Source organism: Pyrus communis, chromosome 17, assembly GCF_041283825.1.
Source record: "Pyrus communis isolate YQ-2024b chromosome 17, ASM4128382v1, whole genome shotgun sequence".
Taxonomy (NCBI): Eukaryota; Viridiplantae; Streptophyta; class Magnoliopsida; order Rosales; family Rosaceae; genus Pyrus; species Pyrus communis.
This window is the reverse complement of record NC_142581.1, coordinates 11,002,670-11,132,109: the sequence shown is the minus strand read 5'-3', so window position 1 is coordinate 11,132,109 and position 129,440 is coordinate 11,002,670. Positions and strand designations below refer to the sequence as shown.

Genomic DNA, 129,440 nt, shown 5'->3' with positions numbered 1-129,440 from the left:
AGCTAGACTCCTTGACCCTATATGAATACAATGAATGAATTCGATCTTCAATTTAAAATATTTACACTAGTGGATACCACAAAATCTTATGTCATGATGATCGATGAAAATTGAGGATTTTGTAAAAGGAATAACATGCAAGCTTTGAGTTCCATTGGCAAGGTTTAAACTCTTGAGAAAGGTTTCACAACCTTGAAAACAAAAACTCTTTCATTTTGCATATCCTTGCACATTTAATATTTTGTAATAGATTAGTAGTGTATGAATGTTTGTTTATTACTCTTATTTTCAAGTGTAGGTGTAGTACTTAAACAACAAATGTGTTTTAATATTTTGAAGTAATATTTATGTGGCAATGTGTAGTATGTGCAAATTTAAGAAGAAAAAAAATACATTTTTCTTAACAGGTCATAGCGGGTCATAACGGGTCGGGTCACTTTACCTGTTGGGTAAAGTGACCCGACCTGTTAAGGACCCGTTAAGATAACGGGTATGACACGACACAACCCGTTAAGATAACAAGTGTTACACAAAAACGACACGAACACGACAGACACGACCCGTTTGCCAGGCCTAGTACCAGTACATTATTTATAAGTTTTTACTATTTAATGCTTCATAAAATTTCTTAAGCCCTAGCCATCACTCACTCCCATTTTAGTTTTCACCTTTTCTCAAACACTCTCTCTCCCCCCTTTCCGCTGCTTCCTCTCTGCCTTTGCTTCCTCACTCACTCTCTCTCATCTTCAGTTTTACCCCGGCAAGAGAATAAGAGACGACATGGTGGCTCTGAACCGAAGCCGTCAATCTCCGATCTCCGTTTGTTGGTTTTATTTATTTTTCAGTTTATGGGTTTTTAATTTTATGGTTACCCATTTGAAATTTATGTAATTTAAGGTGAAAAAGTTTGTATTTTTCTCTGAATATGATTTGAAATTTTCTAGATCTATTGTGGACTTGACTTTGAATTTGAATGTGGGCATGCGATATTGGAGTCCGATTATGGCATTTAGACGAACCCATTTGCTTTGTTTTTGTTTCAATCTACATTGATCAGTTAATTTGTTGAATTATTTCATGATTTTGCAAATTTTAAAGTTTTAGAATTTTGAATCCTGGTGATGTACAATTCCTTGAAGAATATATGTTTCTGTATTTGCTTAAGTTTTGAAAATTTGAATTCAATATGCTTGATCATAAGTAGTTGAATTACTTGAATATATTCAAGATTTTGAGACTCTCAATTCTCTGATATATGAGAACTGGAGGTTGATGGGCATTAGGCAGGTTCCTTCCATTTACATCATTTTTTGAAAGAACAAAAAAATCGAAAAAAAATCGAAACCGAACCAAAGAAACCCAAAACAGAAAAAAAAATGAAAAAAATTGAACCAAACTGAACCGAAATTTCAGTTCGGTTTTGATTTTGGCAAAAAACCGAATCGTTTCGAACCCAACCCAACCCTAGTATGGTGCTGACATTGACTTTCAAGAGTTTAGAATGTTGCTTAATGCGCGGAAAAACTTTGATGACCATTACTATTTCGCACGAAGACCCAGATTTATCTGGGGGCTTTACATCTTGGATATCCCTAGTTAGACAAAAATTGGTTCAAGGACGTCCTGGTGGTCGATGGCGACTGGGAAAAAGATATCTCAAGTGTAGGACCATGATTTTCCAGGGTCGGAGTTAGGCTAATCCGAATACAGTTACCTCAGAAGTTTGGTCATGGACTCACCAGCTCCGGGCAGAGCTGTATTAAAAGGAATAGCGGTGCCACCATCATTTTGCTCCTGGCACTAGGCGGAATCCTAGGGACTCCGCTGGATGGTCATGCTTGTTCCACAAGACACGCGATCTGGTTTGGATATGGACATAATCAGATCCTATTAGTCTTGGAGTTCCTACAATCTAAGAATTAGCGTGTGCCACAAATAATCATAACTCTTAAGAGGATGCAATATGTTACGACCCGTACCTTAAATTATTGGATTTTAGTCCCGAGACATGTCTAATGACCATTTTACCCCTGATGGGTGTCTTAAATAATTTAGCAAGCTTCAACTCAAGAATTTAACCTTGATTCTTTCTTAAGTTTCATAACTTTATTTTTTTTACATTAGTTTTATGTCGAAAGCAATTACAAATCGAGACCTCGATGGCTTATTTGTAATTCAAAGTAAATGGAGGGGAAAATTTGTAGTTTCACTTAAAAGATTTTAAGTGGGGTTATAACCCACTTCGGTCTCTCTCTCCTTCCTCATTTATGAAAATCCCTCACTCTCTCTAAACTGTCTCTTTCTCGAACTCACTCTATCTATCACCGAGAGAAGAGAGTTCTTACTCTCCTACTTACCTCCACAAATCAAACTTGAACCTTACATATTTGGAACCATTGAGACTTGAGGAACCAAGCGATGCCCTTGCATGCGTCATCGGAGCACCATGGGGTGCTTTGCCATTAAAGTTGTAAGCTTGAAGCTCTCAAACTCGAACCCAGGTGAAACTCCTTTCTAAATGTGTAAATCTTTCTGCTATCTACATGTTCATGTAGTGGTTTTCATACTTAAATATGTGGGTTTAAACCTCATTAACTCTGTGCATGTTTGCTCTACTCTGGCGACGAACTTTGGAGAAAACTGTCGAGTTTGAAGGTGGCTAAAGAGCTTCCTCCTCTTATTTCCATTTTTGGGTTTATGGGACCAAGATTTATGATGTTTTGGGAATGAAATTGCATGCACACTGCCTTCATGTTTCCAGTTTTCAACAAGGGCAAACGGACGAACTCCAATGAGTTCGAGGTGTAATTCTCTATGAAATCTCCTACATTTCACTTGGGTAAGTTCTTGATCCTATATTAAGGGTTTTAAACATAAAAATCATGTTGGAAATCTTTGTTTTAATGTATGCATGTGTTCGATGCATTTTTCCAGAATCCTAGGTGGATTCAACCTCCATTGGTCCAATTTTTGGTTTAGGTAATTTCCTAGACCTTAATTCGTGTTTTGGGTTGGTTTTGGAGTGTGAAATCATTGAAATATAGCACAGGGAAACCCTAACAACGTTCTGGGTTATTCTCTGTAGTCTTCGACAGGGCTCTAGCATTGGGCGACGGTGACCAGTGATGATCACCATTAACTTTGACGACAAGAGATGAAATTCCGTTAACTTTGACGAAATCTATCAACGAAAAAGGTATGTTCTGTTAACTAACTTAAAACCTCACCATATCGGCGTATGGCTCCGGCGAAGGCGAGTGTGACGTCTACTTGTCAAACTACTACAACTAGTATAACGGCATATTCACCGACAACGATGGCTCATTACAACGCATATTTCTCGGTGCGTGACTGCGCTTAACACCACTGCGACGGTGCTTGGTGGAGCGTGGCTGGAACATAGAGGCGCTTGTCGGCGCTTATGGGACCCAAGACCTACCTTTAGGTTTTTCGGTGTTCTAAATCACATGGTGCCCTCCGTTTGTGCAAATTCAATACCTAAATGGTAGTTTTGTGCAATGTTCCATAAAGTATCAATTTAAGCTTAACTTAGCTTATTATGATTATCATAAGCTTATTAGAGGATCGAAAGGATATAGGTAAGGAGCCTATCGGTGAAAGACGCTCTACTTACCTATGAGTGGAGCCCTTTGAAAAACTAAACATTTTTAGCTTATATATATGTGGATGTGTTATATGCGAGTGCCTATTACTATGTTGGTCTTTGATGAGACTTATGATGGTAGTTGTTCTTATTTTGAGAAATATTGGTGATTTATTTTCACCACATGGTCATGAGGTGTTGAGGTGTTGATATGTCGAGGTGTTGAGGTGATATTTCATATAGTTATCTTCAGCCGTAGATCATTTGTAGGTGATATGTTATCCTAGTAGACGCTAGGATTATTGATGATTACCGGTAGTGAGTCTAGCTAATTAACGCTAACACACCCTGCATACTATACTTATGCTAGTAGACACTAGTATGATTGATTGATTGATTGATTGATTGATTGAGAAGAGGTATGATTTCTGAACTTTTGATCGAATGCATTCGATCATGGAAACTGTTGTGTTTTTCATTTACTATTATGGTAGTAAATACTATTATGTAGTTTCCACTATATATGTTTTCAAAACAGGGGTTATTATGTTGAATGATTTTAAATGTGATAAAAATTGTCCACTCACATTTTGTTTTATTGACCCCTTTAGGACTTAATGAAAGTAAGAAGAATACCGGTGGTGACGAGTGGGCTTGGTAGTGAGGCTTTCATCCTTTGGACTTAAGGTGATGGTTTATTTACTATAGTTTTATCCATTTTGTAATAATTGTATGATCGTACTTTTGATTAGGCATAATACTGCACGTTTATGTGTTTACTGTTATGTGAAACTTCCAGCTCTGGTGTGATGTGATAATAACAGAAGTTAAATCCCAAGATAATTTGTGTCCCCAAGTGGGGAGGTTGATAAGTAAACTATGTAGAAGCTTACTATGGCTTCATCATTAAGTTGTCTTGTGATGTCATCTCCAGATGGGGTCATATGGTCAATTTAATGTCGACCAACACATCACGACCTCGTAACTTGTGTTATTGGGGTCAGGGTGCGTCACAATATCTTTTTTTAGATATCCTCTAGGATTCTTCCAACGTAGAATGAGGATTCTATCCTAAAAAAGATTTATCCCCCATTGTATAAATACACCTACCTATCGAGGGTTCATCTATGGTAACGCAATCTAAACACTTGAATTTTTTTGCCCACTGCTTGAGTCTAAAATTATTCGTTAACTTGATTGTCGGAGAGCCCTTGGCCAGCACACCCCTCACCTCTAGGCTTGCCCACGATTATTTTACTATTTTGTAGGTTGCTCGGATTTGTGCTTGACCACCGCCCACGGAGGTGCGAAAATATGGTTCCAGCAAGTGGTGCTTTCATTGTGAGAGAACTCATATTCATCTCGACCATATCACTCTGCCGATTAATATGTCAAAAAGCTCAATTAATCACGTTCGTTTTGCCACCTCCTAGGGTAGTATCCATCATGGGTATGGTGGCATGGCCACCATAGACAAGATATGGGAAAACGTCATGGAAATCTGTTTGTCTCTAGAAGAGGTCTGACAAAGCCCACTATCTAGAGAACCTACTAGACTCGCCGACATAAAGGCATATGTCATAGTCTTCAAAGAAGCTGTTACTCGTTTCAAAGAATTGGCGGTCTGAAAGACGAATGTGATCGATCTAACATCCGAACCTAAACGCCATGGTAAGTTACATCTTGGTCGATAATGGCTCAAGGGTCAGTGTCATATTCAAGGACACCATCAAGAAGATGGGAATTTCAACAAAGGAAAAACAATATTTCACACCTTTAACGGGCACCTGTCTGATCTCTACAAACGGTGAAGCTAGTGGTCCAAGCAAAGCTCTATAACTATTTAGCTTGAACTGGTTACATTAGATGAAGGTTGTCCCATCCAGCTATCACCAATTGCTATGTTACCCCCTCTCGGTGGAGAAAAAGAAATAAAAGGTTATCAATCAGTGGCGCATTGCTGCTCATTCGAAGCATGAACATGATCAAAGGAGGAGAACAAAGTTTCAACACCTGCATGGATGAATCAATATAGCAATCATAGCCAGGGTCAACAGATGAGTTATAATGAATTTAACTTAGATCTTAACCCCCAAGATGATGGCACACTGGAGTTGAAGGCAGACAAAGACGTCCTGTACATTAGCCTTGATTCCGACAGACAAGAACGAAAAGCCAAGATCGACTCGAAGCTCACCGACCGAGAAAAAAGCTGTTCACCAGCTTCTTACGAGTTAACAAAGATGTTTTTGTATGATCAGCAAAAGACATGCCTTGAATCGATCCCTTTATGATTTACCACCGTCTCTACCTAGACCTAATTGCCAAACCAGTTATCCAGTGCAAAAGGAACCACGGAATAGAGTGTAGTAAGATCATAGAATCAGAAATAGACAAACTCAAGGATGCCCAGTTTATCATCGAAGTTCACCACCCGAACAGGCTCGTGAACATTGTGCTATTACAAAATAAGAATGGGAAGTAGAAAGTATGTGTAGACTTTACGGACCTTAACAAGGCTTGGCTAAATGATCCATATCCACCCTCACGAATCGACCTATTGGTAGATTCAACCATGAGACACGAATTCTTGAGTTTCATAGATGCTTAATCCAGATACAACCAAATAAAGATGTACATGCCAAACACGGAAGCAACATCCTTTGTTATCAACTGAGGTACATACTGTTATAAAGTCATGCCCTTTGGACTAAAAACATACTAACGACTTTTCAATCAAATATTTAAGTAGAAGATTAGAGACACAATGGAGGTCTACATGGAAGACATGGTTGTCAAGAGCAAAGAAAAGAAAGACCATATAACACATCTCCAAGAATCGTTTGATCTGCTCTGAAAGTACAATATGAAACTAAACCAGAAAACTGTATCTTCAAAGTAGCGTCAAGCAAATTCTTGGGTTATATGGTTACTAAGCATGGAATTGAGGTTAACCCATATCAGATCAAAGCCATTATAGAATTATGATCATCCAGAACCATAAAACAAAAACAAAGCCTGACAGGACGAGCTGGCAGCCATTAGCAGATTCCTTTCACGATCCACCGATAAGTGCAAACCATTCTTCACAACGATAAAGAAAAGCAAGGTCTACTCTGGATAGATGAATATGAGGAGGCCTTCACTAAAGTTAAGAAATACCTTTCCAAACCCTGCTGATATCTAAACTAGTAGACGGAGAAAACTTATACTTATACTTGGCCTTATCTGACTCTATAGTAAGCGCAGCCCTAAATCGAGAATACTCAGGAAAGCAGAAACTTGTATACTACATACCAAAAACTCTTAACCAGAGACGAGGTATCAGAAAATGGAAAAACTGCTCCTGGCACCAGTAACGGTAGCTAGAAAACTCTAATCGTGTTTTCAGTCATTCAGGGTAGTCTACATGACGAAGTATCCGTTGAGATCCATCTTGCATAGTCTCGACGCCTCGTCCAGAGTCAACAAATGGGCTATCAAACTAGGGCAACATGAAATAATCTACTAACCCAAGGTTCAAGCACTGGCAGACTGTGTAGCTGAATTCACACCATCAGTTCAAAGTACTACAGGCGCAACAAGTTCCCAAGGCCTTCTAGAAAATCCCCGTTTTTGGAAGCTTTACGTAGATGGGTCATCTAACATACTCAGGGTTGGCGTAGGGATCATGCTGCAAACACTCGACAGATACATACTTAAATAAGCTTTGAAACTCAGGTTTAAGACAAGTAACAATGAAGCAGAGTAAGAGGCCCTTCTTGCAAGACTCAGAGTCGCGAAAGAACTCAACGTAAAGGAACTGCTAATTTATTGTGACTCGATTCTCATAATAAATTAGGTCACAAGGGACTATGCTGCACATCATCCTACCATGGGGCTCTAACTAAACAGGGCCATATAAGATCGACAAAGTGGAAGGCAACAAAACCTATCACCTGCAGCACATGGATGAAACCCCAATCACCAAGAAGCAGAACATCGCTAAGCTCATAAAATATTATCTGTAAATGCACCATATGAACTACACGCGGTTTGATTCCCTTCTCGAGATATGTAGGCAATTCTCCCCGAACCCAATAGCAATGCCATCGTAAGCGCGAAGACAAGTCTACGGAGAACTCATCCCCTTAAGCCCCACCATAGACTTATTGTCATATCATCTTTTCCTTAGAGTTACACCAATGATTTGATACTCCATCCCAGAGATATGTAGGCAATCCTTTTGGGATTCAATCACACCCCCTTATCAATATAATTCTGCTTTGAATCATGAATAAAGAGAAGTTATATTAAATATATAAGTTGCTTCTGCTGTGCTGTGAGATATTCCAGTTCTTTTGAAATATAGTCAGTGGTATTTCCAGTTCTTTTGAGTAACTGGTATTTCCGTTCTACTCGTTATATTCATACAACACTGACTATATATGCTTAATTGTTTGGTGAAATATTCCAGTTCAACTTGAGTAACTGGTATTTCCGTTCTACTCGTTATATTCATACAACACTGACTATATATGCTTAATTGTTTTACATGTCCACAAACGAAAAAAAAGCCACGCAAACGGCAAGGCAATCATTGTTGGTATGTAGGGTTATAGGACTAGAATGTGTTCAACTACCTCTTCCTTTTTCTTTTAGTTGCTCAACTTTTGCAAATAGGATGGTAGCTTGTATGTAGCAATTGATATAAATGCAGGCGCTTTGTTTCTACAAACGATCTATAGCGGATAACGGATCATAAGTTTCTTTTGTTATTGAAATCTTATTTGTAGTGACACCTATTAGCCCTGCACTCCTTATGTCCAAAGGGGTTGGGTTCTAATGCTTGTTTCTACTCTTATTTCTGATTTTCGACGATTGCAGAAGTGGTTAGTTCTTGGGAAACTTCCATTTCGGGTTAAAACCACGCTAGTTGGTTTCTGGAATGGGTGCCTGTATTTTTCATCCGGACAACGAAACAAAGGACCAGATAATCCCCAACCAAAGGTCATCGGAGAGTTGTGGAGAACGAAATTAAAACTGAACTCGTGATAGGTTCCTTCATGTTGATTCTTTGGCACAATTGTTTTCTGTCAGTCTAACCATTCGCCATCTCGTAACCAATCATTCATTTATTAAGTTTTTGGATTAGAAATGTTCTTCCCTGTTGCAGTAAATAGAAAAGTCACCTACTTACAGGCAATCTTGTGTACAGAGACTATTACTGTATTTCTCATTGTTGTTCCACGTTATGTAACCTTGTATATTAACTTGAGTTCCACGTGAATGATCATTAGCAGAAACAAGAGTGTTTGTCGCAAGGAATTTTAGTATGGTGTTGAATCTCTTCACGAGTCATGTAATTATTGACGCGACGTTTGACACATGGTTGATACAACCGGTGACATCCAAGAATCTCTACGTATTTTACTATGGTTTTTTGTGTGCTGCTGGCTATTATTGCTGATGTTTTAGAAAAATGAAAGGAAAGTGACTTTCGCACCATTTTGAGCTTCATACACACTTCTACTTAGTCATAGCCATTGATTCAGTTTGTTTTATTTAATTCAATGACTATAAATAAATAGGGTTGTGAGAAATTGAAAGGAGTGAAAATCAAATTTTAAAATGAAAACGCACTTGTACACATAGGGTAAAATTTAGGCTTATTATATTGCAACCCCACATATTGTTGAATACACCCTACGTACTTAATACAACCCACATTTCCTTTTTTAATTTAAACTTATCTTAATACATCCCGTTTACTTTCCTATAATACCGTCACACCTCACTCTCACCATATAACTTACATTTTCTACGTACACCCCACACTCTTCAAATTTTAAGTGCAAATACATAAGGTCATCCAAAAGTACCTTCGGTGTAAAGCTGAAGCTGGTGTGATTTCGAAATATTTTTAATTTTTCTATTGGAGTGGTGCCAACAATTGTTTGATTATTTGCATGTGTTTATCCCTTCATGTTTCTCTATCCCGTCCATGGAAAGAGGTGGAAGGCTGTGGGTATTCCGTACCAGTAGTTGAGGAAGATGATTTTCGCAACAGTGGATGAGGAAGATGAGGAAGATAAAAATCCAAAAAAAATATGGCAGCTATAAAAGTGTAGAGCTTTATATAGAGTAGGAGCAGTGGCACTGGGTAATCGGGATTAAATAAATATTAGGGTTGATGATGATGATTCCTCTCCTTTTCCTTTGATCGAATTATGGGAATGGATTTAGTTATTGAATCATTGAATTAAACGAAGAGATTAGGTTGTTACGCTGCTTTTAAAATCAAGGGATCTTTGTGATCTAATGTGGCTAAGGTTTATTAGGTGTGTGATTCTCATCATCAATCATATTTGTTTTTAATGGATATCATTCATAACGCAGTTATATACATGCCGATGTCGTTGAAATCACTAAAACAATGAAAATATGAAGTCTTACCTCATGTAAAGTTTCCAAAACGTTGATTTCACGTATCATTTGTCAAGAATAATTTTTTCAATTAACATGTTTGTAGTTTCATTAATTCTACAATGGAGGATAAGAGTGGTTTCGAGAGTTGAAGAAGATAAATAAACTTGGGATGTACATGTGAAAAGTAATTTGGATTTTTAATTTTTTTAAACCTTATAAGGTCAAAATTGTCATTACATTATTAGGTATGCAAATCATTTAATATTAAATTTTAATAAGAGGTGAATTCATTGTGGAGTGCTAATGAAAAAAATCTAAAATTTAATTCAGGTTCTTTCATTAAAATTCTTTTATCATATCGAAAAGGTTTACCGTCGAGATGCGTTGCTAAACTATGATTTCGTAACCGAAGTAAAATCGTAAACTATACCAAACTACACTATTTTTAGTATATATCTCACACAGCCACACAAGGTTATCAATTCTCACATGTAACATATGTGGGGGACAATTATAACATTAGTGAATTGAAACATTTAGGTGGACGGTCTCACTGAAAAATCACTCCGCTACGTACAAGGTACACCCTCTTAAATGAGAAATTAATAAAAAAAAAATTCATAAGAGATGCTGGAAGAAAAGATGTTGGATAAAAGCCATTTAGTCAGATAATCTCAATTCTTTTTCCTTTTTTCCTTGAACAAAACATAATCTCAATTCTTAAGAGATGTACACAGCAAGTAATGAGCCACTATGTAAAAGACATGGAGCAATGCACTGGCATCCATGAAAACACTTTCACCTCAGCACAAGCTCCACAAGCAGGAGTTCGCCGTCAAACCTCAACCCGGCAGGGGCACCCGGCTGAAGCAACCCATCCACCATTCCGCCAAACACAAACAAGTACCGCCCCGAGTTATCTGTGCAGGCTCCATGGAATGACCGGCATTTGGGCTCATAACCATCTGCCTTGAACCTCTTCCACATTTTTGCCAATAACTGCATAGAGTTCAGTGGAGTTGGCTGCTGCATTGTAATGGATGGAACTGCATTTATGTCTAAAACCCAGAAGTCATTTTTACGGTGTCTGTACGAATCCTCTCCCCCACAGATCAGCAGATGGCCGCCTAACATGAGCGTGGCCGAGTGACCAACTCGGGGAAGAGAGACTCCTCCTGGAATATTTTGCAGCTCATAGTGTACCTGTACCCATTTCGGATTACCTTCACAAATGTCCAAGAACCAGACATCATTAAGCACATCGTAACCTAATCCTCTCCCACCAAATAAAACCGTTCGTGCTCCTCCGATGCAGGTCAGTGTGTGTCCCGAACGAGCTGGGGGACATGGATGAGTCCTGATTTCATACCAAGTTCCAAACCGAAAATTTTCTGAGAGTTCCAACACCCATGTGTCACACAATCTCACACCATAAAGCCCAATTCCTCCATGGATAACCATCTTTCTGCCGTCAATGCAACATGCAGCATGAGCCCCTCGCTGGGAAGGTGCATCAGATCCCACAACAAGCAGCTTCCATGAGAGTGTGACACCAAGATTCCCATGGCATTCTACTTGCCCCACCCATGTATCATTGTGACGGCCCCCATTGTCATTTATTCCTCCAAACATAACAAGAAAATCATCAATTACAACAGAAGAATGCCCAAATCTACCACTTGGAATGCCAGAATTTATCTTCTGCCACTTCAACATTCTCCGAAAATCATTACCAATGTATGCCACCCATGTGTCGTCTAGATGACGTCCTAAAATAACATACAACAGAAACAGAATAATCAGATATTTAAATTTGAAGTACATAACAAAGAAACACAGGCATGCCCCAACAAGGAACAAACTCAGAGGATAATTCATTTAAGATAGCGGGTTGTTGTCTAGAGAATACAATTTTCATATATTTAATTGCTAAATATCTGCAGTAATTCGAACCCCTAGCAAGGGCATCAACCGGTACACATCCAAGAATCTATCGTGACCTGAATTTTCCAGGGGAAGGTAAGGCTGACTCTCTTACTTAGCAACCATGAAAATATTTGAAGTAGAATACAGTTTAGACATGGTTCAGTAATAGAAAGGCAGCTTACAAGTTAGAAACAGGCAATCTACAAAAGAGAGGCACTTGAATGGGGTTTTAGATCCCTATTAGATTAAACCTTCAGAATATCAGAAACGAAAACATGAGTAATTTTTTTCAGAATGTTCTTTTAATACTCTGCAGTCCTGCAAACATATAGGTTTCCTGGCAGGCAGGCAGATTCAAGGACCAATCCAAGCAACAGCTTTGGGGTGGCCTACATGATACAAGTAGCAACGCTTTCATCATCTATAGATTAAGCGAAATGCTAGATTTACGCATATGTCGGAATCATTAGAACCTTGCCATTAACACTAGTGCTACTTTAACCTCAATGATTAAGAAAATATGCGCTTCCAAGTTACACCATGTACTCGGTTCAAACCAAGATCTGCTAACAACAAAAAAAATCCAAAAAAAAATTGTTTTTCTTAAGAAATCACCTTCAGTATCTGTTCAGTTTCGGGTTGGCCAGACTTCTAAAAAGTTTATTTCTTCATGCATTTCACAGCTAGAAAATGAGTTATAAGATGCAAAATCTTCAGCACTATTACCATGGTGATCCTAAACGAAAAAAAATTATGCATCTCGTCGATCAAAGGTCACAAAATCTCAACTCATTTTTGCAAGTTCAGCAAGCCTCCAAAACCTAAGAGAGCCAGTAGAATTGACATGGAACAAGTACCAGAAGGCATGAAAAACAGCAGACTCCAATCCCAACTGGGCACATAAACTAGCTATTAATATATGCACTTCATGACTAATTCTATATTAATTTCAACACTGCATGAGCAGTAGCTTCATCTAGCCAATAGATCAAAAAGTTCAGTAAAACATGCAGTATAATTAATTAAAACAACAAAATTGATAACAAATCATCAAAACCAAGAACAGGACGAGGTCTTGTGCAAGTGCTAGATTGCCCCGTGGATGGGATCTTCCTGTTCAACCAACTACGTATCACGTTCGAACCCTCCTCTCCCCTTAGTCTAGCTATTGTAGTAGTACCGCTTGTAATAAAAAGAATATATGACAAGCAAAACAAAATTATAGGTGGGATTATATTAAGCAAGAATAACTGACTGACCTCCCTCACATCCACCACCAAACAACACCAAGCAACCAGACACAAAATTGAGGGAATGAGAAGCCCTGGGACTGGGGAACCCCAATTCCCCATCCGGGTCAGAAAATTTATGGCAATACACAGAGTCAACCCTAGATACTTGCTTGTAGAGCGTCATCCATGGCAGTTGCTGATGGCCAAAGTTTGAAGCTTTGAGGGCCTCCACTGATTTGGGTCCCCAGTCCCTCCTGCATATGGACTCCCACAGACTGTCAGATGCTGCCAAAGCTCTGAACTTTTTGCAGGTCATGGCAAAGCAAAGAATTGAATCCACAGGAAGGAGCAGCAGGATCGTGAAGAGGTGGTCTTGAGCTATGTTGGAAATTGGTGAGCCATTGAAGGAGTAGCAGAAGCTGCTGCTGCTTCTGCTAGTGCTGCTGGTTTCTGCCATTGATGAAAACTTGAAGCTTTTGTGGGTTGGTGGGATTTTATGGCTGTGATTGTTGGGGAAGTGGGAATTTCAGAGGGATACAAAGTTGGGTTGGTTTGATTTGCTCTGATTGTTCATGGCAATTGGGAAAAGGGAAGGTAAATGTTTTCTGTTTTTTCTTTTTTCCTCCCTTTTCATTGTTGGTTTGGAAGAAGATGGTAAATTTTTGTTTGGGAAAAGAGAGAGAGAGTGGATTGGATTGTAGTGCCCCTCTTGTTTTTTGTCTTGTTTTATGAAAATTATGAGCATTTTTTTCTAGAGTTGTTTTGGTGGGTTAACTTTGAATTATCCAGAAACTATAAGTTATTGGTTATGAGACAAAAGATATCCCAATCCAAGTCTCTCTCCACTCTCCACTCTCCACTCTCCACTCTCCACTCTCCACTCTCCACTCTCCGTCCTTTCTCTGTACGGACGGTCGGCCAAGGGACTGAAACTCAAGGCATAAGCACTTAAGTCTTGTAAGCACAGACTAATTAAAATGATCATGATAAACACAAATATGATCGATATCAAACACACTACGCCTATCTATGTGATGCCAGTATGAGTAGTCGACTAGCTATCAGTTTAGTAATATTTTTCTTTTCAACGTTAAAAGAAGTGGCTTTCGAATCTGAGTGTCTTAATACATGAAGGGAGGTGATTTTTACACACCATCTTAATGGTCAAATAGTTTCATGTCTTCATCTACAATGGTAAGATTGGTAAATACATGTGGAGAAGATGCTCTCCTACATATGAGAAAAACTTTGTGATAGGTTTCACAAAAATAATGAAATCTTGTATTTTGATCTCAACCAACTTCACGATAGGCCATTTGGTACGACAGATACCCGAATTTGACAATCTTACCAAAATTTCTCTCACTACACGTGCAGCCTTATTTAGTTTTTTGACATCCAACTATGTGACATTGAATGTGGGATGATTTATTCCTTTTGTAGGCAAATCAACAATGCAAGAGGGACTTTAAACCCTCTAGGACCATTGAAAGTAGGTGAAGTTATAAATTGTGCATCTCCTAGTGCTAGGCACAAGCCAGGAGCTCATGAAATTTTGATGCTACATGAACGTTGTCTGGACATTAAGCTTGTGTCATGACGTGGAGCAATTTGATTCCCTGATCAAAGAGGTGGCAAAGTTTGAACCTTTGGATCTGAAATTTGGATTCTTTCAGAGGCATCGAATAGACTAATGAAAAGCTGCTACAAGATGAAGTTGGTAAACCCACGGCGTATATAGATTATCTATTTCATTAATAAAGTCTTCAAAGAGAGATTATCCACATTATTGGCAAGATGAGATGAGAAAAGTCTAATGTCTTAGGCCTCCTCCAACTATGGGCTAAAACCCAAATTTCCCCTCCCCGCCCCCCTCCCCCAACAAAAAATCCAACCTAACCTAAGTCCTAAACCAAACCTAAAACCTAAAACTCAAAAGGAGGCCAAATACCGGCCCGTTTTTAGGCCATAAATTGAAGTGGGGCCCACGGATGAGAGTGAAAAGTGGGCTCTGAAGCCCAGACTCCCCACCCCCACTCACCCAACGCGTTGCACGCGCCAGGCCGGATCCCAGCGGGAGCCCACCCACATGGCGTGTCCCCCCGCGTGTCAGACGCCACTGTAGCCCAACGACTACTTTTCTAATCCAACAGCCAGTTTAATTGGACCGTTGGAATTTTTTTTTGTTTTATATTCATATATTTATTGAATCCAATGGTTTAGATCAAATATAATTAAATCTAACGGTAAAAAAAAGATCTAATGGCCCAAATTTAAATCTAACGGCTAAAATAATTAAAAAAAATTATTCAACTCAAAATTCACCCAAACACTCTATAAATACCTATATATTTGTTCAAACATCCACACAAAACTCACTTTTCTTGTACAATTCTTTCAATTTTTCTTTCTACCATTTCTTCTCATTTCCAAAATTTTCAAGATGGCAAAAGAGCATGTTAGAGGTTGTAATTGGACCTTTGAGGAAGATATTGCTTTATGTTTCGCAAGAGTTTCTATTAGCGAAGATGGTGCCATCAGCACGAACCAAAATAAAAAATGCTTCAGGTTTCTATTAGCGAAGGTGGCTTCATATATGGCTTCAATTGCCTTACAGAAGCGCTTCAGATCCTCAATAGCAGTACTCTCTGCAAGTCGGCAATACTCGTCAGTTGAGTCTGCAGAGCACCCATTAGCTAGCATCTGAAATGCAGATGTTAGCTTCTGATGAGGTGATAGGCTTTGTCGGCCTACGACATCTATCTTCCTGCAAAATAGTAGTCATGATGGACAACTGCATTTAAGATGCTTTCAAAAAGTTCTCTCCTCATCTGAAACCGCCTTCGAAAATCATGAGAAGAATACCTCGGACATTCGATGAAATAATCTTTCATCATCCAGTCATGACACTCTTCTCTTTCACACTGCACAAATGAACATCCCGTGACAAAACCACGATGGCTAGATTCAGCATGGTGCTGATACTACATAAGCGAGTTTGCAAATTCGGCTTCTTCTGCGTTCATTTCTACATCGACATTTGCACAGCTTGCTTTGTAATGCCCTGAAATTTTAAATATATGAATTATATATTCATAATTGTGAATATGTGAAGAAAATCGAAATTAAATCGATGTACGATCCCAAAGATAGAATTGGGAAAACTGTAAAGTTTTGTTACAGGAATTATTATAATGTACGTATTTGTGGTATTGAGAGTTTATATTATTTTTCGGGAATTTATATTAACTTATTTGAGTTCAGTTTTAAATTAAACTGCTTACGAGGTTTAAAGTTTGGAAATTAACTATTTAAAATCCATAGACCTTTTTAGGTCACAATTTATATTTTTGAATAGGGCTTGAACTCACGAACGTGTAGGCGCAAACTGTTCGTGAAACAGAGTTATAACGAAAGAGTTATTAACGTTTAAAGTTAGGGACACTTTGGAAATTTTCTTATAATCTAGAATGCTCCAAAAAATCTGGAGCATGCCACGTATGTGGCTAGGATGAAAAAGGAAGGAGAGAAATGAGGGAAATGAGAGGGGGGACCGGCCAATGAGGAGAGAGAGAGAAAGGAGGGGAAAGGAGGGAGAAATAGAGGAGAGAATCGGATCCTTCATTGACCCCCGACCCAACCCGATCGGATCTCCCGATTCTGATCACCGTTGATGATGGGACCGGTGCCAAAATGATCCTTACTTCAAACTCAGTTGTCCTCCCCCCCCCCCAGTTACACCCAAGAAACTGAAGAAAAAGGGTTGATTTTAAGAGGAACCGCACGGTGGGTGCGATGGGTTTGGGGTCGATTCGCCAAAACCTGGAGCTAACTCCATCCATTACCATCACCAATATTCTCCCCTCAATTTATGGAACAAAGCCCAAGCAATGGTTGGGGCGTTGCAGCTCGTTTTGAGGTCGAATTGAGAACACCTATTTATAGGGTCCAACGGTCCCAGGATGATTTCAGGTTTTTCCCGATCGAATTGGACTTCGGCCCAGGTATGAAAGTTGTTCTTCTCATTGAAATATACTTTCCTATAAAATTTAGTAATTTTTAGAGTTAGTCAGAAAATTGGGTTTCATTTCGTCGGAAACCGTCACATGCGGCGGCGCGTGGCCAGTGGGCCGATGCTTCCTTTTGATGCAGATTTTGATATTTTTAAATCCGTATTTAGTACCTATGTGATGTGATTCAATTATGGAAGCATAATGGTGAATATTTCATTTCTAGAATATTTTCAGAAATAGATAAAAGGTTAAATGGTGAACTACGAAGGGCTTGATCCCGTTCAAGGGTACGTAGGCAATCTAACAAAGGTTAGATGCGGCCCTAAATAATCAAGAATTAAATTTTTTTGGAAAGTTGTTTTAAAAGAAGGAAATTTGGGGATTTAATTGATAATCTAATTGTATGTTTTGATAAGTGAAATATGGATATAGTTTTGTGAGGTATTAAGGAATTGAAGTAAGGAATAATGATTAATGGTAGTTAACTAAACAAGAATTTAGTTTGGGCCTATCACCGATATTATTTCCAAAATAAATATTTCGGGGCCGGAGCGTGACATGCTTGGTATTGTGCCATTTGCATTGCCAAGCTATGCCTTCTTCTATCACCCATTGATGAGATATTGATGATTTTTATGAAACAAAAACACTTTGAAAGTTGGAAGATTGGTGAATATAGAGGATGACTGAAGGTATGAATGTTGTGTGATAGTTAGATATTCAACACAGGCTTATATAGAGGATGATTGAAGGTTTGAGTTTCATGTGTGTAGGTTTGTGTTTCATGTGTTTCATGTGTTTTGTATGTATTTGGTATGTGTTTCGTGTGTGTCATGTGTTTATGTGTGCTTTATCTCTATCATGTGTTTTGTATGTCCTTCACATGTGTGTGTGCTTCACATGTGTTTTGTATGTCCTCAACATGTGTGTTTGTATGTCTTCCATATGTGTTCTACGTGCCTTGTTTGTTTCATGTATTTTGTGTTTATACATCTCTATCATGATTTTCATATTCTTCATAGTGTTTCATGAGTTTCATGTATCAATTTAGTGATTTTTTAATATTTATCGGAATTTAAATATTTTTAGATTAAAATGTTCATAAAATTAATTTACAATAGTCAACGTACTTTTTTTTTTTTTTTGAAAAAAAAAAGTTAATTCAAGAAAAAAAAATTAGCCCAAATTCATTCTTTAATAATCTGGGGCTAAAATTTTAGGCCAGAAAAGTTGGAGCAGAAAAGCTGTTTTTAGGCTAAAACCTAAATTTTCTGGGCTAAAAATTTTAGATTTTAGGCCAAGGGTTGGAGATGGTCTTATGTGAGTCCAACAAATTATTGTATTTAGGGTTTTTATCACAAATGATCTCTGAAATTGACCCTAACCATCAAGATGGTCTCTAAAATTGAAAATCAATCAGTGTAGTCCCTGAAAATAAGTGTCGCAAATCAATGTGGTCGTTCCGTCACAATTCTGTTAAAAATTCCGTTAAGTGCTGATGTGGCACATGAATGGGCCCCAAAATATTTACAAGTTTTTATCACAAACGATCCCTGAAATTGACTCACACCATCAAGATGGTCCCTAAAATTGACCCACACCATCAAGATGGTCCCTAAAATTGAAAATTGATGAATGTAGTCCTTGAAAATAGGTGTCGCAAATCAATATGATCTCTTCCGCCATAATTCTGTAAAAAAAAAATTATGTGCTGATGTGGGTTTAATTATTAGTTTAAAAGGTCTAAACAGATTTTTGCACAGTAGAATTTTTTCCTTATAGTAGGACCTACTCCAAAGAGAGATCCCTTCTATAAATTCTGAAAGGCACAAGGCTTAAACAAGGCCTAAGAGGGGGTTTGGAAATATTTTTCAACCAACAATAGACGCACCTTGATTATAACCTCATTATCTCAAGGCATACCTCGCCCTTTTTTGAGTCACCAAACTACCAAGGAAGTGCCTAACAAGCTCTCTAAGATTATGGTTGTGAGGATGTTGATTGCCTAAATGTTAACGGGTGATGTCCCAGAAGTCGTTGCCAATCAGTCAAGCCGTCACCAAAGGTGATCTCGATATAGGTTCAATTCGGTGAAGGGTGTTGAAGTGTGTAAAGATGGGTGTATTCAAATTTTTTTAGAGAATAAACAACGAAGGAGGTAGAAGAATGTGGAATGGGATTGAAGGTGATTGCAGGACTGGACTTTTGGGTTCACAACTTTTTATTAACTATTAAATTATTAAACCTATTTGCAATTTTTTTTAATTTAATTAGACTTGTGTGATCCATTTATGTGTCACATCAGCACATAACAGAATTTTTGACATAATTATGACGGAATGTCTACATTGATTTGGGACACTTTCTTGCGGGACTACATTGATTGATTTTTAATTTCATGGACCATTTTGATGTCGCAGATCAATTTCAATGACCATTTGTGAGGAAAAATGACTTATGGACCATTTATGTGCCACATCAGTACTTAACGGAATTTTTAGTAGAATTGTGATAGAAGGACCACATTGATTTGCGACACCTATTTTCAGGGACTACACTAATTGATTTTCAATTTCAATGACCATCTTGATGGTGAGGGTTTATTTGATGGATCATTTGTGATAAAAACCCTTGTATTTATACGAAATAACTGTTAAAATAAGGTGTGTTGTAAACTCTTTCATAACAATACGTCATTGACTTAAGATACTATTAACGTAACATCTCAGGTACAAAAAAATCTTTGCAATGGATTGAGAACCTTTGTGCTATGTCACATGTTTGCCAAGAACAAGAACCGAGACCTCTGCATTCGAGTTCAATAAAAAGGAAAATGATCCTCACTGGATCCTTTTCCTAGGGATCTCGTGATCGTGACCGTTCATCATACATCGTACGATCAAAAATCATTTCAAAATTTAAATTTTAAAATTAAATATAAATAGTACCTAACGAAAACTAACCGCATGATGTACGATAAATGGTTACGATCATGAGATCCCTAGGATCCCCAGAAAAAGCATCCGGCGAGGATCTTTTTCCCAACAAAAAGGGACCATGTTGAACCAGAATCCAAAAGGTCCCCCCTTCTATGAGTCTTGGACAAATAGGTGACGTGCCACGTGTAACCCTACCTAAGAATTTCACTAGAGTAACATACAAAAGAAAGCGCATTGTGAAACCAATTTGACTACAATTGAAACTCTATAAATTAATAGGCTTGGAACAAAGGAGACTTTATTAATTTAGTGAATATTATATAATTGATAAATAAATAAATAGAAAACTTCATTTTAATCCTTGGCAAATATGACTTTTAAATTAAAACCATGAGTAAGATCAAAATTTAATTTTAGTCCCTTGATACATTAACAACCTCATTTATTAATTATATTTTGATTTTCTAATTATTTCTCTTTTTCTTCCTAAGTTTTGATGTATTAATTTTATTTCATTTATCATAATATATTTTGTTGTAAACATTTAGATAAACAATTTTTTTTTGTTATACAATATATTTCAATTTACTTTGTCTTCTTCATTTAGGTACATTAGATTTATTATAATACATTTTGATGCATGCATTTACGTACACACATTTCGGTACATACATTTCGATACAAACATTTAGGTACATTAATTCAATATAAACATTTTGGTGTTAACATTTCGGTGCATACATTTCAGTACACACATTTAGGTACATTAATTTAATATAATACATTTCGAGTGCATATATTTCGGTACATACATTTCAGTACTAACATTTAAATACATTAGTTCAATATAATACATTACGGTACACACATTTCAGTATTAACATTTAGCTATATTAATTGAGTCCTTCAAGTTTGAAAAATGTTAAATTAAATTAATAAATTAAAAAACTCTTTTTTGGTCAAAAAATAAATAAAATTTTGTATGTCAATAAATTTAAATATTTAATGGAAGACATTAAATAAAATGCACAATAATTATTTTGAATTAAGGACACATCAAGGGATTATAATCAATATGTAATCTAACACCAAGTTTATTTTAAATTTCAATCTTCTTGAAGGATTAAAGTTAAAAAAACCCTATAAATAAATTATTAGTTTATCTATTAATTAGTAACTTATTAGTTTATTAAGGTATTCCATGTTTTTAAAATATGGAGAAATTAGGTTCTCATCCTTTCTTTTGCTATTCCATTGATTAAAATCCTATTCATTTTCAATTTTTGATCAAGGTCCTTGATTATTAATAACATCATTAATTATTTTAATAATAAAATATTTTTTTTATTTCTAAATATATTCATTTAATGTTAAAAATGTTACAATTAGTATATTTATATTTATGACTAAATTTTTTATCATATATTTTTAGTTTTAGTTAGTACCCATTTTTAATTTATAATTCTTTTTTAATTTGTACCAATTTTCTTTTCAATTTTAATTTGTACCTATATATTAAATTCTTTTTGTGCCCATATTTTTTTAAGTTTATTTGTATTTGAACCCATATATATATATATATATATATATATATATATATATATTTTATTTTTTTTATTTTTTTTATTTTTTTGCTAAATGTACCCATGCTAATTATACGTACCCATTCATGACACACCCCGACCTAAATTGAGGAATGCTAGCTATGTCACCAGGGAGTGGATCCTGTAAGCCTTATATGTATATTTTCATCTCTACCTAACATGAGGCTTTTTAGGGACTCACTGGCTTCAGGTTCCGTAGGAACTCCGAAGTTAAGCGAGTTCGCGCGAGAGCAATCCGAGGATAGGTGACCCACTGGGAAGTTCTCGTGTGAATTCCCAGAAACAAAACCGTGAGCAGACAATATCGTGCTACGACGGAGTCGTGCCTGGGATGTGGTGGGGGCCCGGGTCAGGATGTGACAATTCATGTAAAACTTTTTAATCTTAAAATGTACTCATTCTTAAATATACCAATTTGTTATATGTAAAATGTACCCTTTTTTTTATATAAAATCTATTTAATTTTTTTTAAATCCATTTTTAAACTTACATGGGTACATTCTTTTTTCTTTGATTTTAAAATGTATCCATGTCAAGTTTAATCGAAGAAATTTACTAATGTCATTAAGCCTAATATCTTTTTTTTTTTTTTTTTTTTTTTGTGATTTTGAAGAATGTACCCATGTTTTGATACAATAATTTTTTTGGTTAATTTTGATGAATGTACCATGTTTATACACACACACACACACACACACACACACACACACACACAAAATAGTATATTTATATTTGATATTTTTAATCCCACAAATTATGGTTTTTTTATTTAAAATCTCATTTATTTAAACAACTAAAATTTCTAATTTAAAAAATATAGTAACGTACACAGAAATAAATGATCACATTGATTTCAGGGACCTCGATCAAAAATTAAAAACCAACAAGGTTTCAATGAAAGAATATTCATAGCTAAGGACCGCATCCAAAGTCTCCCTTAAAATATTGTACATTCTATGTAGTTTTTCGTTTTACAAGCTAACAATTCTATGTATTTGTTTAACCAAATAAAACTCATGCTACGTTATTCCATTTAATGAACATTTAACCAAGTAAAAGCACCATATATCAAGAAACTATTAATTTATATATTATGTGACACACCCCGATCGGAGTCGAGGCATGTTGGCCGTCACCCGAAGGTGACATAACCAAAAGTGTAAGTGATGTAAAAATGTGAATAAATTAAAGCCGAAACTATGACTTATTTAAACTAATAAAGTGAGTGCGCAGTCAAAACTAGTTAGTACTTAATACACAACCGGAAGTAGTTCCTACATTTATTAGGAAGTGAGTGCGCAGTCAAAACTAGTTAGTACTTAATACACAACCGGAAGTAGTTCCTACATTTATTAGGGGTATGTCAGAATCGCTGGCTAATCCTCGTACGCCACAGAGTAATTTAGCTATCTAGGACCTGGAGGGGCGAAAAACAGAAGGGTGAGTGTTCAAAAACAAAGGTTTATAAAACACGGTTATTTTCCGAACATACTAACCCCTCGCTGTAAAACATGTATAGTTTCCAGAAAATCATACTACGTATAAGTATGAAATCAAATGCAAATCAACAATAATTCCATAAATATGCCAATCATAATATATCAACAGTAGCATAATAAAATTAGATGCTCATTGATCTATGCTAGCACACAAGTCGGAGTCGCCTAATGCAACCTGTACGACTGAACTGATGCTCATCAATCTATGCTAGCACACAAGTCAGAGTTGCCTAATACAACCTATACGACAGGACTGGGTGTAATCATAATATACGCTCTAGTGCTACAATCATGTGATCAGAGTTGCCTAATGCAACCCATACGACAGGACTGGGCGTAATCATAATATACACTCTAGTGCTACAATCACGTGAAGACTGGCGCTATTGCAACATGTAAGACAAGATGTCGGAGTTGCCTATTGCAACATGTACAACATGACTAACACCTACTTGGATCTAAGGCGAGCGTTAACACCGGGTGCAGCAATGATGGGCAAGCACTAACATTGGGTGCAGCAATGATGAGCAAACTACATAAATATAAGCATGCCATAACAATTCAATAATTCTAGTCAACATAATAAACTTACATGCACATCTCATAGTATTATTTAGCATTTCACAACAGTACAACATTTCTTGTAACATTATTTAATCATGGCATAATAGGCATAAATCAATTCCAAAGCATTTGTGGAAACTATAAAACTTTATATATCATATATATGAAAACAAATGCCCACCCACTGATACGTCGATGGATCGTAGCCTCCTAGCCTCGCTTGTCCTCGTACGTCCTCTTGATAAGTCTCACCTATGTGGGAAATAACTAAACTAATTAATTAATAAGGACATGTTAAAAGGCTAGGAAAAAAAAAACCCCCCCATAGTTTGCTCAAATGGAGGGTTTAAATATATGAAAATGTTCTACTAGATAACGCGGACCTGTACATGTTGACCACTCGCCGGCGGGTGGTCGAACGTGCCGTCACGCACCACCAGGTCACAGCCAAACACGCATGCCACGTGTCTGACACGTTTGAGAGACTAATAGGAGTATTTCATCAGATTTGACGGAATATTCCGTTAACCCTAACGGCTCAGTTACCTTTAATGGCGTCAGAATATTTCGTTAAGTCTAACAGAATATTCTGTCTTCTTCTCCAGTGGACCTCTACCGCCGGCACCCTCGGCACTATCTAGTTCATCAGAAACTGGAGAATTTGGCCAGAGTCTGGAGAAATTTCAAACCTTCATATCCTCTTCATTTCTCAACCATTTTCGACAAACTTTATATGGAAATGAAGCTCAGGAAGAGGAGAATAAGGTTGTACCTTCCAAAAGTCCAAAAATGGATAGGAAATGGATCAAAATGGACTCGAGACTCTCGGCCTTACTTTTGTTGTCTCAAACCCGTGGTTTTCCTTGTTGGCTCCACTTTAAAACTAGGCTAGTGGCCTCGGGGAGTCACCTAGATGCTTCTAAACCTTCTAAAAATGTGCAACTCGAATGGAAAGTTGTGGAGAAAATCACCCCTGAGTCAGAGCTTCTGAGTTACTCCGAGTTGAATACTCAAAACTCGTCCATTTCATGATCGGTTGGTACGAATATGTTCGTAGGAACGAAAAGAACATGATGGTGGTGGTTGCAAGCTCAATCTGTGAAGTTTGGTGGTGGTGTATGTGTGTTCCAGAGAATAGAGGGTTTGAGGATAGAAAAAGAAAGAGAAGATGAAAGAGAGAGAGAGAGAGAGAGAGAGAGAGAAAGAAAGATATATATATATATATATATATATATATATATAAAGTTTTCTAATTGGCTTAGGAGAAAAAAAAAATCTGATTGGGTGAGAGAATTGAGGAGAGTGACTGATTGGTGGTGAAAACAGGCAGGTCCAATTTTAAAGAGGGAATGGATCAGATTTCATGCAATATAAAACTACAAGAAATCTATAAAATCTGACTCACCCTATCTAAAATAGTGTTTCCAATACTGGCTAATTTGCACGCGCGTGTACAATTCTACCTGTTGTTAACGCACTTTAAATAAACGTAACATTTTCATTACAAGTCCGTTTCGGGTCTAACTCGCGCTCACGCATTCGTAACGAGTACTATTAAATTACGATAACGAGAAAAATTATTAAAAGCCAAATAAGTACGTCCAAGTCACTTTGCCAACAAGGGCATAAATGTCAACTTACACACTCAAGGATAGAATTACATAAAAAATGAGGGACGGGTTGTCACAACCTACCCACTTAAGAAAATTTTGTCCCCGAAATTTCAACAATACTGAAAATCATAATTAAAGAACGGACATGGATAAAGATCTTGCATACACTCATCTGTCTCCCAGTAACTTCCCCAACAGAGTTACTTGTCCATAAGTCTTTCACCAACGAATGGTCTTGTTCTTGAGAACTTTGTCTTTCCAGTTAAGAATCGTCACTAAAACCTCATCATAAGTCAAATCTGGATTAATCTCTAACGGCTAAGGAGGAATCACATGTGACGGATCAGAGACATATCTTCGTAGCATGGACACGTGGAACACTTTATACACTCTCGACAACTCTAGAGGTAGATCCAGTCGATAAGCAACTTCATCAATTCGCTCAATGATTTGGTATTGCCCAATGTAACGAGGGCTTAGCTTTCCTTTCTTCCCAAAATGTACAATGCCTTTCCAGGGTGACAACTTTAAGAATACCCAATCTTCAACCTTATATACTCTGTATGTCGAATGTCTGTTGGCTATACTTTTTTGTCGATTCTGGGCTGCCTTTAGATTACCCTTTATTACTTAGATGTTCTATTCGACTCATTTATGATTTCAGGGCCCACCAAAACTCTTTCACTAACTTCGGACCAACACAACGGTGTACGACATGGTTTCCTATAAAGCGCCTCAAATGGTGACATGCTAATGCTAGAGTAAAAGCTGTTGTTATAGGCGAATTCTATTAGAGGTAAGCGTGTATGCCATGATTCTCCGAATTGCAGGACTAAAGATCTCAGCATGTCTTCCAACGTCTGAAAAATTCTCTCTAACTGCCCATCGGTATGAGGGTGATAAACAGTGCTATAAAGTAAGTTCAAACCTAGCACTTCTTGAAAAGCTACCCAGAATTTCGAAGTAAATATGGGGTCCAGATAAAAAATAATACTAACTGGAACACCATGATACTTGACAATTTCAGAGACGAAAAGTTTGGCCAATCAACTCAATGGGTAGTTCTCACAAACAGGTAGGAAGTGCGCTGACTTGGTAAGCCGATCTACAATCACCAAGATACCATCATAGCGATTTCATGTACGAGGTAGCTTGTACATGAAATTATCTTCCCATTTCCACCGGGGTATAGGAAGTGGATATAGCAACCCGAATGGTTTCTTTATTTCTGCCTTGACCTGCTAACAGATTGGACAATGACTCACGTACTTCCCAATTTCTCTTTTCATTCCTGGCTAGTAGCAAAAAGGTCGAATAGTATGATACATTTTAGTACTCCCGGGATGCATCACATAAGTTGAGATATGCGCCTTATCGAGTATTTCTCTCTTCAGTCATTCCACATTCGGTACATACATTCAATCGCCTTGCATAAGCATACCATCAGGTCTTTGAATCCTTAGATCTCATCTGTTGTCATTTAACATCACTTGCTTTAACTCCTGGAATTTGGAGTCATTCGTCTAAGCCTCGAGAACACGATCTAATAAAACTGGTCTAACTTGAAAGTTGGCAAGTAGAGCTCCCTAATGATCCACTCCCAAAGTGGTTCCAATAGATCTTAGGTCGGTGAGAAGAGGAACATGACATGCATAAAGAGCATTGAGTCGACCATGAGATTTCCTACTGAGATTATTTGCTACAATATTTGCATGACCAGGGTGATACTCGATAGTGCAATCATAATCGCTGATCAATTCCATCCATCTACGTTGCCGGAAATCAAGTTCTTTTTTAGTAAAGATATACTTGAGGCTTTTTTGGTCAGTGAAGATTTGACATGTTTCCCCATAAATATAATGCTGCCAAATTTTCAAAGTGAAAACAATAGCTGCCAATTCAAGATCATAAGTAGGATAATTCATCTCATGGGGTTTTAATTGTCGTGAAGCATACGCAATCACCTTTCCATGCTACATCAGCACACAACCCAGACCATTCAAAGAAGCGTCACTATAGATCTCGAAATTCCCACTGTCATCGGGAAATGCCAAAACATATGCATGAGTAAAACAGTACTTCAACTATTGAAAACTCTGTTCACAGTCATCACTCCATTCGAAATTAACTTTTTTCCTAGTCAACCTTGTCAGAGGTAGGCTATGACTAAGAAGTCTTTCACAAAGCGTCAATAGTAGCCAGCAAAACCAAGAAAACTTCCTACTTTAGTGACAATCTGAGGTTGCTCCCAGTTTTCCACTGTTGTTACTTTATGGGGATCCCCAAGAACACCCTAAACTTATATCACGTGTCCTAAGAAAGACACATGATCCAGCCAGAATTGGCACTTACTGAATTTGGCATGTAGTTGATTCTCCCTTAGCTTCTTCAAAACCAGACGTAAATGTTTAGCATGGTCAGCCTCACTCTTAGAATACAGCAGAATGTCATCAATGAAAACAATAACGAACCTATCAAGGTACGGATGGAATGCCCGATTCATCAGGTCCATAAAAGCTGTTGAAGCATTAGTCAACCCAAATGGCATCACGAGAAACTCATAATGACCATATTGAGTTTGGAAGGCTGTTTTTGGAACATCATCACTTCTGATCTTCAATTGATAATAGCCAGACCTTAGATCGATTTCAAGAAAACACAAGCACCATGAAGCTGATAAAAAGATCATTGATACAAGGCAACGAATAACTATTTTTAATTGTCACCTGATTCAGTTGTCTATAATCGATACATAGCCTCAATATCCCGTCTTTCTTCCTTACAAACAAGACTGGAGCTCCCCAAGGGAAAATGCTTGGCTGAATAGAACCCTTACCAACAAGTTCTTACAACTGGGTTTTTAATTCCCTCAACTCCGCAGGAGCCATACAATAAGGAGTTAGAGAAATAGGGTCGGTACCTGGGATTAGGTCGATAGTGAACTCTACCTCACGATCCGGTGGTAGGTCAGGTAAATTGCCGAGAAAAACATCAGGAAAGTGTCTGACTACCCGAACGTCTTACCGGGGAAAACATCAGTCATCATTACATGAGCCAATTAGCCTTGACACCCCTTCCTCAACATCTATTTCACCCTCATGGTAGAGATAACTTTATGTTTCAAACCGCCATGTTCATCGACAAAAGTTACCATAAGCATGCCCGGCCGATGGAAGGTAACAATCTTCTGGTGACAATTCAACATGGCATGATTGTAATCTAACCAATCCATGCCCAAGATAACATCGAAATCAACGATGTTCAAGGGAACAAGATTCGCTAGCATTATGACATCCTCAATAAGAACGGGACATCCTTGATACTCTTAACTAATATAACAAACTTCACACCTAGGCATCGAGAACTCCAACTCATAACCGAGGGGAGAGGGGTGAGGTTGAGTTTTTTAAGCAAATGTATGGGAAATGACTGAATGTGTAACACTCGAGTCAATTAAGATTCTAGCAAAATGGCCAAAAACATTCAACGTACCTATGGTCAAGTCGGGGTTACCTTGAGCATCCTACAAGGTGATGTGATTGACACAACCCTGTGCCTGCTGTCGACCTCCATAACCCCTATTTCCCTGGTTGCCGCGACTCTAATTGCCTCGACCCTGGTTGGTTTGATTAGTTTGCCTGGTCAAACTGCCACTGCTAGAGGCTACATCAAGATTTTGGGATTGTCCTCCAGCGTACCACTGCGTTCCGCCACCCTGATACGGCGTATAACCCCCTAGTATTGTGGATGGCTTCCCTAGTAATAGGGAACCTCAGGCGAGTACTGATATACTATTCCTTGGTACTGGGGTATGTCACCCTGATAATGAAAAACACCTTCATAACCTGTATGTTGATAAGTACCAGGTCCTTGAATCTCCTAAAAAGGAATTGCAGGTGGTAAAGTAAGAGGTTGAAGTTTTTGATTCTGAGGGCATTAATGAGCTATATGTCCCATCTGACCACAAGTATAACACTTACTATTTCCTTCTTTACACTCACTGAAATGACGGTTATTGCATCTGTGATAGAGCGGAGCACCAGAATTTCAAGGGTTCCTGTGATTCTAAAAGCGGAACTGTCTGTGGACTTGCCACCCCTTCGCGTCGTGTTGGAACTTGAACTACGGCTCAATGATCTAGAACTATTACCACTTCTCTTGAAATTCTAAGTCTTTCGAGGGCCAAAAGATGACTGCTCTGTGTTATTATTCCTCTAAGTATTATTATTATTATCATCTTCATCATCGTCATCATCAGGAGCATTCTCGGAATCTTCAACACAAAGCAGAACCTCAAAAAATTCTTGGTAGGTAGAGCAGGGAGTAAAAGTTGCCAAAGAACGCAATCGCTTACTAGTCCCCTTCTTAAAATAATAGAGCATTTCTCTGGGATTCCCAGCGATCTCAGGACAATAACGGGATAAGTCAGTGAGCTTTCAGTGGTACTCTATGATTGACATTTTTCCTTGCTTCAACTTGACGAATTCTTCTCTCTTTCTATCCTTGTACTTCGGAGGTGTGAATCTAGCCTTAAATAGGCGCCTGAAAACATCCCAATCCGTGGCATCTTAAGCAAACAACGGGCGTGACTCCTGAGCCCACCATGATCCAGCTCCCAAGCGGAAGAACCAAGTTGTTGTCTTGACCCATCTATCCTCTCGAAGATTCCCTTGTTGCTGCATAACTCAAAAAGTCTTCTCAACATGGTCGATCCAAACCTCGAATTTCTCAGGTCCCTTATTGCCAAAGAAATTATTTATCTTAAGATGGGATACAGTCTCTAAGGTGGTCCTCTAGGGAGGATGAAGTGTGGACTGAATGGCGTTGGCGATAGCCTCACCGGGTTGCCCAAAATCGAGAAAATTAGTCTTATAAGGGACATGTGGCGCTCTACGAGGTGGCATGATTCTAACATCAGAGATCAAAAATTATTAGAACTTATAGCACATATGAAGGATGTAGGACTACCAAACCTATGCTCTAATACCAAACTGACACACCCCGACCGAAGTCGAGGCATGCTGGCTATCACCCGAAGGTGACGTAACCAAAAGTGTAAGTGATGTAAAAATGCGAATAAATTAAAACCAAAACTAGAACTTATTTAAACTAATAAAGTGAGTGCGCAATCAAAACTAGGTAGTACTTAATACACAACCGGAAATAGTTCCTACATTTATTAGGGGTATGTCAGAATCGCCGGCTAATCCTCGTAAGCCACAAAGTAATTCAGCTATTCAGGACCTGGAGAGGTGAAAAACAGAAGAGTGAGTGGGCAAAAACAAAGGTTTATAAAACACTATTATTTTCCCAACATACTAAACCCTTGCTGTAAAACATGTATAATTTCCAGAAAATCATACACTACGTATAAGTATGAAATCAAATGCAAATCAATAATAAGTCTAGAAATATGCCAATCACAATATCTCAATAGTAGCATAATAAAATCAAATGCTCATCGATCTATGCTAGCACACAAGTTGGAGTCACCTAATGCAACCTGTACGACTGAACTGATGCTCATCAATCTATGCTAGTTGATAGACTCATATTTATACAAGTTTTTATTACCTTAGTACTTGGATTATGTATAGCATTCATCCCTTATTAGTAGTTTACTTGTGGTTTTCTTATTTTGTAGGATTAATTGAAAGAAAGGGATTTTGAGGCAAATAAGAGAAGTTTTGAGAGCCTAAAAACGGTCCGTAAACATTCAAAGGAAGTTCACAGGATATCAAAGCGATGCCTAAAACATGGAGGTGACACAATTTGGAAAATTTGGGATATGAGAGTTTTTGTCCAACGATTTTGATGGGCTGCCATTTATTTATCCCGAGGAACCTCATTGCATACCATATATGGATCAAAAGATGTGGAAGTCTTCTTTCAAATAGAGTTGGAATCATGTCAATCCGATATTCCTGCAGTGAATTATGATCATCTTAGTGATTGCTATTCGGATTTCCAAGTTCGGTTAACTTTGCATTTCAAGTGATTTAGGCCAAAATTTGTGCAGTTCACTTAAGTTAGAGATTTAAAGCCCAACAAGTAAATTAGTCTGACTAGTGTGATAGAGAAATATGAGCTGCCCTTTTAGGCCCAATAATGCACTTAATCTTCATCAAAATACGAGTGGAGGGTGGAGATGAAAAGCAAAAAAATAAAAAAAATGAAAAAATAATTGTGGGGATTGATCGGTTTGGTTCCAAGCAGCTGTTGCTGGGAATAAAGGGGAATAAAAGGGAAAACAGCTCGAGACTTGAACGGCGGAAAAAAAGAAAAAAGAAAAAAAGCAGAAGAGGGGGAGGAAGGCACGCAAGAGTTCAGGTGCTTGCGGAGGGCAAAAATCTCCTTCGGTTCAAGGGTTTCTCATGCTTTTCTTATCTTTAATTATGTTTTCCATGACTATGTGTTTCTAAATTCTTTTGCTAAGGCTAGAATGTAGCCATACAAGAATATTTTGTGTTTTTAGCTATTTGATTATCCAAGACAATATCTGTTATGTTGATTCGTTTGTTCTTTCGTTCTTAACGATTGGCCATCACTTGTATGAATTAGTAAGTGTTTGCTGCAGGTTCATAGGCATACACCCATGTTATGTTCTTGATCGAATCATGAATTTGAGATCACAATTTACTAGAAGTATACACCATGTTCTAGGTTTTGTGTGGTTGTATAAAAGTTTCCATTGTACTTAGGGAACATCAAGGTGTGAAATCTAGGCATACACCATGCTAGTTGCTTCTTAGAAGAATATAATTTGATGCATACATCATGATTGGATTATAGAGTTGGGAAACTTAATCATCAACATGGGAGTTGTTAATTGGATAGTTGATAGCTAAGAATCATAATAGGATTGTTATTGGTGAAATTGGATGTCTTAGCCTTTAACTTCTTGTTTGTTCTTAAGTTTTATTGTTATTGGTGTATTTATTTTCTTAAACCTTCAACAATTTTATCCTTTAGTATTAACATCCAATATTTCCTTTAACTTTCTTGCTCAATAATATTTTCAATTTCATTTGTACTTGAATTGGTTAGTTATCGAATTAAATCACCGTTCCTTGTGGGATTCGACTCCGTACTTGCACTTCTATACCATCTACGAACCGTGCACTTGCGGATAAATGTGATTACAATTAATCTATTTTAGGTTGCTCTAATTTACGCATCACTAGCACACAAGTCGGAGTTGCCTAATGCAACTTGTATGACAAGACTGCGTGTAATCATAATATACGCTTTAGTTCTACAATCAGATGAAGACTGGCGCTATTCGCAGTCACATACAAGTCGGAGTTGCCTATTGCAACTTGTACGACAAGATGTCAGAGTTGCCTATTGCAACCTGTACAACATGACTGGCACCTACTTGGATCTAAGGTGAGCGTGCGATGCGGATGTGAACATACACGTGAAAGACTGGCCTTGGCCCTGGGCGAGCACTAACATCTGGTGCAGCAATGATGAGCAGACTACATAAATATAAGCATGCCATAACGATTCAATAATTCTAGTCAACATAATAAACTTACCTGCGCATCCCGTAGTATTATTTTAGCATTTCACAACAGTACAACATTTCTTATAACATTATTTAATCATGGCATAATAGGCATAAATCAATTCAAAAGCATTTGTGGAAACTATAAAACTTTATATATCATATATATGAAAACAAATGCCCACTCACTGATACGTCAATGGATCGTAGCCTCCTAGCCTCGCTTGTCCTCGTACATCCTCGGGATAAGTCTCACCTATGTGAGAAATAACTAACTAATTAATTAATAAGGATATAAACAAAAAGGCTAGGAAAAAAAACCCCCATAGTTTGCTCAAACGGAGGGTTTAAATATACGAAAACGTTCTACTCGACGACGTGGACCCGTACACGTCTACCACTCGCCGGCCGGTGGCCAGACGCGCAGTCACGCGCCGCCAGGTCATGGCCACACGCGCCTGACACGTTTGACAAACTGACAAAAGAATATTCCATCAGATTTGATGGAATATTCCATTAACCCTAACGACTTCAACTACCTTTAGCGATGTCAGAATTTTTCGTTAAGTTTGACGGAATATTCTGTCTTCTTCTCCAGTAGACCTCCGCCGCCATCTGGTTCGTCGAAAACTGGAGAATTTGGTCGGATTCCGGAGAAATTTCAAACTTTCATATCTTCTTCATTTCTCAATCATTTTTGACAAACTTTATATAGACTCTCGGCCTTACTTTTGTGGTCTCAAACCCATGGTTTTCCTCGTCGACTCCACTTCAAAACTAGGCTAGTGGCCTCGGGGAGTCACTTAGATGCTTCCAAACCTTCTAAAAATGTGCAACTCGAACGGAAAATAATGGAGAAAATCACCCCCGAGTCAGAGCTTCCAAGTTGCTCCGAGTTGAACACTCAAAGCTCGTCCATTTCGTGACCGATTGGTATGGATGTGTTCGTGGGAATAAGAGGAACACGATGGTGGTGGTTGCAAGCTCGATCTGTGAAGTTTGGTGGTGGTGCATGTGTGTTGTAGAGAGAGAGAGAGAGAGAGAGAAAGAGAGAGAGAGAGAGAGATCTTTTGATTGGCTGAGGAGAAGAAAAAATCTAATTGGGTGAGAATTAAGGAGAGTGATTGATTGGTGGGTGAAAACAAGTCACGGGTCCAGTTTTAAAGAGGGAAGGGATCAGATTTCATGCAATATAAACCTACAGGAAATCTATAAAATCTGACTCACCCTATCTAAAACAATGTTTCCAACACTGGATAATTTGCACACACGTGTACAATTCTACCCATTGTCACTTTAAATAAACGTATACAAGTCCATTTTGGGTCTAACTCGCGCTCACGTGTTCGTGACAACGAGTACTATTTAATTACAATAACAAGAAAATTAATTAAAGCCAAATAAGTACGTCCACGTCACTTTGCCAACAAGGACATAAATGTCAACTAACACACTCAGGGATACAATTACATTAAAAAAATTAGGGATGGGTCGTCATATTATGTGAGACCTATATAAATTTCTTGTAATGTATTATCTTACAAATTTGACAAATTATTAATTTTACACTTTATTCCCAAATCGAAACCGAACATAAAAATTATTAACCGAAATTATTAATTTAACGGGTATAAAATTACCGAAGTTCTACTGTATTCTAACTCATATCCAAAGCAAATAAATATTCTAGTGACAACAACTGATGAGGTACATTAGGGATCACTAAACATTGTGAAAGGATTCACAAAAGCCCAAATAATTTGTTATTTACTACCTCCCCGTAGCACCTAGGGTGTCCCGTAAGACTTAGGGCCGACACAACATTCTCATACAACTAATCATTTTAATACTCTGTTCAGTTAGAAACCACGCTACTAGACTCGAAAGATTCATAAATATTATCAAGACCAGTAAATTATTGAAGCACATGATGAGAGCAATAAGAGGAGGCAGAGTTCTGTGTGTCTAAGCTGAAGGGTGTCGGTGGCACAATGGGCCACCAGACGTCTAAGAACAAGACACACCTTGCGTGCAATTCCAAACTAAATAATGGAGCTATTACATTTCCTATAGGTTAACAGAATTATATGTAACTTGACAAAACACGGTACGGTTATTTTTTCCCCAGTTCGAAACAACAGCGACTTGTTTTACAGTCCATCCACGCCGATCAGTCCATTCACTTGTAAGGAAATGCATCACGAGCGAATCCCTGTCATCACTTCTATAACTTGAATACTCGGCCTTTGTTTATCACTTTTCGGAGAGCAACCTTTGCTTCCTCCAGTGTCTCGACAGAATGGCCTTCGTCAAATGATATCCTCTGTACGTTGAACTGCAAACGGAGCAGAAGATCATTTTTAATCGTAAGAAACCGGGTAATGTTAGAGATTTAGAAGGTTGTTACTTTAGAAACCTACCTGTGCACCTTGGCGGACCCGAATATCAGTTCCTTTGCTGTCTATGGATATGAGAGCGGCATCATCCACCTCAGACTCGGCGGATAAAAGCTCTTTTAGGGGCTTCGAAAACATTGCATTGAGTTCCTAGATGAATAGAAAATTAAAACTGAGTAGGCCTAACTGGCAAAGAGGAGTGATATGCAAATCTGCAAAATTTACTTGGGGAAAACAACAATCAACTTAAAGGCCCCATACAAGCAGATAAAGACGAGCATGCTAAAAGTGGACCAAAATCTGTCGACAGCGTAATCAAAGCACGAAGGAAATATCCCTTGCAGCACTATGCATACGTGTGGTTAAGATTATTGAAAATTCAAAAGTTCCTATTAGCCTTTACATAATTTTCTCTCAAATAAAAAAAAAGTTGACAGTGTTTACCTTCAGGTTCTGCTCCCCTCCATTAACTGCAATCCTATCAGGCTGCAGGGCCTCATATTCTTTGACGTCGACCCAAGCAACAGTGCCAAAGCCACCAATGAAATATATGTCGCTGCAAGAAATCAAAAGAAAGTTTCAGCATGCCAAGAAATGCATTTAGTACCACTTTTGATCACCTCAGAAAACATGGAAATATTTGACCAAGGAGTTTTACTTCTACATGGTCAAGGCATCACTTAATTCATTGTTAGGTATAAATTCCCACTCCAACACGCATTATTATTGTGCCCTAAAAGTTCCATTCTGTAAGAACAAGCAAAATAGAAAGGCAGCATCCGGCACCATGGATTCTACCTTATGATTCATGGTCAAAACTTTACCACGTAATAAGAAATACAACTAGCCCGCCCCAGTTGTACATGGACAATGCTTTTAAGAGGATATTGACACAGGTATACTTCAGGAGTCCGTAAAATGTTCCCTGTCCCAAAATGGTTTTGACAATTTATGGTTCGGAAGAGCCTAGCAGTCAAAAACCAATTACAGACATAATGCGCAGAAAACAGCATGAAACACAAGAAATTTTTTAGTCATGGAATCAACATAAACGACACTAATTACTCAAACCAAAACAATTCACCAACCTTATGTTCTGCATCCTGAAGTAGTAGAAGTTTCCCCATTGTTGAGAAGGCCCCTGTTGATGCTTTGCTATGTATTGCTTATGAGCCCATTCCTACAATCACAGCCAAATGCAATGAACCTACTGCTAATTGTCTAGTAATACATTGTCCGTCCTCTTATCACACATATTTAACTTTTAAGCCAGACATTCAGCAGCAACAGCTGCGAGTTATAAATACGCTGACAACTCAAACTTTTCATGACCGGATTCTAAGGGCAAACTGCAAGTCAACTATAGAATTAATCCAAAAACGAAGAATTGACCCCAAACATGAGCTTCAAGCACCTAATCTTTTCACTACTATCTGCTAAATCATTCATTTCACATTTCTTACAGGTGAGAGCTTTTTGTTGCAGATCACCACTGTGGCTAGAGGAAAAAAAATAAACTTGTGCCCAGGTAACCAAATACGTCCTTGCCAGGGTATGAGTTAGAAAATCACCTGTTCATGCTCTGGAAGTGGGTAGACATCACCAAAAATGGTTACCCTTGCATTTGACAAGCCGCTCCATCCAGGAATCTACACGAGCTAACTTTTAACAATATCCAAATGGAGAAAAATAGAGTAAATAAAGCCAAAAGAGAAGCAATCAAATCACTAACCTGCACAACAAGTGTGCATCTTGGATCAGCTAACAAATTCCGAGTATGGATGGCCAATGGTGAAAACGAAAATATAGGATCTGCATATCATCAACGAATAATAATAGATTGATCAGTCGGGGGTCCAAAATACAGATCAAGAAAACAAAATGGTCCAATATAGAGGATGACGGTTCAAATTGTCAACCACCGTAAACAAAGACAAAATAGACTGCTAAACAGCCTCCATGCAACTGTTCAAGTTGTACAAATAAAAAGGGCTAATTATCACAAACGGTCCTTGATGTTTTGGAGATCCATAATTTTCGTCCTTTATAATTCACTTCAATCAATTTGGTCCTTCATGTTTGCTCCCACATATTAGTTTGGTCACTGCCATCCAAATCCGTTAAAAACTCCATTACGATGCTGACATGGCACACGGGACCCACAACTATACTTATTTGTTGCTATGTAGATTTTAGGGAAAAAAATCAACTTAATAGCTCAAAGTTTTTAAAACCATAAAGAAAAACTTAAAAACCTCATCCCCCAAAACTTAAAAACCTATTAAAACACACAACCCAAAACTCAAAAACCTCATCCGCCATGAAAGAATTGGTGGTTGAAACAATTGAGCTGAGGCACATCTCTGAATCTCCAGTCCAACTTCATCTTTAGTGATGGCCTGAGCAGAGAGGGGATGCGAATGGTTTATCATTTTCCTTTACCTATTTTTTTTTCAGTTTTGAAATTAAAACATTTCTTAAAATTTAATTATTTGCTTAAATCCATGTGGCATCATGTGATTGGTGTTGTGGGATAGCACACATGTGCCAATTCAGCACACAAACAAAACTTTAAGCAAATTTGGATGAAAGGACCGAACTGATGTGTGGGAACAAACATGGAGGACCAATGAATCGAAACATAAGGGAATAAATTATGATTTTCCACAACATTAAGGACCATTTGTGATAAAAACCCAATTAAAAAAAACATAGTGAAGAGGATTTTTAGAGACCACCTAGACTTTAACTTTATATGCAAATTCTTTTTTATTGAAGGATGACAAAAAACTGCTTAATAAAAATGTAAAAGCTCATTAACTTACGCCCTGATGAATCAGGTGCAAAATCAACTAGAGAACCAAATGGATATCCTTGTCGCCTGTGGTGCATGCGAGACATTACGGTGCACAAATGAGCAAATCTGGCCTTGAATGAGGAAGCAAGACGTATTTAGCAGCTTAAAAATAAATAATCAGCTAGCATATTAAATCCTCAAGTGAAAAAAATAATATATATATATATATATATATATTATATATATTCATTCAGAATCAACAAAAATAACAAAACGTGTCTACCTGCTCCATAAGATTGCGTACAGCTAAGGCGGGACGGGGTAAACCATGAGCTGAAGTTGCACTCTGCACCCCGCCAGAAATTGGAGTTCTAAAGAGCCCAGCTCTTGTTCCACCTCCTGCTCCACTAGCAGAAGGGGATGTAAGAGACATATCTACCATTAATGCCTCATCCACATTCTTCTCACTACTATCGAAGTGATTTAAATCGCCCTTCAGAACAAGAAAAACAGAAACAGACTATGATCGGATACAATTATAAAATAAGAGAACTATAAAACATATATGTACTGAAAAGAAGGGACTAACACTGCAAAACAAATGTGAGAGACCTAATTGTCAATTCTTAAAAAAAAAAAATTCAAGCGTTTATAATTCCACGCTGAAGCTATATGTAATAGAACTACATGTCAAAAACCACCTTGTGCTGAAAAGGTCATTCCAAAGCAACATTTAGAGCTTGGTTCGCTGTTAAAAATCATTTAACCACAAAACAAAGGGTGGCAAGTTGGCAAGGGAGGCAATGCTCTATGGTGTCCCCAACTCACCTACTTTCTGAATGCAGTTTTAATAGCAGGCTATGGAGGCATACAATTGAAGGTTTTAAGTTGAATTTTCAGTGATATTCATTGTAAATTGGCTAAACGCGCATCGCAAAAAGTTTCTCTCTACTAAATCGTCTGCCTGTTTCGGACCAATCTGTTGTATGACCTATGGTTCGAAGAAACCAGACAGTGTTCACATATTGCTCCAGCACCGGGGCGTATTTCTAGAATAGCCCTTGTCGGTGTCATTGCTGAACAATGTTATGGAATATCAAGGATTTAACTCACAATTTTAGCTATCTGTGATAGTTGCCGGATTCCTTTCTTGATAAAGATTGTTGATTTTTCAGCAAAACCAATATGTCGGTTCCAATACATGTCAAATTCTTCACTTTTTCTTCGATCACAAAAGTTTATAAGTCCTACAAATCAAAAACTAAACCAATATCAACAACTTGCACTCCAATTTCCACTTATTTGCACTTCCCACAACTACTTAACACAAAATACGATTTAATCAAAATTTTAAATTAATAAAAAAAAACATACACACTCACACAATTGCTGAAAACTTCACAAATTAACACACAGACAAATATATGCAGAGAAAGAAGCAAAAGCAAATACCTGAGAGAAAGAGAGAGTGTCTTCGGAAAGCAAGCCGAACCCATTATTCGGAGGCCTCAGCTCTCCACTTTCGCCGGACCCAGAGGCCTCCCCGGACAGAGCTCGAACCCGAAGCCCAGAAAAACGAGAACTTTGACTGACTTTCAGAAACCCACTTCGATTATTCGGCGTTCTGATTGAAGTGGGGTTGTTCAGAACTGGGTGTACCTCCGGAACGAAGGCAGAGCTTGCGAGGGCTTCCATGGAGAATATACAGAGACAGAAAGACGGTGGATTAAGTGTTTGGTCGGATGTACTGTAAACTGCGGAGGCGAAACTGAGTGACAGATTTTGGGGTTGGAGATGGTAATTGTGTTGGGTTTGTCTTACGTTGTTCGCCCCAAAATCTGTTTTTTTTTTTTTTTTTTTTTTTTTTTGGTAGTTTTTGGAAGTGGCATGCAATCGAGGAAGGTGATAAATTTGGGTCCTAAACTATGAGTGAGGATCTTCGCCGGATCTCTTTATGAGAATCTCCTTTAATTACATTCGTTCATTATATATCGTGCAATAAGTTTTTGTTAAGTACTATTTATAATCAATTTTAAATAAAAAAAATTACAATGATTTTTGCCCAATGAGGATCCTCCTATCTAAACTATGACTTAATAACAAATAAAGCTCAACCATGAATAATTCTTGCCACCCGAGGTGCCATTTGTCTCGGTCCCACATCCACCATTTCGGTCATAGGATAAAAGTAAAATGACAATGTTTAGATGGGTGTAAGTAAAACAATGTCGTTGTAAGGATTATTTGGTTCAATTTCCGAACCACTGAAAGCCTTACCAAACCAACAAATTTTAGTTTGGTTTTTCAAATTTAGTTATTTTTTTGGGTTTGGTTTTTTTTTTATTCATGTTCGGTTAAATTTGGTTTTTTTAGCATTTTAATTTTTACTCTTTTAGAATATTATATGATGTTATTCTCGGCACTTTAAACAAACATTATAATATCCAAAAATAACACTTAAAAGCACATTAATAATAAATAAATAAATAAGTGTTGTTATTTCACTCCAAAAGTCTAATTATACATTTCTCATACATGTATCTTTTTCTAAATATAGAAAACTTGAGGTGCATAATAAAAATCTTTTAGTGCTAGTAACAGCCAAAAAAAAAAAAAAGTATTAATTTCAAAGTCTTTGTCAATGTATTAATGCCAATATTGCATGGAAAGAGATCCTCTCCGGATCTCTCCCTCCAAAATCTAAAGATTAAATGATTTGGACCTTTGAAATTTGATTCAACGACTAAAAATTATTGTAGTTTTTAAAAGTTTTTACTAACTTCTCTGTTTTTAGCCGTTGGATCAAATTTTAAAGGTCCAGATCATTTGATCCTTAGGCTTTAGAGGGAGAGATCCGGAGATGATCTATTTTCATAATTGCACAATTATTTGACTGTCATTATGAGATGTGACTAATTTGATTATAATAAATGAAAACTGTAGTGTAGAGTCATCCGATGAAATGGAAAACAAAAATTGCAGTGGCAAGATACATATCACACATGCAACTTCAATTTTCTGTCCATTCAGTTCATTAAGGCACAATTGCAACCTTGCCCCTCAATTATAAAAGTACTAGATGGAATCGAATCTAAGTAATTCATTTGGTCACCTGACTTCGAATCATCTTAAGAGAGTCCACGTTTGGCTCTTTTGAAGGGCATACATTTCTTCTTTCATTGTTCTGAGTTACTTTGTACAGAAATTTATATAGAATTACTTTAGATTGTCTAAATCCTACGTTAGGTCTACTAAATTAATCAATTGACCAATAGGTCCCACGGCGTTCGAAATGGTATTGCTTGTAGTTCTTTTGTTTTTTTCTATTGAAGTTTATTTCGGACCAAAAAAAATAGAATCAGATCTTAAAAGTTCTGCCTGCAGGACTGACAATCCTCATTACTTTTTTACCAATCTTCCCCTATCATATACCCTGCCATGCGCCTATTGATATCTTCAAAAGATATTGCCGCATAGGCTATTAGGCCTCACGAACATCAAAACTGCGGCAGATTTGACTATGCCCCACTGTAGTAGATTTTACGGCGTGCTATGTACCGATTTACACGTTTTAAATATATTTGTTGCCTGAATTGATAAAAAAAAAGTTAAATATTTGAAATAAATGAATAATTTTAGATCATGTTAGAAAAAATCCCTCACAAACCAATCAAAGAAGCTGATCACATAATAAAATCGATCTTTCAATTTTTATCTACATTCTATTGAATTTACATTACCAATAGGGAAAATAATTTTTAATAAACAACTAATTTAATCAAATTATTGCTAGCCCATTGTGAGATTAACCACACCCCTTCATCTTTAATGTAGATAATATCGTTTGTTTAAAAAAAAAAAATTCATTGATAACTAATTTAATTACCTTGTTATGAACGTGTGAAATACTTTTTTTATAACTGGCATTACATGCCTTTTAAAATGTTTTGAACATGTTTAAAAAAAAAAAGAAAATAATACTTAATGGACAACTAATTGAATCACACTATTGCTAACATATTATGATGTACTAATTATAAAAAATATACAAAAAGAATTAATTATTAAAAAAACACTCTTAAAATGACGAAAATACTCATGCATTATTTGATGCATTACTTTGGATTGCTTTTGAAATTTTTTCTTTTGGAGGTATTTTTATCCAAAACTTTTTGGTGAAACTTATGACCCCCAAAAAAGTTGTTGGCTTTATATATAAAGATATTAATAAATAAAAATATACATATAATTAGTAATTTAATGATAAAAGGATTATGAGTTGGTGTTGGAGTTGAATTGTACCAATTAAATAGCATTTGAAGAAGGTTTCTGATTCTTAATTAGTGTTCAAAAAATCGGCCTAGGAAGCCGCCTAGGCGTTGGGCGGTGGGCTTCTATGGCGATTTTGGGAAAAACGTTTAATAAATCGGAGAGGATCTAAGCGGCCGACGAGGCGATGCTAGGCGGAGCTAGTCGTTCCTCGTCTCTTCTCTCTACGTCTGTGCAAACTAACCCGTTGATCTCTGTCACCACCGATGAGAACGTCGACAACATGATGGAGGAATACGACCGCATCGCACAGAATCAAAACTCAAAGTCGGCGCAGCTCCGCCTCTTTCCCAGAACTTCTATGCATTAAAATAGAGAATTACCGTGGTGGCTTAGAGGGAGATGTGCAGAGGTGAGATGGAGGGTTAGAGGGAGTTGTTTTGATTTGTTATTTTCAAGAAGAGAAGAATAGAGGGTTAAAGAGAAGAAGATAGAGAGTTTTCTTGGTAACAGATGAAGATAAGGTAGCAGGGAAAATCGTGGAAAGTGGAAAAAGTGCCTATTTTTATGTGAAAGAAAGTCCACCAGCCTCATAATAAGAAAAACATAAATAATAATTACCCACTATCAACTAATAAATATATTAAATAAATTATTCAGATAATATTTTATTATTATTATTTTTTTAAAGGCCAGACTATATTGGAGGTAAATTCTCTACCTTCCCACTCCTCGTGCCCTCCTGTTTGTGTGATCACGGTTAAGCCGCGTCAACATTTTATATTACTATTCATTTTTGTCTTATTATCTCTATAAAAAAATAATATAAAATATTGATGTAGTTTAACCGTAACCACCTCTAACTATATTATACTTTTGCATTATATATGTGTATTTTTTTCAAAAGTAAACTCAATGTTTATTTATCTAAATTTAACTAATTTATATGATATATATAATTATTTTATTCAAATCCACCTAGGCCCTTGCTTCCCGCCCGACTAGCGCCTAACGTTTTATAGAATTTTGTTCTTAATATGTTATGTTTTTTAGGGAGTTTTAACTGAAAGAGCTTCAGTCAATTTTATTTTAATTAAAAGCACTTAAAAATTTTATTTAATAAAAATGACATAAATTACCCACTAATTTAACTTTTAGGGTTAATCTCAGTTTACTATCCTGAAGTTTATTAGTTTTCAACATTTGGTACACCAAGTTTTTTTATCCCAGAATGGTACCTGAAGTCATAATTCTAGGACACTTTCATACATCTATCAAGGTTGTTATTAGATCCGGCATTTTGATTGTACACAGGTTGTTGATGTAATGTAAATAGAATGTACATGCAAACTGAAATTCTTATTCTACCATGTCGGTTCAGCTATCTGTTTAGTTTTTGAATTATTTGGAAATACTTGTGTTGATTTGTGGCTTTGTGGGATTTACCAAAGCAAAATGTGCATTTTCCAGATTGATGAAATTGAGGATGTGATAGTGTTGCTGCTGCCTATTAAGTATGATTCATTGCTAGTTGTTGTTATCAAGATTTTGTGTATCTTTTTGTGGAAATAATTCATAACTGTTGTGGATTGCAGTCTCAAAATCCGCAGTGGGTAATTTTTCTAGCCTTATCCATTTCTTAAATCCATTTCTGTTTTCTTGAATTTAAGGTGCTCGTACTGTTTCCATTTTTCAATTTACGTCTCATTTTTGTCAGCTGAATTTGAATTTGGGAAACAGAGAGGCAAAAAAAGGTCTTCAATTTGTCAACAATGCCAGATGCAGAATTCTCTTGAGAGTTCTTCAGTACTTTAGTGTAAAGGTTGAGGGACCGCAAAAAATGCATGCCGGTGAGAGGTGTACTATTGACGGTGAGGGGTGATGGAATCCGGGTCGGGTGCATTTCGACCCGCCCACATAGTGGGCTTCATAAAGATAAGTGGGCGATGAAGACTTGGGTCAGAACAGAAATTGAAACTTGATTGGCCCAAACTACTGGCCCTATAGTATGAATCTTTTTTAACTCATATTTCATGGGAAGCAAAGGAGAAATTTTTCAATATGACGGAGACATAAGTGGTACACTATGTATTTTTATATATGTTGTGAAATTTTTTATTTTTTAAGTTATTAACTTTTTAACACACATATCTCACCATTTGTATAGTGACACGTGGTGTACCACTCTATGTACCAGTCACACTGAAAAATCTATAGGAAGCAAAGATCCTAATCTACTCCAAATTTATAAAAAGACGAGAAAATTTGTATAAGTAGAAGTAAATAATGAGCTTTTGAAGTATCAATAACATTGTCATTCTTCAAATACAAAAAGTAGTAAATATATAGGAAGAAAACGAGAGTCGAACTTTTACAATGCTCTACCTTTTGGACTAGAAAACCAACATAAAAAAGTTGGTTTTACTCGAACAAGGGACGAAAACATAAGCAACTGTGTGCAAGTTTGATTCCAACAAGGTCATCATCCCCTGTATTTCTTATTAACACACCCAATGAGTTTGATATCATCCGTGTGAAATTAATGGGTGCTCATCGTCGGGTCTGTTTTCTGGTGCCTTGAAAAAGCACCACGCCAAGAATATATTTTGAGTCTTTTAAAAAACTAGCATTTCAAAGTTTTCAGCCAATGACAAAACGTTCGCTGTTGCACCGCGTGAGCCAATGACAAAACGTTCACTGTTACACCGACACGCGGTGCTATGCAAATGTACGATAAAAGTGCTTACGGTTAACAAGATTATGATGAAATTAACATCTCAACTAATAAAAAATACACATCTCAACTCTCTCTCTCTCTCTCTCTCTCTCGCTCTCTCTGTATCATTTTCAGAAGGCCTGACAAAATATCTCCTTGCTTTCTTCAAAAACCAGTCTCCCCAACCTCCGACCTTGTTCCCACAGCTGCCTTTTTCATTTGTTTTGGTACAACTTGATCCCATGAACCCTTCACCAAACCCAACCTTTTTTTTCAAGTTCATGGATTCATTTTTCCTCTTGTCACGAGCACTAAAGCTACTTCCCTCTCTAAGGTTTTGTCCAAGCTTTTGGATTTGAATGGTTTTTCTTCTTCGCTCGAGCGATACTCTAATCTAAGCTAAACTGCCGGGAAGGTGGATTTGAACTTTAGTGCGTAGGGGAAGCATAGTCCAGCCAACTTGACTACGCCCAGATCTCCGCATTTGAATGGTTTGAAAGCTTCCCTCAATGAGAACATCAAACATTTCTTCGTGGTGTTCGGGTTATCTTCTATGGATCCCAGCACTTTTGGTTACTTTAGTCTTGTTGGGAGCAATTTCAAGATCATCTCCCAATGTGTTTTCTAGATATGGAAACAAATACCAACTCTCAGTGGGAGTGCCATTGAAGGGGAATGGGAACCCCCCTGTCTTTGCTTATTGGATATGTGGAACTGAAGGAGAAAGTGAGAGGATTTTGAGGCTTTTGAAGGCAATATATCATCCGAGAAATCGGTATTTGCTGCAGCTTGATTCATGTTCGTCGGATTATGATAGAGGGCAACTAGCTCTCTCTGTTCAAGCCGAAGAAGTTTTTCGATATTTTGGAAATGTTTATGTTGTTGGGAAAAGTTTTGCCCTCAACCAGATGGGGTCTTCTGCTCTTGCTGCCACACTTCATGCTGCAGCATTGCATCTAAAGCTCAGTACAGATTGGGACTGGTTCATCACTTTAAGTGCTTCTGACTATCCCCTCATGAATCAGGATGGTAAGTGCTTTCACATCAAAATCACTTATATTATCGGCAGAGTCACTTGATGCTGAACATCATTTGAATCAAGCTTGAAAGGTTTAAGGATTTAAATATCTGTTTTGGCTTATAAATTTTATCTTCGGCTTTCAGTACCCTCAGGCCGAGTTTGATAACCATTTCGTTCGTTTTCCATAAAATGCATGTACACTTGGGAACTTGATCACTTTAGTTTGGTAACCCATCTTGGTTAATTGATCAACGTGATTCACTGACTAGGAATTTTTTCCAACTCTTTCTGTTCAGATCTGCTCCATGCTTTCACTTTATTGCCAAGGAATACCAATTTTATACATTTTACAAACAAGACCGGCTGGAAAGAGTAAGAAAAATCAGCCTCTTGATGCTCCCAGTAGTTTGTTTCTCTGATCTCTTTTTTCTTCGAAGAAATTAGGCACCTTGAGTTTTTCACTGACAATTCACGATGTCCTGAATTTTCTAAATGGAAGCTGATTGTCTGCAGGCAAACAGATCGAATCGTTAATGACCCTAACTTATATCTTCAAGAGGTTGCTCCACTTTTGTATGCTGTAGAGAAGAGAACCATGCCAGATGCTTTCAAAATCTTTGGAGGTAAGTTGCTCTTACTGAAATTGAGCATGAAATGCGTATCCAAAGAGAACGAGAAACTTATGAGCATGATAGTGATACTGACACGTAGTGTTACTAAAAAACTTCTCGTATTCAATGTGTTATAAGATTAAAACAGCTACAAGTTGGAAAAATTCTAAAGTTTCATCATAACTTATGAAATGTATAGGTTCGCCTTGGACGATTTTAACCAGAGATTTCATGGAGTACTGTGTAAAAGGCTGGGATAACTTTCCCAGGAAGTTACTGATGTACCTCAGCAATGTGCCCTACCCTCTTGAATCCTACTTCCACACAATTATCTGCAGCTCATCTGAGTTCAAAAACTCTGTAGTGAATAATGACCTAAGGTACATTCTTTGGGACACGTCTGCACTCGGAAAAGCAAAAGTCCTTAACATGTCACACTATGATCAAATGTTAGCAAGTCGAGCGGCCTTTGCTAGACCGTTTCAAACAGATGATGATCCAGTGCTAAACAAGATCGATGAGAGTGTTTTGAATCGGACTTCGAAAGGGTTGGTTCCGGGAGAATGGTGCCCTGGCATAGGGAGAAGTAAGAGCTTAGAGAATTCAACACCTGATAAGGAAGAGTTGTGTCCAAGTTGGGGCAACATTAACCATGTCACCCCGGGTCCTCGTGGCGTTAGTCTCCAAGAATTTTTGGCTAAGCTTGCTGTAGAAGGAAGATTTACAACCGGTCACTGCCAAGAACACTGATAATTTTCCAAGCTTGCATTTGGAATTTTTCTTGAATCAGATGATGATGATGATACATATATATATATATATATATGATCATGATACACGTGTGTGTGTGTGTGTGTGTATTACAAAATAACACTTCAAACTACATTTGAGTAGAAGCCTTGGCTTTCTACTTGATTGAGGTATGTATGGTTAGTGAATTAGGAAGATAAGGTCTGCATTCTCACCCACTGCATTTGATGACAGAGTCTGATGTTGGATTAAACTTTCTTTTAGCCTGTATTCGAAAAGGCTGTGAAAGTTGTAAACTGACAATAATTTTTAGTATTATTGAACGATATCGATGACATGTGGTTGGGTTAAGTTACATAATCAGCTAACACTAATTCAATATTGAACTCGTCATTTTATAGCAATCTATACTAATACTTCACGCTTACACGTGCAGATAAATATTATTTGACCGTAAAACCAGTAACAGCTGATAATTGTCTTTCATTATTCAAAATCATTGAACTGTGTGCATACATGGGGCTACCTAGGACATCTTACCCGCCCCTTGCACCGAAATTTTGAAGTCCCCTCCCTCTAAACTTTGTAATAAAATGCTCACGAATACAATAGGACGATATTTTCCGATAATTTTCTTATGTTTAGGCTCACTGTTTCCTTCAACCTCCATATTTTGTACCTTGGAGGCTTGAACATATTTTTTAAACAATGTCTTGATCAAAAAAAATATATTTTTTAAACAATGTCAAGTTACACACACACACACACACATATATATATATATATATATATATATATATATTATATTATTTCTTGATGTGTGGTCATACATTCTTCTCTCTCTACTAGCGAAGAGAAAAACCTAGAAACGTCACTGGTCATGGATGCAGAAAATAATTGACATTCAACCAACTAAAGATGTGTCTTTTTCATAAAAAAATAATAAAAAATGTGATGCAGGGTCAGCATCTTAAATTGAGATTTCACCGATTCTCTGGAGTCGACGGATCCGGAGATTTGTACCATTCATTTTAAATTATGTGGTCCTCATTAGCCTATTTCTTTACTCATTTCATACAAATCAAAGGTGCGAATCACTATTTCTTCAACGACCTGAATCTTCGAATCCTTAAACTCTAGACACAGAAATTCAAAGACGATCTCGACATCTTTACTTCTAACCGCAGCCACAACCGAACTTTTTGAATGTTTCTTTCTCCTCCACCAAACCTTCTCAATGCCCCAAAAATCAGAAATCCCCACATTTCAGTTCTCACCTTTATAATTATTAACTGTTAATATCTGCTTTACTTTATTATTGACCCCTCTTTGTAGAGTGACTCACACGGAACAACTATACCACTATTGTACGTTTTGGCACAATAATACAATTTTTTGTGCACATAATAGTCCATTATTGGACCGACATGCCAGTGTTGGTGAATCTAATCTATAATGTGTGTTCCTAAAGGCTATAATGCGGTAGCCCATAGATTAGCTTATTTTTCCGTGTCAGGCAATGAAGTAATTTAGTTCGAGAATCCAACTGATATTATCACGTCTTCTCGTCCAAGATTTGATGTAATATGAGATCATTAATATATCGGCTCTTTAAAATTAAAAGAAAAATTATCAATTCCATTATTATGTCAATCAACTCGCCTATTTAGCATTCCCGTATCTTCTGGTTGCTTTATGTAATGAGAGCTGGCAAATTTACTACCACACTATATGAAGAAGAATCTCTCAAGATTTGAAAGTTTACTTGGTCAGATGAGCAAGTTAACTTGATGAGTGATGAACCTTGGAGAGAAGTGTCGAGTGTATTTTAAGAAAATGTCAACAAATTTGCACCCACCACAAATATGACACATGCATCTTATTATGTGGTAACACATCTTAATATCTTTTACCACATATGATAATGCTTATGAGAGAGAGAGCATATTTCTTTTATAGCAAGGAATGCTAAAACACACCGTGGACACAAATTTGTTTGCAAATCATCTATCGAGAGGCTAATTTTGTAGCAAATGTTCTTGCAGATGCGGGTCACTTTTTTTTTTTTTTTCCCCTCTAGTGTTGTTTGGTTGTAGACCCTGTCTAATGAGGCAAGATCAACGTGGTCATGAGACTATTGTAGTTTTAACTATTCGAGAGGGTTTTCTTTGCAACATTTTTTCTTCTTATCAAAAGAAAAAAAAAAGTTGGTTGCATATACTAATGAGAGAGATAGGACGAAAAGGTCTATACGCTAGCATAATTAAGTTTTCCATGTTAACCAATGTCGGCATTTTCTTTTTTTTAGTTAATCAATAATTTAACAAACTTTTGTCCATGACTTTGAGATCTAACAAATTAAAAGGACTGAATTTTACTAGACTAAAATTGGCGGAATCCCATAATTCTAGTAAAAATGGATCCTTCTTCACAAAATTATTGAAAGGAAATCACAACCATCGCCTACTAAAGATTTGGTCCACATTTAAATCTCCTTTAACACATCACCAAGAAAAAATTGGGCATGTGTGGCTAATTTTCTGCTCTCACATCTAAAAATGTGGATGAGAGGTCACTCTGAGAGTCAAACTTTTGTCGTATCGTGAATATAAAGTAAAATCCTCGACCATAAGACTTTGAGCCTTCTTGGTATTAGAGCATTAATAGCCATAAAACGGTCAAGAATTAAACCACTAATCAGAACCAAAATTAATGATGAAAATGTGGCCAAGATAGATCGATTTTCAAGAATTTCGGGTTGTGAATTGTGATCTTAAAAAAATTAGGAAAAAAAAAAACGAGATTACAAAGTTAATTTAATCCTTTCGCCCCCAGCTGGTGCCTAATTAAATGTTATACTGACTAATTAATCACCATCATAATTGAGTCTTGACACTTAAGAGTTCACACGCGTACATTGCACTCGCACGTGCGAAAGGACTCCACACACTCAAGTCTCAGCACTCTGCCCAGCCTTCCTCCAGATCGTCCCGTCGTGCACGCCTAATTCTCAGCTCACTCCCGAGCTTAGCTTCAACGGCTAGGATCAGCTTAGCCGGCACTCCGGATAGCGCCTCGACCCGTCTCAGATTCTGACACGTAGAAACCGACCTATCCCCACGGAATCTCAACCCGAACCAAAACGACGCCGCAAGGGATACTCTCAGAGGCACACCCGCCAACCGCTCCAGGCAAAATCCCGAGGCATTTGACGCCGTTGAAACCACCGCAGCCGCCAAATTACCATTCACCCCAACGTTCTTACACCAATTTACGAAATTACCCTCCGCTCTCGCATCCACTCGCCTTGAAGTTCTTGCTCGAGCACTCCGTACGCTATAATTTCTCTTGGCGCCGGAGAATTTGCACTGCATATTCCTCTTCGCGCCGGGGAATCTGTACCGAGTATTTGAACCGGAAACCTCCGTCACGGAGCCCTCGGATTTCGGATTCTCGTATCCGGTCTTTGTGGTCCCCATTTCTGTGCTGGATATGCAGGCGGAACAATCCGACGATGACGACATGGCGTCGCCGTCGCAGTCTCCGGAAAAAAATTCAGGCGAGCAGGAGGTGCAGAGAGAGTGATGATCAGGGGTTTCGGCGACGGATTTGCAATTAGAGCAGAGAGGGTGGCGGACGTGGCGGCCGACGAGGAAGTTGGCCTGGTGGACGCGGGCGTCGCAGCGGGAGCAAAGGAAGGCGGAGTCAGAGGGGCAGTAGAAAGAGGCTTCCTGGTCACAGAGTTCGCAAGCCCGGAAAAGTTTCTTCATTTCTTGATTTCCGGCGGAGAGCAGAAGAGGAATGGAAGTTGGGAGACGATTTGGGAATTCGGGGAGGTGGTGCGGTGAGAGGATATGTGGGTGTGGCGAGGGGGATTATATGGAGAGAAATGCGGTTATGGAGGATGAGAAGGTTGTGTGTGAGTTGAGTGTCTGTATTTTGGCTTTTAAGACTTCCTCCTCAAACACTCAACCCGGTCTCTGTCCACATACTAAAACCTCCTCCTCTCCCTTGAAATTTGCCCACATATGCTCTTATATATATATATATATATAATATTCCAACTTTTGGGTTTTGCAACCTTCACTCCTCTTACTTTTGATTATTGCATTTTATCCCCAATTAATTATTTTTCTTAGCAAACCTTCTATTATCGGTTTATAGTAATACTAGTAAAGTAAACTTCGAATACGTGAAATCACCCAAAGTAATAAAGATCACTGGAAATTCTTTTGCTTTCTCTTTGTCTCCTTCCAATTATCTGTATTGTTGCGTTATATTTAGGATCATGTTCCACAGTTTTGGTTTGTCGTTCGCACTTGTGGGAGGAGATAAACACTCCAAAAATCACTTCCATGTATATAAGGTTATGAAGCATTTGAAAACGTTATGAAAGTGGATTTGGATGTGATTGTATGCGATACATTAGTTGTGAGGAATTGGTAACATTGTACTCTAGATGAATTTGGTTAGGCTCAAATAAGAGAGAAAAACCATAAGCAATTATGAGTCAGTGTCAATCGAACAACCTCCCATTTTCTATAATTTCAATATGTTTTGACCCATTGATTTTACAATTTTAAATTCTTTAAGTAATAGATAACAATTTTCAAAGTTCACACTAAGGTTTTTAAATGCAAGAATATTGCTCGTTGCTTGAACTTTGAATTTGAATGTGTAGAGAAATGCCCTCAAGAACTAATTGCATTGGAAAAGAATCATAAGTAATATTTCAATTGCAGCATTTTATATAGATAATCACTGAGTTTGTAATATTTCCTCATTTATAAGGATAGTATCTTCTTATTAAAACATATTAAGAAAAACTAAAAATACACTGATGTGAATTCGATTCTTATTTTTTTCTTGCTATAATTAACTATCAAATTCACTAACATTCAAGCTCTACTAAAAACACGTTGTGGCATTATTTGGTGTTGAGGGTGAATTCAGTAAAACGATGACAAAAATGAGCAAAAGGGAAAAATGGTGGTTTTTGAAATATTTTTTGGCCTTTGTAATATTAAACAATAAATGTGAGTTCTTTCTGATTAAATATTGGGCTGCTACCAACTGTGGTGCGAACGTGAGCCTCAAGGGCCCCAACGGCAACTAATTCTCCACCAGAAGTTGGAGCGGCATTTCGGAGACACGTGTCACTATTTGACATATATCACTATTTGACACGTATCACTACTTGACTACGTCACCATCATCGGAAATCGCATCCTCCAAACACCTTGCAAAATTTTGGAAGTTGTTTTGCTGAGGACTTCTTGACAATGTCTGGAAGTTGTTTAGCTGAGGACTTCTTGACAATGTCATTTTAAAACTCAAAGAAACTTTTACGTTGAAAAAATATATATATTTTTAAAGAGAATAACTGGTAACAAATTACGATTATCCAAATAAATAACTTTTTAGAGTATACATGATTTATCTTACAATGCCGGTCATGTCTGGATAAAAAAGAAGGGAAAATATTTTAGGTAGTCGACAATCAGTGTTTTGTTTTTCATCTTGAATTGCTATGACAATGAAAACTAACAAAAAACCTGCTGCAAAATCAATAGCGATGTTCATAAACTCGACTCCATTTAAAATTTTGTTAGAATAAAGTTTGATTGTTTTTGTTTTACCGGCTGGTTTAAAACATGTAACGTAATTAGATTTTTTTTTTTTTTTTTTTTTTGAAAATAAAAAGAAGAAAAAAGATATTTTTGAAGTTTGGGTAAAAACATAAAAGATCATAAAGTGGGGAAGAAAAACTTATAGTCAAGCAAGTTTATTCTAGATATTGCAGAGGGTGGTGGGGTCACGGCGGAGCTGCTTCTTAGTCTTCATTGCGTAGAGAGAACGCTCCTCCGTGAAGCGTGACCCCCTGACCATACGGTAAACCGACGCGTGGCAAATCTCAGCTCACAGTTACTGTCCAACTCCAATTTCAACCACACAAGCGATTCAACCACTGCAAGTGACAGCACAAGGAATTAAAAAAATGGAGAAAAATTAAATCCGGCTGGGACCCTGCCGATGAGCGCCACGTGTGCGGCGAAAGCTGACGGCTGATGCAGAACCACGCAGTAGGGAGGGAGGGAGCGGTGGTTGTGCGCAAGTTTGGCGTGATTGGAATGGGAATGATTTGTAGGTGGGAGTCGTAGGACCGAGCTATCTTTTTCTCTTTTTTTTTTTATTGAAAAATTGATGAAAAGAATTTAAAAATTTTAAGTTTAAACAATAAAGACAAAATAAAGGGTAAAATGAATAGTATGAGAATTGATTTTTTAGTGTAAAAATATGATTTTTCGTTAAAGTAAACAGTATCGCGAGCTTTTCGTTAAAACTTCATTTTTTTTATTTGTCACTCAAATTGTATAATATTATTTTTTTTCCTTTTATAAAAGGAAAATGAGAACTCGCTGATGGCTTCGATATAACAGTTCATTTTTTTGGAATCTAAGAAGACTCCCAAAGGTATTTCAATCTCTCCGACCACCATCTTGCGATTTATTAGTGCCAGAAATTAAAGTCATGACTTATTCGTCCCCAACTACTGAGTCACCTCTTGGTGCTTCGAATTGTAATAATGCAAAAGGTATCGCACTATTGTCTGCACAAAATCAATGGCACAAAAAGAAATTGCATGCGAGGTTTGTTTTAGAGAAAGGTATCGTATTTCTCGTTTTTGAAATGTAACACTAGGTGTAGAATGGTTGAGATTTTGTTGAAGAGTTTTGGGCAATGAGAGAACAACATAAATTGTAATGTGTTGGTTGTTTTTAAATTACGTAGGGGGTAGTCTATATGTTTCTTAGAATCTCATAATAAGGTTTATTATGCTCGAACGTGTTGGTTGATTTTGATCGTTAATGTATGTGGAGTTACAATAAATTAACGATCAAATTTCATTGACACATGCATCGATAGTTGATAGTATTAGATTTTTATTCATAATATGTGACTTCAGTTTCATGCTAACATTGTTACATTGACATGCATATTGTAATAATACTTAGAGGAAATAGATCTTCATTTGTTTTTAGGAGAAACTATAAAATATTTACGGGACATGTTCTGCATTGAATTTTAACTATATGAACTGACTACTTTTTAAGTTCCACTTTGAAGATATCATTGCAAAATATTATCAAAGTTGAAAATGATTGAGACGTCTAGTTGTGATCAAATAATTTGACGAATATGAGCTCGTTTGGATATGTTGTTAAAATGATTGAAATTGCCTTTAATGAAAATATTTTTGGAATCAATCCTTAGTAAAAATGCGAGTAAATTCTAGAAAAGCACTTAAAGTGCTTCTTGGAAGAAGTACATAACCGGTACTTCTTGCAGAAATCATTTCAAGTGCTTTTGGAACCCAAAAATATTTTCTCTAAAAGTGCTTTTAGTCATTTTAACAGTATATCCAAACAAGCCCTACATTTTTCTAAGAAATATTAAAATTTCACTATGAGAATCTAATGGATAAAGTTTCGGATTGAACTGATTTTTATTTTTTTTTTGCAAAAGATGGATTGATGAATGGAGACTTCAGTTTGTTGTAAAAGAATGCAAAACAGGCACCAGAACTAGTCTCCATTTATTGTATAAAAATGGAAATCCCTCTCTTAAGCAACATATACGATTGACTCAAAGTTCATCTCTTTCATTCTCTCTCTTTATGCAAATCCAACATAAGTCCATCAATATACCATAATCCCCTAATTAAGCCAGATTACAATAAAGATTCTCAGGCAAAAGACCAATGTCCATGGTGTGATCCAAAAATTAGACTCGGGAAATCAATAAAATATGTTCGGTCGGTGTGCACGATTAACCCTAACACTCCGTTGGTTATAGACCAAATTTATCATTAATTTTGACATGTGGTTTTGCATTTCTTGGATGATGCCTTAAGTTTCACGAGAAGAATATAAGAATGAATGTAAAGAAAGAAAGTACTATGGGCAGAGGGGGCATTGAAGGGTAGCGAGAGGTGCAATTGCACAAGTCCGCGAATTTGGGGCCCCAAAAATTTTTTGTCATCTAAAATTTATATGTAAATATTAAAAAAAAAATTATTAGCATTTAAAAAATTTCATTGTGCACTCCTTATAAGAGTAAATTATTTTCTTTTTAAATATAAAAATTTAGAGTGCCCAACAATATATTTGAAGTGCCAATAACAACACCCTAATTAAAAAATAATTTTTTTTTCAATTTTATTGTATAATAATGCTATATATTCAACTGAAACTTTGAAATTAGAGTTTTTCAAACTTTTTTTTTTCTTGTTTGGTTGTTTAAGATTAAAGTGCTTTTGATTATTCAATGAATGTTATGTTTGTATTTCTTCTTACTTATTATTTAATGACTTTGTAAAGTTACAATCAGTGAGTCCTAAAATTTGTATTGATTTAAGTTATTGGTTTCTAACATGTGTATTGTCCTACTTTTTTGAGAAAACTATCTTAAAAAGGGCATTTTTATGAATTTTAAGCCTCTAAAATCTCAGAGCCTAACTACGAGGTTGTGACTTGTGAGAGGAACAAGACATGTGGTTGGGTTTAGGGTTCTAGGCTTGTAGCTAGGAGTTTAAAACATGTTTTTTTTTTATTTGGGGGTGTGCTATCCACACATCATTTTTTACTTCTCACACACCCCTTATTAATTTTTGACCATTGATCATTTTCAACTCATATGATCCAAGGATCAAAAACCAAAAAAGTGTGAGAAGTATAAAAGGATGTGTGGATGTCACACCTCTTTATTTAATCACCCCATGCCAACCATAACCATCCATCTCTAACTTGTCCATGCGTTAACAAAAGCCTAACTGAAAAACACTAGTACTTTTTGTCACATGGCGCTTTTCCCTGCCCAACTTAAAGATATACAAACACATTTTACATGTGTTTTAATCAACTAGTACTATCAGATTTTTTATTTATTTATTTGTATTTTTTAAAAAACTGTGGGGTTCGGATGAGAAATTTAGATTCGATTTTTTATTAAGTTTTTGGAAGAAAAGATATTGCTAAACTAAAAATTTGTTTGTATCAATATTCTATTAGATTGACTGTTTATAAACATAAGACAAGAAGTTAAATCCTAACAATGTATTGTGTGTGTAATCAATACTTGTTTTGATACAAGTAATAATCGGTAGAGTCCAACCTAAGATTTCAAGCAGTAGCGGAGCCATCTTAAGGTTAGAGTAAGCTTGGGCCTATCCTCAAATTATTTTTTTCCTAACAATCTTTACTATCATTAATTAATTTTATAATACCACTATGAACTTGAGTTTGTAATTATATTGGTTAGTTCAATTAACTTCAATCCAACAAATACAAAGCTTTAAATTTTTTACATTAAATATTTGAAACTATAGTTCTATACTAATATTAGTTGATCATCATTTCAAAAAAAAAAAAAAAAAAATTAGTTGATCATATTATCTGGTTCTTGACTATATACAATTATTTCCTTTGCTTGTAGACTTATTATTTTGGTTAATTTCTCATTTCCCTGTATTATATCATCGATGAAATCAAGAAGAGAAAAATATTTCCTTTTTCCAAATTAGCACAACGAAACCCTTTAAATGTTCTCATGCCTTATGTTTTTAGAAAAATGTTCTCTTGGTCATTATAAGAAAATGAATGCATGGTCAATCACCTTTGAATTTGATACCAAGAACGAAGAATAAATGGTGTGCTTTTAATATTGTTTTATATTCAACTCTTGATATAGTTGACCATGTATAATGAAGAATAAATGCTTGGTCACTCACCTTTGAATTTAATACCAAGGCCACCAAAAGGATTAGATAGTTTATATATATATATATATATATATATATATATATATATGTATATTATGTCCATTTTGATCTAAAGTGCGCCCTTCCTAACATGAATTTTTGGCTCCACCACTGATCTCAAGTGCATGAATAAATGCTTTCACTACTTGAGTTATAAGCCTTTAAATTGACATTTTTTAGCTATGCTTTTACTATATTTATTTTTTGTTTATCACATTTAAGTCATCAAACTTGTTCTAATATGCATATATTTCATGAACAAGAAAATAAACAAAAGTGCTATTTTTACCACATATTTGTACCATCATTTGCACCATATCTCTAATAAAGATTGGACCCACATATGTTAGCGGAACCTACCGCTGTTACATAGATGGTACAAATATGTGGTAGATGTAGCATATCTCACAACCTAGAGAATGACTTATATAGAAGCGGTTCACCACCACTGTGGTGTCTCATTATAAAAAACCAACATGTAAGTTTTTCAACACATGACATTTGTATTATCGAATTGGAACACCACGTGACGGTGAACTCGTTCCATGTAAGTTACTCTCCACAACTTGATCTCAAGTTGTTAAAAAAAATAAAAATTTGTTATAAACTTCTTATTTAATTGTGATTGTGTAAATCCTGGATTAGATTTTATTCTAGTTATTCTTCCCTATTAGGACTTATATTCTTTGGAGGAGAAGGATTTCTTCCCTCCCTTATTACTATAAATAAAGACACTGTGTAGGGGGAATAACACATCCTCTACACAACCCTACAAACACATCTCTCTCTCTCTATTTTCTCTGTGTCGATGGCCCTCTCTCCTTGTCAGTTAAATATAGGCCACAAAATGTTATCATCATGCTCCTACTGCTGGGCTTAGGAATCTAACGTGGAAGTTTTCTGCATCAAACTCGTTCGTCAATATCATCAGGCAATCAAGTTCTTTCAAAATGACGGTTTTTATCTCGATATTTTTGCAGTCCTAATAGCATGAACATTCACCATAATGCATGACACAACTTAACGTTTTTCAAATTTTAGTTTCTACATAAATTGTATATGCATTATATCCATAATTGTTGAATTATGTGAATTGATATTGCCATAAATTGTATCATATATCTGTCCATGCATTCAATTATTTGATTAAACATGCATTGAATTAATTGAAAAATAAAAAAAATTAATTTTTTTTTATAGTTCTTCTAATCCATGACCTGAGCCACTCACGGAGCCATCGAGCTCCACTGGAAAACCCGACACCTATGGCGTCCAACCCAGAAACCCTAACTAGCCTGCAGCGAGACCATGGCCTTGCCATGCAATTTTTTGGCAAAATACGACATGTTGTCATGATTTTTGAACCAAAATCATTGAAATTCCAGAAGAATTTCATCGAATTTGGGTAAAATTCAAGTTTGAATTTCATGGGTTTCCCTTTTTCTTTTCCCTCGACGTTGAGTTACTTCATCCGTCACTAGGAATTGGCTTACTGTCAAACTCACGACTCTGCACCGAGAACTATGTCCCAAAACCCAGCCGCTTGAAACAACAACGCCGTTTTCTTTCCCCGGTGACACAACCTAGTTCTGACCTGGGGGGTTTTGGACTTGACCCAAGCCCACTTGGGCTTTATTTCTCCTAGCCCGTATCACAGAGCCCAATTGGGCCTCTATTGGACTCAGCCCATGACACCATCCCATGGCTATGGTGTCCCCGTGTCCTATGACACACTGGATTGCGTCTCCCTGGGTTTATACATCTGCGTCGCACCGAATTCCAACCCGAAGCTAGAACATCAGTGCACTGCATCGCAAAGCACGAGAGCATGCCTCTGAATAGGCTTACATCCCCAGCATGCTCATTGCCGCACTTGATTTGTGCCCATATAGGCCCCTTATTTTTGGGCCTATTCTAGCAGCCTGTTTGCTGCTAATGGGCTAGTAGCCCAATTCTTTTGAGGTCTAATTAGCCCGTGCTTATTCCAACCCAATTTTTGGGCCTGGACCTCACAGTTTCAAATTACGCCCACCTGTGGGCTTTGGCCCATTATTTTGGGCCCCGAGTTTAAATGCCTAATTTTTTAGGCTTATGAGTTTTATAATTTTCACCCCTACTTTACTTTTAGCCCGAAGTCCAAATAATTAATTCAATTATAATAATAGACCTTGAAGATCTATTTGTATATCTCTGTATATATATTAGTGTTTGTCTACAGGAACATATGAACCTAAAGTTCATAATTATTTTGAAACCTAAAGTTTCTAGAAACATGCCTTGTTTGAAAACCAGAAGATTTCTTTAAAAACATCACCCATGAAAACCCGAAGTTTTTTTCATGTAAATTTAAACCAATAAATGTCCATTAGAACCTGAATGTTGTACTCCTATGTGAATGGATTGAATTTTTTCTCCATTACACTAACCACATTCTTGTCCATTTATTTTGTGATAAGGACATGTCGAATTTGAACAAACTTGACTTCATTGCTTTAGAGGTCTTTGGAAGGAACTACCTCAAGTAGGTCTAAGATGTGAAGCTCCACCTCACTGCAAAGAATTTGCGTCCCGCCATTGAAGATGAGACGGACAACCCAGTTGGCGAAGCTGAGAAATCCACTGCCATGATCTTCATCCGAAGACATATTCATGATGCACTACAAACATAATACCTTGCTGAGGAAGATCCATGAGCACTTTGGGTTGCTTTGGCTGATTGCTTTGATCACTAAAATGACATCTTTTTGCCTGAAGCAAGACATGACTGGCAGCATCAGCGCTTCCAAGACTTTAAGTCTGTGAATGAATATAATTTTGAATTTGTCGAATCAGATCACTTCTCAAGTTCTGTAACGAGAATTAACCGAAGAGGATCTCTTGGAGAAGACCTATTCGACCTTCTCTGCTACCAATATTGTCCTGCAGCAAAAATATAGGGCTCAGAAGTTTACTTACTTTTCGGATTTGATCTCTGTTTTACTTCTTGCTAAAAAGCAAAATCAGTTGTTGATGAAAAATCATCAACCTTGACCTACTAGGCCGACTGTTGTGCCTGAAATACAATATAACACAAACCAACGCCCAAAATGCCAACATAGGCGTGGTAGGGATGGCCAGAAGCCACCTAGTCAAGGTCAATAGAGCCAAGGCCCACCCAAGGGAGGAAACCGAGCCCAGAAACGCCCTAACCTCGCTCCCAAGGCCCTAAACTTCAAGAATAAGGGTAAAGCACCTGAAACCATGGATGTGGACATACGCTACAACTGTGGTTCAAAAGATCATTGGTCCCGTGTTTGCCGTGCTCCCCAGAAGGTTGTAGTTGAATTTCATTCTTATCGTAAGAAGTTTGAATCAAACTTTGTGCAAGTGGATGAATCGGAGGGTACTAAGATGAAGGTTTCTGACTTTCAGGAGGATACCACACCTATAGAAGATTATAATCTTAGACATGAACTATTTTTAGTTGTTATTTGGAACAATGGAGCCGAATTCCACCTAGTGGCCAAACCCCCCCTTATTTTTTGGTTTAATTTTGAACAATTTCCTTCATATTTGGATTATTTGTTGGTGATTTGTTTTTGAATATTTAGTTTTTTAATTACCATCCTTGAATACTTAAATTATTTTGAATGGATATTTGTTTTTTTTAGAACTTTTATCATGTGACCGATTCAAATTAATTTTTATTTTAGGTATGACTAGTAGGAAAGTTAGTTGTTTGGCAGATAGTGCAACCACGCACACCGTTTTGCATGAACACATCTATTTCACTAACTTCATACCTAAGAATGCACCTTTGACAACCATCTTAGGACCATTCAACCTGATCGAAGGATACGGTAAGACATGTATAATGTTATCCAATGGTACAATCTTGACTATTGATGAGGTACTCTATTCTTCACGTTTTGGAAGAATGTTGTTGAGTTTCAAGGACATTACTACGAATATGGCCAGAAGTGTATTCTAGAGAAGATGAAGCGTATCTCAAGTGGTCTGTATACTACGACCATACGTCCAATAGAGAGCAACTATATGGTCAGCCCTACCACTAGGACCACATATGAAATTACACTTTGGCATGATCGTTTCGGACACCCTAGACAAACAGTGATGCGTCGTATCCTCAAATCATCACACGGGCATCCATTAACTCGAAATTTAGGTTTGATTCAAGGAATTGCATGTCAAACATGTTCTATGAGAAAGCCTATTATTAAGCCTTCTTATGACAAGATTCGCTCAAATCCTTCTATTTTTCTACAAAGGATTCAGGAGGACATTTGTGGACCGATTCACCTTCCCAGCGAACCATTTAGATATTTTATGATTTTGGTTGACGCTTCTACACATTGGTCATACATGTGCTTCTTGTCCACAAGGAATGCTGCATTCTCCAAACTGTTGGCTTAGGTTATCAAGCTCAGGGCTTACCACCATGATTATTATTCGATCAAATCTATTTGATTGGATAATGTTAGAGAATTCACATCTAAAACTTTTAATGGCTCTTGCATATCAGTTGGGGTTAAAGTTTAACATCCAGTACCCCATGTTCACAACCAGAACAGCTTGGAAGAGGCATTCATTAAGCGCTTACAAATGATTGCTCAATCGTTGGTAATACATACCAAGCTTCCGATTGCTGCTTAGGGTCATGCAATATTGCACATAGCCATATTTGTCCACCTGAGGCCTGTTGCTACACAACCATATAGCGCCCTTCCGTTGGTTACCGGATACAAACCCAACATATTGCATATGCACATTTTTAGTTGTGCGGTCTATGTGTCGGCATTGCCCTTGAGTACAAAAATAAGGCCTCAGCAAAGGATGGGAATCTATGTCAGATATGATTCTCCTTTGATAATTCGTTACTTAGAACCTTTGACAGCGATCTATTTACTGCTCGTTTCGTGGATTGTCATTTCTATGACATAGTCTTCTCGTTGTTAGAGGGAGATAAGAACGTCAACATTCCTGATGAACGACGCGAATTATCATGGACGACTCCCAATTTGTTTCATTTAGATCCCCGCACTACTCAGTCTTAAACTAAAGTGCAACGCATATTATATCTTCAAAGCATTCTAGATGCTTTCACCGATCTAGCGCGATGACAAGATCACATATTCCAGCTGTGAATGTGCTTGCAAAGATGGATGTACCAAATGCACGATGAACTTCCCTTTTAAAGGCTTAGAACGCCACATTGGCCGATCACCGTACATTAGTAGCTAGCCAATCATCTGCCCCTACACATAAGCGTGGCAGACCACTTGGTTTAAAGGATTCACACCCTGGGAAGAGGAAACCAATGACACAGGCCCCTGAAGAGCCTACTGTGAATCCGACTATCGCCTACTCATTCTATCCAACTCATGATGAAATTCTAGATTACAGAACCGTCCTTGAAGAGACGAATCCACCTATCGAGAATCATGAGATTTCGACCCATTATGCTAGCTTGGATGATGTTTGGTATAGAAATGGGATGATCATCGACGATGCATTAGCATATGCAGTAGCCACTGAGATCATGTTGAGCGATGACATTGAACCCTGTTCCGTTGATGAATGTCGACGTAGAACTGATTGGTCAAACTGGAAACAAGCAGTCCAAGTCGAACTCGAGTTGCTTGAGAAATGTAAGGTGTTTAGACCTGTAGCTTATACTCTTCCACATGTGAAGCCTGTTGGCTACAAGTGGGTTTTCGTTTGAAAATGAGAAGAACAAAATTGTGCATTATAAAGCTCGTCTTGTTGCGCAAGGCTTCTCAAAATGCCCCGAGATTGACTATGACGAAACTTATTCACCCGTTATGGATGTGATTACTTTTTGCTACCTTATCAATTTGGTAGTTCCCGAAAAACTGAGTATGCAGCTGATGGACGTAGTAACTGCGTATCTCTATGGGGATCTTGATACAGAAATTTCTATAAAAGTTCTCGAAGGACTTACATTGACTAGATCAAATATTTCCAAACCCCAGAACACACTCTTAATTCGGCTGAGGCGTTTACTCTACAGTTTGAAGCAATCCAGAAGAATGTGGTATAACCGTATGAGTGAGTATTTGACTAGTTAAGGATATATGAACAACGAATTATGCCCTTGTGTGTTCATTAAGAAGTCACATTCCAGTTTTGCGATCGTTACAGTGTAAGTCGATGACATGAACCTCATCGGAACTCCTAAAGAGTTCCAAAGAACTACCTCACATTTGAAGTCGAAATTTGAGATGAAATGTAACACCCCAGAAATTTTATACGTAAACTAACTATGGTGATAGTCACAAAAATGTCATAGTTACCCTTTATGTTATTAACCATGCTAACATTTCTCTCTTTGATGATTTTTCCACTAATATTTAATCTTGTTTATTTTATGGCTGCATCTAACTTTGCGTTAGACTGCCTACGTACCCTTCAGAAGGATCAAGCCAATCGTAGTTCACAATCCATTTTACACATTTTAGAAAAACAACACTATTGGACCAAGTTTAGGCTCACTTTGGAACATTCAAAACTAAACCAAATCATGTAATTATATATGGGTTTTGAAGTTTGTGTTCTGTACTTTAAAAGCATATAAAGTTTGTACAAAACGGAGCTCTAAATTGAAAGTTATGCCAAAAAGAAAAATAAAGTCTTGAAACTGGAAACCCAATTTTTTGCTGCTGTTTGACAGCTCGTGACCCAAGACACCATATAGATGAATGTATCCAAGATACTATGTTTAGAAAGAAAAATACTCTTATAAATAATGCATGATTAGAATTTTCGAGCCAATAATAGTTTCCTGCATATATTCAAAGGTTATATTTACTTTTTGATCTTGGATTATAATTAACGACACCAAAAACCATATTAGAAGTTGAAGATGAATATGAAAAACTGAAAACTATGGAACTAGATCCAAGAACCAAATTATGATAACATAAATAAACATATGGTCATGAATAAAAAAATTTAACAACACAAATTATAAATAAAGAGGTGGTAAAATTCCTTAAGAGGGGTGCTAAAAAGCCTTTATATATAATACCTCTCTGGTAAATTCTCTGGTAAATCAATGATTCGATAGTTGGGTTGAGAACCATAAGATATTCTTCATCAGCCTCGTCTTCACCATCATCTAGAGGTTTTGAAGCTGCCATTCACATTCTAACTGCATCTAGATTAACCCCGATTACACTCTAGAAGATCACTTACTTTTTGTGTGTGCACAAACGCTCAATATTTGGGTCTATTTATAGGGCGGGTGGAGGTTGGGTCTATTTATAGGGAGGGTGGAGGGTTGGTGAAGGATAGGGGTATATAGGTTTAGGGTTAGGTTTAGGTTTTGGAATTCTTAGTTATGCAATTTTGGCCCCTTTTCCATTCTTTTTGTTTTCCTTTTCTGGGTGAGATTTTTGTTTTCCTTTTTTTTTAGGTTTGTAACTGTTTGGCAAGGTAGTTAGGGGGCGTTTGTTGCGCCGGATTATCTCGGACTGGATTAACTTCAAGGACTAAGCTGGACTGGCTTAGACTAGACTAAACTGGACTAACTTAGTGAAGCGTTTGGTGCAGTATTGGACTAAGAAGCTGGATAATAACAAATTATAATATTATATTATTTAATATATAAATTATTAATATTTTATTATGATCTTATCTTTTTCTTCATTTTTTCCTACCATTTCCGTCCCACTCTTTTCCTCTTCTCTCATCGTCCCACCCTCTCCCTCTTTTTTTCCTCTTAGACCTCTCAATTCATGTCTCTTTCTCATTCCTGGTCAAACTCCTTATTGATTCCAGTCTCTATTTCTCTGTCCTCCCTCCCTCTCTAGCTATGCGTTGTTCGAATGGAACCTCACGGCTCCAATTTTCCCGACGAGTTGTAGGTTTCTCGATGTGTTTTCCGGCCAACCCTCGTTAAATTGGATGAAGTTAGCACCGCCAAAAAATTCATCACCATCCCTGGACCGAGATCTTAGCTTTGAATGCTCGAATTTGTCATGGATTTGAAGAAGCCCAAACAGGCCGAGACTTCCAGGCCATTTTCCAGCCACATTCGACCACATTTTGGCCTTGATTCAGGTAAAATCGTAATCTTGTCACTTCCAGCTTCAATTTGGTATATTTTGTATGAAAGTTGGTTGTGAAATGGATCTGAAAGAGAGTCGGAAAGTTAATGATTGATCTAGGTGACCGGAGATGATGAGGAGTCTGTCAAGAGTGGTCGTTGAGCATGATGAGGACGAAAAAGAGAGGATAGTCTTAGCTAGTCCCATGGTTATTGGGGGGTCTCGCTAAGACCTTTTAGTGAAGGGTTTTGTCCATGCTAGTCCCCTTTAGTCTCATTAATGTTAGTCCCAGCATGGAACAAACACAGTATTGGACTAATAGCTAGTCCAGTCCAGTCCAGCCCAACTTAGTGAGGGCAAACAAACGCCCCCTTAATGCTAATCTTGCTAATTGGTGGTCCAATACAATGTACTTTACGACCATTCAATGTCTTTGAAATGACAATGTACAAAAAAAAATGGGGATCTGTAAGAAAAGGAAACAAATTTCAAATGTATCAGAAGATTTCCAATTGCTCTTGTTTCCAAATTTGTAAAAATAATCAGAAATAGAGATCCATAAAAACTAAAACCAATAAATAAATTTTTTTTTTCTCAAAATAAAATAGAAAAAAGCCTAACCTTTATCTGATTTAAAAAAAACACCCTCATGGACATATAAATTAATGAAAAATAACAGACTCGACAAAAATTCACCGTTCATGTAAGCAAAAACGACGTTACCTGTTCTTATGCTGAAATATAATAAATAACTTAAACATTTGATTGCTCCGACTTCAATAATTTTTTTTTTTTTTTTTTTATAAAAAACATTAATACGAGGTCAACCCCAGAATCCAGATGCCCATGGCGCCAATGCCATAAAGTTTGTATTTTCTTAAGAACAAATAAAATAAAATAATTTAATTTAATTACCCACTAAATTTCTAGGTTGAAATATATAAGCTTTAATGGTCCTTTCCCTTGTTTGGCTTTTTTTACTTTTTTTAATGATTGCGGTTTTGATTTTTGAAGCTAAAGTAGCTATCAACTCATTTTGGATTTTATGACTCAAATATTGATGATGAATCTCTTTATTCTCAATGAATCGAAAATGCTTTTGCATTATTGAATCAAACTCCACAATCATTTCAAGTAAACCTAAGAAGTTGACATTAGAGTCTTCATAAGGTCTTTCATTTGTTCCACGAAATGCTAATTACGTATGGCAAGACATTTCACATCAACAATAATTCTAAGCATCACTTGTTTCCAATGATTTGTCTCTTTCTTGATTCACATTTGAAATTCTTTATCAATTGTCTGATTTTTTGTCAATCTACTTTTCAATCCAACCCAAGTTCTCGAATTAGTGAGATGTTGTTTACTCTTTTCATGTTGGTCAAGCTTCTCTCCAAGATGTCTCAAATCACTAATTCCATCTTTTACTAACTCACTTTTTGATGCAATTGTTTTAAACAATTTACAACAAAAGCAAAAGACTTTATCCTACTCTTTTGAGTACACAAGCCATTTCCTATCTTAAATTTAATCCGTTCGTAATTTTCAATCGTAATAGTGTGAGGGAAATTTTCTAGAGAGTTTGTCCTTAAGGATAAGTGAGATTAGTTTCTCGAATTGGTCCATTTTCTACAAGTACTGCTCTCATTTCTGCATTAAGACCATCTCAAACTCTTGGATCATAAATGTTTAAATGGAAATTAGGTTCAAGAGATTCAATAGTTTCCTCTACACCAATATGATCATCATCAACATTTAAATCCACATCACCACCATTTTCATGGTCTTGAGACTCATCACCAACATTTTCCTCTAAACCACCACCATTTTCATGGTCACGAGACTCGTCATAAACATCTTTCTCCACATAACCACCAATTTCATGATCATAAGACTCCCCAACATTTTGTGACTCTTCACCAACATCATTTCCTCTCAAATTTTCAACTGACTCATTCTTTGTAGAGAAAAAAATTATTAAGTGATCCTCTTAAACTTTCGCAAATTTCGTTATCCTTTGCCTTCTTTTTTTTCTTTTCATACTACCAGAGAGTTGTTTCCTAAAAGACATGGCTTCAATAATTTGTTTGCAAAAATTACCTACACATGATATAACAAAAATTTCCTATCAAAATTATCTTTCCAACACATATTATATATTATAAAAACATTAACATCTATTATATATTATCAAAGCACTAACACATAGTCTAACATATTATAAAAATTGATACAATTGAACCAAAAAATTGGGTTTGAAATGAAATCAAATAATTCAATTAATCAACAACAACAATTCGATACATCAATTACCATATAATTCTATATCACTTGTAAAATTTTATATTAAATTATGAATTAATAATTATTCAAATTTTAAAAATTAAGTTACCTCAAAACTCAAAGGGGTTGGTGAATGTTGCTGAAAAGGACATGTCTGTCAGGGCTCGAGCTTGAAGAATGAAGCTGCAGTGCAGCAACTTGGGAGTTAAAATGCTGCACTTGCAGGCTTGCAGCCAATGAAATTAAAGAGAAAAGAACAGAGACATCAGCAGTGCGGAACAAAGTGGGCTGGGGGGGACTGGGGAATCAGGAAAAAGGTTTGAAATGTTAGAACATGTTTGGTATTTTACTTGAATCCAACTTTTTAAACCAAAAACAATTTTCAAGTTTTAGGCCTTAAAAACTTGTTTGGTAGGACTATTTTAAAAAATTGAACTCAAAACTAATTCAAAAATATAGTCTATTATCTAAAAACACAAAAAGTGAGTTTTTAGAGTTTTTAAACTTAAACTCATTTATTTCTTTTCTCTCCCTCCTCCCCTCTCACTTCAAAGTTATCTCTCTTTTCTTTCTCTCTCTTTTTTTTTTTTTTACCTTTTTCGTCTCACCTTCAATCCGCTCTCTTCATTTTTTCGGTTATTTCTCTCACTCCGCTTCCTCTCTATCTCCTCCAATCCTCTCACTTCTTGATATTTCCTCCAATTATCTCTTATTTTCTTTTCTCCTATCTCCTCTTTCTCTCTCGACCCCCTCTTTTTGGATCTCTTTGTCCAGTTTAAGTTGTAAGATTTAAAAATTTTAAATCGCATACCAAACAAGTTTTTGAGTCTTAAAGAAAATTGTTTTAAAAAAAAATCTTAAAAATATGTTTTGAGAAATTATAAAAATTTTAAAATAGGATACCAAACAAGCCTTTAGTAACTTATAGATGATTGGGGGAATAGTGGTCCCCTTATGTTATTTTTTATTTTATGTTATTTTTAATGCCCAAAACTTGGGCCGTTCTATTTGACACTCACACTTGGGCTCTTGCCTTCCAACCCCTATTTTGGGCTCTAAACAATTTTTTTTTTTAAATACCTAATTATTTGGAATATTTTTTTGTGGTGCCCCTTTCAATTTTGGGCCCTGGTGGCACTAGGCCTGAGCTGGGCCTGCTTATACCACATCATCATGCTAATGTGGTATGACTAACAACTCAAGATTTTAAGTTATTGGTTTAGTATCTTTATATGAAGAAATGAAATTCTTTGAGTGATTAGACTCGTCATGTCTGCATAATGACTTGGTGTGATGTGTAAGTCCCATCAAAGTTCTTTTGAATACAATGATGTACTAGGTATTCGTGCTTAGACCTAAACCACACGCCCATGCATATTATGTGTTGGTGTGACAAACAACTGCAAGAAGTTCTGTATGTCATGATTTATAAGCTAAGTTTCTAAAATGGGATTGATTTTGTTTTCTTTATTTTGCTAAGTATATGTGTCATAAATGTTAGCGAGTGCTTGATGCGGAATATATAAGCACACAAATTAAAACCCTCTTTTGACAATTGTAGTATATGTATAAGTAGGGATCGTTCTTAACCGGGGATTAGGAGGGATTGCTAAATCACTTGAAAACTGACTCAAAAACGTAAAACAAAGGTTAAAACACTAGTTGTCAGTTTCAAAGCCTCTTCTGCCAAATTTTTCGTAAGGATTCTCAACCTGGAATGTGCATAACGAAGAGAAAAATCACATATTTGATATGCCAAATCATGAAAATTAAGTTGATAAGCACGCAGTTACAGTATGAGAATGCAGACAAGGAAGGTAAACAAGGAACAGAAAATTAGACCCTATATGCCAACTCATTCAAAGCGTATGCTTGATTAGAGTCAACAGATTCTTAACAAGAATTTCAGATTGGCCAGAAACATTCCAAGGATATTTTTTTAACTAACTTGATAATTCCAATTTGAATGATTGAAACCAACAAGTTGCAATGTTTTTTAATATGAACTCGCCAGCAATTAGATCAACAAAGAATCGCAGATGCAGAAGAAAAAAAAAACCTTTTCAAGCTGAGTACACAGAAACATAAAGAACTGGCGAGTTAAGCACCAGAAGCTTGAGTACCCAAAGTACTAAAACAATGGTCAAGTCCGAACGAACATATGTTAGAGCTGTTCACAGACACAATATAGATCTAATAATAACAAATAACGATAAACAGATAGCAGCTGAAATATGCCAATCGGGGTAACAACTTGAACTGTCAGTTTGCCCTAGAGCCAAGCCAACTCAAGTTACGGGGTAAGCAGCAGAAACACAGCGTAGTTTTTCTTTTCCTGTTACGAAAACAGTGTACTTTCATTCCAAATCCCTCCGACCACCTAGGTTGACAAGTGCTTGCTCTAAGTCTCTAAAACCTCTATGAATAAAAGTTCCAACAATGGATGCGTACTAAAGCATGTTCCAAACAACAGGCGGTGCTCTATACTCAGTGTTACACTGTTTCCATAAGAATTAACTAGATTTTATGTTTTAGTGCAAATGAAAAATGATAACATAAGAAAAGGTTTTAACTCGTACTAAAAGAAACATGCGTAAACTTACAAATTCTGGAAAAATATATTTGATCTCCTTGGCTAAGTAAGTGCAAAATTTGCATCGGAGTCCAATCTCTTCATCGAGTATAAGCTGATGACTCCCTCGCTTACAAAGGGTAGCAGTATCCTCTTCATGAATAGTGGGGAGTGAATCTTGATTTCCAACCTGCCAATCAAATACATTCACTTACAATCAAAACTTAACAACTAATTAATGACTGAGCTACTAACAACGAATATGTACTGATCGGATCATTGCTACAGTCCAACAACTAATTGTAAGGTCATACACCAAAGTGAAAATACACAACACGATAACGATTATGTACTTTCAAGATCAGAGTGAATGATGAATTTATGCCAACCTACCCTATTAGATCCAGTGGAACCAATATCACAAGATCTGAGAGAAAAGCGAAATTCATACCAAAGTTCGTTTTCTTCTGGATCAAGTTCTGGCTTCTCTGGTACACTTGGCTCCTTAGATCCAAAACAGAACTTCAATAGAAGAGCAGTAACATCTTTTCTACTAGAATGCTGCCCCTTCTTCACCTCGACACCACCCTCAACAGTTTTCCCCTTTCCCTCTTTTCTAAATCCCCTTTTAACTTCCCCTTCATCAATATAATGCACCTTATTCACCTCAATATTATCCTGAACACCTTCCCCCTTTTTCGCTTTCCCACTTCCCTTTTTCTTCTCCCTTTTATTAGCATTCTCCCCCTTCTTCATATCAGCATCACTTTCATCGCTCCACTGGCCATCTCCACCAGATGAACTTGACTCCTCAGAAAACTCAGAACTTTCCGACTCTTCTGGGTCATAATTCTTGTCATCCGAATGAGCGCTTTCCTCTTCACTAAACAGGACGGTCTCTGAATCATGTGAGCTGTTGGAAACATCAGAAGCAACCTCCTCAGTGGCCTCAGATTCATCTGAGCTATCAGAAGCAACCTCATCATTGGCATCACTTGTCTCCAAATTCAAAGAACCGAAACCTCTTCCTCCTTCTCCTCCCTCTTCGCCTAAACACACTACATCATCATCACTAGCCTCCAGATCAACTGGGTCAGATTTCTTGCCATTCATTGATCCTGCACTATGTACATCATCAAAATCCATGGGATCATTTGAATCCTCACCAATGATCTCCACACTGGCCTCCTTACCATCATCAGAAACATCCACATACTCATAGTCCATCGATGTACCAAACATCCCTTTCTTGGACCTGTTAACTGGATTTTCGCTTCCCGAGCCTTTTCTTCTTGTGCTTACCTCCTGAGGCTGTGGCTGGAGCTGCATTGGCCTCATCAGAAACATCAAGTGACTCATAGGCTCTGGACTCTTCCTCACTCTCATCAGATATAGACACGTACTCTCGACTCACAGCGGCCGAGCCACCTGAACGATTCTTCTTCCTGGTTCTCTTTGCTACTGGCAAGTTTCTGTAGTCCATCCTATCTATGAACTCCAAAGCTTCCACCTTTTCTATCTAAAACATGAAAATTTCCCGAAAAACAGTCACCTCTTTTTCACCAAAACCACACAAACACAACAATCATACACACACACGCGCGCACACACACACACACACACACATATATATATATAGATATACACACATACATGTATATACACAAACAACGAGTGAACATCAATCTTTACCTTATTAACTCCAAAGATTCAAACTTTTTCCACCAAAGACACAAAATTGACATAAAAAATCATACAAAAACAGAAGGCAGCATAATAAACACAAAGATCCAAACTTTTTTCACCCAAAAGTTGAAATCATCACAAAGGTGTAAGAGAGAGAGAGACTTGCCGGCAACAATGAAGGAAGCTTCAGAGAGAGGGAGAGAGAGGGTTGTGATATCGAATGAAGGCTAAAAGGGCGCGAAGGATTAGTATTTGAGAGAGGGAGGAGGAGTTTCAGGGCACCTTTTTTTATTCGACTCACTGTGATGTAAAAAGAGGTCGATTGGCATGCCAGGTCAGCATTCCCAATAAGTATCTGAAACCAATAAAGTCCTGATAGCTGTCAACCGTTCAATTTTTCCTCTTTTGAGCAAAAACCCTTCGTCTTCCTCGATAATTTGAGAATTATTATTCGTATTTCAAAATTTTCATTTCGCACTTAATTTTTTATAATTAAAAAGAAATTACATTTATAAAGAGTGTAAAATGAAAATTTTAAAATGTTAATAACAGTTCATGTTAATTTTTCTCCTTTTTTTGACCCTAATTTACTTGTTTTGATTGTTGGTACTCGTCACTTTTCTTTAATCTTTTATTTCCCTTTTTGATAATGTGGTATTTTGAGTTACTTTAATTTGTCTGGGGAAGAATTCGTAGTCAATTATGAGATACATGTCGATGTCACATATTCACGATCAAAACAAGTCAATTATGACGAGAAGATGGATCTCTTCCACTAAGATAACCGGATCAAGTGAATCGGGTCTTTGAAATTTCATCCAACGGTAAAAAATTATTATAGCTTTTAACGGGTCAAAACAGGTGGACCGTTTGATGAAATTTCAAAAGCTCGGATCACTTGATTCGATGACCTTGATGAAAGAGATCCGAAAAAGATCTCTTCTCAAATTATGACTCCACAAAGTTATAAGATATGTGTTGAAGTGTGACACCATAAACACGAAATTTTAGAAGTAAGAATTCATTCATAATTTTGTGGAATCAAAGTATCTCTCAAACAAAATATGTTGTCAATTTTGGCTAAATAGTTCCCACGCCTCCTGCCAATTCTGCACGTGCCTCTGTCACCCACGCCTTCTGCCTATTCTGCACCTGCATCTTCATTGTGGACACGTCATTTATTTTTCAGTTTACTTATTGGAGATGGATTGTCTGCCCCTTTCATTTCCATACTCTTCACATGCCCTCCTGTGATGTGTGGTCACGGTTAAACCACGTTAACATTTTATATTAATTTTTATAGAAATAATAAAACAAAAAGTAATAAGAATATAAAATGTTGACGTGACTTAACCGTGACCACACAAACAAAAGAACATGAGGAGAGTATGAAAATGACAAGGCATACAATCTACCTCCTTAGTTATTTTGGTTTGTCAGTGTTGCTTCCGAAGTTGTTTGTGTCACTACTACACTTTTGTAGCCTCATTGTTTGTGATGGCTTTTGAGAGGGTTTCGGTGCTTGGTATGTTACATCTTGTCTATGGGGCATATATGTCTGTGACTCCTCATTCTAGTGGTGTGGTTTGTGTGGTAGTCGTATAGGAGTTTAAAATCATTTGCGTTATGTGCTAATGTACCTATCTGCACGCTTGTAATTGATTGTTTGTGATAATGAAACTATATTGCTTCTGTAGAAAAAAAATACACATCAGAATTCTCGAGTACAGAGACAAATCTCCTTGCAAATAAGGGACCTCAGACAAGTAGTACTCCTCTACAATCGGAACTGAAAACCTTTTCTGAACCATTTGTCCAAAAAACATTTTCTGAACTTGTACCATGCTAGCAAGTGTGACAACTGACAACCCCATGTAAATGAGAGATTTTTTTTAAGTATATGAACAACACGAGCAGGTACATTATGTGTCATAATATAAATAAAGATAATATATATTATTACACATCAGTAAATGAACCTAAGGTCTAATGTCAATAAGTTCACGTGTTATAACATGAGTTGTAAGTTTGTAGAGTGATTAAATCCACCGCTGAAGTAGCTAATGGTCAGTTTGGAATTGCTGCACTTTTTAAAAAATTGCTTATGTTGTGCCATATAGTATATATACAATCATATCACAAGTGATAATTTTTAATCAAATTTTAGCTCTTCTTACTTTTCTGACATTTTCCGAAAAATCATCTAAATATAGCAAAGGAATAATACAGGTCGAGGTTTTACCGAAATAAGCAATTCACTATAACAAGTGGCATAGACATGTCAAATGGAGGGGGTAAAAAGTTTAAACCAAAGGCATATTCCATATATTCCCAAATGGGGAATAAGAGATGAATATCCATTTTCCTGTGAGGTGACGACCGGGGAATGATCTCTGTATATATGCTATGTTACAGATCCATCACTGTGAAGAAAGAAGAGCACAAATGTGTTACCATAGAATACAACACCGCCACGTGAAGTTTGTAGAGCCGAATCAGTTCCTCCTCGTACAAAAGCGGACATCGAATCTCAACAGACTAATCTTCATCTACTTGGACCCTTGAATTACACTAGGATTGAACAAAACCTATTACTCTTGTGTTCGGCCTGCCTTCCTGCCGCGCAATCTAATCTTTGGTCTGTTGTTCCCATTTGCTATTCCAGAAGTGACAGCGTCATGCCTGGCCACAATTTTTATTGGGTGAGCTTCTGTGTTGAAAACCCATTCGTCTAGCGAGATGACTGACGAGGGTGAAAAAAGAAGATAGAGGTATTTGAGAGTCTCCGCAAGAAAGAAGCTTTGCATCATATTGTCTTTCTCGCCAGTGTTAACCTGAAACAACCAACAACTGGCATTAATGATAAGCCGCAAAATCAGTAAAGGCAAACATTATTTCACCTGCTTGAAGACTCAGCGTACTGACGAGCGAGTGGCTTTGATTAGTTCAAAATATTCATGAGATTGAAGCAATGAAACACAATAGAAAAAATTGCAGCCCCTAGAGATTATTAATCAACCATGAATAAAAGGTAACGTAAAAGAGAACTTGAATGCAGATAAAATGTTAGTTATGGTTTTAAGAGGTGCATACATCTTTCAGTCCAACATATCCTGACTCTATGCGGGAGTTCTTTTCAAATGCTTGAAATATATTCCAGCCCCACTCTTGGTACGTCTTGTTGCCAGTCAAACGCCAGAGGTAAAAGAGTGATTCAATTGTCTCTGGTCTCAGTATATTCCATGATGTACCCACGCTCAAGTCCTGGAAATTTCAAACGTAGACCACCCTCAGAGCAAATATTAACTATATTTCATAGTCTAAACAAAAATCAGGATAACTAACCTGCCCAGCATAAAAGAAATAGTTCTCTCCAGCTAATTTTGTCGGTGTTGACTGGTAGAAGTTATAGCATGTCCAAGCAAGCTGAAAAATAGGCTTACAGAATCAATCAAAGGTCCAAATAGTAACATAATTTGGCAAGCTTAATTGAACTTTTTTGCTAACAAGAATAAAAGTTGTGTGCAGAATAACCCACACATACTATCTCAATCAATAGGGCTTGTCCCACTGACATGGAATGTATGTTTAAATGGGCCTTACAATCTCCAAAGGTGAAACTAAAATCTTTCAAGGAAGTAATACCTCTTCTGCAAGTGTTAAGAATTTCTTAGAGTCATCGGGACCATAACCAGATGACCCTAAAGCCAGCATTCCTGGAGCAAAGCACGCTAGTTCGTCCATCTGCATTTACATATACAATGGAAATGCAACTCAAAATGTAACAAAGTAAATATCGCCGTGACATTAATTATACTGCAACTGCAAATGATAATTTACCTTGTTTGTGAGAGAGTTTCCATTCTTCTCACACAAATATGCAAAAGATGATGGTGTTGTTCTCCGGATCAAGCTCAACAGACCTGTCATTGATTTCTCCCACATATCTCTGCTTCCAACAATCCACAAGAATTTTGACATCAAGACAAACTTAAAAAAACCATGACCACATATCCACTTCACAAACCAGAGTTTTAGAAAAGAAAAAGTTCAAAAATAAATTAAAATTGAGGAGCTACAAGACTTTTGACCTAAGACAATATCTTTTGCCCTTAAAGAATACAGGTCATAGTACCAGAGCCAAAGCTGCGTGATTCCTTTTTTGTATTTCTATTGTTAAGTTTATGACAAATTGAGTAAATAGGATCTTTCAAGCAGATATGCTTGTGAAAGCTTTTAAAGCCTAACAGAACATTTTGTAAAAAAGTGGTTATCATCATCTAAAGACAAAGACAAGCTTCTTACCTGTACGGCTTTACAGCTGAAGTTTTATTCCCCTGTATCCAGACTTTGAGTAAATATTCATAGAAGCTGCAAACGATATGTCAAGTTAATTTCACCATTGTTTTAAGCCACTCACACCAGTATACCCTATAAAACCTGAAACGGAATATTACATGATTCATATCAAACTTTATGCTTACCTGTCACCCATGGCACCAAAGGTTATAATGGAGCGTCCTGAAGTTCCTCTTTCAGGATTAATATAAATAGGAAGCAAGCCGTCATCAGGGAAAGTTTTGTTAAGCTCCACTATAACTTTCTCAGCCTAGAAATCAACATACAAGCAATTAGTTTCTCACACCAATGAAATGACAAGTCACTGATCTAAGCGTTGTACGCATGTTAATATGGGCAGCAATTCATAATATGACTGACTTCATGAGTTACGTTAAATCAGATAGAATTTCCTGTAAATGTGCTACTTGATGGGGAAATAAGAAAAACTAGTAAACATTATAGTATATGTACCTTCTGCTGGTATTTTGGGTCTCCTGTTCTCTGAGAAAGAGCAATAAACTCCACCTGCTCTGTGCCAGAATCTGCCAAAATACTTTCACCCTAAAAACATAATGAACTCAAATATCAAAAATTTATCAAATGAAATTTCAAAACACTAGTAAATGTTGTTTCAGAGAAATCATGAAAGAGATACAAGCATGCAACACTAATAATAAATAAACTCAACTTATGCTAATTTTATATCATAAAAAGACTACAAGAGACTATCTGAAAATGTTAGCTCTTTTACACTACTTACCCCAGTCCATGAAGGATTGTGCGGCCTTCCATGTGCCAAGTTGATAATGTTGTAAGGTATCCCACTAGGTGTATCCCATGCAGGCAGCAATCTGTCTGCAATCTCTCTAGCCTTATCAAGGAAAAGTTTATCTTCTGAGAGATCATATGCACTGAGAAGTCCACCTACAACTCTGGAAATTTTAGAAAAACAATAGACATCATACGTCAGAAAACCTGCTTTCAGAAACCAAAGGAGGAAAATAAAAGTGAAAGCCCCAAACAATTTCTTATGAAGGGGGAGAAAACAATTAAAATCAACCATATATTAAACCTTATAATGCAACCTTATGGTTGTCTCAAAAACACTAGCCTCATAATCCTTGTCAAAATCCAATGAGGTTGCAATCCACCTGCCAAGAATAACATACTAATTATAAAGCATTTGTTACAAGATGTAACATGTAACACTGTAGGATGAGGTTCGGGCAAAAAGAAAAAACAAAGATGCCAAAGAGAGAAAATGGGAATATAAATGAATAAATGAAAGTCGTAGCACTGTTGCAAATAATAGAAGGAGAGTAGCAAATAATAGAGATAAGTAAATATGAGGGATGGCACGAAATGAGAAATCTTCTCCTTTTCTTTTGAATTAACAAAAGAAAAGTTCATGTAGGATGGTTTGCACAGTGCAATCTTTCAAAGCACTGTTGCAAAGATTAATCTGGTTCAAGTTGAAGGAGCAAAAGGACAAGAAGCTAAAATGGCTGGCATAGAAAAAGGGCCCAACATAGGACTTGATAGTTGACAGATATATGACACTACATATATATGCTCCTACATATGGCCAAATAGCCAGAGCTTAATTTGTTCCACTGAGTATGCTACCAAAGAATATCAAAATAGAAACTTCAACTTACTCTCTAGCTTTTTGGAACTGCTCATGAAGACCCATTATATACAGTGTATCAAGCGAGTCTACTACTGTTGCTCCAAGACCACCAAAGCTATTAACACCATTCTTTGATTGCGGCTGGTGTACATGCAAAACAGCGTTGACGTTAGAAATTTGTACAAAAAGAATAACATCATCAGTAACATGGAAAGTACAAAAAAAAACAGTATCAAGTTGTGGTCGGTACAAATAGAATTGTGACTGAGCCCAGACAACTTTAATGCTCCTAGATTCTTGAGCAAGCACAGAAACAGAAACGGAGTTTATCAGAATAGAGACATGAACACCTACACTAATTTTTTTTAGCAAAATGTCAGATGGAATCTGAAAAATCTAGCAGATTAAGAAATCAGTATATATATCATCAGCTTCTTAATGTGTTTTACTGAATCAATAGGAATTAGCAATTTTTTTTAAATTTAAACCGCATCGTTAAATTCTCTTAATATTTATCCACTGGTACATCACTTATCCGCCACAACACATCATAAGAGATCCAGCTTACCTCTGCCCAACAGAATATAGAACAACGACATTCCACCAAAAGTCCCTCTCTGCCTCCTTACGGACTCTTATTTTTTTGAAAAAGACAGATACAAATAATAGAGACCTGGACTTGAACTGACAAAACTGACCAAGTCCCAACCGTAGCCTTGGAATGTAAACCTTTTAGTCCTTCTAGCTTTTTTCCACTACTCGAAAACCTTTGGCCAAAGATTTTCTAAGGCCAAATAATTCTTCACAACACTAAATGACTCTAAAATTTTAAAGTGGCATGTAAAGTTAAAATTATAGAACAAGCTCCTTAAACCTGATCCAACAGCATCATAGAACAAGCTCCTTAAAAAGAGATAACAGAGATAGATAAGTACAAGATTTAGGGTTAAGAGATTTAGAGACAAATATTTTTTGCTTGCTTACTGGGATAAAAAGAAGCACAGCTTCAGCCTTCAGGTGGATACAAAGTGTCATCAACTTAATAATTATTCCTAGTACGTACAATTTCAGAAACTTCATGTGTGATAACTTTTCTAATTAGTTACATACTGACTGAAAGTTGGACAACTTTTCTAATTAGTTACATAATGGCTGAAAGTTAACCCAAAGCATGACAACATTGACAAAGTCACAACTTCAGCAAGCTATAATAACAATCAACGAAAGATACACCAAAAGAAAACTAAAACCTTGTAAACTGAATTCATAACATAGCACAAAAGGAACACGTAGGTAGAGAAAAGGCCATAAAGCACTGTGAACTGCTATTTAAAAATGAAATAGGCAATGGTAAACTGAAAGGTTCAAGTTACCTGAAGTTCATCTTGGCCCCATGCATACTTCTCATATGAACTCCATGCGTGAATCATAGCTTCTTTGACCTTTTCTCTTCTTTGAATGTCAATTGGGTCCAGGACAACCTCTTTCTCACCACCCCTGCCCTTCAACATAATCTTTTTAGTGGCATCACCTTGCACATTTTGTGAGTCTTCCACCTGAGTGTACAGTATACCATTAGTTGTAACTTGATACATATCAACCCCTTAAAAATGGATTAAAATATTGCTTCAGGGTATTCTGAGATACATGTGTTCACTTCACCTCCAGGCACAAATATCTAATGAAATCAGATTATAAATAACCATAGAGGATCTATTTTGTTCAATTTCAAAGAACAGTTGAGGCAGAATAAGAAGAACTTAAAGCTCTTTATTAATTTATAAAGTTTCTCAAATTCTTTTATAGTCGTTTCAGACAGCCAGTTGGTGGGGGGGGGGGGGGGGTGGTGACTGTCAGACTAAACCTTAAGTGTTATGAGTGAAAAATTCAGAGATTGATAGCTATGGCAGCAAAAGTACCACCCCATCCCAAATAAATGGATGAAAAAGATGGCGACTAAAGGCCACATACAAGAAGTAGCTCAAGCATGAATAAAAACCATGGTATAAGACGCTTACCAAACTTTTCAAATGGCTCAATTGTTTGCTTAACTTGGCAACTTCTTCCTGCATTCATTAATAAGATCATTAGATGAGAAAAATAAAAAACATGTGCAACTCTTACACCTCGGGTATGCAACAGAGGTTCAATTAGTAATGCAAACTCTCGCCACTTGGAAATCTCGTTACTACTCATGCAGCATCTCAAGAGAAATTTATTCATCATTCTTCAAATTCCGTATAACCCGGAATTGTAGCTTACATATAAAAGGCTTCTGCCATCCATAACATTTTATGATGAATTACATTAAACCAGATGCTCCTCCCCTCATAGTTATAACAATCAGATTACCATTTTCCACATGCCTAATTTAACACTTACTCCAAGATTCGAAATCTTATTGAAACAAAAACACATTGAAGGCAAACAAACACATTAAACATTTTATCATAGCAGTTACTGAGCTTCAAATTCCCCTCTAACGCGATCAACCCTTTTTCCATCCACAGTTAAAGACCCTAAAAATGTAAACCGCCAATCCATACTTACATAAAAAATTTCATCCCCATTTCCCAAGACTTTCTCGGCAACCAAACAGAGCATACAAGACTCAAAATCCAAATCAAGAAACCAAAATAACCGAGAAGGAGACCAACCTCGTGTTCTCTGAGGAGAGTCTGACGGTCCCAGACAACAAGAGTGACGCAAACGAATGCAATGAAGAGCAAAGCCAAGCGTTTCGGCCGCTTCAAGTAATACGCCGGGTTGCAGTACCTCAATCCACTCGACGACGACGACGATCTGACCCTGGCCATCGCACCAAACAAACACTTACCCTCCGATCCAGAGGCACAGCATCGAACACGCAGCGAGACCAAGAAAACGTTTTTCCGATCTGGAAACAACGGAACCGCGTCCAAATTGTTTTGCAGGATCGAAAAGCCGGAAATGAAAACGGGAGCGAGTGCAATTGAAAACGTTTCGAGCAGCGATGTGATCTCCGGTCAAATGAGATGCGCGTTTCGATACGGGGAAGAAACGGGAGAGAGGGGAAAGGACGAAGGTGGGTGGAGACTTTGAAAGTATCAGGAGGGGTGTCGCCCGTTTGTCGATCTGTTTGTAAATATGGAGAGAGAGAGAGAGAGAGAGAGAGAGTTGTGGAAGTGGAGACTGAGAAAAGACTAAGAAAAGCATTTTGTTGTCTGATTTAAAGAAAAATAATAATTGGTTTGTTACCGAAACCAAACAGAAAAGAAAAGTTTGTTGTTAGTAATAAAAAGAAAAATGAAAAAAAAAATTAGTATTTTGTTTGCAAAAATAGCGAAGGATTTTGTTGGTAAGTGAATCAAATTTATGATTAATTTAGAATATCGTTTGCCCGCACACAAAAATGTTTAGGGTGCTTGGTGTTGTTATCTACGCATCTTTTTTCACTTTCTACATATTCTTCTCAGTTTTCGATTATTAAATCAACTAAAAAGAAGATCAAATAACATAAATTAACATGAAATGTGTGCGTGATAAAAAATGGATGTGTAGATACAACCATCCAAACGGATATTAGAGATTGATTGATTGATTGATAAAGCTTTTAATATATGAATAAATATATGATAGTACTATTCACACGTCCATATTTACCTCTTACACACCTTTGTTAACTTTTGGTCATTAATTTTCTTCAATTCATTGATGGCAAAAAAAATGAGAGAAGTATGTGAGAAGTAATAGTGGCTGTGTAGATAGCACTACCGTAACCCCTTTTTTCTTTTCACACACTCTTGTTAATTTTTGTTATTTGATCTTTTTCAATTCATCTGATTTGAATGTTGTAAATTAAAAGAGTGTGCAAGAAGTAAAAAATGGTGTGTGGATATCTCACCTCTTAATGCACGTTATATCTACTTCCCTAGACGTAACAATGATTTATGTTAGTTTCTTTTTTCTCATTTTCCACACAAATAACTATTTCAAAGTGCACAATTACTTTGGAATTTATATCCGAGCTCTTAATTTTCCACACAAAAATTACAACGAAAATTATAACGTGCAAGTAATGAATAAAAGGTGCTTGTAGATCCTCAGCTATGTGATTTCATTATTCGAAACAAACGTTAATATTGTTAGACTATAAATATCAACAATTAATTAGGTGACTTATGTTTCAATACGTACATCAAACTTAGAATCGTCACTTTTAGACCTTCCCCCATCTCATCAACACATTTGGAGAAACGAATGCTACTTGAATTGAGGAACCACTTTTGAGAGGTTTAAAATAACTACTTCAACTTTTTAGTAAAAGTGTTTCTTTCAAAATAAAAAAATTTATTTAGAATTCGATTCTGAAATGATTAAAAGTATTTTTTCTCATAAAATATAAAAGTGCTTTTCGGTTATAAAAGCATTTTCGATATACATCTAGTAAAACACACGATTTTTATAAAGCAAAAGTAGTGTTTTTAAAAAAAACACGTCCCGAGGCGCGCCTGATGCCGGTTGGTTGGCGTTCCTAGATCCATCAGCGACCTAAAATCGAAGTCGAATGGGCCTGTCGTTTAGGTAAATCAAAGTCGAAGGCTCCATCATCTAAGTTTAGGGTTGAAAGGTGTGCAGCGTCTTCACGAGGAAGACAACAGCGAAGAAGAGGAAATTTTTATTTTTTTAAGACTTCGCCCAAAACGACATCGTTTTGGCCAAGTCTAATTTTCTTTTATTTTTAAAACCCACAACAATCCTTTTTTTTTTTTTTTTTTTCAAATAACTGACAGTAGTTCTCTGTTTCTTTTAAGGTGTGTTTGTTTGGGTTCACTAACCTTCACTGGATTGGACTACATTAAAAATTAGTGTAGTCCCGTGTTTGGTAATCCCAGGGACTAGTTTTAGTAGGATTAAGCGGGATTCGCCTCGACTAGAGACCTCGTTAGAGGTTCTTAGCAAAACCCCCCAAAATGCAGCGGACTGCTAAGCCTTTCCTTCGTCTGCTTCGTCTGCTTCGTCTGCTCACTGCTCATCGTAATCAACGACCTCGTCGTCAAATCCTCCACTCCTTCCCTGCATGGATCTTCTTTTCTCTCCCTGCTCTATCTCATTACCACCCACCCCTAAATCCCAAAATCGAATTAGCACCCACCGATGGGTCGATTCAATCTGAGGCCCAGATCGATGCCGGCGCCACCCCACTCCATTTCCCAAGGTCATCTCCCACTCTTTCTATCTAAGTCTCGACGATGGCCACCACCGCCGTAGCACCGCGTCAGGTCGCTCAAAAGGAGGTTGAATTCAGATGATGTTGGCCGCGAAGTCCATCTGGGCACGAAGAACTGATATTTTCAGATGGAAAGATGTAATGACATATATCCTCAATCTTCCTCAGATTTGCTTATTTTTTTGGTAATATAATATGAATTTCAGCTTTTTGAATATGTTCCGTTTGGTTTAATGGTGTTTGCAATGGTGGTTCTTTCTAATTTAAGCTGGGATTATAGAAAGCCCCATTTTTCTGGGTTTGTATATATATGTATATATACACACATATACATACACGCACACATATATGTATGTATATGTTTTTGCTAGATCTGATGTATGGCTTTTGTATTATTTGTTCTTGTTGGTATATTTCCTTATTCGCAAAACCCACATTGATTCTTTTGTGTAAATTTGATATTTTTGGGGAAAAATTGTGATGGGTTGATTTGTTGTGGATGAGTTTTTGTTTAAATGTGAAACAAATTATCAATTGTTGGTTTTGAAATCTCAAGAATTTGCAATATCTAGTATGGTAGATGGCACTGGTGGCAATTGCTAGAAGAAGAAAGGAGGTTGGATTAAATACGGTATTTGAGTGACACCAACATACTTTGAACATGGAGAAGATGAAATGTTTAACAGGAATAATGTTAATATTTGGTTGAAATTGAAGTTGAAGAAAATAAAATATTTTGTAATATATCATGGTTTTTTTTTTTTTTTTTCTTATTATCCTGCTTCTTAGTCCGACACTACACCAAACGTTTCACTAAACTAGTTCAGCTTAGTCTAGTCTAAGCCAGTCCAACTTAGTCCCTGAAGCTAGTCTAGTCCGAGACAGTCCGGTGCAACAAACACACCCTTAATAACCAACCGCAATCCCCAATTATTTAGGTCTCGTAAGATTTCGACTCATAACTCATACTTAGACGGAGCAATTCATGGAACGCTTAGCAATAATGTGGTTTAAATTTGCTTTTAACGAGAATGAAATATAAACCTCTCATTTAATGAAGAAAAATACCACTAAATCAGTGTTTTAAAACATTGAGTTGAAGCGCTTCCTACCGAAATAGTCATAGCTAACCCTTTGGCGGGTCTAATTTGGGCTGCCGCACCATTGGTGGCTCAATATCTTCACCATTTTTCTTCCACTTTGACTTGTTGCAGATGGCAAATTTAATTTTTAATTTTAAAATCTTTGTGGGAATGGGTTTTATACTTAACCTTGTACTAGCAAAAACAATGTCTTAAGCTCTTAGCTGTCACCATCTTCAACCTCGCTCTGCGTCTCTGATTCTTCACTCTTTTCGACAACCCACAAAACCCTAAACCAATCCCACCCTCAAAACCCTAAAAACAATCGAAATGCAGTAGCTTTCCGAGAACCCATGAACATTTCCATGCAGATGAGATGAGAACGTCCTCCTACACTCTCGTCTCCCGCCTCCGCCGCACCCACCGCTTCAGTCCTCGCTGCTCCTCCCAATGTCTGCTCTTTCACTACTCAGACCCCCGGAACGACGATCGCAGCCTCCCCCAAAAGGCTCCGTTTAGCTCCTCTGCTCACACTCTGCTGCGCGGCCTGGTTTCCTCAGCTGCCTGCTCGAAACGGGTCGTTTTGTTCGACTTGGTTTCGTCCGGTAGTGTTGTTCATCGTCGTCAGCAGCCGCAGCGGCACTTGCTCCATCGCAGTAAGTTCTTTTTTCGATTTGGGAAGTTATGAAATTCTGTAGGGAAAGTGATAAATTAGTCAATTTTAGCTGACAATTTTTGTGCATTTGGGTAAAAATTGGGTGTGCATTGATTTGCAGGTTTCTTTACTAGAGCTAAGCAGGTGAAGATTGAATTCAATGACCAGCACAGGTACCGAGCCCTAAAATGTTTGTAATTTTTTCGATTTAGTAGATTTTTATTGTTTGTTTGTTTAATTGCTTGGAATTGCATTAAATTCTTATGATTTTTGCATCAATTCTGTATGCTAGTCAAAGGGCAGTCACAACTGCATTGTGGTGCAACTTCCTTGTCTTTTCACTCAAGTTCGGTGTCTGGTTATCCACCTCTAGCCATGTTATGTTTGCCGAAGTTGTGCACTCAGTTGCTGATTTTGCAAATCAGGTATTGGGTTCATGCTGGTGGAGGTCTATTTGAAGTCAATGTTGTTGTGATTTTTCATTTCATGATTGAATCAATTCAGTGATGCAGAGAAACTAATCCATGTCATTGTAGGCGCTTCTTGCTTATGGTTTGAGTAGCTCAAGGCGTGCACCAGATGCTCTCCACCCGTGAGTCTTTCCATACCATGACCAACTTTTCGCATCATTGATGAAGCCTTCATTAGCTTTCATTGTTTAATTTGTCTTTTTATCAACAAAAGTTGCGCATTATGTAACAGTCCTAAGAAAGGTTTCAGAAGGAAGAAATCTATGACATACCTTAAGAGTTAGCCATTAATTTGACTGGTTTAAGCACTTCTATGATTCTAGAATACTCGCTCGAGTGGAATTGGATGTTGCAAGTGCATAATATACAAGTCAAGAGCTGTGAATAGAAATTAAATACATGCATATATATTATTATATGCTCGCACTAAGAATTAGTTCTAATTATCATGCTATGTCTTTGATTCTGGCAGTTATGGATACTCCAAGGAAAGATTTGTCTGGTCTTTGATATCTGCTGTTGGTATCTTTTGTCTTGGTTCTGGTGCGACTATCATTCATGGAGTTCAAAACTTGTGGACTTCACAGGTTATTGAGTTTTTACTTGGCAAAATTTTGTTACCCAAACCTATGTGTACTATTTTTTCTTTCTAATGTCTTACCGTTAATTTCTTAGATTATCTGTTATGTTTGTCAATTCTATTCCGGTTTTATAGAATTTGTCTGCCTCTTCCTCAGCCCCCTCCAAATATTCAGTATGCAGCTCTTGTGATTGGTGGCTCATTTATTATTGAAGGTAGAGCTCAATGCATTATCTTTCAAAACAATGATGGGAAGCCCAATCATATGATTACTTTATTTATTTCTCATGTTCCCCCCCCTTTAACCTTTGCATCCATTCCGTAGGTGCTTCTCTTCTTGTTGCCATACAAGCCGTCAAGAAAGGTGCAGCTGCTGAGGGCATGAAACTGAGAGACTATATATGGCGTGGACATGATCCCACATCTGTTGCAGTCATGACAGAGGTAATACACTGGGATGTTCTTTCTTTATTCTCCCTTGGTTGTTGGAATTTATTTCTGTGATTGCAAAGGAAGAAATGATTAGGTATGGAACTGGGGATGAATGAAAGTTTCAGTAACACCAATGAGTATATTACAGTCTACTTAATTGCAAGAAACTATCACAAGCAGTCAAACCCAACATGTAATGTCATTGAAACCCTTCATTAACGTAGCATAAGCCTAGAGTTGATTGAAAAATTATGAAGCCACACGTATTTTCTGGTCTGATAACAAGCTATTATCCCTTTGTAAATTATCTTATATATGCAGGATGGGGCAGCTGTAACTGGGCTTGCTATTGCTGCGGCATCATTGGTTGCAGTGAATAGAACAGGAAATGCAATTTATGATCCCATAGGATCGATTGTAGTTGGCAACCTACTTGGAATGGTATGTGATGCTCGTTTCCATAAAAAATGATGCAGAAACTGCAATTAGAGTACCACATTGCTGTCTAAAATTGAAGTGAATATCTACAATACAATGCTAATTTTGAAGAAGTCTGATTATTAAATGTTGGGTATTCAAAAAAAGAAAACTAAGTAACACAACAGATTGTGACTGAGACACACAGTGAAACTATAATTATACAACCGAGTTGAATCTACCCTGCAGGTGGCTATTTTTCTAATCCAAAGGAATCGACATGCTTTGATTGGCAGGGCAATGGATGACCATGATATGGAGAAGGTTCTCCAATTTTTGAAAAATGACCCGGTATAATTAATGCTAATGATCTCTTTCTGGTATTGATATACCTTCATGCTTTTTAAGGTTACTAAATATCACTGATTTTGTTATAGGTTGTGGATTCTCTATATGATTGCAAAAGCGAGGTGATTGGTCCTGGGTTCTTCAGATTTAAGGCTGAAATAGGTGACCTTTTTTCATCTTGACTTCTTTATTTCTTGATTCTTCTTGGGTTAGGTTCTCAGTTTTCTAACAAACCACTGTTGGTATGTCCAGTTTTGGCTGATTTTGTAAACAAAAAGTGAATCATTATCAATATTGTTAGCAACGGATTGAAACTATCACCATGCTGACGTTGCAGCATTTTAAGTTTTATCTTCTGCAATGGCATATTTCTTTTGTAATTTGATGACCACTAAAACTGAAATTTATTACTTCAACAACTCTTATGTTTTTTCTTTGAAGTGTACTCTTTCCATTATTTTGCATTTTGCACTATTGGGATATCAGTGTGATATAACTGTCGCTATCTGCATGGGACAGATTTCAATGGAGTAGTGGTAGTTCAAAATTATCTCCATAGGACTGGGCGTGGAGAATGGGCAAGACAGGTTAATCATCTCTATAATTTTTGAAAACTTTTTTGGACTTCTAGCTACATTCAAGACATTTTACTCATTGTTGGTGTACGTGCTGAATTCTGCGTGTTATGTGGATGTGATGCAGTTTCGTGAAGCTGCAAAGGAGAAGGATGATACTGCACTGCTTAAAATGATGTCAAACTATGGTATTTTTATGCGTTTTACTTTTGAAAAAATTAAATAGTTTCGGTGACCGGGTTGTACGTGCAATACATTACGAACTACATCTCCCATTGCAGGTGAAGAGGTAGTGACAGCATTAGGAAGTGAAGTTGATAGATTGGAAAAGGAGATCCAAAAGCTTGTTCCTGGTATACGGCATGTTGATATCGAGGCGCACAATCCAACAGAAGTATCCTCATGATTCACAAATTTATCTTTATGTGGTAATGTCTGATCATTCTTTGCAGAAAATCTGTTGTGCTACCATTTACTTAATGACATGAACGGCTTCTTGCTTCTTTTAGGCAGGATATAGAAACGGTATATACAACCTGTCGATAGTTATGTTAGATACCACATGTTTCTGTCAAAATTTTCTTGCGTGCGATTTGTCAGTTCTTGGAACTTCAGCCAAATGAGAAATTTTACCTATGGTTTTTAATTAGTTATGCAAAATCGTTACATAAGTTGTCATAAAAACTATTTTCATGGAACTCTAGCCGCAACACAAGCTTCTTAAGATTCATGCTGAACATTCTATAGATCTTCGAACCGACATTTGTCATCGAATAGTGTCTGAAGAACTGCTCGAAAGACGTCGGTAGGGATTGACTTTGAGGCATGATTTGCCACTTTGGGTGGCGGCATGGTGTAGGCTTTGAGCCGTGTTGGAGACGAGTACTGGCATTGGTGGCCGGACAGCTGCTCTCTTGTAGTCTGAAGGTAAACGCGTTCTTTACGTAATGATCAAGCACATAGGCATTTAGGCATAGAGCTCTCGTTAATATCCTGTTGGATGTTCAAATGTGAAAACTCCCACGTACCTTGGACCTTCTTCCAAAGAAGTTGCATAGCAATTGCCACCGACATTGCGGTCTACTAGTATTCATTTACACTCAATTTCAGATTTGTTTGATGGTCTCATGGAGGACAAGTTTGATATATAATAGCTCATTGTGCAGTTTAGCAGTAACCCCCCTCCCCAAAATCGTTGTATCAGAATAAAAAAAATAAAAAGTTTTATAATATGCTAGAGAGGCCAATTTTTAAACTAAATGATGTGTCACTGTCACTAATAGGAAATAAGTACGTTGATCAACACTTAATCAAGAATTCAATCATGGATAACCACATTATTTGGTTTACAAAATTTGATTTAAAATTTTGATCTCTCAAGCATTACCAATTGAAAAATATTCTTTAGTGTATGGGCTTTTGGAAAAACTAGAAATGCTTTTAAATAAATCAAAAACATTCTTGACAACACATTAAACATAGATAATTAAAAGTGATTTTGGATTTTGAAAGGCGTTTTCAGCCAAAATGGTTCTTGAGATTTGCATAACTCCTCACTTTGGTCCCTGAGATTTGAAATTGATAGACTTGGTCCCTGAGTTTGTCCACAATCAATCATTTTGGTCATTCCGTGAAAAAACTCCATAAAACAAGAATAAAATGATAAAAATACTCTCAATTTTGTCAACTTATTTTGGCCTATTGTTTATTATATTGATGGTAATTTTGTTACTTTGATCATTGGTTAACATAATTTTTCACTGAATGACCAAAATGATTAATGGTGGACAATCTCAATGACCACTTATATTGATTTTAAATCTCAGAAACCAAAGTGAGAAGTTAGGCAAATATCAGGGATCATTATTTTGGCCAACACCTTCTAGTGTTTTCTTGAGTAACACCTTCAAACGCAATTTTCAAGTACTCAACGTGTAAAAGCGTTTTTAGCAAATGTGCTTCCTAGAGAAGTAATCTCCAATGAACTCCTAATCAATGGATTGGACATTTCATATGTATTGCATAACGACCATTGACATATGAGAGTGACATCAGGGAGAAGAAGAAAAAGACCGCGTGACCCTCGGCCTAAGTTTTGGGAGACTTGGAACCGACTCAGTCTTTCATAATTCGTGGAACTTTCTACATCCTTCCTGGAAGATAACATATTAATTTACTTTCGATGGTAGCCAGCTGTTCCCAGCAACACAAACAACCACCAACACACAGAAGAGAACGAGCAGCATTTCCAGTAAAATATTAACTTTGCAAAGCACAAACATTGACAGATTCCAAATGCTGGAACTATAGGTACATCACACACACTCACACACACACATATATATACATAGAGAGAGAGAGAGAGAGAGAGAGAGAGAGAGAGAGAGAGAGATTGTTAGAAAGATATAAAAACAAAATGAGTGTATTATCGGTGTTTGATCTGCGAGAAAAGGTGGTGGGAAATAAAGGAGTAGCAGCAGCGGCTTGCCCCTACTGCGGAGGGCCAGTTATGGGATGGGACTTTGAAGCTCACTTGCTCTTTTGTTTCATCCCCATTTCCCACAAAACCAAGCGGAAGTTCTACTGCACCATTTGCTCCGCTCGCCTTGTTCCTGCGGCCTCTTGATGTTTTGGGTTACAATTTTTCTACACAAAAAAGCATATGAAGTAATATATATATGTGTGTGTGTGTGTGTACGAATTTTTATTGTTATTTTATAGTGATTTCCCCTTAATTAGTTTGATAATGTAAACACTCTAGATATATGGCTCATATTGAGACAGATGCCAAATCATCCAAACAAGTCACTAGTTAGTTATAACCGTAAACAATTAGATATGGCAATTGTGTAATTAGTTTTAGAAACTAAGGGCACTAGTGTAGCAAGCCTGTGGCTATATATATTATCCTGTATTGTTGTAATTTTTGATGAAATGAAAAGTCAGTTTCTATATGGTATCTCGCCAACTTGCCTTATGGCACTGATCCTTTTTTCTTCCGCTTACCGACTCGTTCACTGCCTCGATTGCTCGATCTGTTTCTTGATCGATTTCTTCTGTTTCTCAATCAATTTCTACCTCTGATTCATGATTCTTTCTCTTTTCTTTTGAATCTTGTCTTTGATTGTCATGGCTTCTCCATCTGCATCCTCGTCTTTGATGGATCCATCGCCATTGTTAAACCCTAATTCCTCTCCAAATTCGTATCTGTCTTTTACGATTCAGAACATTGGCAGTATGGTGCCAATCAAGCTCAAGCGCACCAATTATCTCCCATGGCAGGCATTGTTTGCTCCGATCCTTCGTCGCTACAAGCTCATTGGTCTCATTGATGGAACTGAGCCATGTCCGACTCCGCTTCTTCCAGATAGATACATGAATCCAGAATTTGAGTAGTGGTTTGAGAAAGATCAAAATCTGCTGATTTGGTTGCATTCGACACTTTCTGAAGATCTAATTCCCTTTACAGTTGGAGTCTCTAAGGACTGGTTTGGTATTGATGTGCTTTGAAAAAAAACTGCTTCTGCTGTGCTGTGAGAATAAGCAGCTGTGAAATAAAGCAGCAGAGTGTTTGGTAAACTTTTTTGTAAAGTGCTTTTGAAAAGAAAAAAAAGGCAGTATTATAGTGTTTGATAAACTTTTATGTAAAACAGATGTGAAAAAAACCGGTTTTTCAAAGCTGGGTTTTGCAGCTTCTTGTTTTTGGCTTTTTTCCATCCAAAACTGTGAAAAAAAAGCTGAAGCTGAATGTTTACCAAACACAAAAACAGCTCCTAGCTTTTTTTTATACTAGCTTTTTTCAGAATCATCTCAGTACCAAACCAGGCTCACATCTCGTGAGCTATGGAAGAAGCTTGAACAATGTAGCACATAAATGTCCTATTAATTTTCCTTATAAACAATAATATTTGTCAATTGTAGCATATGAAAATAAGGGTCTTTTTCCCAGAAGATTGTTTTATCTAACTACTTAAAATATCACAAAAACTGGACTGCTGTCCCTACTGACCAGCCACCGAAAAATAATTATTAGACCGACTTACACTTATCTAAAGTCTACGAAATTTTATATGCAGATACTAGACACACAGAGCTACACTCATACAAATTTTTGGGATTTATGGAATTGATTTGCTATTTAAATTAAATCGAACAAAAACAGGACAAAACAGATTTTTAAGTAGTTCACAAATTAAGAAAAACGAGTTAGGGGAATTGCTATCCACCACCAAATAATCATGCAAACATGTTATGCTTCATTCAAATTCCTTTCATTTTCGGATGAAGATGCTCAAGTTGGCTCAATGTTAGAACTCAACCTATTACTCTTTCTTATGTAGTATGTTAAGAGAATGACGTTTTCAACTTAACTTAGTCCCTAACATGCAACCTAGAATGGTGTGTTCATAGATTTAACAAGTAGAAATCATTAAGAACGAAAAGAGTTTGAGTCATCACAAGGCATCATAAGTACTAGTGTTGTCTTACTTATCCTATAAATTGATTCACATGTTAATCGCAATTAACAAGTACTACTCTAGAACATATGTAGGTCCTCATTCGACAAGGGCAGGCACACACATATTCATAGCATTATAATCCTAGATATGCTTACTAAGTATGCATCCGTAGAAAACACATAAAGAATTCATCAATGAGGCAAGTAGTGAACCAATTTTCATCTATTCATAAAAGTAATTCAAACGAAATGTCATAACAAACTTGCAATCATATTCGGGGCTTCAAAAGAGCCCCTAACTACTAAAAATTAGTTACACATAATTCTCAAATTATACCAAAAGAAAGACATGAGTTTGAGAAGATAAAACCGAAAGAAGAGAATGCCAAGATTTCCTCCTTCCTTTCCTTCCTTCCCCAACGCAGTAGCTTTCTTTTTTCCTTGCTTTTCTTCATTTTTTTCTATCTTTTTCTTTCACCTTTTTTTTCCACCCTTTTCCGCTGCAACCTGCAGACCTTTTCTTCTCTTCTGCTGCCACAGTTTTTTCTCCATAACTCACCCCACTAACAGCCATTTAGTTATGACAATAAGTGAGAGGAAATGCTAAAACAATTGTAACTCTTTGGGCAGCTTTTATGCCCATTACTCTCACTTAATTTTCCATTTCCTCTGATATTTGAATAGGTGTTAACTGGCTTGTTCTTGGCTGCATCAGTTTTGGCTGTTCGTTTTATTGAATTTATTGCTTTCAATGCTTTCTTGTCAGTTACAAACTGCTCAGCCTCTTGGGAACCTTTCAGTGTTAAAACGGCCATAACTTCTTCTAGAAAAATGATATTAACAATCCGCGAAATGCTCCAGAAAATAGACATCCGTAGCTTTCCAGGAATATAAGGCTCATTCTCTAATTCATTCGAAGCTGTCCACAACTTACTTCCAAAGTCAGCTGACCTGCACAGGCAGTTTTGACGAATTTGTTACTTAAAATTCCACTTGTGCTATTTTTCTTTTCTTTGCTTGACAAATCCTACAAAACAAAAAAAAAAAGTAAATAGCTCAAAAATATAAGGAACTAACTAAGAAAAGACAAGTGAATTTGATGTAAAATTTATATAAATATGAGCTTATCAAATACCCCCACACTTAGCTTTTGCTAGTCCTCGAGCAAAACAAAGAAAACATGATAAAGTAGCAACATGAAAAACATTAGTTCCCCACCATGTGACCCTCATAGAATTTCATTCAAGAAAACAAATCATCAAGAACCTTAGCTCGCATCAAACAAGCTAATCCAAGCTCATCTTCCTTATTCAAATGTTAACAACTACCTTTTAATCATCCTTGAAGTGTAGTGTGTGTAATAGTCATGCTAATGCAATTTCAAGTTTTATTTTAAAACACCACATGCAAACTAATGACCTTCTCACGGGACATACACTCAATCATACATATGTTTAGTTTAACGTGTTTCGCTCAAAGAATCAAATGTGAAAGATCTACCATAAGCTTGCATAAAGATCTCATCTCCACAATCATAATTGCAAAACTAAAATCAAGAGGACTTTTATTGGATATAATGAGGCTTAGGGAGAGGGTTATAGAAATGAAAGGATAGGTAAACACAAGTTCCAAGCTACATTGCAAGCAATTCTCTTGTTGAGATTTATAAGAACTCAAGCTCTCCAGCCACTCTACTAATACCTCCAACCACACCCCTAAATTGAAACTTAAAAAAACTGTTTATTTGCTTTGTATACAATTTTTTTTTTCTTTTCTTTTTTTTTTTTTCTTTTTTTTTTCTTTTTGAACCAATTTTCGCACATAACTAATACAAACATGAAATACCCCCACACTTATTCTTTTGCCAAACTCCTTCAAAGTACTTCACAAACATTTCTCATAAGACAATCTCACATTGCTCACTAGCTAGCTTGTAAAGGGTAAGGAAAAATGTTTAAGGTATAAGGGTAGACATATCTAGTGATAAGAAATAAAAGGCTCAACATATACGGCTCAGATTGGCAATCTAATGACATTATTTTTCTTTAGGAAACATGCTTATTTGGGCCATGGTGATAAACCTAATGCCTCTATCCTTTTCTAGTTCATGCAATCAATGACAAACATTTCGAAAGATCGTTACGCAAGTTCTAGAGATGTAAGTCACATAAGTTCATCACACATGAAAGAATAGGAGTGTATGAAAAATGCACACACTTTCAATAGGCTCAAAAACTCACATAGGTTGTATATGGTCACTATGTTCACATACGAAGCTTTAAATCATGCTTTAGTTTCACATCAACAAGGCTATGTGCTTTTGGTTTTTCAAAGATGATTAAACATGTACAAAACTAACAAGAGAATAAGGAATTTCAACACAATACATGCTTACTAAGTTCTTGATCACTGTGGTTCAAATTTAATCCAATTATATCATTGGGTCGGGAAACTAACAAAAATCTAATTCAAAACAATAAAGAAAATAAGACTATTTTTGGATTTTTTTTCATTTTTTTTCATTTTCTCTCTTTTTTGGGTTTTTTTTTAGAGTTAACAAAACTAATTAAGAAAACAAAAAGCAACAAGGAAACAAATCAAACCAGTTCAAATTTTCAATTTTTTTTAATCCTTACCCCCAAACTTAAATTGGACATTGTCCCCAATGTCAGAAAACACAATAATGCATAAAATAAAAATAAAATAAAATAAAATAGTAAGAAACAAAATAAAGCATTTGGACTGAAAACTTCCCCAATTTGCAGTAAAATCAAATGATGACCCCCAAACTTCAATTCTGCAATAAACCCCAAGGGTGGACATAACCAAATATTCCTACAAAGAAAAGAAATAATTTAGTTTAGCACGCAAGAAAACTCAGAAAAAAAAAACAAACGAAAAATTGAAAATGACATAAAAAGCCAATGAATAGAAATATTGGGTTGCCTCCCAATAAGAGTTTGCTTTTACGTCCGCAGCCGGACGGTACCAAGAGTAATCATTCAAGTGAAGCTGGTTCTTAGAGGGCTACAACCTCCACATCATGCTCCACAACAGACTCATAATATGGTTTGAGTTTATGTCCATTCACTTTGAACACGTTTTTGGTCTTTGCACTTTGGATTTCCACTGCACCATGAGGAATATTAGTTTTAACAAACGGACCAACCCATCGAGAACGAAGCTTACCTGGAAATAACCGAAGGCGAGAATTAAATAGAAGAGCTTTTTGTCCAATGGCAAAGCTCTTCCTTGATATCATCTTGTCATGAAATGCCTTTGATTTCTCCTTGTATATTCGACTAGACTCGTATGCATCATTTCGGATTTCATCTAACTCATTCAATTGAAGCTTCATCTACTGTCCGGCAACACTCATGTCCATGTTGTAGGCTTTGATCGCCCAATAAGCTTTGTGTTCTAATTCTACTGGAAGACGACATGGTTTCCCATAAACTAATCGAAATGGGGACATTCCAATAGGAGTCTCATAAGCAGTCCTATAAGCCCACAATGCATCGTTCAAGCGCATGCTCCAATCCTTCATACTAGGACTCACAGTTTTCTCCAAAATTTGCTTCACCTCATGGTCTGATACTTCTGCTTGACCACTAGTTTGCGGTTGATAAGGTGTAGACACCTTATGTGTGACATTGTACTTTCTAAGCAACGCTTCAAATGTTCTATTGCAAAAGTGACTCCCTCCATCGCTAATGATTGCTCTAGGTGTCCCAAAACTTGCAAAGATGTTAGTCTTAATAAAATCTAAAACAACTTTTGAATCATTAGTTTTGGTGGCTTTCGCTTCCACCCATTTAGAAACATAATCCACAACCAATAAAATGTAAAGAAAACCATTTGAAGATGGAAAAGGTCCCATGAAATCAATGCCCCACCCATCAAAGATCTCAACAATCAAAATAGGGGTTTGTGGCATTTGATTTCTTGGGCCCCAGTTACCTGTTCGTTGACAAGGATCACATGTTGCACAAAACTCGTACGCATCCTTAAACAAACTAGGCCAATAAAAACCACTCTCTAACAACTTAAAGGCTATCCTCTTTGCTCCAAAATGGCCGCCACATGCATAAGAATGACAAAAAGTTAGAATAGATTTAAACTCAGATTCAGGGACAAACATTCTAATCAATTGATCAGGGCAATATTTCCACAAATAAGGATCATCCCACTCGGAGTATTTGGCGGTTTTGACAAACTTATCTTTCTGAGCACGTGTAAAATCATCCGGAATCTTTTTGGTGACCTTGTAATTGATAATATCTGCATACCAAGGGTTAGTAACCTTTAATGAAAACAATTGCTCATCCGGAAAACTCTCACGTAAAGGGATGAGATCTTCCTCTGTGTTTGAGTGCACAAGTCTGCTAAGATGATCTGCTACAACATTCTCACTCCCTTTCTTATCATTGATCTCCAAGTCAAACTCTTGAAGCAGAAGTATCCATCGAATGAGTCGCGGTTTTGCATTCTTTTTTTGTGAGTAAATACTTCAAAGCTACATGGTCAGAAAACACAATAACTTTAGTTCCAATCAGATAAGATCTAAATTTTTCTAAAGCAAATACAACAGCTAGAAGCTCCTTCTCTGTTGTTGAATAATTCAATTGTGCATCATTGAGTGTTCGTGATGCATAATAGATGACATGTGGCACTTTGTTGACACGATGTCCTAGAACTGCACCGACATCATAGTATGAAGCATCGCACATTAACTCAAAAGGTAAACTCCAATCTGGTGGCTTGATCACAGGAGCCGTGGATAACAACTCCTTAAGTTTGTTGAATGCTACCACACACTCTTCATTCACATCAAATGTTACGTCCTTTTGAAGCAAACGGCACAAGGGTCTAGAAATCATTGAGAAGTCATTCATAAACCTACGATAGAAACCTGCATGTCCAAGAAAAGAACGAACCTCCCTGACAGTAGTAGGGAGAGGTAAAGAACTAACAAGTTCTACTTTAGATTTATCAACTTCAATTTCATTTTCAGATATGATATGCCCTAGAACTAATCCATGCGAAACCATGAAATGACATTTTTCCCAATTTAAGACTAGATTAGTTTCTTGACAACGTTTTAAAACTAGGGACATATTATGTAGACATGTATCAAAAGAATCACCATAAACTGAAAAATCATCCATGAACACTTCAATTATTTTCTTAATCATATCAGAAAAGATACTTACCATACACCTTTGAAATGTGGCGGGGGCGTTGCAAAGTCCAAACGGCATCCTCCGGTATGCAAATGTGCCAAATGGACATGTGAACGTCTTTTCTTGATCCTTCGGAGCAACTGCAATCTGATTATATCCAGAATATCCATCAAGAAAGAAATAATGAGAATGACCAGCTAACCTTTCTAACATTTGATCAATGAATGGAACTGGAAAGTGATCCTTGCGTGTGGTGCTGTTTATCTTCCGATAATCTGTACAAACTCTCCAACTATTTTGCACACGTGTAAGCACTAGGTCACTAGCTTCATTCTTAACAACTGTGACTCCGGATCGCTTCGGAACTACTTGAACAGGGCTCACCCACTTGTTGTCTGAGATAGGATATATGATGCCAAAATCAAGAAGCTTGATAACCTTTTTCTTGACGACCTCCATCATGAGTGGGTTCAAACGGCGTTGAGCTTCCCTTGTGGGTTTTGCACCTTCCTCCAGCAGAATCCTATGCATATATGTAGCTAGATTTATACCTTTAATATCTGCAATGCTCCAAGCTATGGCAGTTTTGTGATTCTTCAGTACCCGGATCAGTTTCTCCCCTTCTTCTGTTGTGAGTTGTGATGATATGATGACCGGTAATGTTTCATCCTATCCCAAAAACGCATACTTCAAATGTTCAGGAATCGGTTTAAGCTCCAATTTGGGTGCCTGAATCACAGAAGGAAGAATTTTTTCGTTAGAAGTAAGAAGAGAAATAAAATAGGAAGAAGACTTACCACGAATTGGTGAAAGAGACTCAAGGGTTGCCACTGTCTGGATTAATTCTTCTTCAATATGCTCGGAATAATTAAGTTTTCCATGTGTAATGCTATGCACTAACGCCTTCTCTAAATTGTCTTGTCCCACACATTCATTAAAACAATCCTGCACAAAATAGTCCAACGCATCAATAGACAAACAAGATTCAAAATCACTAGGGTACCTCATAGCATTGAAGATTTTGAACTTGACGCTTTCTCCATCAATTTCCATGGTTAAAGTACCATCGTAGACATCAATCTTCGTACGCGTCGTTCTAAGGAATGGTCTTCCCAATATAAGAGGAAATGCAGTAGGCATAGGGTCATGTTCCATCTCAAGAACAAAAAAGTCAGCGGGAAAAATAAGCTCATTCACTTGCACAAGTACATCCTCTAATAGGCCTTTGGGATATCTATTTGAACGATCTGCCAATTGGATTACCACCTTTGTTTCCTTCAAGTCTCCAAGGTTTAGTGATTCATACACTGAATATGGCATCAGATTGATAGATGCCCCCAAATCACACAATGCACTCCTAAACTCTTTCCCTACAATTACACATGGAATGGCAAAGCTACTGGCATCCTTCAACTTCGGTGGTAGCTTTCTCTGCAAAACAGTTGATACTTCCTCACTTAATGCCACAGTTTCTTGATCATTGAATCTTCTCTTGTTCGTACAAAGCTCTTTAAGGAACTTTGCATACTTGGGCACTTGTTTTATGGCATCTAAAAGAGGTAAGTTCACTTGGACTTTTCAGAAAGTATCCAAGATTTCCTTATCAGTTTGCTCTTTCTTAGACTTCATAAACCTACGAGGAAAAGGAATAGGGACACATAAGTTAAATGAATTTTGAACTTCTTTACTTACCTTATCAGAATCTTTTTTGTTCAATTCTGTATCTTTATGAGACTTTTCAGTTTCTGTTGAAGCCTCATCTTGCTCAAGATTTTTGGTTTGTTGCTCCCCTTGCTCATTTGTATATTTTCTAGTCCTTTTTTGCATCCTTGGCTGCTCAAAAACTTCTTTTCCACTCCTTAAAGTCACAACATTCATCTGCTCCACATTTGGATTCACCACGGTTTGGCTAGGCAACCTTCCTGGTTAATGTTGTTGCCCCATCAAACTTGCTAACTGACTCATTTGGCGCTCAAGGTTTTCAATTGCTTTGTCTATTTTCTGTTAATGAGATTGAGTAGAGTTAGCTAAAGAAGCAATTAAATCCTTAAGAGACTTACTTGGAGCTTGTTGTTGTTGAGGCTGAAATGATGTCTGAGGTCTTGCTTGAAAGAAGCCAGGTGGACGGTTATAGTTGTTGGGAACAGATTGTTGTCCGTTGTCTTGATTGTTCCACTTTAAGTGTGGATGATCGCGCCACCCTGCATTATAGTTATTGGAGTATGGATCATACTTTTGTCTTTGTTGCCCCTGAAACCCTCCTAACGCATTAGCTTGCTCAAGACCAACTTGATCCATCAACGAAGGGCACATGTCCGTGGCATGTCCCATCATTGAACATACACCGCACACCTGTTTTGGAGCCACCATAACCTGTTGCACAAGATTAGTCAAGTTAGCTAATTGTAATTCAATACTAGAGTTAGCACTTACCTCGTTAACTTTCTTAAGAGGTAGCTCATCTCTCCCTCCAAATTGTCGTGTGTTGCCAACAATGTTCTTTAATAATGCCTTAGCATTTGTTGGTGTTTTGTTCATGAATGCTCCTCCACTTGCTGCATCAAGCATTACACGATCAGTACCACACAATCCTTCGTAAAAATATTGTATTAAAAGATGCTCTGAAATTTGATGATTAGGACAAGATGCAACCAAATGTGTGAATCGCTCATAGTAATCTCCAAAGGGCTCTCCATGTTGTTGTCGGATTGCACATATGTCTTTCCTTATGCTTGCAGCTTTTGTGGCCGGAAAATATTGCTCCAATAATGCTTGCTTCACCTGGTTCCATGTGTTCATTGATCCTGGAGGTAAATTGTAAAGCCACTCCTTTGCCTTAGCTTTTAATGTAAATGGGAATGCCCTCAACTTGACTTGCTCTTCATCCACATTGGCTGGTCTCATTTCTGAGCATACCACATGAAACTCCATGAGATTCTTGTTGGCATCCTCTGTTGAGAAGCCATGGAACTTAGGCAAGTAGTGAATCATGCTGGACTTAAGCTCAAATCCTCCTTCTGCATTTGGATATGTGATGCACAATGGTTGTTGATCCGTATTTGGCGTTGCCAACTCCCTCAAAGTACGGTTATCAGCCATGCCTTCTTGTGGTTCTTCCTCCTCTTCCGAATTCAAATGTGGTGGAGAAGATGGTGGTAAAGACACCGATGCACGCTTCTACTTGATTGTTCCTCGAAGCTTTCGAAGTGTTCGTTCAACCTCAGGATCGTAGGAAGCTAGATCAATGCTCTTGGACCTTCGAGTATGCATATACTACGAAGAGTACCTGAAATAAAAACAAAAACAAAAACACTAATTAGACAAGAAAAGAAAACAATAGAAAAATAAGTAATTAGAAATAACAATCCCCGACGACACAGCGCCAAAATTTTGATAGGATTAAAAGCACACCACAAAGTAGCACACAAATGTCCTATGAATTTTCCTTATTAACAATAATATTTGTCAATTGTAGCATATGAAAATAAAGGTCTTTCCCGTAGAAGATTGTTTTATCTAACTACTTAAAATGTCACAAAAACTGGGCTGCTGTCCCTACTGACCAGCCACCGAAAAATAATTATTAGACTGACTTACACTTATCTAAAGTCTACGAAATTTTATATGCAGATACCACACACACAGAGCTACACTCATACAAATTTTGGAGATTTTTGGAATTGATTTTCTATTTAAATTAAATCGAACAAAAACAGGACAAAAACAGATTTTTAAGTAGTTCACAAATTAAGAAAAACGAGTTAGGGGAATTGCTATCCACCACCAAATAATCATGCAAACATGTTATGTTTCATTCAAATTCCTTTCATTTTTGGATGAAGATGCTCAAGTTGGCTCAATGTTAGAACTCAACCTATTACTCTTTCTTATGTAGTATGTTAAGAGAATGGCGTTTTCAACTTAACTTAGTCCCTAACATGCAAGCTAGAATGGTGTGTTCATAGATTTAACAAGTAGAAATCATTAAGAATGAAAAGAGTTTGAGTCATCACAAGGCATCGTAAGTACTAGCGTTATCTTACTTATCCTATAAATTGATTCACATGTTAATCGCAATTAACAAGTACTACTCTAGAACATATGTAGGTCCTCATTCGACAAGGGCAGGCACACACATATTCATAGCATTATAATCCTAGATATGCTTACTAAGTATGCATCCGTAGAAAACACATAAAGAATTCATCAATGAGACAAGTAGTGAACCAATTTTCATCCATTCATAAAAGTAATTCAAACGAAATGTCATAACAAACTTGCAATCATATTCGGGGCTTCAAAAGAGCCCCTAACTACTAAAAATTAGTTACACATAATTCTCAAATTATACCAAAAGAAAGACATGAGTTTGAGAAGATAAAACCGAAAGAAGAGAATGCCAAGATTTCCTCCTTCCTTTCCTTCCTTCCCCAACGCATCAACTTTCTTTTTTCCTTGCTTTTCTTCCTTTTTTTCTATCTTTTCCTTTCACCTTTTTTTTCCACCCTTTTCCGCTACAACCTGCAGCCCTTTTCTTCTCTTCTACTGCCACAGTTTTTTCTCCATAACTCACCCCACTAACAGCCATTTAGTGATGACAATAAATGAGAGGAAATGCTAAAACAATTGTAACTCTTTGGGCAGCCTTTATGCCCATTACTCTCACTTAATTTTCCATTTCCTCTGATATTTGAATAGGTGTTAACTGGCTTGTTCTTGGCTGCATCAGTTTTGGCTGTTAGTTTTATTGGATTTATTGCTTTCAATGCTTTCTTGTCAGTTACAAACTGCTCAGCCTCTTGGGAACCTTTTAGTGTTAAAACGGCCATAACTTCTAGAAAAATGATATTAACAATCCGCGAAATGATCCAGAAAATAGACATCCGTAGCTTTCCAGGAATATAAGGCTCATTCTCTAATTCATTCTGAGCTGTCCGCAACTTTCTTCCAAAGTCAGCTGACCTGCACAGGCAGTTTTGACGATTTGTTACTTAAAATTCCACTTGTGCTATTTTTCTTTTCTTTGCTTGACAAATCCTACAAAACACAAAAACAAAGTAAATAGACAAAAATATAAGGAACTAACTAAGAAAAGACAAGTGAATTTGATGTAAAATTTATATAAATATGAGCTTATCAAAGGGCTACCACCAACAAGAAGGAATTGATTTCCAAGAAACCTTTAGTCCCGTGGCTAAACCAGTCACCATTCGAGTACTATTATCACTTGCAGTCCAATTTAATTGGTTTTTAAACCAATTAGACATAAGTAATGCTTTTCTTCATGGGAATTTAAAAGAGGATGTGTATATGCAGCAACTTCCAGGTTTTGTTGATCCCAGTTTGCCAAATCATGTTTGTAAATTGAGAAAATCACTATATGGCCTTAAACAGGCACCTCGGGCTTGGTTTGACAAACTCTTTCAAGCTCTACTTCAATTTGTTTTTCAGCAGTCTTCTTCTGATGCTTCCTTATTTGTTCTCAAAGGTCCCTCACTCGTTATTGTTCTTGTTTATGTCGATGACATTTTGGTAACTGGCCCTTATCCTTCTGTGTGCAATCTGTTCACTTAAAAGCTTAGTGCTCTATTTCCAGTCAAAGATTTAGGACCTTTGCATTATTTTTTGGGATTAGAGGTTCATCGGTCCTCTGCAAGTCTTTTTCTTCATCAAACAAAGTACCTACTGGATCTTCTTAGGAAAACCAATATGGTTGGTGCTAAGCCATGTTGTACTCCACTTGGTTCTCAAAAGCTTGATCACACGGGTCCTCTTCTCTCAAATCCTATTGAATATCGATCCATTGTTGGTGGCTTGCAGCATTTAACATGGACACGTCCTGATATTCCTTTGCAGTCAATCAAATATGCCAGTTCATGCACACTCCTTGCAATCAACACATGTAGGCTACAAAGAGGGTTATTCGATATCTTAAAGGTACTGTATCTTCGTATTTGGTTAAAAAAGGGTTCACCCAATCTCACTGCCCTCTTTGATGCTGATTGGGCAGGTTGTATGTTTGATAGAGGATCCACGAGTGGTTATTGTATCTTTCTGGGATCCAATCTTATCAGCTAGAGTGCCAAGTAACAATCCACTGTGGCCCGTTCCTCCACTGAAGCAGAATATCGTTCTTTGGCACATATAGTTGCTAAACTTACTTAGATTTGCAAAATTTTCCGTGACATTGGCTTCCCACTCTCTCAGGTTCCCAATCTATGGTGTGACAATATTTCAACTATCTCTCTTGCTTCCAATCCAGTCTTTCATGCCCGAACTAAACACATTGAAATCGACTACCATTATATTCGAGAATTGGTGTTAGCTCATCTCCTCACGGTTAAGTTTGTTTGCAGTCAAGACCAATTAGCTGATATTCACACCAAGTCACAATCCAAAAGCCAGTTCAGTTATCTTAAATCCAAGCTGTCTCTTGGTTCAATGGTTGATCCCAAGCTCAGCTTGAGGGGGGGTGTATTGAGACAGATGCCAAATCATCCAAACAAGTCACTATTTAGTTATAACTGTACACAATTAGATATGGCAATTGTGTAATTAGTTTTAGAAACTAAGGGCACTAGTGTAGCAAGCCTATGGCTATATATATCATCCTGTATTGTTGTAATTTTTGATGAAATGAAAAGTCAGTTTCTATAACTCAATCCTATGGAAGAAGGGCCTTTTGGTGGAAAGCATTGATACATGATATATAATGGTTTATTGTAACACTACAAAGATATATCCACCACTTGTTTTCGACTTACAATATAGTTTGCGCAAAACATGAACTTCAAGGAGTTGTATAAGATCGTCTGATTATGACAGATCTCACATTGAGTTGGACAGGACCAAAATACTAAGAGTCCCATTATTAGGGAAGATCGACTAAACTATCAAATCGAGATTATAAATTTAGTTGGTAAAAAATATCCTGACTTAAAGTGTTTAAAAAGTAGCAGAAGTGACCACTATCGTGTGCACATTCACTCAAAAAATTCACAGGATCATATCATTTTCTACGTCATCGCGTGCAAGCTCATTTTTCACATTCACTCAAAAAATTCACAGGATCATATCATTTTCTACGTCCATATAGTCATCCTAATTGGAGCCTCCTCCACGCCGAAGCCATTGACAAGGAGCAGGTGCGTGGGTACTTGCCCTTGAGATTAGTTCAAGAATTCGTGGAAAAGAGGATAATGGATGGCACTTCTGTATAATTTACACATGTAATTAGTGTAACATACATTTAAGTTAAGGATGACGCTAGCGAGACCACATTGTAAACACGAAAAATTCCTGAAACAAGAAACAAGAATACGTGTACAAAATATATTTTTTGTGTTTAATGATTTTGGGGTTACAATCTCTTTGTAATTTGATCCTCTGATTCTATCTTCGTAGGGTGTATGTTTGTGGATGAGTTGTTGATCCAAAGGGTCGTCGGGGCTTGATCTAAGGATGAACAGTTGATGAACGGATCTTCGAGGGCTTTTGGGCTTGATCTTGAAGACTGGGCCGTCGGATTTCTTCAAGGGCTTTTGGGCTTGATCTTGAAGGTTGATGGATGAGCGGATCTTCAAGGGCTTTTGGGCTTAATCTTGAAGAACGATTGGATGTGTGGATTTGTTGAGGTTGTTGATCCAAAGGGCCGTTGGGGCTTGATCTTAGGATGAACGGATGATGAATGATGAACACTTCTCTTCAAGGGCCGTCGGGGCTTGATCTTGAAGAATGAACAGATGATGAACGATAAGCACTTCTCTTCAAAGGCCGTCGGGGCTTGATCTTGAAGGAAGATTTGACAAAGAACGAAGATAGCTTTCTTGGTCCTTCGAGATTTGCTTGAGAGCTTTAGAGTTTCAAAGCTTCAAAGTTTTGGTGTAATGTAAATTCCTTTCTTTCTTTCTCTCCCCTTCTTTCTTTCTTTTCAAAATGAATGCCTTGGCTTCCTATTTATAGAATTCCAAAACTTGATTTTTGGATTTAAATAATCAGATGAAATAAATCATTTTTGCCAGGTATTGACACGTGTCCTATTTGATGACTTTTCCAATTTATTTCGATTTTTCGTTGAGTCACACGCTACATGTAAAATTTATGTGACACGTGGGCGTTGAAATTTTAATTATTGGTCAACATTCATTTCACCGAAATTTCGATGTCTACACACATTTTTAAATTAAATTTGCAAAAAAAATGATGTGTCAGCAATAGGAAATAAACATGTTAATCAACACTTAAGTAACAATTCAATACGGATAAAGTTAGGGGGACCAAATTTCTAAACCAAATTTTGTTGATTATTGAATTATTACTTAAGTATTGGTTAACGTGCTTTTTTTTTTCTATTGGTGACACATCATTTGCTGTGCAAATTCTGTTTAAAATTTTGGTCTCCCTAATATTACCCCTTAATTGATGTATGGACAATGCTATGGAGACCAATTTTTAAACCAAATTTGCAAATCAATGATGTGTCACTAATAGGAAATAAGCGTATTTATCGACACTTAATTAATAATCCAATAGTAGCAACCACATCATTTGATTTATTCACAATTTGGTTTAAAATTTTGATCTCTTTAACATTATCCTATATGTATTAATTAGGTGGCGGTGTATGAGTGGGGCAAATGAACAAGGAATTAGGGGTTTTAGGGTTTAGAAAGAACCGGGTTCGAGAATAAATATGGACATGGTGCCTTCCCTCCAAGCAACAATTAGAATTAAAAAAGGACCACAAGATTTGTCTAATTCCAAAGACAATTCACCGAGTCAAAGTCAAATCTCTCTTAGACTACCAAGGAAACAATATTCTCACCCCATATATGTACCCAAAACCTCTACGTCTCGAATTGGAATGAATAACATTCAAAGTCCCTTCTAATCCTACCTTTCGGAGGATAACTGGAACAAGTTTTCTTGAATCTTGAGTGATCAATCTCGTATCTTGAAAATTACATCTTATCCATTCAAATCCAATTATTTATCAAATGAGGGCCATGGACTAATTTAAGAAATTTGCAGGAACCATACAACTACTGATAATCCCTCAACAGCAGCCGTAACTCTAGTGTTCCTCTAAAGGCCAAAACTACCCCAGAAGTTGCCGGCAATCGTTTTCTTTGCGAATATTTCCGATTTCTAACCAATAAGAGGCAGATGCAAAGGACATAAACGAATTAGATCCCCTCCGGTTATCCTCTCTAGGAATCTCGGGGATCAATTAATACCAACTGTTCATAAAAAATCGTGTGGCCATAATTTTTTTTTTATATATTTTCAACAGTAAAACAGCCTCGTTTAAGTCCACAAACGACCACATGCTTCACAGGAAATACATTTATTAAATTCACAACAGTAACCAACAAATAATTTTTTTTAACAAGCGTGATTATCTACAGTTATGAGAGTGAAAAAGTGAATTAAGCCTCAAACTGGGCTTGCGGTAACTCTCGGCGGTGATATAAATTTCACAAGAATATAAAGGCTCCATTCTTTTCATCTAATTCCTTTCCATTGTTTTATAACTTAATCTCGAAAAAGGAAAAGGAGTGCAACACATCATATGAAGAAAGTCTAGCCAAATTTCAGCCTCAGTCGAAACAGACGTAAACAAGCAGGCAGGCATCAAAAGCAAGACATTTATAAAAGGCAAACAAAACTTTCTAGCATTACGTCTTCAAAAACAAGTGAATAATATATTTTCCGACAACAGAACAAGCCTTGAACCTTAAAGCAAAAACTGTGTTCAACTTAAATAGAGGAGAAAGTATCAGATCCCCTCTAGTGACGGAATACCCTCGAGTGACCGGAATCATAAAATACTGCATACAACTAATTCATTCTCCTGATAAGCTCGTTGATGTAGTTCTCACGGTTTCCGGCATCTCCTCCTTCAACATAGTGGTTCCTCTTCTTCTTAAGACCACCCAGTGGTGCCTTCAGCTTAAATGGCCATAGAAAGTTATTGGCCTCCTTGAAATGAGGACCAACTGTCAAGATCTCGTGAATAAGATCTTCCGTGCAGATAATGCCAAACTTGCCGAGAGCCTGTAACAATAGCACATGTTAGAAAGATGCAGCAATTACCGAGAAGCCATTACATACAGCACCAACAGTGAGGTACAAACCTCCTCAACAATGGCGTTGTCAGTCAAGGCAATCCTCTGCTTGTTTAGCTTCCCGTAGCCTCTCTTGTAGATCAATTCCTTGACGCTCTTCAAGTTGGGGTATCTGAAATCAGCAGAACTTAAATTAATCATACATTTTAGATAAATTTACAGCTATAAAAATAAAGAAAAAAGGAAACAGAAAGATGTTCACACACCCGTAAGTAACATATGGCTCAACCCTGTGAAGCATATTGAGGGTGGCCTTGTTAACTTTCAGGAAGACTCCATTGAAGATCTGTTTCAGAAGATAAAAACAAAATCAAATTTAAACATATACCCAATATGGGCACACCAACAACAATGAATGGAGGCAAGCAGATAAAGAAATTCTAGATTAAAACTCTACTGCGTTTGAAGATATTATCAGCCATCTAATGACACAACAAGCAGATAAAGTGAAAGCTTTTTCACTTGAGCAGGGAAACCATCAGACAAACAACAACAAAGCCTTTTCCCACTAAGTGGGGTCGGCTATATGAATCCTAGAACGCCATTGCGCTCGGTTCTGTGTCAATAATACAAAAAGAAACTAACAGGACCTTAATACAAAGACAAATATTTCTTTCACTAGATTAACGGGTTAGGTGTGCTACCTGTCTCAGCCTCAAGAGTTGCAAAATCTTCTTGGTCTTTGGGTCAATGGCGTTGATACTGAAAATTAAAGAGATTAGGTATAAGACAGAGAACACTTGTCACTAAGAATTCTGCTCCAATTTAGTTAAACACTCAGGACATACCCACGGATACGAATAATGAACAAGAGCTTAGCCTCTGGGTCAACATAAAATCCACCTTTCAACTTAGCCTCACGCTTCAACTGAATCAACTCTTTCTCCTACACAAAGGAAACAAAACAACGTTAACAGTGAATAATTAGGCTGATAAACAGAAACGCAACAGATGAATTAAAATGAACCCCATGAAAAATGACAACATTTACCTGCTGCTCATACTCCTTAGAATATTGCTTTGCTCTGTTGTAAATGAGCTTCCGGTTGTCAGCCTTCTTCTTGTTGGCAGCAACACGCTCCTGTTCCTTGGCCAAGGCCCACTCCTCTTCCCTCTTCCTCTTTTTCAACACGGACTCTGGAACCACAACCTTGACTTCTTCACCCATCTCTACAACATTACAAAGTGAAGAACATTTAGAGGACAAGTACATTCAACAAACACCAACTTTAACAGATAGTTGAAAATGGCAACCTAAGTAACATCTTCTCAAGAAATTATTCACGTCAAGCACAAAGACAAAGCGTATCCAGATAAAAAGAAGACAACAAATTAGGAGTTCTACTTCACTTCAATAGAGCAATGATAAATATAAAAAAATAAAGGTAAGAAAATTCAGAAAATGTTCCAACACTACACAAGGACAGATTTAGGACTTGTAATGGCAATAAGAAACACAATGAATGACTACATAAAAAGCGCAATAGAAAGAAATTACCACAACCGATTCCAAACCTAACAATGATACAGTAAAACCAATATTCCCATATCACATTAACAACACCGAATACATTCGGATAACATAAACATTAACAACACTGAATACATTCGGATAACATAAACATTAACAACACTGAATACATTCGGATAACATAAACATACAAGACTAAAAAACCCATTCCAAATTTTCCAACTTTTTACAAGTAACAGAGAAAAATCAAGCTGAAACCCAAAGAAACGAAAACATGTACACAACAATCCCCGACTCCATCAAAACATGCATGTTAAGAAAACAAAGACTGAAAAAGCAACGAATTTCTTTAAATAATGAGACAAAAATGAGCTACCCAAACAAAACAAAACGTTATTCGTCCAAAGTGATCCCTTTCCCGGCAACCAAACAGAGATAATCATACTAAAATGCTATCCTAGTGCTCCATTTTCTCGGAAAACAAACAGAAACACAACCCAGCAATCAAATAAAAGTATCCCAGACGGATAAATCAATCCAAATTACGAAAACAATCAAACAGCTCGTTCGATGCTCGAAATTTACAGATAAAATTACATGAAATGGAAATGCGAATGAATCTGAAGTTGGAAACGGATCTGAGAGATTACTCACCGAGTTGTTGCCGCTGTGTCTTGGGGAACAACGAACTAGGGTTAGGGGTTTCTCGGCGGACTTACTAGGAAGATGTAGGGTTTTATCTTCTATATATATACAAAGCCAGAAGGCCAAATAGGTAAACATAGTAAAACTCCTAAAATACCCTTTTATTTTCTTCACAATCAAAGCTCAAAAAATTCATAAAACAAGGGCAAACTAGTAAAAATAAATAACCGCACGAAAATTTGTATTGAGCAAATGCAAAAAAACAAAATTTAATAAAAAAAACGAAAATTTAAAAAAAAAAAATTGAAAAAGAAAACCGAATGACTTTAGAAAAAAAAATGTCCTTAATGGAATAAACTGCTAACCCTCACAAACACAATGGATAAACTGCTAAGCAGTCAAGCAGTTTTCGCTTTAAGACTATCTTCAACTCGTAGGATAAAACTTAAAATATAGGCTTAAATATTAAAATGGTCTTTGTGTTTTAGTCATTGGGCCAATTTAGTCCATGTGTTTTCAATTTGGACAATTTGGTCATTGTGTTTATCTCCGTTAGCCAATTAAGAATGTAAGATCCCACATCGTTCAGGAAGTGATCCTTAAATGTATATTCTCATCCATACCTAGTACGAGGCCTTTTAGGAGTGTTCTTCGGGTTCCATGGGAACTCCGAAGTTAAGCGAGTAGCGCGTGAGAGCACTCCCATGATGGGTGATCCATTGGGAAGTGCTTGTGTGAGTTCCCAGAAACAAAACCGTGAGGGTGTGATCGAGGCCCAAAGCGGACAATATCGTGCTACTGTGGTGGAGCGCGCCCGGGATGTGATAATTTGGTATCAAAGCCTAACCCTGGCCGTGATGTGCCGACGAGGACGTTGGGCCCCTAAAGGGGTGGATTGTAAGATCCTACATCGCCCAGGGGAGTGATCCTTATATGTGTATTCTCATCCCTACCTAGCACGAGGCCTTTTAGGAGCTCACTGGCTTCGGGTTCCATGGGAACTCCGAAGTTAAACGAGTAGCACGAGAGCACTCCCATGATGGGTGACCCAATGGGAAGTTCTCGTGTGAGTTCCCAGAAACAAAAACGTGAGGGCATGGTCGGAGCCCAAAGCGGACAATATCGTGCTACGGTCGTGGAGCGAGCTTGGGATGTGGTGGACCCCTAGCCGAGATGTGACAAAGAACATTTCCATCTAGTTTCCAGTAAAAAAATATAAATTATTACAAACTTATTTATAAAATTATAATTTATTTGATTTAAAATATTTAAAAATGAAATAAAATAAAAAATTAAAAGAAAAATTATTCTCCTCCCAACTCTTCGACTTCCTCTCTAACATTACTCCCTCTTTTTTCTATGTCACAACCTTAATAATTTTTCAGATTGGAAGTATTATTTCTTAAATATGTTATTTCTCATTGATTTGCATTTTTCTGCAAAGAGAAAAGATAATTATTTGTCATATGATTTTTCTTATGGATTAATTAAAAGACATTGAATGAAATGTCCTTAATTGGCTAACAAAGATAAATACGGGGACTAAATTAGCCAAATCGAAAACACGGGGACTAAATTCTCCATATGGCTATAACACAAGGACCATTTTGACATTTCAGTCAAAAATATAAGCTTTAAACCCCCCCAAACCATCTCCAACATTTGGGCTAAAATAAGCCATGGGCAGAAAATATATCTCTGGGCTAGATTCCCTCAGGATTTAAGCCTAGCTTAAATTATTCTGGACCCACCAAACTGTCATATTTCAAACATTTTTTGTTTTTTACTTATAATCTACCAACTATGATCAAATGAGATCAAATCTAATGGTAAAAAAAAATTTGACGGCCCAAAATTAAATCTAACATTTAAAATAATTTAAGAAAATTATTTAAATCAAATTTAACTTAAAACTTTATAAATGTTGTAGGTCTATTGGACTGAACTATATTTAGGACTAGAGAGGGAGAGAAACCGGCAGCAAGAGAGAGAGAAGAGAGAGATTTAATTGTGAGGTGTGTGTTGTATCATCTCATTGTGCATTTATTCATAGTAATAGGATGGGTTAAATCCTTATTCTAATAGGATTTACACAAGTACATTCATATTCTAAATATGACTGCAACACTTCCCCTTAAGTGTGGAAATACTCAAACAAAACATCGCCTCAAATCTTCAGCAGATAAGGATCAATGCACTAGACCTGACATCTCTTTTGTTGTTAATCTTTTGGCTAGAGCGAAGAATAAGGATTAACATTGAAGTAGTGCATTGCTGTATCTAGCCAAAAGATTGACAGCGAATGAGATGTTAGGTCTAGTGCATTGAGCCAAGTACAATAAAGCACCAATTGCACTTAGGTATGGAACTTCAGGCTCTAAAATCTCTTCCTCATCCTTCTTGGAACGGAAGAGATCTTGTTGAGCATTTAGAGTCCAAACGACCATAGGAGTACTCGAAGGCTTCGCTTTATCTTCATTAAAACGTCGCAACACCTTTTGTGTGTAGTTCAATTAATGTACTAGGATTTCATCCGAACAATGCTCGATCTCCAAGCCAAGACAATATCGAGTTTTTCCAAGATCTTTCTTCTCATTACACTTCCTTACGAAAATTCACTTGTATCCCACAGGCTTCACATGCGGTGGAGTAGGGTTTACAGGCCCAAACACTTTACGTTTTGCAAGCAAATCGAGTTTGACATGGATTGCTTGTTTCCAGTTTGACCAATTTGTTTTATGTCGGCATTCATCAACGGGACTTGGTTTAATGTCATCACTAAGCATGATGTCAGTAGCTACTGTGTACGTAAATGCATCATTGACAATCATCTCATTCTGATTCCAAACCTCATCCAATATTGCATAGGAGACAGAAATCTCATGATTCTCCGGAGGTCGGGTTGTCTCATCTAAGACATCACCGTAATCTAGAATAACCTCATGCGTTGGAACAGATGAGTGAGCGATGGTCAGATTCAAACTAGGGTCGCTAGTATGTGCCGTTTTCCTCTTCTAGGTTTGTGAATCCTTTAAACCGCGGGGTTTGCCACACTTCAGGGTAAAAGCAGGTGATTGGCTAGCTGCCAATGTACCGGGCCGCGTGGAATGTGCGGCCACCTCACCCTTGGGGATGGTTCGACCTTCCCAGGCAGTATTACGGCGTACTCTTGGTACGTCGATCCTTGCAGGTGCATACCACGACAATTCATGGCGTTCTACATGAATGTTAGCATACTTATCTCCCTTATCAACGGGAAGACTATCTCATTAAAGTGACAATCCGCAAAACGTGCGGTAGAGAGATCTACTGTCAAGGGCTCTAAATAGTGAATAATTGATGGCGAATTATAATCGACATAGATTCTCATTCTTCTATGAGGCCAGTTTGGTACGTAGTGGCGGCACTATTGGCACATAGACTGCGTACTGATAGGTGCATTATTTATCATATTTTCATACTAATTATCCCTAAATTTTGTTAAGGAATTGATCTTAAAAGAGCCTTATTACTTTCATTTTCTCAGTTTCAGCCATTCTGTGCACTTAGGACGTTTTTGGTGATAATTCGACTTTCTGGAGGAGTTTTGATGCAAGGCCAATTGGAGAAGGAAGCTAAGAGCCTGAAGATTGTTGTGTCCAAATTTCATAATTTTCCATGGAGCCATTCATTCCAGTTTCACAAATGAATCCCTCAAAAGTTGTTTTCGAGTCAGAATTGCGCAGCTGTGGGAGAATGAAGATTTGAAGGCTTTTCCGATTTTTCCGAGTGGCGTGCGATATATGCCTGGAAAGATAAGAGATGAAGCTACGTTTCCCATATGTTTACAGAATTTTCCAGAAGATAAATCGACCCCAAAACTAGCATGCAAGGCAGATGACGTGTTTCCCAAGCCAATAAGGATTCTTTCCTAGTTTGTGTCATTAATTTTTTAGGAGTTTGTTTTATTTTAGGAGAGTTTCTCCCAGACCTTTTAGGGTTTTTCTAGTATAAATAAGGTCACTAAGCTCTCTCAAAAAATCCAACCATCCATCCATCCATCACCCCATGAAGAAGAGCTTAGGGACGTGATTTGCCATGGATTCCGGGTTCTATCTTTCTTTTATTTTTATATCTATGTGTAACTAAGTTATTTTCTAAGGTTTATGATGAAGCCATGACATGAATATTTGCGAAGTACTTTGTTAATTATTATCCGATTATATGTCATGTTATATTCTTAATCTTTGTGGGTATTTTATTCTAGATTCGGGTTTCTAATGACTGATCACCTTTAGGAATTTTGCATCTAGAGATTTAGATAAATCTAGTGAGGATGACCAATATCAAGCTAGTCCTACTTGGTTGACATGATTCTTCTATTCTTAATGGGTTTTTATGTGTTTAATTGTATGCCTAACCAATAGAATATAATTATCATGTAGAGATACAAGAGTTGACGCCTGACCACGGATTAATTCATACCTTAGAAAGAACAACCTTTAACATTGGCATGGTAATTGGATAGTAATTGGCTCTAGGAAAAGTAAATAGGATTGTTGTTGGTGAATTCATAACCTTAGGCTTTCTTGTGTCGTGTGTTTATTTTAATTCATTGTCTTTTCTTTTTCTTGTTAGTTATAGTTTTAATCAATTCTTCAATTCAATCTATTCTTTGTTTGTTTAATTAAGTCTAGCGTGATTAATCGGTTAAATTGGTGTTAAAGCAATCCCTGTGGGATATACCTCGTATTTGCATAAATTACTACAATTGATTCGTGCACTTACGAGTTTAATTTGGTTTAAATTAATCTATTATTTAGGTTGGTTTAAATATACATCAAGTTTTTGGCACCGTTGACTTGTTGATTGCGCTTTACTAAATTTTATTTTTCGTTTTCTATTTTTTTTTATTTTGGAGATTTTATTCTTCTTTCTTCCTATTTGCTGTTTTATTAAAAAAATAAAAAATAAAAAATAAAAAGAATTTGCCGCAAGTGAGTTTTGAATTTCCTGATTCCTTTGTTCATAGTTTCCTGGTAGTCATTAGGTTTATTTTTCATTCCTCTTTAATATTTTTTTTTTCTCGGCAGTTTTTATTTATTTATTTTATTTTTTGTTTTCTTCTTAGTTGGTAGTCTTTGTACTTTTGACTTGTTTTTTGCAAGCGAATACCCGATGGCTTGGTATCAACAATTTCCAATGGAACATTGGCCTAGTTCTCCATTTTCAGAGTTTATGCCAGAAGCCGCACTCGTGGAACCCACGAAACCTTCATGGGAAGAAACTTTTGCACTGATGGTTCAAGCTAATACGCAATATCAACAAACTTGCTCTCAAGTTTTGCAAGCTCTCCAACAAGGGCAGCAAGCGTTCCATCAAGCGTTCCAACAAGAGGAGCAAGCACACACTCATGCAATAGCAAAATTGGAGAAGCAAGTTGGACAACTTGTTGCAATATTGAGAGAAAGAGACAGAGAAATATTTTCAAGCGAACCTGTAGCTAATCCCATTGAGCGAATTGTGTGCCATGTACAAGTCAATGCAACTGAAAAACTCGAAAAAGTGAGGAAAAGATGTACAACCAGCTTGGTGAACTAACCAAAATGGCAGCAGAAGACGAAGACAATGATGCCACACCACTTTCTAAAATTCCTACTTATGAAGAGGAGTTTCCCTTTCTGCAAGGCTTCACGAATCCACATAGAGAGGAGCCAAACATCGAGTTAGGAAGCCGAAAGGAGGGAGACGACAGAGATAGAGACAAGGGATGCGACAAGTCGGATTTTCAATTGTTTGAACCAAGTCCACCTCTATCAAGTGCTACAGACTGCTACATGATAGATTCCATTGAACCAAATGTTGATGATTCTTTCATTCTAAATTCTTCCAAGGATCCTTTTGAAGTCCACTGCTCGAATTATGGAAGAAAGTTTAGAATTGAACCAAAAATTGAAGTTATGCATGTTCAACTCACTTTCAGTCCGATGGCAGTGCCTCATTGCCTTGTATCGACACCAAATTTCAAAGCTACAAGATGGAAGAAAAGGAACAAGAAGAAGATTCATGGAGTGGTTCCTCATTTGAATGATCTGCCATCCTCGATTTAATTTCAGCATAGTCTCATGACTATAAAGAAGCGCTTCTTGGGAGGCAACCCAAGTTTTCTAAATCTTTCCTTTATTTTTGTAGTTTTCATTTTGTTTTTGAAATCAGTTTTTAATTTCTTTCTTGTTTTGTAGGAACATAGGTTATCCAAGATTCCAGTTTGGGGGAGTTCATTATATGGCAATTCGCATCACACTTCAACGTTGTTCATTCATGCTCTAACAAAAAATCCAGGGAAGTTTTCACACCCTCTCTTTAAATGTGTTATTTGTTATCTTTTCTTTGTTCTAAACATTGAGGACAATGTTTAATTTAAGTTTGGGGGGAGGATTTGAGGGTTTAGATTTTCGTTTCTGTGTTCTGTTTTTATTCTGTGTTCATGCTGTCTATGTTTGCTTAAAACTGTTTTGATTGGAAAGGAATCTGAATATTTTGCTCGCGTGGTGTTCTTCAATTTTTTGTCCTCTTTCCAGCCATATAAAGACCATGAAAATCGGATTTTTTCTTCAAAAGTTATGATCAAATCTTTGTCTAAAGGTCGAAACTGCATGTGGTACTTGCTGTTTGCAACATCTGTTGGCATATGTTCGTTTCCTTTGTTTATTTGTTCTATGTTTTGTTGTTCTATTTAAGTCTTAATGTCATAAAAAAAATTTGTCAAAAATTCAAAAAGATTTTATTTTTCTTGAGTTGTTTTTCTTTTAGTTTGACCTTCCATAAGTCAATGATAATAATTCGCTTTCTTCTAGGTCACAAACTTATTTGAATTGGTTATTTTTATGTAAAATTTCAATTGTTTTGTATAGTTAATCAGATTCTTACATGATCATTGTCAAGTTTATTTTATACAAATAACCAATGTCAGTATGATTAGCTTTTAACTTAGAGAATTATATGTGGATTTTATGTGAAAACTTATTGAACCCTTGTGAGATTTTGAGCCTCTTGCATATTCTTTCTTGTGAGTTTCATGATAGCATTATTATTCACTAGAACTTGCTTCAATATCTCTTGAGGTGAAATCCTAAGTCATGCAACATTAGAGAGATGATTAAGGCTATGTTTGGATCGTTTGAGCCTTTCTAAACAATCTTTTATGTTATATTATCCCTAGTTACCGTTTGAAACCAAACACTTAGCCTTTTCTTTCATTACCCATATTCATCCTTTCCTATTTAACCTATATTAACCATACCCTATAGCTTAGGAGATATCAAGTGGACGTTAATGAAGATAAAGGTTGGGTTCTACATCGAAGATGTGGCATGTACCGAGGTACCATGTATAGTATTATTTTTATTTTTGTTAAAAAAAAAAAAGAATTAGAAAAGAAGAGTTCGAAATTGTTCCATTCTTATGACATGAGTCCTGGACGCCAATAATAGAAGACCTAAGTTTCAAAAGAGGATCAACTGAATTACATTATGAAGATATCTTGGTATTTCTTAAGCTTTAGTTTTTCCATATCCTTTCTTTGATAGCTTATACCGTAGCCTATCATTACAACCCTTGTAAAGACCTTTGATCTTTGGTGTTGCATTGATTTACATTAGTGGAGAGTTGATATGAAGAGCAAGCTTATGGGGTTGTATATTGTTATCATGATTTGAGTGAAACACTTTGCCCTTTAATGTGTGATTTCTTTCTAAGTGATATTCATGGTGGAGGATTTGAAGTGGAAGCTTTGGTTTGCATATACCTATCCGGGTTGAGTAAGTTGTATTCATATTGGTTCTTTCACTCATTACACTTGATAATGTTGTGTAGGGTTTGGTTAATTTTATTTTGAAAAACGTTTAATTCTCTTAAGTTTGGTGACTGTCTCTTGATTGCTTTGAGGCTAATTTATGGAAGGTCTATTGTTTTCCTTGTCTTTTATTTTTGTTTTGCTCGAGAACTAGTAAAAGCTTAGTTTGGGGGTATTTGATAGGTGCATTATTTATCGTATTTTCATAGTAATTATCCCTAAGTTTTGTTAAGGAATTGATCTTAAAAGGCCCTTATTACTTTTCTTTTCTCAGTTTCAGCCATTCTGTGCACTGAGGACGTTTTTGGTGATAATTCGACTTTCCGGAGGAGTTTTGATGCAAGGCCAATTGGAGAAGGAAGCTAAGAGCCTGATGATCATTGTGTCCAAATTTCATAATTTTCCATGGAGCCATTCATTCCAGTTTCACAAATGAATCCCGCAAAAGTTGTTTTCCCGTCAGAATTGCGCAGCTGTGGGAGAATGAAGAATTGAAGGCTTTCCTGATTTTTTCTAGTGGCGTGCTATATATGCCTGGAAAGATAAGAGATGAAGCTACGTTTCTCATATTTTTAAAGAATTTTCCAGGAGATAAATCGACCCCAAAACTGGTGTGCAAGGCAGATGACGTGTTTCCCAAGCCAAGAAGGATTCTTTCCTTGTTTGTGTCATTAATTGTTTAGAAGTTTCTTTTATTTTAGGAGAGCTTCTCCCAGACCTTTTAGGGTTTTTCTAGTATAAATTAGGTCACTAAGCTCTCTCAAAAAATCCATCCATCCATCCATCCATCACCCCGTGAAGAAGAGCTTAGGGACGTGCTTTGCCATGGATTCCGGGTTCTATCTTTCTTTTATTTTTATATCTATGTGTAACTAAGTTATTTTCTAAGGTTTATGATGAAGCCATGACATGAATATTTACGAAGTACTTTGTTAATTATTATCCGATTATATGTCATGTTATATTCTTAATCTTTGTAGGTATTTTATTCTAGATTCAAGTTTCTAATGACTGATCACCTTTTAGGAATTTTGCATCTAGAGATTTAGATAAATCTATGAGGATGACCAATATCAATTAGGTTTATTGGAACTAAGATTAAGAAGAGTAGACAAACTAGTGAGGATGACCAATATCAAGCTAGTCCTACTTGGTTGACATGATTCTTCTATGCTTAATGGGTTTTTATGTGTTTAATTGTATGCCTAACCAATAGGATATAATTATCATGTAGAGATACAAGAGTTGATGCCTAACCATGGATTAATTCATACCTTAGAAAGAACAACCTTTAACATTGGCATGGTAATTGGATAGTAATTGGCTCTAGGAAAAGTAAATAGGATTGTTGTTGGTGGATTCATAACCTTAGGCTTTCTTGTGTCGTGTGTTTATTTTAATTCATTGTCTTTTCTTTTTCTTGTTAATTATAGTTTTAATCAATTATTCAATTCAATCTATTCTTTGTTTGTTTAATTAAGCCTAGCGTGATTAATCGGTTAAATTGGTGTTAAAGTAATCCATGTGGGATCGACCTCGTATTTGCATATATTACTACAATTGATTCGTGTGCTTGCGAGTTTAATTTGGTTTAAATTAATCTAGTATTTAGATTGGTTTAAATATACATCACGCACCCAAACACACGTAAATGTGAGACGTCAGGCTCATATCTAATAACCAACTGTAACGGTGAATGGGGTTAGGTAGCGGTGGGCCTTAGGCTGATCAACATAGCTACGTGCAATATTGCATAGCCCTAGGCAGATACCGGCAGTTTGGTTCGCATAACCAAAGTCTGAGCTATCAATAAAAGGTGCTTTACGAAAGCTTTTGCCAGGCCATTTTGGGTGTGAACATGGGCCACAGGATGTTCGACTTCAATCCCAACTGACATGCAATAGTCGTCAAAAGTCTGTGATGTAAACTCTCTAGCATTATCCAGTTGAATTGACTTGATTGGATAATCAGGATGGTGAGCACTAAGCTTAATAATTTGTGTTAGGAGTTTCACAAATGTAGCGTTGTGTATGGACAATAAGCAGACATGACACCAACGTGTCGATGCATCAACCAACACCATAAAGTATCTAAATGGTCCACATGTTGGTTGAATGGGTCCACAAATATCCTCTTGAATCCTCTGAAGAAACTTAGGAGGGTTGTGAATAATCTTTGTAGGGTTGAGTATTCAACTTCCCTAAAGAACAAACTTTGCATGGCGGGAATCCAATGTAGGGAGGTAACACTATGTTTGGATGAGGAAAATAAACTTGGAATTTAAGTAAAAATCAGAATTTGTAAATTGACATGCACCAATTCCCTTGTTTGGATTCATAAACATAGAAATTTAGAATTTCTGCATGGAAAAAAACTTGGGATTTGGGACCTCCAATTCCTAAGTTGAAATTCCATGTAAATAGGTGTCATTTCCCAATTTCTCTGATTTAGAGTTTAAAAATAACAAATTCCATATTCAATTCCATTATTCTCAAATTCCGTATTCAATTCCAAACAAGAAAATTCACAAATTCTAGAAAATAAAGTCTCATCATTTCAATTTCCGTCATTTTAAAATTCCTTAGTAATCTTAAATTTTTTTCATCCAAACATAGTGTAAATGATGCTCATGTGATGATTTGAGGATACGGCGCATCATGTCACGTCCGGGATGTCTCATACAATCATGCCAAAACAACAAAGTGCCTTAGAACCCGGGCTCAGGGTCGGCCACATGGTGGGTTTTTATGCCGCAAATGGTTGTGATGTACAATCTACTTGGGAGATGTTCCAGCTTCTCGTGAATATGCTTCTGGCCATACTCGTAAAAAGTGATACAAAGAAATTTAGAATCATTCTCTTCAGTGGTTTCAACATGATATTGATTATCTCGAATGTCTCTAAAACTCAGCAACGTTCTTCTGGAATGTGGAGAATAGAGGGCTTCTTTAATGGTTAAGACAGTACCATTAGACAACATTATATGAGCCTTTATGTATCATTCAGGTTGGATGAGCCTAAGAGGGTTGTCAAAGGTGCTTTCTTCCGTACTAAATTAGTAAAATAGTGTCAATCATGCAATATGGTATGTGTAGTAGCATTATCAACCAGACAACTAACTTCCCCACTAGTCATACCTAGAAATCAATTAATTGAATTGGTCACATGCATAAATATAATTTCATTCATTCAATTAATCAATCGAGAAATAATATCCATAAAATAATTATTCATAATTCAAAACAAACCAAACCAAAACCAAACTAATTATTCCAAACACTTAGAAAAATAGTCCAAAAATTAAACCATAAACCTAAAAAATAGGGGGGGTTCAGCCACTCCTAGTGGCCGAACCCACTAGGGGTAAAAACACCCAAAAACCATGTCTAGAAGAATAAAACTTATTCGTCCATAGAAGTTGATGCCTCATGAAAATCTGATATCTCCATGGATGTAGTAGCATTTTCGGGATGTTCCACATGGGCAAAGTTAGACTCACGACGGGAAAAATACTTAGCGATAGCTTCGGGTAGCTCTGCATATGCATGACCAATGATCATTTGATTTAGTGGGAGCCGATTGAACGGTAGTTTTTCCCTTATTCTTGAAGTTTGGGGCCTTAGGTGCAAGGGGTTGGCTCTTTTGGGTCAAATTTCCTTCTTTGGGTGGGCCTTAGCTCTGTTGACTTGGGGCTCATGGGTGGGCTTGCCGCCCTTTACCATGGCCACGATGATGTTTTCGTTGTTTATGGCTACTAGAATTGGTCGCATGCTCTTGAAGTGCAGCGTTCGAGCCAGTGAGCAGAGCTTGATGATTTTTCATCAAAAGCTGGTTCTACTTTTCAGCGAGAAGTAAAACAGGTATCAAATCCGAAAAATTTGGTAAACTTATGTGCCCTGTATTGTTGCTGCAGGACAATATTGGTGGCATGGAAGGTCGAATAGGTCTTATCCAAGAGATCTGCATTTGTTAAGTCCACTTTACAGAACTTCAGCAATGCTCGGATTCTACAAACTTCAAAGTTTTATTCATTCACGGACTTAAAGTCTTGGAAGCGTAGATGCTGCCAGTCGTGTCTTGCTTCAGGCAAGTAAATGTGTTTCTGGTGATCGAAACGATCGGCCAGAGCATAACACACCCCGACCTGGAATGTCCAATTGGACTCCGGATCAAGCTGTGCTGGCCGACACCCGGAGGGTGACGATGCCATAAAGTGTAGTGATGTGGAAAATGTGAATAAATTTAAACCTAAAAGTACCTAAATGTAAGAGTGCACTTGTAAGCGGGAATGAACCAATTTCACACATGATGTCAGAGCATAAGTAAAGTACAGTAAAGTAAGATGAGAATTATACCATCGAAGGTAACCACCTATACTGAGATTTGCTAAGAATCCTCGTTGACACAAAAGTGCAGCTACTAAACCTGGAGGTTCAAAAAACAAGGGTGAGTGGGCCTAAAAATAAAGTCTTATAAAAACCTTTTTGAAAACATTATAACCCCTCGCCGTAAAACAAGTATAGTTTCCAAAATATACATACTATGTATAGTAAGAAAATGCTGACCATAGCCTGCAATATCTCAAGAATTCAATACGACATAATATTTCGTAAGTAGACACATGACATCTGTTATCACACAATCTCGCATAAGTAAAGATATCATATTGAGTGCTCATCGACACATGCTGACACATGAGTTTATGCAGAGATATTTTGACATGAACAGGACTGGGTGCAACAATGATATACACTTTAGTACTATAATCATGTGAAGACTGGCACTATGCGTAGCACATACGAGTCCTAATTACCTATAGCAATCTAGGACATGACTGTCACCTACAATGGATCCAAAGTAAGCGTACTGTAACACCCCGCCCCGAAATAATTATTTTAAAAAATAATATCGGTGATAGGCCCAAACTAAACTCTTGTTTAGTTAAATACCATTAAACACATTTCTTTATGTACATTTATTAATCACATACTAAATCTATAACCAAAGTTTACTTACCAAACATATAAGATGAACCTTCAACTTGTTCACCAAATTTATTTTCATAATTCAAATTCCCAACAAAAATTTATCTCAAATTATTTAAGAAATTCTTAATTTCTCACAAAACCTATAGCTAAATTTATTTGACCAAACAAAGGTTAAATTTATACTAAACACTCAATCCCTTTTCTTCTTTCAAATTTTCGATAAAGGTTTATCTCATTTATTTTTAAGGCTATATCTAACTCCCATTAAATTGCATACGTACCCTTGAATGGGATTAAGCCTTTCGTAGTTCACCATTCAATATTAATCCATTTCCAATTATATTCCAAGCAAACGAAATATCCAACATTAGTTCTAATGACTGAATCACCTCCAATGGATACCAAATTTGTATTTAGAATATCCAAATTTGTACAAAATGGCAGCATCGGCTCGCTGGCCATGCGTCATCGTGGGTGGAGGTTTCCTGCGAGTGAAAACCCTAAATTTCGACCAACACTAAAAATTACCAAAGTTTATAGGCAAGTAGATCTCAGTGAGGGGAGCAATTTTCATACCTGTGGCCAAGTTCAATTTGGTCGGGAAACACCCCAAATCGTCCTCGAACCATCGAAAACCCCTAAAAATGGGTTGTTTCAGTCCATCACTTCTAGTGCTCCGTCACCCCTAAGGTGGTCAGAGCTTTCTTCATGGGCTCAAGGGAAGTTCAATGGTGGTGGAGATTGAAGGAATCCATTTCAAAAATGGTGGATTGAGGATATAGGACCCTCATACCCACTGGTGCCGGTTTCACGAAATTCAAACCAATTTCATAAATTTTGGGGTGGAATTGATAGAGGGAAAGACTAGATTCAAAGTATGGATCATTTTGACACCAGTTCCATCGTCAACGGTGGCCAAAATCTGAAAATCCGATCAGGTCGGGTCAGCGGGTCATAGAGGATCCGGTTCTCTCTCCTTCTTCTCCCTCATTTCCCTTCATTTCCTTGTTTTCTGATTAGGTAGTCTCAATCCGTCCCCTCTTTCCTTTCTCTCCTTCCCCTTTCATGTTAACCACCCACGTCGCACTAGAGCCTTCTAAAATAAATGGCAAAATGACTATTTTGTCCTCAACTCCAATCATTAATAACTTCTTTGTTATAATTCCGTTTCACGAACGGTTTGCGCCTACGCACTAGTGAGATCGAGCTCTATTCGAAAATATAAATGGTGACCTCGAACGGTCTATGAATTTTAATTAATTAATTTCCAAACTTCACTCTTCGTAACTAGTTTACTTAAAATCTAAATTCAAATAAATTAATATAAATTCTGGAGAAATAATATAAAATCTCAATAATACAATTACGTAAATTATAATAATTTCTGGAATTTTTTTTTAAAATTCCTCAATTAAATTTTCATAACCATAAATCGATGTATATATAATTCATATATTTAAATTTTCAAGGTATTACATGTACGATGCGATGTGCACATACATGTGAAAGACTGGCTCTGGCCCGGGCAAGTACTAACACCAGTGTAGCAAACAATGAGCAAATAACATAAACATAATCGTGCCACAGTAATTCGATAATTCACATCGACATAATAGTAATAAATAAAATATTAATCATAGCCGTAATTAAAACCCCATAAAAGTATGCATACCTGTGCATCCTGTAGGATTTATGATAATTTGGTAATTTTTCGTTATTTCGCTGTGACAACCCGTCCCTAATTTTAAGTTTTATAAATTTTAAATTAGTGATTTTACGAAAATGCCCCCTTGAGGCAAAGATTTTGACCTTCGTTGACCTTGGTTAGAGAGACGTAGGACTCATTCTTTTGGCGTATTTGTGTAGTACTCAATGGTACAAACGCATAGGCGAAAGCCGGTTGCGAGTCCAGATTATAATGGTATAGTTACGAATGTTTGAATTTGGTTAGTTATATAAATTGAACTCCCATCTTGTAGGAATGAAGCCAATCAGCTTTCAGCAAGGAATTAAGGAACCAATCATATTATTTATGAGGACCAATCAGAAATGAAGGGGAGAAAAAGAAAGGACCAATTGGAAGAGGTGAGAGAAATTGTTTCCCTTCCCTTTCAAACCGTGCACACCCAAACTGCCGGTGACCTGAGTTGTTTCCGATCAATATCCACCATTTTTTCATTGATTCATCCATATCCAACATCTGCAACTTCTTCCACAACCTCCCATTTACCATCTCCACCCATAGTTGAGGATTTTTAGGTCCTAACCCACGAGGAACTTCATCGGAGCACCAAAGGTGCTCGATAACAATTCTTCTGTTCCGGTGAGTTTCACCACCCACCATCACCCTTAATCAACTCCCCTTAGACCCAAGAACAAGACCTGACCATTGATAGGGGCGTTGGAACACCAGAGAAGTCGTATCGACGAACACCCATTCTAGGGTTTCCAACAGATTCGTGGCGATTTGAAGCTTTTTCCGGCCAAATTGGACTTGGCCTTAGGTATAAAACTTGCTCTATTTGTTGAGATCTTCACTTCTGTAAAATTTGAGAATTTTTAGAAATAGTTGGATTTTCCGGCGAGTCAGGGCGGCGCATGGGCCGAGGTATCCCCTGACCTTCCTAGGCTAAATTTGATACACCAATTCCATATATGAAGTATGATTGATGAAATTTCATCGTTTGAACATAGTTATGATAGAGACCATCACTTGATCTTTATATGAATTGACGATCCAACCGTTGGATTGTCACCAAACTTTAGTACATTATAATGCGTAATATTTGAGGACAATAGAAACTGATGGATCAGGAATCCGACGTACAGATCTTCTCGAACTTAATTTGTAAGCTCGTAAAATAAAATGTCAACCGCCACTTAATTCTAGCAATTGGCAGAGATCCGAACGTTGGATCGTAATGAAATTTTAGTATGATGTTCTAGAAGCATAATGTGGATCTTTGGAAGTTACGGATCGGAACTTTGAGATGCGGATTTTTTGGTCTGAGTTACGTAGGATTGTGGAGCCTACTGTAGACCTTTGACTGACGGTTGACTTTTGGTCAATGAGTTTCAAATCATTCTAGAACGTCCTTGGGGATGTATTTTATGTAAGTTAGTGTTCTATCGATAAGAATTCTGAGACGTTATTTGATAATTGTTCTAGATGACGATGGTTCGTGACGCCTCAATATTCGTGCTAGGGAATTGTAGCGCAAACTTTAGGTGAGTGAGTATTTTCCTTTTTATAGTATATATATGATTGATAGTTCCACAAATGCTTTTAAATTGATTTATGCATTTTATGCCATGTCATATATATATATATATATATATATATATATATATATATATATATTTTTTTTTTTAAATACTATGATATGGTTGAGTTTTAGATTGCAACAGGGCATACGCATATGCATATTACCTGTATATAATTGTTGTGAATGCTTGGAAGTGCTAAGGTGAACGTGGGACGTGCAGGTAAGTTCAGGTGAGTTTATGGCAACTACAATTACCTGTATATAATTGTTGTGAATGCTTGGAAGTGCTAAGGTGAACGCGGGACGCGCATGTTACAAAAACTGATTTTTTTTTGTTTCCCTTTGTGATTACATGTGAATTTGTAAATGACAACTACAACTAAGTATTGACCAAAGAGCATATCAAACTTCCACCCACGTTTGTAACTTTCTTTAACAGTCATCCAATTAAAAACCAAATCCTCATCATTGTGTTAGAAGGTACCCCAAGACACAAACAAGCAACAAAAATGACTCTTTTTTGTTTTTTCTCAAACTTTTTTGATTTTTTTTTTCAAAATTTTGTTATATGACACACAATAAAACACTTTAAAACAATGAATAACAACATTAGTAGTGATAAGTGGTGAAATTCAAAGATAAGTCATGAAAAGCATTCTATTTACTCCCCCCCCCCAACACTTACACCAAAAATTGTCCTCAATGTTTCAAAAATAAACTTAAACAAGAAATCAATAAAAGATAACTAGCAAACAAAACAATTATAGCAAGGTAAAAACAATAAAGAGAAGAGTAAAAGAGAGCAAATCTGGTTGTAGGAGCTGGAAATTCCAATGTCTCTTTATTTGAATACATGGGTTGCCTCCCAAGAAGCGTTTGCTTTAACAATTAATCCTCATTAGGACCAGTGGCATGGAATTGATCTTTGAATGGAAGGTGATACTTGAAATGATCTGGTAATGGTTTAAATTCTAAAGTGAGTGCTTGAATCACTGAAATCAACATGTTAGTAGAAAATGAAATTGAAATTTGAGAAGGTGGCCTACCTGTGTGCTGCAACAAGAACTTAAGGACAAAGACTACTTCAAAAGTTTCAAGAATGTTGCACTTGGCCAAATTTGGTGTGAGGGCAGTCATTGGTCCCTTGTGATCCACTCCAATTCCCTTTTCAATGGTGGCTTTAAATACATCATTCTTGATAGGTGCTGAACGTTCCTACCCTATATTTTTAATCACATTAATGGAAAAATAAGAACAAACATCATTAGGATAATTAACAGATTCAGAAACATTAAAATTAATCACATCGCCAACAAATTCCATAGTTAATGCTCCCTTGGACACATCAATCTTGGTTTGGGCTGTTTTCATGAAAGGTCTACCAAGTAAGATTGGCAATGGTGTAGAGTGGGCTGGATCTTAGATCTCAAGCACATAAAAATCTACTGGAAAAATCAAATGATCTACATGCACCAAAACATCTTCCAAAATTCCTTTTGGATATGCATTAGATCGATTAGCCAATTGAATAATAACACCATCATTTTTAAGCTCTCCTAGATTCATAGATTCATAAACGAAATATGGCGTGACATTAATGGAAGCACCTAAATCTAGAATAGGATGTTCAAACCTTGTATTACCAATAACACAAGGGATAGTGAAACTACCTAGATCTTTGCATTTAGGTAGCAACTTTCTTTGCAAAACTACAGAGACATTTTCACTTACTTGTACCCCCTCCTTCTCTGGAATCCGTTTCTTTGTTGTACAAAGCTTCTTCAAAAACTTAGCATACTTCTGAACTTGCTTTATTGCATCAAGAAGGGGGATATTAACTTGTACCTTTCTGAAGCTTTCTAAGATGTTTTTTTCACTCTCTTCTTTCTTAGATTGCATAAACCTACGAGGAAAAGGTACATTTGGTGCAATGGGGTTAGAAAGAATTGAATTTGGACCAACCTTAGCTAAATTGGGTGGCATAGGGGCTTTAGAAGGCTACGACAAGGTTTATTCCTCCCTTGTCGTGGCCTTGTCTTCCTCCTCTTCTTCGAGCAACAATTGTTCGTCCTCTTTTTGGCTTTGTTTGGATGTTTTTGAATTAGTTCCAATCTCTTTACCACTTTTCAAAGTAATAGCTTTAGCAGTTTCAAAACCTCCATTTGGATTGATAATAGTTAAGTTGGAGAGTTTGCTTTGTTCTCGAATTTGTCCCATGAATTCTGCGATCTGTCCAAGTTAATTTTTCAATTTAACCGGCTCTTTAGCTTGGTTTTCTAGATCCTGAGTCAAAGAAGCACAAGAAATATTTAGTGTTTGAAGAATTTTAACATGATCCAGGGACACACTTGAATTTGGTTGAAATTGTTACAGGGGAGATTGTGGTGGCTGGATAGGTCTTGAATAAAACTCTTGAGGTTGCTACCAATATCCTTCTTGTTGAACTTGTTAAGGTTCCCTCCACATAAATTTTGAATGATCTCTCCAACCTGATTGCCATGTCTTGCTTCTCTAGTACCTGAAATCAAAGAAATAAAACGAAATCAAATATCAAAAGTAAAATAAACAAAAAGACAGAGTGATTAGCAATTTTACTAATCTCCAGCAACAGCGCTAAAATTTGATGTGGTAGAAATTAACACACAAATTAAACCCTATAAATTATGCAATTGTAGTACGAGTAAGTAGGGATCATTCTATTCCGGGGATTAGAAGGGATGATAATCAACACAAACTAAACCTATATAACTAAAAACTAAGTTAAACTAACATTAAAACAACGAGGGGGAGATTTTGGACGAATTTAAATAAAACAAAAGTAAAGGGCATCAAGTAAATTAAGTTGTGAATGAAATATGGATGAAAAGATAGCTAAAGGGTTCTTATCCACACATAAATTATATGCATACAAATCGATTTCCAGTTATTCTTCCTATAAACCATAAATGACAATGCTCCAAATTAATTGTAAACAGCACTAATTAACTCTCAGATTTTCCTAAGTTCATTGAATTGGACTCAGCAACGCAACCAAATTATTCTTCAAGTTCCCTAACTATGAAAAACATGATAGAGATACATCTCAAAGATCATTAAGTTCTTTGAAAATCATGAGCATTGACAAAGCATTCGTAACTATGAAAAGCATGATACTCCTACCAAGAATTTACTTAACTCAATCATGACTAGTGACTTTTTCTACTTGCAAATATAAGTTCATAATGATTACATGAAATTCGCTTATATTCTAGCATCAAATCCCTGCATGCAAACTAAGTGTGCACCCTTAATAAACATACAAGAATAAGTTCTCTATAAAGCAGATAAGTAAATCGCATTCATGTTTTATGAAACAATAACGAGATGTAATCAATTTATATAAAACATATGATCATGGCTTTGAATTCACCTCTAACTAAAAAAAAACTTAGTTACACATGTTCATCATAACTGAAAAACAATCTAAAATAAACATTAAAACTTAAAACAAAGATAGAAAGAACTCTAAAAATGCCAGCAACTTCAATGGATGAATGGTACGCATGGCACACCTAAATCTCTGCAGGAATTTCATATATATTTTGGCGTTTTTGAGTTATTTTAGGACTCTAAAAATCATGTAGAAAGTGTTGGAATGTGATTAGGATTCCTCCTTGCAGCTGGAGATAAGATAAGATAATGTTGGATAAGATAGAATAGGATAAGATAAGATAGGATAAGATAGAATATGACAAGATAATGTTCCTCTCCAATTAGGATTCCCCTTTCTTGTGTAATTCCTTGCCTTCCAAGACTCAACTTTAATTTCTCCAGATTTTAGCACATG

At 36.9% G+C, this 129,440-nt stretch overlaps 8 protein-coding genes and 2 pseudogenes across 9 annotated transcripts; 2 read left to right on the top strand and 8 right to left on the bottom strand.

Annotated features, from left to right (window-relative positions):
* Positions 1-10,640: 10,640 nt before the first annotated feature.
* On the bottom strand, positions 10,641-13,978 carry LOC137708045 (F-box/kelch-repeat protein At1g51550). Its single transcript, XM_068447022.2, has 2 exons — positions 13,198-13,978; positions 10,641-11,781 (listed from the first exon to the last, which is right to left on the bottom strand). Exons 1-2 carry the CDS (start codon positions 13,625-13,627, stop codon positions 10,811-10,813), a joined length of 1,401 nt encoding a protein of 466 aa, XP_068303123.2. The 5' UTR covers positions 13,628-13,978; the 3' UTR covers positions 10,641-10,810.
* Positions 13,979-29,338: 15,360 nt separating this feature from the next.
* Positions 29,339-30,306, bottom strand: LOC148689461 (uncharacterized; annotated as a pseudogene).
* Positions 30,307-34,800: 4,494 nt separating this feature from the next.
* On the bottom strand, positions 34,801-39,995 carry LOC137708394 (non-canonical heme oxygenase HOZ, chloroplastic). 2 transcript variants are annotated; one of them, XM_088689779.1, is made up of 10 exons: positions 39,558-39,989; positions 39,219-39,352; positions 38,389-38,598; positions 38,134-38,236; positions 37,041-37,120; positions 36,880-36,957; positions 36,397-36,488; positions 35,753-35,864; positions 35,333-35,458; positions 34,801-35,247 (listed from the first exon to the last, which is right to left on the bottom strand). In XM_088689779.1, exons 2-10 carry the CDS (start codon positions 39,306-39,308, stop codon positions 35,137-35,139), a joined length of 1,002 nt encoding a protein of 333 aa, XP_088545905.1. In that variant the 5' UTR covers positions 39,309-39,352; positions 39,558-39,989; the 3' UTR covers positions 34,801-35,136. The 2 variants fall into 2 exon arrangements, with proteins under 2 accessions (XP_088545905.1, XP_068303557.2); XM_068447456.2 differs by lacking the exon at positions 39,219-39,352 and having other exon boundaries at positions 39,558-39,995.
* Positions 39,996-45,138: 5,143 nt separating this feature from the next.
* On the top strand, positions 45,139-47,807 carry LOC137708331 (beta-glucuronosyltransferase GlcAT14A). Its single transcript, XM_068447389.2, has 4 exons — positions 45,139-46,119; positions 46,408-46,483; positions 46,625-46,734; positions 46,922-47,807. Exons 1-4 carry the CDS (start codon positions 45,600-45,602, stop codon positions 47,470-47,472), a joined length of 1,257 nt encoding a protein of 418 aa, XP_068303490.2. The 5' UTR covers positions 45,139-45,599; the 3' UTR covers positions 47,473-47,807.
* Positions 47,808-50,213: 2,406 nt separating this feature from the next.
* Positions 50,214-51,506, bottom strand: LOC137708672 (B-box zinc finger protein 32). The gene has a single exon (XM_068447795.2). It carries the CDS (start codon positions 51,240-51,242, stop codon positions 50,430-50,432), a length of 813 nt encoding a protein of 270 aa, XP_068303896.2. The 5' UTR covers positions 51,243-51,506; the 3' UTR covers positions 50,214-50,429.
* Positions 51,507-69,301: 17,795 nt separating this feature from the next.
* Positions 69,302-71,724, bottom strand: LOC137709078 (uncharacterized). Its single transcript, XM_088688640.1, has 3 exons — positions 70,668-71,724; positions 70,248-70,406; positions 69,302-69,356 (listed from the first exon to the last, which is right to left on the bottom strand). The coding sequence occupies exons 1-2, from the start codon at positions 71,600-71,602 to the stop codon at positions 70,280-70,282; spliced, it is 1,062 nt and encodes a 353-aa protein (XP_088544766.1). The 5' UTR covers positions 71,603-71,724; the 3' UTR covers positions 69,302-69,356; positions 70,248-70,279.
* Positions 71,725-74,138: 2,414 nt separating this feature from the next.
* LOC137708261 (mannosyl-oligosaccharide 1,2-alpha-mannosidase MNS1) lies at positions 74,139-81,066 on the bottom strand. The gene is made up of 14 exons (XM_068447302.2): positions 80,531-81,066; positions 79,892-79,939; positions 79,247-79,429; positions 77,902-78,014; positions 77,329-77,394; positions 77,004-77,175; positions 76,715-76,804; positions 76,387-76,511; positions 76,208-76,273; positions 75,743-75,851; positions 75,548-75,646; positions 75,248-75,328; positions 74,996-75,166; positions 74,139-74,736 (listed from the first exon to the last, which is right to left on the bottom strand). Exons 1-14 carry the CDS (start codon positions 80,687-80,689, stop codon positions 74,494-74,496), a joined length of 1,725 nt encoding a protein of 574 aa, XP_068303403.2. The 5' UTR covers positions 80,690-81,066; the 3' UTR covers positions 74,139-74,493.
* A 3,129-nt stretch (positions 81,067-84,195) lies between these two features.
* Positions 84,196-88,287, top strand: LOC137707922 (metal tolerance protein C4). The gene is made up of 13 exons (XM_068446865.2): positions 84,196-84,820; positions 84,941-84,992; positions 85,112-85,244; positions 85,356-85,411; positions 85,762-85,876; positions 86,027-86,084; positions 86,195-86,313; positions 86,623-86,742; positions 86,968-87,069; positions 87,156-87,228; positions 87,586-87,653; positions 87,769-87,829; positions 87,923-88,287. The coding sequence occupies exons 1-13, from the start codon at positions 84,541-84,543 to the stop codon at positions 88,045-88,047; spliced, it is 1,362 nt and encodes a 453-aa protein (XP_068302966.2). The 5' UTR covers positions 84,196-84,540; the 3' UTR covers positions 88,048-88,287.
* A 6,832-nt stretch (positions 88,288-95,119) lies between these two features.
* LOC137707758 (uncharacterized) lies at positions 95,120-99,254 on the bottom strand (annotated as a pseudogene).
* A 7,658-nt stretch (positions 99,255-106,912) lies between these two features.
* On the bottom strand, positions 106,913-109,649 carry LOC137707441 (large ribosomal subunit protein uL30y). Its single transcript, XM_068446308.2, has 7 exons — positions 109,536-109,649; positions 108,402-108,580; positions 108,199-108,296; positions 108,055-108,112; positions 107,617-107,696; positions 107,420-107,522; positions 106,913-107,339 (listed from the first exon to the last, which is right to left on the bottom strand). Exons 2-7 carry the CDS (start codon positions 108,576-108,578, stop codon positions 107,124-107,126), a joined length of 732 nt encoding a protein of 243 aa, XP_068302409.1. The 5' UTR covers positions 108,579-108,580; positions 109,536-109,649; the 3' UTR covers positions 106,913-107,123.
* Between the last annotated feature and the right edge of the window lie 19,791 nt (positions 109,650-129,440).

Bases quoted from the DNA above. Each gene is read 5' to 3' on its own strand.
- LOC137709078 (XM_088688640.1), bottom strand. From the start codon at position 71,602: ATGAGAGTGAGGAAGAGTCCAGAGCCTATGAGTCACTTGATGTTTCTG. The intron at 70,407-70,667 runs GTATGAATTTCG...TTTGATTGGCAG, and splicing joins CCAGAAGAAAACGAACTTTG to GTTGGAAATCAAGATTCACT.
- LOC137708394 (XM_068447456.2), bottom strand. From the start codon at position 39,800: ATGGAAGCCCTCGCAAGCTCTGCCTTCGTTCCGGAGGTACACCCAGTT. The intron at 36,958-37,040 runs GTTAGTGATTTG...TAGCTCGTGTAG, and splicing joins GATGCACACTTGTTGTGCAG to ATTCCTGGATGGAGCGGCTT. The intron at 35,865-36,396 runs GTTGGTGAATTG...GATTTCTTGCAG, and splicing joins TTCAGGATGCAGAACATAAG to CGACATATATTTCATTGGTG.
- LOC137708672 (XM_068447795.2), bottom strand. From the start codon at position 51,242: ATGAAGAAACTTTTCCGGGCTTGCGAACTCTGTGACCAGGAAGCCTCT.
- LOC137707441 (XM_068446308.2), bottom strand. From the start codon at position 108,578: ATGGGTGAAGAAGTCAAGGTTGTGGTTCCAGAGTCCGTGTTGAAAAAG. The intron at 108,113-108,198 runs GTATGTCCTGAG...TTTAATTTTCAG, and splicing joins TTCATTATTCGTATCCGTGG to TATCAACGCCATTGACCCAA. The intron at 107,340-107,419 runs GTTTGTACCTCA...CTATTGTTACAG, and splicing joins ACAACGCCATTGTTGAGGAG to GCTCTCGGCAAGTTTGGCAT.
- LOC137708261 (XM_068447302.2), bottom strand. From the start codon at position 80,689: ATGGCCAGGGTCAGATCGTCGTCGTCGTCGAGTGGATTGAGGTACTGC. The intron at 78,015-79,246 runs GTAACTTGAACC...CATGTACACCAG, and splicing joins GGGGCCAAGATGAACTTCAG to CCGCAATCAAAGAATGGTGT. The intron at 75,852-76,207 runs GTAAGAAGCTTG...TGTTGGAAGCAG, and splicing joins TCAGCTGTAAAGCCGTACAG to AGATATGTGGGAGAAATCAA.
- LOC137708045 (XM_068447022.2), bottom strand. From the start codon at position 13,627: ATGGCAGAAACCAGCAGCACTAGCAGAAGCAGCAGCAGCTTCTGCTAC. The intron at 11,782-13,197 runs GTCAGTCAGTTA...ATGTTATTTTAG, and splicing joins TGGTGGTGGATGTGAGGGAG to GACGTCATCTAGACGACACA.
- LOC137707922 (XM_068446865.2), top strand. From the start codon at position 84,541: ATGAGAACGTCCTCCTACACTCTCGTCTCCCGCCTCCGCCGCACCCAC. The intron at 85,412-85,761 runs GTGAGTCTTTCC...TGATTCTGGCAG, and splicing joins GCACCAGATGCTCTCCACCC to TTATGGATACTCCAAGGAAA. The intron at 85,877-86,026 runs GTTATTGAGTTT...CCTCTTCCTCAG, and splicing joins AAAACTTGTGGACTTCACAG to CCCCCTCCAAATATTCAGTA.
- LOC137708331 (XM_068447389.2), top strand. From the start codon at position 45,600: ATGAGAACATCAAACATTTCTTCGTGGTGTTCGGGTTATCTTCTATGG. The intron at 46,120-46,407 runs GTAAGTGCTTTC...CTTTCTGTTCAG, and splicing joins TCCCCTCATGAATCAGGATG to ATCTGCTCCATGCTTTCACT. The intron at 46,735-46,921 runs GTAAGTTGCTCT...TGAAATGTATAG, and splicing joins TGCTTTCAAAATCTTTGGAG to GTTCGCCTTGGACGATTTTA.